The 142,523-nt window shown below is 47.0% G+C and overlaps 5 protein-coding genes across 6 annotated transcripts in view; 2 read left to right on the forward strand and 3 right to left on the reverse strand.

The window, feature by feature from the left end:
- Positions 1 to 1,482: 1,482 nt before the first annotated feature.
- TRPV3 (transient receptor potential cation channel subfamily V member 3) lies at positions 1,483 to 33,591 on the forward strand. Of its 2 annotated transcripts, none has more exons than XM_044249243.1 (17): positions 1,483 to 1,601; positions 7,399 to 7,503; positions 7,650 to 7,736; positions 8,498 to 8,652; positions 9,429 to 9,605; positions 14,353 to 14,493; positions 16,134 to 16,414; positions 18,490 to 18,666; positions 19,590 to 19,748; positions 20,359 to 20,460; positions 22,286 to 22,359; positions 24,192 to 24,357; positions 25,890 to 25,956; positions 27,273 to 27,547; positions 28,587 to 28,699; positions 29,834 to 29,913; positions 30,206 to 33,591. In XM_044249243.1, the coding sequence occupies exons 1-17, from the start codon at positions 1,483 to 1,485 to the stop codon at positions 30,301 to 30,303; spliced, it is 2,376 nt and encodes a 791-aa protein (XP_044105178.1). In that variant the 3' UTR covers positions 30,304 to 33,591. The 2 variants fall into 2 exon arrangements, with proteins under 2 accessions (XP_044105178.1, XP_044105179.1); XM_044249244.1 differs by having other exon boundaries at positions 30,209 to 33,591.
- Positions 33,592 to 36,070: 2,479 nt separating this feature from the next.
- On the reverse strand, positions 36,071 to 60,888 carry ASPA (aspartoacylase). The gene is made up of 6 exons (XM_044249241.1): positions 60,505 to 60,888; positions 56,603 to 56,798; positions 51,164 to 51,257; positions 46,979 to 47,086; positions 41,506 to 41,615; positions 36,071 to 37,542 (listed from the first exon to the last, which is right to left on the reverse strand). Exons 1-6 carry the CDS (start codon positions 60,738 to 60,740, stop codon positions 37,345 to 37,347), a joined length of 942 nt encoding a protein of 313 aa, XP_044105176.1. The 5' UTR covers positions 60,741 to 60,888; the 3' UTR covers positions 36,071 to 37,344.
- A 6,195-nt stretch (positions 60,889 to 67,083) lies between these two features.
- SPATA22 (spermatogenesis associated 22) lies at positions 67,084 to 82,067 on the forward strand. The gene is made up of 8 exons (XM_044250623.1): positions 67,084 to 67,126; positions 69,291 to 69,419; positions 71,249 to 71,309; positions 71,441 to 71,536; positions 74,404 to 74,737; positions 78,009 to 78,138; positions 78,587 to 78,684; positions 81,876 to 82,067. The coding sequence occupies exons 1-8, from the start codon at positions 67,084 to 67,086 to the stop codon at positions 82,065 to 82,067; spliced, it is 1,083 nt and encodes a 360-aa protein (XP_044106558.1).
- A 16,441-nt stretch (positions 82,068 to 98,508) lies between these two features.
- On the reverse strand, positions 98,509 to 101,675 carry LOC122907378 (putative POM121-like protein 1). The gene is made up of 2 exons (XM_044250268.1): positions 100,649 to 101,675; positions 98,509 to 98,624 (listed from the first exon to the last, which is right to left on the reverse strand). The coding sequence occupies exons 1-2, from the start codon at positions 101,673 to 101,675 to the stop codon at positions 98,509 to 98,511; spliced, it is 1,143 nt and encodes a 380-aa protein (XP_044106203.1).
- Positions 101,676 to 139,153: 37,478 nt separating this feature from the next.
- LOC122907379 (aspartoacylase-like) overlaps positions 139,154 to 142,523 on the reverse strand; it is a 15,107-nt gene continuing 11,737 nt past the window's right edge. Inside the window, exon 5 of the mRNA XM_044250269.1 lies at positions 139,154 to 139,350. Coding sequence (XP_044106204.1) covers positions 139,154 to 139,350 — 197 coding nt within the window. The remainder of the gene's footprint in view (positions 139,351 to 142,523) is intronic.

The raw sequence follows: 142,523 nt of genomic DNA on the forward strand, positions 1-142,523 counted from the left end.
GGGACCTACATGCTCATGATTCTTTCTCGGTAGGATACTTCATCTCTCTGGCCTCAAGATCCCTGCACTCCAAGGCTAAAGCCTTCCCCTGGATAACTCTTCCTCTCCCAGGGCTGCTGACTTTGGGGAGGGCAGCTGTCCCATTTCCAAACTTCACTGCCATCTGATAATGAATGGCTTTGGATACTTTTTCCAGGAAGCTTTTCTATCTGGGCCAGGATTACCAGTGGCCCTAGCTCTACCCTGCCTAGCTAGGCTCTTCTTAGAGGAACTCTGTCCCTTGCTCCTATCTCCAGGACCCTGAGGGTGTTCTCTGAGGGCTGTTCAAGCTGAGGATGGCCCCCTGTTGACTGCAGAATCACCTCTTATCCATGAACCCTTTGTCTTGTCCATCTTATCCTATATGGCCAGCCCACCCTTCTCCATGGGTGCTGGCATATACCGCCCCCACAGTGGCCTTCTGCCAGCTAGCTCGCACCTAACTCCATGTGCTAGTCTTCTTCATCCTTCGTAGTCTGCTATCGCTAACATGTCTGTCTCCTGTGTAAACCCTCCCATGCCTGCTGCCCTTGGGACCAGCTACAACCCCTCACTGGTGTTTCAGGCCCTCATAACATGCCCCCCCCTGCTTTTGGAGCCTCTCACACCAGTGGTCCCCAGAACTCCCCGGGCTCTGCAGCCACACCAGCTCCTTGCCACTTGCTATCTTTCTTGACCCGTGGTCTTGGCTCAGGCTGTTCCCTCTGCCCAGATTGTCCTTCTTCTATACAGAGACCTCTAAGGTCCCCTTAGAGTTCTCAAAAGACATGTCACTCCCTCTCCCCGGCACATCCCTCTGAGCCCAGCATGGGGTCCAGCCTGTACTGAGCACATCTGAGGGGCTGCCTTGCCTGTCTCTGGGGAGGGAGCTCAGCTGCTCGCTTCAGGTGAGAAGGGAATCTAACAGACAGATAGCCACAAGGCTGGTGGCACTCAGCCCTTGGGATGAGACAAAGATAATGAGTGTGTCAGCTGCAGAGACCACCAGGTTAGTAAGAAATCCAAAGCACCAAAGAGGCCTGAAGCTGTATTACTAGGAGCAGAGTGTCTAGGACAAAGGAGAAAGTAGTCCTATTTTGTTGAGGAAATCACTGAACACAACATCTGATGGGGAAATGGAAAAATTCCCCATCATTTTTGGGTAATTCTTAGGAGTCTGCCTGAAGATTGTGGGTGAAGATGATGTCTTGAGAGAAGCTAAGGGCATGGTGGTCTCTGCCTGGAAACTCTGTTGGGCTCTCCTAGGATGCACAAGGGCAGAGGTGCTGGAGCAGGGAACCACAGGAATTGCAGGGAAGTTGGTAGGCTTGGAGGGTAGAGAGTGAGCTCCTTGTCCTGTGGATATGAGTAGGGACCACCTGGGGCCATATGGGTGTCTGAAGCCCCCTAAAGCTCCCCATGCCCATTCAACCTAAGCACCTGTGCTACGATTTTGCTCCAGCCATGAATGCCCACCCCAAGGAGATGGTGCCCCTCATGGGCAGAAGAGCTGCTGTCCCCAGTGGGAACCCTGCCGTCCTGCAGGAGAAGAGGCCAGCAGAGATCACCCCCACCAAGAAGAGGTAGGACGGGCAGGCTTCGGCACTGTGTTGTGAGTGCACAAGAGGGATTCTGATGCCCATCCTCAGGTAGCCCTTGCCTGGGGTTGACACAAGACTCTGTCTCATCTGGGGTGACCTGGTATCCGGCTAGGTATAAATGGGGGGAGGGTGGGGAAACAGCCCTACATATTCAGGGACTGAGCTAGGGAAGCCAGTACAATGGGAATAATCAGGGAGGCCTCCTTGAAGGGATCAGAGGTGCGGAGGCAGTAATATTCAGGAGGGCTTTTCGGGGAGGCAAGGGATCCCTGGAGCCATCCTTGAGACAAGGAGTAGAAAGAGGTATGGACGTTCCAGGCAACCTGGATCCCCAAATGAATGCTTTTTTCACATACGCCAACTGCTTTCCCATCCCAACCATTTCCCATCCAGGGTGTTCAAGCTCTTAAACACCACCTGTGTAACGGCCAAGAAGCAAAGGCATCTCCTCATATGGTGATGGTTTGCTGGGGTTGGTTGGCATCCTGCACACACGTGCTGATGGTGTTTTTGTTACTTGGAGTTCCATCTTCATCACTGTCATTGTTATTGTCAGTCCAAGGGGCCCCTGGGAACTGAATAGGACTGGGATGGTTACGACTACTTCCCAGCTGGGGATGTGGAGGAAGCAAAGTGCGAGAGTATTTCTCCAGGGTCATCTCTGGTGCCTGAGCTGCTTCCTTGGCAGTTACCCAACCCCTTTCAGCCCAAATGTCCCTCCTCACCACAAGCTGTGTCTTCACTGGACCTTGGTGGGCTCCGGATGTGATTTAGCTTGTTTGCCCTACCTCCTCTGGCCCCATTCCCAGCCCCTGCTTGGGCCAGAGCTGAGAATGGTGATTTCCCTCTGTCTGTTGTTTTTGAGTAATAATTACTGAAGTTTTCTGTGCACCAGGGCCCAGGCTGGGGAGACTGAGACACAGAGAGAAAGAATACCCATCCCTACTCACAGTCTGGTGAGAAGGGCACCCAGAAGAATGTGAGATGTGTCCCAACTTCTGAGAAGGGATCTGAGAAGACTGTGGGCCTTCTCAGGGCACTTCCTGGATGAGTTGGTTTAACATGGGTAATGGCAGGTGGAGAGGAAGGGCAACGGCATCCCCAGATGGAGGCTTGGGGCAGGGACCAGTGAGGAAATGTGTAACTGAAATGCTGGATGGGTGGTAGAATCTTGGAGAACATGAGTCCCATGGGGGCTGGGTCTTGGGGGTTGGTTAAAGAGTTAGGACAAACCTGAGGGCAGTCAGGAGCCCAGAGGGATTTTATGTGAGATAGAGGGCATGGTGAGATTTGCATTTTAGAAAGGATAGTCTGGGTGATCTATGTGGATGATGGATTAGAGGGGAGACTGGGAGCAAGAAGATGACAAGGAGGCTCTTGGGAAGCTTGAGTGACAGCTGGTAAGCTCTGAACCTGGGTGACCAGGGATGGGGAAGAGGGGGTCAGGTCAGAAATTTATCAGGATCATGGGGTCTGCAGGATCAACTATGAAAAGGGAGGGACAAGGGAAACCAAGAGACATCCCCTTCATTTGATGGGAGGGTTGATGAGGGTTGATCTCTGACATGAGCACATCAGAGGAGAAGGAGCAAGATGAGGAGAGACAAGCCAGGTTCAGGTGTGAATCTTGTCTGAGAAGTGCCCGAGGAACGTTCAGGTGGAGGCTCCATCCTGGAGTGCAGGAGAGAAAACTGGGCAGACCTAGGGCTATGGGGGCAGACTTAGTTGTCTAGGTAAGGGCATAGATTCCAGATCCAAGCCATGAAGCACCACCCTCCTGCCTCTCTTTCCCTTTCCCTGCCTTCTCCCATTCCTAGGGGAGGTTTGGAGCTCAGGGAAAGATGGTGAACACGGCTTCAGGAAAATCCCAGGATCTCCCCACAGTCAGGCTGCCTTTTCTGAGCCTATCCCTTTTCATGAACTTAGCCTCATACTCAGCTCTACCTCACACAGCCAATGGCCTGGGTGTGAGATGTGAACTTCATCTCACGAAGCAGTAGCACCTTCTACCCAAGGGCTTCTTATGGGCCCTCAAGTGCCTACTTCTCCCTGAAGGTTTGAGCATATCCCTCAAAACTGAGTATAGGACTCAGCCTAGATAGGAAAAGAAAAGAAAAGAAAAAATTCAATGTAAATAAAGAAGGCCAGTCTGACCAGTAAGGAAATCTGTACTAATGGTGGGACTGAAGATACCAAGTAATCTAAGTAGGGAGAGATTTTTGGACTCGGAGCTTTTCCTGAGCCATCATGCTATTTCTCATGAGCAGCTGCCACTGTGGCCTCTTTCCTGAATCCTGAGCAAGGCAAATGCCCTGAGGTAGACACGGGCTGATGAAGGTTATGGAGGAGCTGGCCTTTTGGAGATAAGAGCATTTGGACAATTTTGAGTACAAAGTAGCTGGTCAGCCTCCTTCCCAGCCCCGGGGATGCTCAGGGATAGTTCACCATCTTCAAAGGGACAGAAATGAAGGAGAGATGGTGGAGAGCTATGTGCTCACCCGAGTTAACAACACCCGTGAGGTGTCCTTTGGTCTGGATCAAAGGTAGGAATAAACAAACAGCATATGCTGCGGGTTAGAAGCCAGGCTGTCACATGGCCAAGACATCACCGTCTGTCACCGTGGCAGGTGAGATGTGGTATGTGCAGTGGCAATTAGGGCGTGTGTGGGATGGACTGTCATGGTCTACAGCTCCTTGTCCCAGGAATTGGGTCCTTGCTCACGGTCAGGGATCTTTCCAGTCTGACTTTCACCACTCTCCTTCCTAGCCACTGAAGACTTCCTCTGACATAGTCCTCACCTTCTGCCGTAGAAGCTTTTCTTCTACCTGCTCTCCCTGCTTCTGGGGATTTTCCCTTGTCTCAGAGGACAAGGTTCCTGGAAGGGTCATCTCTTCCTTCCCTGTTTCCCACATTTCCTACAGGGAGCATATTAGTAGTTTTTGAGTTAAGTAGGTGGGTCAGTGCAAGAGAGACAGAGTGGGTGAACTGATGAGTAAGTGTCCTGGGGGCTCAGCACAGTCCCTCAGCACAAATGAGGACACTTCATGGTAAGATGAGGATACATTTCCTCCACTCCCTCTGTCCCTTTGGTTTCCAGGCCTGGAATAGATAGATGCTGCCATGATTTGGTTTTTGGTCCACCCTGGGGCCCCCTATGGACTCTGGGGGGAGGCCTTGAGAAGGAGAGGAGTTGGAGGAAAGGCAAAGGACCCTTCCTCAACTTCTTGGGAAAGACTGAGAAAAACACGAGAGAGCTTTGGGCAACAGAGAGCCCGAAAGGAGTCACCTGAGGTTTATACTCGTTTGTCTGTCTATTGGTTCATTCCACCCACCTCTGTATCTATCTGACAATCTGCACACCCAACTACTCATTCCTCAGCCGTTCATGCATCTATCCAGCCTTCTAACCATCTTATTCATCCATCCAACTTATCTGTCCATCTATCTGATGAGCCATTTTCCCTTCCTTTCACACATTATCTATCCAATTTCTGCTCCCCTGTTAAGTTAAGTCTTCCAAGTGTCGGAACAAGTATTGGGTTCTGGAGAATTAAGGACACTGCAAGTGTATTTCCTCCCATTGAGGATCTTACAGTTGAAGGTCAGTGTGTTGTCTGGAGCAGGGAAAGCAGTGACCTCATTGTGCTATGCCCTGGTCCCTGGTCCAATCCTTGGGACCAGTTCTGAACAGTTCACCGGAACAATAGCTCTTCAAATGGATTTTTGCTCACTTGTGCACCGTCTAATCCCCAACTCCTAGAACAGTGCTGGGCACACGGTAGGTGCTCAATAAATATTTGTTGAGTAGATGTACTACCAAGGAGACTAGACAAGTAAGAATAGCTTTAGGGTGGCATTTCTGAGGCACTTCAGGGATGCTGGGAGTGGTGATCCGACTGGAAGACCTCTGATGCCCACTTTAGCTACACGGTCCATTTGTGGATGATTTAGAGCAGTCCTGGCTGCAGAGTCCAGATCATCTTGCCCAACCACTCTCCATCCTTGGGTCACACAGGAGGCAGAGGCAGAGGCAAAGCCAGACTAGAACCCAGGTTTTGGGCTCCCAGTCAGGGGTGTACTTCTCCTTTGGAAGAAGGATTTGATTTTAGTTCAGGTCAGAAAGTTCCTCTTGATGGGCGGAAGACAGGAGGGTGAGGGCCAATGTGCCAGTCAGTGCCGCCTCCCCACCCCAATTATGCCCCAGTTCTGGATTGGTTCTGAGCCTTCCAGTCTCGTCTGTTTCTGGAGGACAGGAGAGGGAGCCCTGGGTCTTGCCTGGGAAAGTCCCAGAAGACCCTAGAAGACCCTGGAATACCCAGGACTCGCTCATGCCTGCCCATACGGGGAAGTGGCTATGTTGGGCAGTGTCCACTTTCAGCTAATCCCTAGAACCAGTTTGGCTGGAAGAAGGTCCAGAGGGCCAAGAGGAGAGCAGCATGGATAATGGTATAAACTGTGAGCCTGGAATCACAAGTCAGTTCTCTGACCAACGTGGCTTCTATCCTTGGGGTAAAAGGATATCCATGGTGATCTGCTGCTCCATTCTGGGCCTTAGTTCCCTCATTTATAGAATGGGGCCACAATCCTTTCCCTGCTACCTTCTGAACTTGACATGGCTGGAACTGTACTTTGGGAGCTCTTCTGTGGTCTTACGAGAAAGGGAGGGGGCATGTCGATCCTCCTGGGCATGGGAAGGAAACAGGCAGCAAAGGCACTTAGGAGAAAGAGCAGCTGGTCAGGAGGCCACTCTCCCAGGCCAGGTCACAGAGCCAGCAGGTACGTGGCAGCAGCCGCGGGGTGGCGGGTATCGCAGCAACCGGCCCTTGTCCTGGTGCTCATCATCCTGGTTCTCATGGGAAGGCTTTGTCCCTGAGTGTGTGATTGTGGGTTCTGTGAGCATGCGTGTCTCTGTTTGTGGGTGTCTGGCTCGGGAGTCATATCTTGGACGTGTGTCTCGCCTCTGAGCAGCCAGTGAGTCTGTCCCCGTCCCTGGGGCTTAGTCAGGTCACAGGCCCTGGGCCCACATCTCTCTTCCAGCCCTGGGAGAAAGTGTGCCCTTCACTTGCCCCTCTACTTCTCCTCATGTCCACTGTCCAAAGTGGTCTCCTGAGTTTTCCTTCTTGACGAGGATTCTTAGTCTTGTCTCTTGAACTTTTATGTGCCCTCTTAGCTCTAGGTCTGTTTTCTGTGCCGACACAACTGTACAAGAGATGATCAAAGGGGGTCAAATATGCCCTGGCAGCCAGGAAAGGCCTTTGTCGATGTCAGCATCTAGGGACTGCCTCCTGGAAGGGCTCTTCTTCAGACCTGAGGCCAGAGGGGCTATTGCGGGAGATGACGGGAAATTGTAGCTCTTGTTATCATGTCCCCCATCTCTGGTGAGTCCTCGCACCTGGAGGAAGCTGCAGACAGGAAAGTCCCCCTCAGATGCTAGGCCACCCTAGCAGAGACCCCTGGGCTCGTCTCCCGGTATTTTTAGTGACAAGAGTCACCCAGACCCAGCTTCGAATCCAAGCTCTGCCGCCTGCTTGCTGTGTGAGCTTGGGCAAGTAGCTTGACCTCAGAGCCTCCACATGCCCACCTGTCAAGCGTGGATAATTGGGATGGTACCCATTTGAGAGGGCAGCTGCGCGGCTTGAGCGAAGCCATGAGGGATGGAGCCTAATGTGGAGCCAGCCAAGAGCGAGTGTGCTGTGTGACAGGTCACTCTCAGGGTGGAGGGCATTGGGTGGACAGTCCCTGTCCCTCTCTAATGGCCTTGTTTGGGTGTCCCCATAGTGCACACTTCTTCCTGGAGATAGAAGGGTTCGATCCCAACCCCACTGTCTGCAAGACCTCTCCCCCGATCTTCTCCAAGCCTATGGACTCCAACATCCGGCAGTGGTGAGTACTGGCCCCCATGCCTGCCCCTACTCTAGTCCAGCACTCCACTCTAGGATGGGCAGTGACTCACCCGGGGCCTAATGGCCAGGCCTGGTTGTCTCTCTTTTAAACTTGTCTCTCTCTCTTCCTTCCCCACTTCCCCACAGCCTCTCTGGGAACTGTGATGACATGGACTCACCACAGTCTCCTCAGGACGATGTGACAGAGACCCCGTCCAATCCCAACAGCCCCAGGTAAGCCTGGCCATTCCCTTCCACCCTCTGTGTCCACCAGGTGGGTGACAGAGGCACGGGCATCACAACCCAGGGAAGAGAAAGCAGCCTCCATTCCTGGGGCTGGGACAAATGTCTGGGCCCATGGCTGTGGCATGTAGGAATTTTCTTTTGTGGGGGGAGAATTACATTTCATAAACTCTAAGAAGTATTACCCATTCATTATAAAATATTCAGACAACAGTCTGCAGCAGAGCGAGAACGGTAACACAATCCCATTGTGAATTAAAAATACATGCACCCAAACCATGAAACACCACGTGCATTTTGCAAGATCACATACAAACAAAAAAATACGCATTGCCATGGCTATCTCTTTGGAGTGTGGGGGCAGGGAGAGACAGAGTTTAAAAATTCAAACAGTGTCAAAGATGAAAGTGGGATTTTCCTTCCTTTCATCTCATATTTTTTAAGATAATCACTATTATTTGTCCTTTCTAGTCATCTTTGCTATGTGTACCCAAATATATAGTTTGAAAAACTGTGATTGCGTTTGGATTCGGAGGGAAGCCTGCATGGGGCAACATGGATGCCAGGGGCCCGGGGCGCTGATGGAAGACGTCTGGGGCCTGGTACTGCTTGTGGAGCTGTGGCTGTGGTGTCTGGGGCCATGGACCCGGCTGTGGTGCAGCTCTGCCCAGGCACAGCGGCCCTGGCAGGAGGAGGGGGAGAGTAGGTTGGTGGCGCCCATGTGGTGAATTGGAGATACTTTCTGGCCTCAGTGCAAACCTGGCCAAGGAAGAGCAGAGGCGGAGGAAGAAGCGGCTGAAGCAGCGCATCTTTGCAGCCGTGTCAGAGGGCTGCGTGGAGGAGCTGCTGGAGCTGCTGGGGGAGCTGCAGGAACTTTGCAAACGGCGTCGTGGCCTGGACGTGGCTGGTCAGTGCCTGGCTCTAGCAGAGAGAGTGTGGGGCTGGGGGCTTGCCTCCTGCTGTCCACCTTTCCCCACAACAACCCATGAGGGGGGCATGTGAGGAGCCCAGAAGGTTGGACTGGGGACTTTGAACCTGACTCTGAGGGCAATGGGGAGCCACAGAAGGGCTTAGACAGGCGAAGGTCATGTCTGGCTACTACATGGAGGGCGGGTGTAAAACTGGAGAAGGGCACTATTCAGGCAATGTTGGGATCACAGCAGCAGACCCGGGGGAAGGTGACCTCAGCAGGGAAACTGTCTGGAACCAAGGACAAAGGGAGTGAGAGAAAGGGAGGATTCCTGGGTAGCGCCTTTGGCGACTTGCTGGCTGGTGGGGCCCATTTTGTCTGGGGGACTGGGAAATAGCTTGTTAGAGGGAGGTGATAAGCTTTATTTGCAGGCTGCAAGGAGGTGGCAGGCTGGAGATTTCGGGTGTCAGCACTGAGGTGGACAGTGGGAAGACATGCAGTGGGTGAGATTGCCCCCTCCAAGGTAGCAGGTACAGAAGGCAGAGAGCAAAAGGCCTCACATAAGGCTTTCGGGGGCCTCAAGGGGGGGGAAAGTTGGAGAGGGAGGAGGGGAGCAGGTAGCACAGGCTCCAGGAGGCCAGTGGAGGGCACAGCATGGGTGTCTCAAGATCTGAGACTGCAGCCCCCACATCCTGGCCCCCCCTGCTCAGGCCTGGGAGGCCTAGGGGCAGCTGGGGCCCCTCCCACGGCTCACCCCATGACCCTGCCTGCAGACTTCCTCATGCACAAGCTGACGGCCTCTGACACGGGGAAGACCTGCCTGATGAAGGCCTTGTTAAACATCAACCCCAACACCAAGGAGATTGTGCGGATCCTGCTGGCTTTCGCGGAGGAGAATGACATCTTGGACAGGTTCATCAACGCTGCATACACAGAGGAGGCCTACGAAGGTATGCTACTTGTGGGAGGTGCCATGTGGACATGGGGTGGGGTGGGAACCAAGCCATGCAGAACCCCCCACTGTCCCTGTGGACCCAAAGCACGAAGTGTGCTTCAGTACCACATAGCAGGCCCTCCCCGCCTCCATCCTTGGTTCTGTAGAGCGATTCAAGTGCCCACCACAGGCCAGGCAGGCCTTGTTTTCAGCACTGGGGTGCAGTGATGAACAAGACAGATGCAGGCCACTGCTTTAAATAAAGTAATTTTAGATGGAAAACGCTAGGAAGATGATCTGAAGTGACTGGGTATGGGCAGCTTTAGAGTGGGTCTGCAGGGAGGGAACATTTGACCTGAGGCTGGCATGATGGGGAAGACTGGGAGCAGGGCAAGGGCTGAAGCCCGAGATGGGAACGCGTTTGGCCTATCAGGGCAATGGGAAGCCGGCCAGAGATGCTGTTGGATAGCTGGGCGAGGCCCACACACCTGTCAGTCGCACCATCTTCATTATCACCCATTTGGGTCTCAATTTTGTGGCTTCTCTGTTAAGTGGACTAGAAAGGGGCAGAAGACCAAATTTGGGATAATGTTTCCCTGCCCAGCAAATCTGTTGTGAATAATCAGTAAGGTATGCCCTCACTGGAGTTTTTGGACTCAGTAAACATCCTGTTCATCTCTAATAAGGTGCAAACATGATGAGCTCAGGAATGACCAGATGCTATCTTGCTGACATGCCAAGGGGTGCTGAACATTGCTCTTTGCAGGGGGATGGTCTAGCTTGGACCCTCAACTTTTCTCATGGGAAAAAGTCATTTTTAAATTTTTATTTATTTATTTATACTCCAGACGTGCACAAGCATTTTTGCTATATTCAAGAAAAAGTAAAGGATTGTGAAAACTAACACTGTTCCTTGGAAGAGAGGGAATCCAGGGAAGATGGCTACAGCTGAGTGCTGAACTGCACACTGAGCACCCTGGTAGCCAAAGGAAAGAGAGAAACTAGATGAGCTGTGTATAATGTTCTCAGCCTGTCACTAGGGAGCTGATATTAGTCCTTAGCCAAAGAGTTTTAGGTCAGTGCCTTAAGCTTGCCTGTCTTGATTCTCCCCCCACTTTCAGTCCCTTTCTGTCCCCTTCTTTCTTCTTGTCAGTATATAGACACTTACACCTCTTTCTAGAAGCATGTTCCCTTTGAGGCCAGGGATGGAGTCTGTCTTGCCCACAGTGAATTCCCTGGTCCCCTTGGGGTCTCATATAAGAGATCCTTAATAAATGGTTTTTGAATGAGTGAATAAATGAAGGTTACTATTAAGGCGTTGTTGTCCTGGCTGCAATTCCTTATTTCTTTATTAGCCTTCCCTTATCACTTTCTTCTTTCATGACTTTGTCTTTTGCTGGTGGCCTTGTTGGGGGCTGTGAGCACTCTCTCTGCATGGTGGGAGGAGCCATTTATTTCTGTCTTCTCAGAAACCAACTCCCCATTCTTCCCTCTGATGGTATCTGCTCATACCTTCCCTCCAGTGTCTGGGTGGGTGCTCCCCGCCACTGGGGGCTGAGGGGCTACAACACCATGGGGAGTGGGAGTCATTTTTCCTCACTTTGGGCACGTTACTTTGCCTTTCTGAGTCTCGTTCCTCCATCTGTCAGGGGCTAATATTTCCTTCCTATGCTGCTAAGAGGATCCAAAAGCAACTTTTAAAATATTATTTTTAACATTTTGTTAAAGGCCTTAGAAATTTGCCTTTTTTAAAGCAATGTATTCAACTAAAAATTATTATTAAAAATTTTAAACATGCATGTGAGATTAATATAATGAGTGATTTTATATCCATCAATATATCCATTCAACATAATTATTTTTAATTACATAAATAACACATGAATAGAGTTTCATTGCAAAACATTCAAATAAAAAGAAAGAAAATATGGCAGCAGAAATAAAGTAGCCAACAGTAGGGTTTGGAAGATAGAGTCAAGGAAACCTTTGAGAAAGGAAATAAATAAATAAATAAATAAATATATGCAAAAGAGGAGAGAAAAAAAATTAAGGAAAGCAAAGATCTACCTAGGGAGCCCAACAGAAGAAATACAGATTAGAGAAAATGGAAGGGAGTCCATGGTCAAAGGAGTAATACAAAAATATTTTACAGACCTGAAGGCCTACATTTGCAAATTTTTTTTTTTTAAGATTTTATTTATTTGTCAGAGGGAGAGCGAGAAAGCAAGCACAGGCAGGCAGAGGCAGAGGGAGAAGCAGGTTCCCTGCTGAGCAAGGAGCCTGATGTGGGACTCGATCCCAGGACGCTGGGATCATGACCTGAGCCGAAGGCAGCTGCTTAACCAACTGAGCCACCCAGGCGTCCCCATACATTTCCAAATTTTAAAAACCCATTAAGGCGCTCCTAGGTGGCTCAGTTAGTTAAGCAACTGGCATCTGCTCAGGTCTTGACGTCAGGGTCATGAGATCAAGTCCCACATTGGGCTCTATGCTCAGCAGGAAGTCTGCTGGAGAGTCTCTCTCTCCCTCTGCCCCTCTCCATGCACACACTCTAAATAAATAAAATCTTTTTTAAAATTTAAAAATAAATAAATATCCTTAGAACATAAAAAAATTCAAGTATTTAATTAAGTTAAAAAAAAAAAACCCTTTGCCCGTTTTTCCAGTCTCCTCTCTAGAAATAATTATGTTGTGTAGACCTTGAGGACTTTCCTAGGCTTTTTACACGTGTGTACATGTGAACATAGAAACATGTTTGTTTATTCATATATCTATTTAACACAGAACAATAGTATACTGTTTGTATTGTTTTAAACCTTGCATTTTTTTTTAAACTCTATGCCTTTCTCATCCCAGAATATGCAAGTCTGCCTCCTTTTTACCTGCCTAGTCTGAGTGTGGCTATCCTGTGGCTAATTTCTGTATTCCCCTGTTGATACATATATATATATATATACATATATATATTTTTTATATATATATATTTTTTTCAATTTTCACTATGAAAATATCACAGTACATATTCTTGCCTATGACCCCATGCTCAGTGCACACATTTTAGGAAAATCTTGAATTGGATTTTCTGTGTTCAAAGGCATGCACATTAAAATTTGTAATGATAATTGTCAGATTTGCTTCCAAAAGATACTAGTTTATTCTCCTCGAAATACAAAGTATTCATTCCCTCGTTCTCTCACCTTTCACTAATACTGGAGATTATCTTTTTTGTTTGGTTCTGCTTTGTTTTTTGTTTTGTTTTGCCAATCTAGTCAGTGAAAAGTAGAAAAGTGTTAACTTGCTAGATTCTAACTTCATTTTCTCAATTATCAGTGATTCCAATCATGTTTCACTTTCTTTTTTGGCCATGTGTATTTTCTTCTCTGTGAGGTGTTTGTTAATTTTTTTCTCAGTTTTCTTTTAAGTTGTTTGTTGATTTGTAAGTGGTCATAATATATTAGGAACTTTACAAAACCTACTATCTATTTATGTCTCAGATATTTTCCCCAGCCTATCACTTGCCTTTTAACTTTCTTTACGATGTCTTCTGAATTACGGAAACCTTAAATTTTTTTCTTTGTGAGCCAACATGTTAGTTTTTTCTTTGTGGTTGTTTCTGCATTTTTGGGTTTTGCTTAAGAAGTTCTTCCTTATGAAAAGATTAGTTATCAATGAATTTTTGGTTTTTTTAAACGCCTACTTCTTTAATCCACCAGGAATTTATTTTTGTATATGGAATGGTGGCAGCTCTTTGGAAAATGCTGTTTCTGGTGGGACATTCCTAGACCTATCCCCTCCCCCAGCCTTTCAGAGCCTTCCATCTGGAGAGTCCACAGACTCCACCAGCTGGGTTAATGTCCCTCCAGCCCCTTCCCGCTGCTTTCTCCTGTTCTGTTCCTCAGTCATTGCGGCACCACTCTCCCAGCTCCTAGGCCAGTCATCCCTTCTTTCCCAGCCCCCACAGGCCATTCTGAGGACACTTCGTCCCATGGGTCTCTGGCCCTCATCATCTCTTTCTCCACTGAAGTGGCGGTTCCTGCCAAGTCTGGGCTCCTTCTAATGCATCCTCCAATTTTGCATCCAGAGTGATCCGAAAATACACATGTGCAAAACTCAAAACTCTGGTCGTGTCCCTTGCCTGCTTCAATGACTTGTGACTTCCCACAGCACTTAGGATAAAGTTCTAACCTGGCTTATGCAGTCTCGGTTGCCCCCTACCCCCACCCCACCCCGCCCCGCTCCGCCCCGCCCCGCCCCAGGTTCCCCAGCCTTTGCAGTTCCCAGTATGGTAGCACTGAAGTCTCACTGGAGCATGGAGCAGGAAGGCAGCTAGTATTTTTTTTTCTTTGTATTTACTTTTTTTTTTCCAATTTATTTATTTTCAGAAAAATATTATTCATTATTTTTTCACCACACCCAGTGCTCCATGCAAGCTGCGCCCTCTATAATACCCACCACCTGGTACCCCAACCACCCACCCCCCCGCCACTTCAAACCCCTCAGATTGTTTTTCAGAGTCCATAGTCTCTCATGGTTCACCTCCCCTTCCAATTTACCCAAATTCCCTACTACTCTCTAACGCCCCTTGTCCTCCATGCTATTTGTTATGCTCCACAAATAAGTGAAACCATATGATAATTGACTCTCTCTGTCAGGCAGCTAGTATTTTGCTGTGGCTCGGCGGGGAGTTTGGGGGCCAGGGAGGGTCTGTCCCCCAGGGCCCAGCCGCTGAGCGCCCCCTTCCTCCCTCCCTACTCTGTTCGCAGGGCAGACGGCGCTGAACATCGCCATCGAGCGGCGGCAGGGAGACATCACCGCGCTGCTCATTGCGGCGGGCGCCGACGTCAACGCCCACGCCAGGGGGGTCTTCTTCAACCCCAAGTACCTACACGAGGGCTTCTACTTTGGTGGGTGCTGCCCGCCCCTTCCGGCCTTCCCGACCCACCCTCGTCCCCGTAGGCGCTGGTGGGCTGGCCTGGAGCCCCCACTGCCGGTTTCTGCCCACTCAGCACGTAGACAAGTGGACCCGCCCCAGGCCCAGAGGGACAGTGCCCGGGGGGGGGAGGCCGCTGGGATAGAGCCTTCTGAACTGGGGGAGGGGGCGCGAGTGGGCATCCACGTGAGCAGACTCAGCTTTGCCTCTGCCCTTGCGCCCAATGCTTTCCAGGACTGCAAACACGCAGTCAAGAGTCAGAGAGGAAGATTCCCTGACTGACAAATTAGGGCGTTCAAAAGGAATTGGGGTTAGAATACTCTGGGTAGAAAAAAAGATTGTAATGCATAATTTAGATATAGTGAAATTCACCCGTTTTAATGGATAGTTCTGTTCAGCGCCACAAATGTATACAGTTGACTAACCACCACCATGAGGACAGGGTATAAATAGTTCCATCACACCAGAAACTTTGCCCCCACAAATTTGTCAACCCCTTTTCCCATTCCAGCCCTTGGCTGCAACCACTGACCTGTTTTCTCTTCTGGGTGGTTTTTTGTTTGTTTGTTTGGTTTTTATCTGTGGGACTAGCTGGGTCTGAGCAGCCATGAGGACAGGGTCTTGTACAGTCCATTGTCCAACATTAGACCCTGTTGGAACCAGTGTTGGGAAAAGTCTGTCAGGTGGGATGAAGAGAGGGAACAAAAGGGAGATTGAAAGGGAAACAGTTGGAGACCTCTGTCCAGTCCTAGTTCTATCCCAGGTTTGCTGCGTGACCATGTATGAGTCACCTGCCTTCTCTTTTCTTAAAAAACGTTTATTGATCACTTACTATACACACCAGGCACTGTTCTAGGTGTTTGAAATGTATCGGTGAATGAAACAAAGATTCCTATCCTCATGGAACTTATGTTCTAGACTGGAGGAAAATGATCAATAATAAACATAATAAATAACACTATGTAATATCTTAGAAAATGGTAAGTGCTATGAAAATATAAAAAACAAGTCAAGGAAAGGGGTCAGGAGGAGTTCCAGGTCAGGGAAGTGGATTTCAATTTTTAAATAGTGCAGTTAGGGTGACTCATTAAAAAGGTGATGTTTGAGTGAAGACTTGGTAGAAGTGTGGAGATGCCCAAGGCAGATGCTGAGAAACAGTACTACAAGCGAGGGGAACAGCCTGTGCAAAGGCCCTGAGGTAGGAAAAATGCTTTGGCATGTTCTAGGAAGAGGAAGAAGGCCACTGTGGCCAGAGAGGAGTGAGTGGGGTAAGAGAAGAGGTGATGTCTGAACATGCAGGGCCTGTGGGCTTTTGCTGGAACCCGGGCTTTTATTCTGGGCGAGGTGAGTCTTTTGTTTCACTAGGATCAGTCTGGCTACTATGCTGGGGATAGTGATGGAGGTCTGGGATGTAAGTAGGGAGATCAGTTAGGAGGTAATGGCAGTGATCCAGCTTTGGTCTCCCCGCTCTTCCCATACAAGGCAGAAGGTGGGGGGAATTACAGGGAGGCCCGGGTGTCAGTCCTACTGAGGACGTGGGCCTCAGTCCTAGGGCTTGCGGAAACCGGGCAGGTCTAGGAGAGAACTGAGGTCCAGTGCTCCCTACTGCTCCAGGCGAGACCCCACTGGCTCTGGCGGCGTGTACCAACCAGCCTGAGATTGTGCAGCTGCTGATGGAGAATGAGCAGACTGACATCACCTCGCAGGACTCACGGGGAAACAATATCCTACACGCGTTGGTGACAGTGGCTGAGGACTTCAAGACACAGAACGACTTTGTGAAGCGCATGTACGACATGATCCTGCTGAGGAGCGGGACGTGGGAGCTGGAGACCATGCACAACAAGGATGGGCTCACGCCACTGCAACTGGCTGCCAAGATGGGCAAGGCCGAGGTAGGGCCTGGGGTGGGGGGCGGGAAGGAGGGCAGGGAGGCTCCTGGCCAGTGCTTTGGCCTTTCTGAGGACCCGACAGATTGTACTGTGGCCTAGGAAAGGTCAGCCTGAAGTCTAGGAAGTACATTTGTTGCCTGGGGTGGGTTTGTTCTGAGTGACCACACAAAAATATGGCACATGGGAGCCCCCTCTGGACTTTAGTCCCTGACACTCTGTGTTTCTATGCCCTGCTCTGGGACTCCCATTTGGGGTCAGAGTGGAGGAACTTAAAGGCTGTGGTAACGTGGGACCTCACAGGCTTTGTGGCTGAGGATTCCTGTGTGGTGAGGCAGGCACACAAGCCAAAGCTATGTTTGAAGATTCTCAGGGCCTTCAGCCTCTCTCAGAAGACTAGGAGCCCCAGAATGCTGGCTCTGCATCCAGAGCCAATGGGCTGCCTGAGTTTGGAGAGACCTCTCTCTGTCTGACATGTTGAAACTCTGATCCAGGTCCCCAGCAGGAAGTGTGGTGGTTTGTGGCCCTTTGTGCCCTGTGTGGAGTGGCTGAGGAGCTCAAGGCTTAACCTTGGTGAAGACTTGGGTTGAGGCGGGCTCCCATCGCTGTGGGTGCCTGGAGTCACAGCTGGGTCTGAGATCAAGGTCAGGACTCAGGTGGGCCCGAGGGTAAGGCCCGGCGTAGCTTGCTCTTCAGCCTCCATGTGTCCAAGCCCTAGGAGTGGACTGAGGCTCCTGGAGGCTGTGAGAGGACTGGGTGGGTGCAGGGGGCTATTAAACAATCACAGCTGTGTCTGCCTCAGGGCAGCTGACAGGGGAGGCGGGGGCCTTGAGGGCCTTGGGCCCAGTGTCCGTGGTCAGGGCTGGGGCCCACAAGGGACCTTTTCATTCTCTTGTGAGGGAAGGAAGGGTTGGAGATTGGCTTTGACAAAGGAGAAATTGTGTGCCTTCCCACCCTCCCTACCGTCTCCTACCCTCCCCCAGGAACATGGTTTGTGGGGGGCTTTGAAGAGAGTCAGATTATGGTTGCAAGCAGAGCTTCCTGATAGCTGCTGTGGCATGTGCTGTGGTGCTTGGAGCGTGGCCCCGTGACCTTTTGACTCTCTAGAGGATAATGTGCTCCCCCGTGGCCAGTCCTGGCCTCTCTCTTCTTCATTCAGTGTTCTTTGGAAAACCTTTCTGGATGCTGCCCAAGTTGGCCACTATGCTGGGAGTGGAGGGTGCAGAGATGCTTAGACACAGACTCTGTTCCTTGGGGCTCTTTGAGGCTGGGGCCCAGAATGGGGAGACTGGCCCTGTGTCTGGAGTCTCTCTGCCTGGACTGTGAGGACAAGGCTCCCATATGAGATGAGATGGGAACCCCACTGGGTGGTGTGAACCCAGGGCTCTGACACTGTTCTCCCCAACAGAACCCTCTTCCTGGGTCTTGGTTTGGTGCCCCAGGAAGCTCCAGCCCCAGTTTTGGAAAGGAGTGAACTGGAGAGCAGTGGCTCTCTACCTTGCCTGCACTTTGGAACTGCCCATGGAGCTTTACAAAACATAGATATCTGGGTCCCACCTGCAGAGCTTTGGACTGAATTAGTTAGTGGTGTGGGATTGTCGAGTGTCCCTAAGTGACTCTACTGTGCACCAGAGTTTGAGGGTCACCTGGAGAGTGGATTTCTCAGGCCTTTCTGTGGGCATCTTGTACGGCCCACAGTGAGCCTCAGCTGGAATGGTCTCGACTGAGGGTAGGCTAGGGAAGCTGGAAAAACTTCTAGTTTCTTCTCCCATCCAGGTCAAATAGAAATTATTTCTCAAAATTGTCAGTTCTCAGATGCTTCACCAAATGGGGTCCCCAACTGGTACAAGGTTTTATGATCTTACTGTGCAGCTTTCTGCACCCTGCAAAGGGCCTCTGCACCTTTTGTCCCTTGTATTCTCAGTCCCTGGTGAACTAGGCAGAACAGTGAGGTTCACGCAGGTTCTGCAGTGGAAGCCGAGCTCAGGGCTTACGGTGGCAGGTGCAGAGGGGGCTCAATCCATCCAGGTGGGAACATCTTCCCAGCCCTGTTCAATGGCTGTTCCTCTTTCTGTCCCCAGATCTTGAAGTATATCCTCAGTCGTGAGATCAAGGAAAAGCCACTCCGGAGTCTGTCCAGGAAGTTCACGGACTGGGCATATGGGCCTGTGTCATCCTCACTGTACGACCTCACCAACGTGGACACTACGACAGACAACTCGGTGCTGGAAATCATCGTCTACAACACCAACCTTGATGTGGGTCTCTCAGGGGGACTGGGGACAAGGGGCTGGAACTCAGGCCTCAATGGGAAGACCTATGGCACTAGCTGGACATGTCTGTAGTCCTCCAGTTCGTTACCTCGGTGGGGAGAGTCAACACAGAAAGGGCAGGGCTAGGGCCGGTGCTGTGTTTACTTGTTCCTAGCTAACCTTGCGTTATAAACTTCTGTGGTGGGTGTCTCCTGGCCCCAGAATCCTGGGCAGTGTGAGATGGTGGGTGGGATGATTCCTGTTGATCTTCTTCATCTTGTTTCTCTTTCTCTTCCCTGATGGTTCTATAATCTCCCCTACCCACAGAGAAGGCACAGCTGCAGCAATCAGGGAGGCCTTCCTGGAGGAGGCAAGGGCCTGGGGCGAAGATCACTGAAGCTGGAGGGGAAGTGAGAGGATCAGCAGTGAGAGGTTTTCAGTTTTTGGGAGGGAATTGAGGCAGCAGATTAGACCATCATCATCCCCATGTTACCAAGAGCCATGCTTACTGGAGCCTGCCTTGTCTGTGGTCTCCCTGAACCCTCACAGCCTACTGGTTGGTAGGGCAGTTTAGTTGATTTCAGTTTTATAGATGAGGAAATCGAGGCCCCGGGAGTACTGGGGGTTTTCCCAAGGTTACACAGTGAAGGGGCCAAGTTGGTTCCAGTCACGGCCCTTCCCCCTTGCGGCTCTTGCTCCCCACTGAGCAGTGGGTCCTCCCACTGGAAGCCCAGCTCCTGTGGGGTTTGGGAGCTGCCTGGGGGCACTGGGAAGGAGCTACTGGAGCCAGAAATGACTCTCCCCACATTTCCAGCCAAACCAGCTCATGGGACAGAATGATTGGCTCCTTCTGCCAGGGGTGGTACTGACTCAGAGCTCCCTTTTGGAACGAGGGCCCTTTGAAAGTCAGGGTGGTGTTCTACCCCCAGAACCGGCACGAGATGCTGACCCTGGAGCCCTTGCACACGCTGCTGCATATGAAGTGGAAGAAGTTTGCCAAGTACATGTTCTTCTTGTCATTCTGCTTTTATTTCTTCTACAACATCACCCTGACTCTAGTCTCCTATTACCGCCCCCGGGAAGAGGAGGTACGTGGGCCCCTGGAGGGAGGCGGGTGAAGTGGTCAGAGCTCCAAGAGCTTGCAGAGTCCCATGTGCAGATGAGGAAACTGAGGCCCAGAATGACATTTGCACGGCGGTCCCCAGTTGTTATCCTTCACAGCTTCTAGGGAATTGAATACGTCTCTGGTCCTCAGCAATTGTGGGGAAATCTGGAAGGTTGGAAGACCCAGGCTCCACCTAAATCTAGAGCTCATTGGGTGTTTCTGCCATGAGGGTCACAGAAATGGGAGGGGGGATTCCCCCACTCTCGGTCTCAATTTCCCATTCATTACACGGGGCAGAGCTTTAGCTTTGAGTGTCCTCTAAGTGTCTGGATATGAATGGGTTCTGGAATGAACAAATGCCATGAGGTGTGAGGGGTCGTTAGCATGGATTGGACTGTTGAGTTCTGGATCCCACTGTGGGTGGGGACAGGGGCACAGAATTGCCGTTCTTTCTCTCCCATTGTACCGAGCTTGGGCTTCGTGTTGGCCTCCAACTCACCTAGTGGTCTTGGCACATGAGTGTGAACCCTACACCCAGAGGGGTCTTCCTCAGTCCCCGTCTTGCTCCCATCCATTCCTTCCCTTCTTCCCAGGCCCTCCCACACCCCTTGGCCCTGACACACAAGATGGGGTGGCTGCAGCTGTTAGGAAGGATGTTCGTGCTCATCTGGGCCATGTGCATTTCTGTGAAAGAGGTGAGTGGCCCACTAAGCCCCTTGCAAGGCAAGGCAGAGGGACCACAGGCCTGGCTTTGATGCACCCTCCTCTGCCTGAGTATGGGGAGGGGGGTTCTGGGGAGTACTTCCTTTCTAAGCTTTAGATTTTGTAGATCCAAAATTAGTTTTTTAGGCAGGCCTGTCCCACCTACTTTATCTATCCACCCCTCTATCCCTCTATCAGCCATCTACCCTCCTAGCCACTCAGTGACCCGTCCTCCTGTCCCTCCATCCACACATTCGGTCACTTCTCTCCCTGACCCAGCCCTTCGTCTGGGTTTATCAATCAGTCCCTTGTCAACCATCCAACCAATGAGTCAACAGGTATATTTTGAACATCTGCTATATGTGGAGCCCTGGGGGAGGGGAGGGAGAGAGGGAGTTGGTGCTCTTTAAACTCACAGTCTTGTGGGGGATTTCAGATAGGCACAAACATCTGGGTCCTACAATGGATGGTGTAAAGGGCCCTGTGTGGGGTTCAGACCAGCACTCAGAGGAAGAGAGGGGACTTTTATCTGGGGAGAGGACAGGGAGGAAAAGCATGAAAGCCGAGATGGTATTTAGTCTGCAAGGGCGGGATTTGGCACGAGGGCACTGGAGAGAAGGTCATTACAGAGTGGGCAGGGGGAACAGCATTAAAAGGCTCAGAGGCAGGAGAGCTAATCCATATCTTTTTTTGTCTTTTAATTAAAATTTTTAGTTTTAATTCTAGTGTAGTTAACTTACAGTGTTATAATAGTTTCCTTTGTACAATATAGTGATTCAGCAGTTCTGTTCAAGACTCAGTACTCATCACAAGTGTACTCATAATGCCCTTTACCTAGTTTCCCCCAGACCCTACACTCCTCCCCTCTGGCCACCATCAGTTTGTTCTCCATAGTTAAGAGTCTGTTTCTTGCTTTGTCTCTATTTTTTCTTTTTTTTTAAAAATAAGCTCTACATCCAACATGGGGCTCGAACTCACAACCCCGAGATCAAGTGTCACATGCTCTACCCACTGAGCCAGCCAGGTGCCCCTGTCTCGATTTTTTCACTTTGCTCATTTGTTTCTTTTCTTAAATTTCACATGTAAGTGAAATCATACAGCATTTGTTTTTCTCTAACTTCTGTCACTTAGCATAATGCTCTCTAGCCCCACCCATGTCATTGAAAATGGCAAAATTTCATTCTTTTTTATGGCTGAGTAATATTACATGGTATATATGTCCCATCTTCCTTATTCGTTCATCTATCAGGGGACACTTGGGCTGCTTCTATAGTTTGGCTATTATAAATAAGGCTGCCATAAATATGAGGGTGCATGTATCTTTTTGATTTTGTGTTTTTGTATTGTTTGGGTAGAGACGCAGTAGTGCGATTACTGGATAATATTTCTGTTTTTAACTTTATGAGGAAACTCCACACTGTCTTCCACAGTGGCTGCACCAGTTTGCACTCCTACCAACAGTGCAAGAGGGTTCCTTTTCCCCCACATCCTCACCAACACCTGTTGTTTCTTGTTTTTGGCTTTAGAAGCTAGGCTGTGTCTGGGCAATGGCAGGGAATTGTGTGACTGTGCTGCTTTGCAGGGTCTGGGTGAGGATAAGGCGGGGGTAGTGAGAGATGTTAGAGGATTTGGGGGTGCACCCACTCTTGCCCTGGGATGCCTCTGCTCCCGGGCATAGGTCCCCTTCCGTATTTCTCAGCTGGGCTCTGGCTTGGCCTTCATGCCCTCCCCCTCACCGAGTCTCAGTCCTGAGGAAACCTCAGATCCTCCAGTGAGAGGCATGCAGGGATGCAGCTTTTCTTTCCTTTTTGGCCTCAGGGCATCGCGATCTTCCTGCTGAGACCCTCAGATCTGCAGTCCATTCTCTCTGATGCCTGGTTTCACTTTGTCTTGTAAGTAGGTCTGTCCCATTTGGTCACCACTGCACAGGCAGGGCCGAAGTCCTGTATGGTGGCCGCTGTGTCCTCTGGAACCACCCTCCCATGTCACCATGTCCCAGTCATTTGGCCATAGTCTCGTGTGAGAGAAGCCCATGGACACCCATGGAGAGGACCAAAAGAGCCTAGCACAGTGCCCTCCATCAGGTTGCAGTGATGACTGTCTCCACCCTGGCAGGTGTGGCAGAGAAGGCAGGAAGAGGCTTAGTAGTGGTTTACTTCTTTAGGAAGAGATGGTCTGGGCCAGTTCCTCCTAGTTTTGTGGGGTCTAGAGGTTGCCATCTTGGACTCTGGCAGATCAGGCCTGGAAAGCACTAGAGAAATCATCAAGTCTCATCCATAGGCACAAGAGCCAAAGGCCAGAGCAGGGAAATGAGTTACTCAAGTTCACACCAAGCCTTGGTTTTGTCTGAGCCAGCCCCAGCGACCCTGTCATCTTCACCTTATGCTAGAGCAGGGGTGGTTACCATGGGGCCAGGAAGTCCAGCTCAGCAGCCTCTCTGAATGAGGTCAAGAGCTGACATCAGAGGCTTATTGGACACCTGTCTCTCAAGGAACAGAGGCTGATTCAACATTGCTGCCATGCAAAGGAAATAGGACTTGCGCTGTGGAACGAAGTATGTTGGGCTCTTCGGCTCTGCAGATCCCACCAAAGTCCTGCCTCAGAGTATTTGGGAGGCTGGTCTATAGGACCTTAAATCTTGGCCCAATGTTTCCAAATACCTAGGTGTTTATTATGTATGCACCTGCCTTCTAGAGGCATACATGGAATTCTTCATCCCTGTGGGCAAGTGGGGTGCCCAGATATTGCAGTGAGTAGATGGACGCCATGATATCTCCCTCATGGGAGTCTTCCACCTTTGAGAAAATATGAGAATTCCAGTGAAGCGTTTGTTTATCCAGCCACTGGTGTTAGTGCAGACAAAAGGGACAAATGCATTGCCCTGCTTTTCAGCTTCTTAGGTGTTTTGTTAACAAGGGATACATCGTGCTCCCTCACTTCAGTTTAGAATGCCTCGATCGCCCAATCATTTGCTTTTCACTGCACATGAAAAGCAAGGTTGCCTGTGTCCTAACTTTAACTCATTGGATATTTTATAATCATGGAGACCGTCTGATGTTCTAAGCAATGGAGCTTTTTATCTACATGTCTGCATCACTGATGATGTAGTGATGTTTAGGAGTTGATGCTGGTCCTGTGTGTTTGTTATATGTTGTACTTTAAAATGTATATAACCTAAAAGTTGCCATCTTAACCATTTTAAGCGTACAGTTCAATGGTGTTAAGTACATTCATATTGTTTTGCAACCAGTATGTTCAACAGAGCTATCATTTAGCACATATTATAGTTGTTAAAAGACTTTTGTTATGATTTGCTTTTAAGCATAGACGTTGGTAGCTTTCATCATTTTTGTTAAAAATGCAATCACTCACTTACCTCCCTTAGTCTACTCCAGCGGTTCCCTGATCTATGTGGGCATCAGAAATCACATGTGTCAGTTAAGATATATGGGCTTCTGAACCAGAATCTCTGAGTCCTCAGCATCTGTATTTTTAAAAAGTCCCTGCCAGCTGCAGTCCACCTGCTGTTGGCTCTGACACACGTCTGCTGATGCCATCTGCAAGGCTGGATGTTCGAGTCGAGAGGGTCTGGGGCAACCTTACCTTCTCTTCCGCGTTACCCTTCAGGGTGCCATTTCGGGGGTGGAAGGGAGATTGGGGTTGGACTGTCTCCCTGGATGCTAAGAAGTAAGTAAGGCCCTTGTCTCCTGTGTCTCCTGAACAGTTTTGTCCAAGCTGTGCTTGTGATACTGTCTGTCTTCTTGTACTTGTTTGCCTACAAAGAGTACCTCGCCTGCCTCGTGCTGGCCATGGCCTTGGGCTGGGCAAACATGCTCTACTACACGCGGGGATTCCAGTCCATGGGCATGTACAGCGTCATGATCCAGAAGGTGCGCTGGGGGGCTCGTGAGCGTGACAGACACACAGGCATCTGTGCTGGGGAGATGGGGAGTCCTCAGAGAATGTCCATTTTTCCAATCAGGAAGCAGGTTGGGAGAGAAGCCTGCTTCTCTCCCTCCCAAACACTACTGTCTCCCATTGCTTGTGGCCAGGCTTTAAGAGTCTAGACCTTGAAACACCCAGGCTTGTTGGGCCCTGGGAAGGAATGATCTCACCCCCAGGCTGTGGTGTGTCTTTAACAAGTTTATTGCCCAAAGGATATTTACAAATAATCAACTATATAATGGCCTTTATTTAAATTCCACATAGCCAGAAGCGTTTGTTGATTTTTCTTGGACTCGTGTATCTGCGGCCCATTTTTGGCTGCAAGTGACAGATATGTCAATATCGGCTGATGTTTTCTTTAAGGAGTAAGATGGAAGGGAAACATCGCAGCCTTGTGAGAACTTCCCTTGCTTGTCAGTGATGCGAACTACTTACTGGCTGACTTGAATAATGGTTCTCAAATATTGGAAGACTATTTCACGAATGTTACTGTTTTATTCATGACACAACAGCTACAGATAGGACACATTGTAAATTTTTTTTTAAAGATTTTATTTGACAGACAGATCATATATGTAGGCAGAGAGAGAGAGGAGGAAGCAGGCTTCCTTGAGCAGAGAGCCCGATGCGGGGCTCGATCCCAGGACCCTGAGATCGTGAGGTAGAGGCCCAACCCACTGAGCCACCCAGGCACCCCCACACTGTAAATTTTAATCTGCCTTACTGTCATCTCTATTGACATTTTAAATCTAGATCTAGACAAATCTAGGTCTAGACAGTCAGCAAAATCATGAGTCTGTGATGTGTCCCGCTCACCGATTCCCATAGTGTAAATCCTAGCACGGCTGATTTCCAGGTGCCAGGATGATGGAGTTAAACACAGAGTCAGGAAGAGATGCTCAGTAATGCAAGATATAGTAGGTACACAGTATGGCTGTCAGTGACGTAAATAACCTTAGTCACGTAGATAATTGTAAAGTAAGTGATGAGTTTTGAATATTTATTATCTTTGTTTTTACTATAATTTACTTTAATTATAAGTTTAGGTGGTTTAATTTTTCATAATGGCTCTGTTTAACAGCCAGGTTACAAAATTGAGAAGAATGTAACCGTCAGCTCTAATGAGCTGACATCAGGCCCCAGCACACCACTGCCCCCAGGAAGCGTGAGGGTTTCTGACACGAGACACTATGGAAAGAGGTGCTCACGTACAGAGTGAATCACCATGGACAGGCACAGACTGTGCCAGAAGGAGGAGGGAGGAGAGCAGGAACGGAAGGGAAGGCTTCTTGGAGGAGATGGGACCCAGAGCGGAGCTTTGGGGCTTGGGAAGGGTTTGCTAGGGGGAGGGAGAATGGTCTGGGGGAAGGCGTGGTCGGGGGTGGGGGTTGGAGGAGGGTGGGAAGCAGTAAGGAGATCAGGGTCTAGTGAATATGTACTCAAATCTTACCCTTAAATCATGTTTCTCCCTTTATAGGTCATTTTGCATGATGTTCTGAAGTTCTTGTTTGTATATATCGTGTTCTTACTTGGATTTGGAGTAGGTAATTTGTTTGTAGATAACGGGAACTGCCGCATTCGTAAAGCACTTTATACAGAGGTCAAAATGACAGCGTCCCCAGCAGCCTCAGCAAGTCGTGTCACCTACCAGCGGAGCACTTGCCGGGCTTAGCATTTTCCAGGCATTGCCTTTTTATTTCTCTCAATATCTTGATCAAGGGGGAGTCATCGTCCCTGGTCATAAGGTAACTGAGGCTTAGAATCAGACCTGTCATCCACACTGGGGTGTGCCTCCCGCATTCACATCCAGCATCTTACGTGGCCCCCACAACCTGAGAGAGGATTGGTAGGTGGTGTTGGCCCCATTTCACAGACAGGGAAGGTAGAGTCTGCAGCAATGTGACTGAGGGTCTTTGAAAAATAGGAGTAAATTAATGCATAAAGTAAGCTCCTTTGGCTCCCCACATCATGTTACTTGCAGTTTGGTTCAGGTATCTGTGAGGGCCTCTGCTCTCCTGGGGACTGGGGATGGGGAGCCTCCTCTTATAGTCTCTTCATTTGTACAACCTGATTTTATTTCTAGCTTCTGCATGGAGAGGTATCATTGGATTTTCCCATCTCCTCCATCCCCCTACCCCACCCCTCATCCCCAGCCATGATCATTGGCATTTGAAATTAAGCAGGCATTCACATCTTCTGGTACCTTTGCTGGGCCACAATGAGTTTATTTATTTGCTTCTTCACTTGCCTATTTATTCATCCATGTATTTACTCATTAATTTGACCATCCGTCCATCCATCCATCCATCCATCCATCCATCCATCCATCCACCTCTCTTATCCATTTAGCAATAAGCCACTGCTATGGTGTGTTGGAAAGAAGAGAAGAAAGAGGCCCCAGTCTTCTTGGCCGGGGGATCTCCCAGCCATTCCTTCATTCCTTACATTCCTTACAGACCGTCAGGAAGAGACTCAGGATCTTACAGTCTTGGAGGAGATGACCCAGGCTACAGGAAGCTGGGAGCCCAAAGCGGGACACACAGAGATTATAGATCGCAACTCTGCAAGGCTGGAAGTGATCAAGGGCTGAATGGCAGAGTAGAGGAAGGAGAAAAGAGTGTGGGCTTTGTTAGGCAGGAAGAGTTTTTTACAGGAGGTCATGGCAAGAGAATAAGCCTGAGGAAGCTTCTAGGAGCTGAGGGAGGCAGGAGGTGAAATTTAAATAAGCAGAGAGGCTGAGGCTGTAGGCCTTCATGGTGTGTGGGGGAGGGGCATGCGTGTACATGCAAGTGTGCAGGAGCTTGTTGGGTAATTAAGCAGCCAGAGCACCAGAGGAGAACACCCTCTTCTGTCCTCCCAGCCCTGGCCTCGCTGATTGAGAAGTGTCCCAGTGACAATAAGGACTGCAGCTCCTACGGCAGCTTCAGTGATGCCGTTCTGGAACTCTTCAAGCTCACCATTGGTCTGGGTGACCTGAACATACAGCAGAACTCCAAGTACCCCATCCTCTTTCTGTTCCTGCTTATCACTTACGTCATCCTCACCTTCGTCCTCCTCCTCAACATGCTCATCGCCCTGATGGGAGAAACCGTGGAGAATGTCTCCAAGGAGAGTGAGCGCATCTGGCGTCTACAGGTGAGCCTGGCAGGGCCCCTGCTATGAGGGTCTTCCTGGGGACTCCATTCAGCACGTTGTATGGACAGCTGTCTGTACCAGGGACCTGGGAATCTGCATCAGCTCCCTGTGGTTGGCCAGGTTTGGGGAGATCTTAGTCTAGGGTCTGTGCAGTATGACTGGACAGCAGCACAGGTGAGAAAAACTCAGGCTTACAGGCATGATCTGCTCAGAGTCTGGTGTGAAGTGTGGATGTTGAAATATGACCTTTGATTGCATTAAGAGGAGTATACGGCATAGGACAATGGAGGTGACAATTCTGCACTCCTCCATCCTGGCTGCAACATTCCTTACATGCTGGGGGGTCTTACACACTGAGGACAGTAACCCACAGGATGGTCCAGAGCAGGTTACCAGGCTTAGGAGAGGACTTGGAAACTGTGCCTCACAAGAAATGGTATTGGGACTAGAGTTGAAAAAGGTAAGAGTTTCTTCAAGTATCTGCGGAGCTACTTGTGAAGGGACAGCTTCCTTCTGTGGTCCCAGATGGCAGAACTGAGGTACCTGGGCAATGACAGGGAGAAAAGCTTTGCTTTGTCACGAGGAAGTTTCTAATTATTAGGGCCTTCTTAATTGGATTGTTGATTCCATTCAGGAGAGATCTGACAAATTATTGATAGTTAAACGGTGAGGGGATTCCAAGCCAGGCATGCAGGTAAGATTACACGATGTCAGCACCTCTCTTCACCGTGGGATCCCAGGATCCTAACATTTTCAGTTAGGAAGCTCCTGGACTTCCAGAAAAAGTTTATGTTGTGTTTAAAGTAATTTGAATACCTTTTCCTAACTTACTGGTTTTTCATTTTTGAATTCTGTAGATTAGCTGGACCCTTTGGATCTGTGCATTAAGCTTCCAGTTGGAGGTGAAGCTGGCTGTTTGGTGGGGTGTGTGTGTGTGTGTGCATGTGTGTGTGTGTGCGGGGGTGTCTGCACACTCATACAGAGCTGTGTTCCTGGGCCGGCTTCTCATTGATGTGCTTAGGCTCATGTATGTCCCCAGAGAGCCAGGACGATTTTGGAGTTTGAGAAGATGTTACCAGAATGGCTAAGGAACAGATTCCGGATGGGAGAGCTATGTAAAGTAGCAGAGGAAGATTTCCGGCTGTGTTTGCGGTAACAAAGGGAAAGGGGTCCCTTGGTGGGTGTCTTTGGGGGGCTGAAGAGAGAGGAGTCAGTGAATGTCAGAGAAATGGTGCTGTCCTTTGTTTCCCAAACCACACCTGCAGTCGGTTCTGGCTTCTTTAGAACATGGAATTTGCCCCTATGTGGTTGCTAGCACTGGGACAAAACTTCTCCAATTTCTGCAGGGAGAGGGAAGGAGACTGCTGGTGGCTGTTCCCATCTCTGCCCATGCAGCTGCCTCTGTGGCCTCTGCCGGTCCACTCTCTTGTTTAGGAAAGATTGCCGACCCAGCAGTCTCTGTCTTTTTCTCTAGCCTGTGTGGGTTCATGGAACACCAGGCGACCCGAGCCATGTTTGTCATGGGTGACTGGAGACTGAGACAGCTACTTGGGACAGATATCAAAATTTTTAGTTTTTAAAAAGTACCTGCACGTGCCACGACCAACTTTTCTGATGATGAGTCTACTTTATCCTCTGGCTGACTGCCTGACCTAATGGATGCCTTCCATGTCTACCTCACCGTGCCCAGCTTCTCTGACTGAAAGTCCCACGCTGTGGAAACCACCGTTTCCAGCTCTATAACACTTACCCTGATGAATATCTCTAACGCTCAGCCCCTGATTCTAGAGCTGCTCCCTGAATGCGAACTTCAGCCAAACCACTGCCTCTGTTGCAATTCAGCACCTTAGACTCTGCCCACTCTTATTGGGATCTGAACCCTAACTGCATTCTCCTAGTGCAACCTTAACTCTAGTTGAACCTTAAGCTTCTAAACTTCTACAAGTTTAATCCTCACACTGTCACATCTCAGCCTCGGCCCTCTCCCCCTCCTTCCCCATGGACTGCCTCTCGGCAGTAAGGCACAGCTGTTGCGGTCTGAAAATGTCCCCTTGACACCTCTCTGAGTTTCTGAGCCCCACACACTGGGAGGGGACTGATCGCTGAGGGCTGGGAAGATGGGGAGTTTTAAACCCCAAAACTGCTGAATGACAGAATGTGAGGTGGGAGTCCCAGATCCCTGGGATGGAAAGAAAGGGAGCTGTTTAGACCACTCCAAATGTCATGCTAGTTGTTTGCATTTAATGAGGTGCAGTTGAGAAGTGAGAATGATTATCACACTTGCAGGATCAATGAGGTGAAGTGGACTGAATGGAAAACACATGTCTCCTTCCTCAACGAAGACCCGGGGCCCGTGAGACGGACAGGTACCGTTGCTGTCTCAAAGTGTGCTGACCATGCCTGTCTGACCACGTGACCATGGGCAGACTGGTGTCTGAGGGCCCTGATTTTCCCCATCTGCAAAATAGGAGGTTGAATTAAATAGGTTCTCAGGCCCCTTTCAGCTGTGACATTTTATATTCCTGGTAGGAGTAACTTTTAACAATCAGGTGGGGATAAAAGAATGAGGTGGTGTGCTAGACATGGAATCCCACATTACAGAGCACCACCTTGCTAAAATAGTGATTTTGGTGTTTTGTTTTGTTTTTTTTTTGAAAGCAGATTTCGGCAAAATCCAAGATTCTTCCAGAAGCAACAGCAAAACCACCCTCAATGCATTTGATGAAATAGATGAGTTTCCGGAAACTTCGGTGTAGAAGCAAAATCCAGAGCTGGTATGAGCCTGGGCTGTCTGACGCTGCAGTCTGGGTCCTGGACTCTGTGCTAAGGTCCTACAGCCGAACGTGGCCTTGCACTGCATGCCCAGAAGTGGAAAGCAACCTCATGCCAAGTGGTGGCTGAGCTAAGAGGCAGCTGTCAGTCTGTTTGAACGGGAAACACCCTGGATTATTTATTTTTTTTTACTCAGCAAAGGGTTTGTGTAAACCCATGGCTATGACTCCTTGAAGTCCAGGGCAAAGGCCTGGGCTCACCAACTGCAGGACAGCTTGGCTGGGAGAAAGGGGTGACGGGGAAGGGGCAGAGGCCTGAGGAGCAGAACTTCCTTCCTGCCAACATCTCCTCAACAGCCCCCAGCCCCAGCCCTCACTTTCCACTGTCTCCCTTACTGTGACTGGGTCTCCTGAATTTAAGCCATTCTTGATCCCATCCCATCCCACAACAAACAGGACTGAACTAAGTCGGACGTCCTGAGGGTCGAAGGGACTGAGCTCTGGAAATGCCCTTCTGGACCCTTCAGGGAACAGGAAACTACCCTTGGAATGAGTGCCTCGGTACCCCAAGGCTCGAACTGTCTCAAACTAAGAGACATTTTTAGTAGAGTAATTAACACAGGGTTTTTATTTTCAATAGAGAAAAAACATTTCAGTTTTGAATGAAAGTTACTTCAGATGAAGTATGTGATTTTAAAAGCTGAGAAACAGATTTGGGGATTTGGGGCTGGATATAAGTATTATATACTTGGCCTCAGTGTGGCCAGAGCAGGGACAAAAAGCTTTTCTTTACGGACACAAAAGTCCACACGAGACGTTCCAGGCAGGGCCTGTGTGGGCTGCTGTGACCTGGGTGGAAGAGCTTGCCTCTTGTCCTCGTTCTGGCCCTGGGGTCATGCATGCCTCCCAGCTGGGAGCAGGGCTTCTTCTGATATAGAAATAGCAGCTGCTCTGTTTCCATGGTCTTAAATCTCAGAGGTTACTATTATATATCAGTACTTCTTATTGGAGGAATTTAACCAAATACCCAGAATGCTCTGGTATTAAGTGTTTTTGTTAACTGTGAATTTTGAGGCTGAAGAGAGGGAGTGTGAGAAAGGAGTGTTTGCCAAAACATAGGGCTTCTTTTCAGAACCTCATCCTCTGATTTTTCTCCCCCTGAAATTACGCAGAGTCAGTCTGAGGCAGAGGTGAAGTGGGAATGGGAGACTTCTTCCGGATTACTGGAACTTAAACAACTATAAAATCTGCTCTGCCTTGGGAATCCGGTCAAAGGATTCATGTGAGAGTTTTTAGAGGCGAGATTATCAAGGTATTAACTACGAGTTTGAATTTTAAAGGGCGTAAAAATAAATTTGGCCTTTTAGACAACTTGGCAGTTGGCTAGTGAAACTGACTTGAGGCAAACTGAGGAGTGTGAGCCAAGCACTCTGGGCCACTCTGGGCCCTTTTCTCCACTCTGGGCTGCTCTGTGTGCCAGCTTTGCTGGGTGAGTGGACACTTGGCCTTTGTGTCCCTGATGAGCCGGGGCTGAGAGAGGTGGGGTGGGTCTAGGATGAGCCTGAGGCCTTCACACTTCGCTGCAGCCCCCGTACTCCCAGCTGAAGCTGACCAGGGCTCTAAGCTGTGGTGCTCAGATCAAGCTCTGGTGTGAGCAGGGTTAGTAGGGATGAGGTCTGTTCTCTGGAAACCGATGATTGAGGGAGAAGGGTTGTCCTGGAGTCAGGAAGAGCACCTGTGTTCCAGATGGGCAGAAACAGTGCCAAAGGAAATTTCAAGGACAAAGATTTTGGTTCCCTCCAGTCTAGCAAATACTCCAGATATTGAAGATGTTTAAGCAGAACTCATTAGGCATGTTGTTAAGGATCACAGTCAGATGGACTGTGAGGTCCTTTTAGCCTGGAGGTCAGCATCCTGTGTCTGGAGTTCCCTACTTGTGTATATCCAGAGCAGATGTCCTGGTCTGAAGGGCAGCCACTGGGATCCATGGTGCCATGATCTAGGAACTCCAGGATTGTTTTGATTTGGATAGGAATGGATGAAGTTGCACAGCTCTCCATTTCCTACTTGAACAAAGACTGCGGGGTGAGGCGAATGGAAATCAATAATGGGACCTTGTTCCTCTCACGCATCTGAAGTGCTGTTATCTGTGGATCTGGATGGAATTTGTTGGCAGGGGCATTTTCTGTACCGTATTCATCCCTGAAAGACTTTCAGCCAAAGTCATCTGAGTCTGGGTGGGCTTACCAAGGCGAAAGGAAGCAATGAGTCAAAGATCATTGGTTTGAAAGAATCAATTCCCTTATTTTATACCTGGAAACTAAAGACCAGAAAAGAAAGTGGACTTTCTTAAAGCCATACAGCCATGTGGGAAATCACATCAGAACTGCTGGAACCAGAGTGCTCTGACTCCTGGGCCACAGGTTTCTCCCAGGATAGTTTCAACATAGTTATTCAGTAAATTTGAGCCTGCCTTTTGGTTGCCACATATATTACGTCAGGGGGCTAAGGGATTTTGCTCACATGATTCATGTTGACAGTCTACATTGTCCCAGTGATCCCCAGGACAGGTTTAAAACTCAAGTGTGCACATAGGTGTGCACAAACCATACACACACACACACACCCCACATCACACCGAATCCACTGGCATATCAGGACTTCTTAAAACTTCAGGATTTACATTTCAGTAATTTAAGGGATAGACATTTTTCCAGGGATGGAATCCCCCATGCTCAGATAATGGTTTTGGCTAGGAGTTTTCCTTTGGCTAAACTGCCTCAGGAGGAATCTGTTATTCTACACATTATGTGAGGAATGCACCTGGAATAAAAATGCTGCTTACCTTCCTCTCTGGGATGAAGCAGAAGGTGTGAATTACTGTGAAGTAATTAAGCTCTTAGAAGGCTCCTGCCTGAGAGAGCCCAGTATTATTGAAGTTCCTTTCCTTCCTCAAGGCCTGATTTAACTGTGTCCTTTTGCTCTGGGCGGGGCCCAAGTGGATGGGCATATTCCTGGCCTGTAAGCCATACTTGAGTTTTGCACTGATTTACATGTTTATACTGTGATCTTGGTTCCAAACATAGAATTATCAGCTTGTTCTCATTGAATGTGCCTAATCCTTGTCAATTTTAATTCACATACTTGTTTTTAGTGTTGTGTGTGTGTGAAACTCTGTGTTTAATTAAGAAATCATAAATAGAGTAAGAACATTTTAGTGCCATTGAAGAAATGCTTTCATGATTTCTAATAAATATTTATTTTGCCTTGCTATGATTGTAGTTTATCCTTTATCTTACGTATGCTACTATGAAGACCAACTAGGAATCCTAGAATGTTGCTTAATCTAAGGCTAAAGGAAAGACCTGAAATATTGGTCTCAACTCAGGGACAGAGTCAGCACACTGTGAGACAGGTCACCTTTGAACAGCGTTTACATCTCACAATGTATTGATGTCCAATACCCTAGCTGAACCATGCAACAACTCTAGAACCAGTTTGAGTAAAGAGGGACTAAGGGAGTTGAAATGACATGCCCAAAGTATCACAGCCAGAAAATGTCAGTGGTTCAGGCTTCATGACCCCCAAGCAGTGCTCTGTCTACCATGTCCTGCTGCCTGTCAGTTTATTTAGTGTGGCTATAAAACCATGGCTCCACGTAGAGATCAGAAAGTATAAATCCCTTCTGTCCACTTCACAGGACCTTTGTGAGGAGGCAGTGATATTACTATCATTACTGGCCAACTCATATGTATAATCATTTGTAAAATTGTCTTGTTATTTCATAAGGATGGCAATTTTTAACTTGAATGCCAAGACACTGCTGTGTCTTGATGGGTTGCAGAACTTGCAAACAATTTATTAATCAGTGATCTGCTGCAACTGGGTGAATTCTTAACTTAATCCAAACAACTCCTAGAGCAGTATCCTTCACTGGGATATGTCTTCTTGAATGGCAAAGAAATCGGAATTGTACATAATCTATATCCTAGCTCAAATACGCTTCAGTTTCTAATTTAGGAATGTGCTATCCATGGGAACATTCTGGGTGGACTGATAGAAAAGGGTGGAAACCCCTCTTAATAGGATATATTCTGGGAGTGGGATGTCTAGGTTAATGGATATGAACAGTATTATGGTTCTCAACATTGTACCAAGTTACCTTCCAAAAGGTATTTTGCAATTTAAGCCTTTAAGATGATATATTTCCTATTTATAAAGCTTTTCCTGTCACACTGGTTTTCTTAATAACACAGTGTTATAGGTTTGATGAGTGTTATATCCCCATTTAACAAGTGGAGAAACTGAGACTTGGAGAGACATGGAATGATACGTAAAGGTCACAATGTTTTTTTCTTGGGCCATGGGTCCAGGTTCTCTGAGGTTTACTAGTTAATGCTAGTCTGTTGTGCTAGCCTAGCCTGGGTCACATTTAAGAATACGTCTCAGCCAGGTAAAGGGAGTGTGTGGGTGGGAGGGGCTTCAAGAAAAGGGAGCAACGTGGGCAAAGACCTTAAGGTGCTAGGGAGCTTGATGCAGCTGAGGCTGGAGGAATCTGTGTGGCCAAACTGCTGGGAACAAAGGGACAAGTGACATGAAATAGGGCTGGAGAGGTAGGCAGAGGCCAGAGCACATAGGACATGTTCAGCTTTCATATCAAGCTTAGAGGAAGCTACTAAAAGACTTTACAGAGAGGAATGGTTAAATCTGAACATTCCCCTGTTTTTGCGATGGGGTTGCAGGCTTAAAAGGGTATGTGTTCTCTCCACCATCCTGTGGGACACAGTAATGTCTGAAGAGTGTACAATGAAGTGAATTCCAATTGAGAGTGATGGGCATACTTAGGGAGTGGCTGGGAGAGAAGGAAAGAAGGCAAAGACATTGGTGGGATATGAAGACACTTCAGTAGGGAAGGGATGTTTAAGCACACTCAGGCGACTAAACGTTACTGGGCACTTACAGATTGCAGACACTGGAAGAGATATCGGTAATGTCTTCAAGATGGGATGAAAGCAGAGAGGGACAAAGGGGCAGGCCAAAAAGTCTTTAAGATGAAAGTAGAGTTAAGGAGCATTTTGAAGGAAGAGGAGGAATTAGCTAGAGCGAGGGCCGACAGGGGGTGAGGGGTAGAGGAAGGAGGGAGAGAATTCTGAGTGGAAGGGCCAGTCTGTGTGAAGGCGTACAGGAATAGAACAATGTGAAACGGGCTAGAACAGAGAGGACCTGAAAGACAAAGCATCTAGAGAGGTTGTGGGGGAGAGAATAATAAATCATAAAAGGCCTCTTGTATTAGGAATTTGAACTTGAATAACTTGTTATTCTGTGTTGGGCACTGTGCTGCGTACTTGTCTGTATCAGCCCACTTATTCTCTATAATAATTCCAAGAGAGGGACACTATTATGATCACCCCCATTTTACAAATGCAAAAACCGAGTGTGCAGACTGTTAGAAATAATCAAAACAGAACAAAACTGAAAGTGGCTAAAACCAAACAGCACTATGCTCCAGATTTTTAAAAAATCACATCAAATTTAGAAACTCTGAATTCAGTAAATACTGAGTCAGAATAAATAAGACTTTGCATTGGTAAAATTTTATAGGTGACTAACATTTGATGGAAGAGTAGAAGGACTCTGGTCAACATTTACATCTGGAAAAAACTGACCCAGAAAAACTGGACTTGGACATAAAACAGAAGACATTTTCACAGTGGGGGAAGGAAGATTGGTAAAACTTGTTATGTATGAAAGCTCGTTGATAAATTGAATTTTTACTTCAGAATTCAGAAGGAAGACAGTTTAGTTCAATACAAATCATTTTGGCAGAGTACAAAAATATTCGTGCTGAAAAATTTAGAAACAGTTTACTTGCACTTTATAAAACACTGAATATGAATCTTTTTTTCCAATAATATTAGTATGATTTTGGTACATATATTTGAAGCCATAAACAAGGGTTCATTTGGGTCCAAATCATAGGATAAAAACTCTCTTTAACTTGGCCGTGGGGGCCTAAGAGAGGAGACAGGCACGGTTCCTGTAGGGGTTGGCGGGAGAGGGAGAACTCTGAGGAGAAAAATCAAGAGAGGAGAGGGATTTGGGCACTTCAGTCATGGGCACTTTCTTGAAAGAAAGCATATGATAAGAGACATGAGTTTGGCTCACATTTCCACTAGTGTCCAGTGCCCTCTGCTATTTCTGTCTTCACCACCTATGCTGTAGAAGCCCAAAGACTTCCTCACGTGTTGGCTGGGGACAAAAGCAAGTGCATTCCTTCAAACTGAGAAGGGACAGTTGGAGGACTATGCCTCTTCCAGATTTTCCCAAGTTGGGAAGGGATGTTAGCTTCCCAAGGTGCTTGTGAGATGTCTGGAAGAGGCTCCCCACTCCCGGAGGTCAGCGTGGAACAAGCAACCATGTGAGAACAGCGATGCTGTGTGGGGGTTACAGTCTTTCTGTGGACAGAGGTCCATTCAGTTTCTAATCAGCTCTCATTTCTTGTTCACATTTCATCTTCAAAAGAGCAATTAAAAACCTCCTATGGATATCACAACTATTGGTAAACTTTACAGATGGGATACTTAATATATTATCATTAATTCAAATGTGAAAAATTTAAAAATAGCCAACTCTGCATCATTAGTTTCTAGTAGCATTTATACATTACTTGAAAACACGTTTAATTCTATGCTTAAATTAATAACTTTTTAAGATAATATCCATTTCAATTTTGAAATGTGAATTTAAAGGTGGTTTTATTCAGAATCTTAAACTATCCAAGTGTAATATATAAGGAGCTATGCAGAAATAAGAAATGCACCTCTCTGAATAAGCTACCTATGCAATATGATACTTTTAAAGGTACTCATCATTCATTCATTCATTCAGAAAATTTGCCTCAATGCCCACTGTGTGCAAGGCACTGGACTAGGTGCTACAGGTATGAAGCTGAAGAAGGCACGATCCTGCCCTTCAAGAGCTTACAAACTAGTAGAGATACTGTACACAGGGGGTTACAAGTGATTCCTAATGTAAAGAGGAGCGAATACTCTTTGCACTGAGTGTTAGTTTGGTTGTCTTTGCGAAAGCTTCTCTCTTTTCATAATATGCAGCCTCATTTACAAACACTGGGTACACAGTATCGTCTCCGCCCAATGGAATTATCTGTCCGTCAAGAGTTAAAAACACAGGATCCCCAGGGTGCAGCGGTTTCCAGTCTTGATCCTCTCAGGAAACAAAATAACGTAAGTTACATTTGATTTTTTCCCTTGTTTTTAAAGGTTTAAGCCAGGCTCTAGACAACTAACAGATTGCAGCACCGTATAAATAAGGAGATATTGGACAGATGTGTTAGTAAGCACACCATGATCTCACTAAACTGAGGCCAAACCATTACTTTGGGCTGCAGTTTTAAGAGTTCGCATTTAATTTTTATAACTGATACATGTAATTAGAGTTTGCCTCAATACCAAGTTTGTCTTGAATGTTGCCAAGGAGATTTAGAGTATGAAAGGACAAAAATAACATGTGTCTCTCTAAGTGTATATTCTACCTGTTCAGCAAAATTTAGGAAATACCATTAAGACCCTTCAGTATGCTGGGCATTATACTGCTGGGGATGTGAAAATGGTACCATTGTGCCTGCCTGCTAAAGGATTCTACTTGGATGGGCTTTGAGCATAGACAGTAGGGGTGGGCTGGGGCAAATCTAGGATAAGGTGAGCGTATTCTGTGGTAAAAACTGAGTTATCTGAAATGTCCCACACCAGGGATCTGGACCTCTGAGCCCTCAAACCCCAATGCTGTCACACCACAGTAACCCTAAACCAGTTCTTCCCAAACTTTGACATATTTCCAGGTGCTGTATGGATTTTGTTAAAATGCAGATTTGGATTCTATGGGTTTGGGGCAGAGCCCATGAGTCTGCACTTCTAACATCTCCCAGCAGCACATGGGATTTTAGTAGAAAAGCACAATTTCATTCCCCACTGCAAACTTGCTAAATTGAAATCTTCATGTTAACAAATCTCCAGATATTTACATGCACAAAATTAAAGTTTGGGAAGCACTGCATTATGGCAATTTTCTCAACCACGACTATAATCACCTGGGATGTTTACAAAATACAGATGAGGAGAAGGGCTGCCTGTACCACAGATACATAAAACTAGAATTTCAAGGGTGGGGCTCAGGTGGCACTAATTTTAAAACATTTATTTCAAAATCTACAGAGAGTAAAATTTATTCATTTTTATGCACTGTTCTATGTGTTGGGATATATACAGTAGAGAGTCAGGTTAGCACAGAATATGGAATGAAGGTGCATGATTCCATCACACCCTTCCCTCGCTTCACTATAGAGTTCCCTGTTGGCTGGTTTTGTTTTTCAAAGCCCCAGGTGACTCTGTAGGACAGCGTGTGAAAAGCTGTTCTGGACCAGTAATTTGCAGCCAGAGATGTGCCTCTGGAACAAGTGACACAGCTGCTTTGCCACACCTGCAAGTGATGCTAAGGTCAGGCAGGGCTACCCAGACTGGAGCCAGGGGAAAATCACCTGGTGAGCCTAACTGATATCCGGTGCCCACCTTGATGAATTAAATCAGAATCTCCGAGGATGGGACCTGGGAGTCAAGGTTTTTCAAAGCTCCTCAGGTGATTCTACTGTGGCCTAGGTTTTGTTTTGTTTAAGATTTTATTTATTTATTTGACAGAGAGAGAAAGCACTGGGGAAGCAGTAGGCAGAGGGAGAAGCAGACTCCCAACTGAGCAGGGAACCTGACATGGGACTCGATCCCAGACGTCTGAGATCATGACCTTAGATGAAGGCAGAGACGCTCAACCCACTGGGCCACCCAGGCACGCCTCCTGTGGTCTAAGTTTGAGAAGCACTGTATTGGTGCTTTTGTAATGGGCTCCCAGCATTTGGGGGTACATCCTTGAGGTCACTCCAGTGAACATGCTGATTAAGAACCATCACTCTTAGCATAAAACCTGGACTGTATCTCTAGCTCCAGGACCTACTGTCCTCTCTGTTCACCCACTACTCTACACTGACACTGGTCTTGCTGGTCCTCAAACACTCCAAGTTTCTTCCAGCCCCAGGGCCTTTGGACTTGGTTTTCACGTGGTTGACTTCTTGTGGTCCAGGATCCAGCTTCAATGCCATCATCTCAGAGATGGCTCTTTCAGACCATTTCATCTAATATGAACCATCTGCTAGCCTCTATTATTCTGTTTATTTCTTTTATAGTACTCATTACAATTTGAAATGAACTGGTTTATGTATTGTTTACTTATTCATGGTGTGTTTTCCCTTGCTTGGTATGGAAGCTCCATGGGGGACTTTGTCTATCTTGAATCTCAGGGCCCAGAATAGGCTTAGTCATTCAAATATATTTTCTGCAATAACTAATGAATCACTTTTCCTTGTAGGATACAGAGCCATCAGAGAACAACACTAACCTTCCTTTCAACACCTACCACTAACCCTGTTTGTTAACTATTCTCTGCCTCACTTCTCGGCCTCCCCATGATGATTTTTGTACTATTCAAGGATCCCCGAGGAATAAAAGTTCTTTAAAAAATCCTGTGTTGTAGTCAGTTAGGACATCAACATCTTGGCCTCTGTTTCTGGACTTGCTATTTTTGTTATCTGTAGGACTTCCTCTTTCTCCCTCACTCTCTATTTTTCTTTCCTTTAAATCACTGCCCAAGGTTCCTTCTGCTGTCTACCTGGATCCCACAAAGTCACCAAGCACAATTTTTTCCAATTATTTGTATTTTTGGGCAGGCTACTTTTTAAAGTTGTAAGTCTGGATGACTAGTATTAGGGTCATTAAATAGGAATCTGAACTGGATCAGTGGTTCTCCACTTGATCACTCAGGCCAACAAGATCAGATTATCTGAGTGGGATCCTGGCATCATTATTTTTCAAAAGCTCTCTCGGCAATGTGTAGCCAGAGCTGAAAGCCCCACATTAGATAATCCACCAGGTCTCCTCCATCTCTGATGTCTAAGGGTGAGTAGGGTACTCACAATGGGAATGGATGTTTTAGCTTTTTGGAATCTTTGTTCCTCCTTTTTTCTACCTTTTTCTTGCCTTTCCCAGCTTTCAACTCTCCGAAGAGCCTTTTCTTCTCCCTTAACTATGCCGTAATTGATCAAGCCAGACAAGGAACAGATACTACGGTTCTGAGGAGAGTGAAGAATGTGGATGAAAACATTGCAAAGGAAGAAATTTGAATGCTTTGCTCTAACTTACTCAGACGGAGCGCAGGGAGGTGGCAGCAATGTGATCAAACTGCAAAGAACTAGATCTAGATCTAGTTCTAGATTTGCCATGGATAGCTACAGACTATGGGGAAGATCTAACTTCTGAGACTCTGTTTTCTTTAAAAAATTTTTTTTAAAAGATTTTATTTATTTATTTGACAGAGAGAAATCACAAGCAGATGGAGAGGCAGGCAGAGAGAGAGAGAGAGAGAGAGGAAAGCAGGCTCCCTGCTGAGCAGAGAGCCCGATGTGGGACTCGATCCCAGGACCCTGAGATCATGACCCGAGCCGAAGGCAGCGGCTTAACCCACTGAGCCACCCAGGTGCCCCTAAAAAATTTTTTTTTGAATGTAGTTGACACACAGTGTTACACTAGTTTTAGGAGCACAGCATAGTTTATACTTTATCCTATGCTAACCCCAAGCATAGCTACATCTGTCAGAGTACAATGCTATTACAATAGCATTGACCATATTCCCGTGTTCTACCTTTTACCCTGTGACTTATCCATTCCATAAGTGGAAGCCTGTGTGAACCTCAGTTTTCTTAAGTTAAAATAGATACACTGATTCCTGCCCATTGCACTTGGGCAGGAATTTCACCTTCCCTGAGAGGCCTTGCCTGATCCCTTCTTCCCTACATCATTATTCTGTTATAGCATCTGGTTATCTTGATTTCTAAACCACAGTTTAGCATTTAGTGTATCTGCTTTGTAAATACCACAAAAGTATTTGTGTATCCCCGGAGCCAGCACGGATCTACTCAGTAAATATTTACTGAATGAAGGTCTGAATACCCTACCTATACTGTAGGGTTTTTGAGAACAGTATGTAAAATGGTTTATAAACTATAAAGTTCTATCGGAAGGTGGAGCATCATTATTTTGAATACTTTAAAGAAACAGTAAATGTTACCTGCAGATTAGGGTGGATAATAGCAGCAATATCTCCATTTTCATTCCTGGGATAATCAACTTTCTCCATTATTTTATAGACTTCAATAGCACATGGAGGAAATTCTTTCCCTATGGTGAAAACAATATTTATATTTGGTGACTAAAAATGCCTCTTTTTAAAAAAAGATTTTATTTATTTATTTGACAGACAGAGATCACAAGTAAGCAGGCAGGCAGAGAGCAGAGGAAGCAGGCTCCCCACTGAGCAGAGAGCCTGATGCGGGGATCGATCCCAGGACCCTGGGATCATGACCTGAGCTGAAGGCAGAGGCTTTAACCCACTGAGCCACCTAGCCACCCCCTAAAAATGCCTCTTGAAAAAAAAGGAAGTTGACACTTTAAGGGAAAAACAACAACAACCAAAAAATGAAGACAGTTACAAGAACATACCATTTTAGTTAAGGATATTCATAAACAACATCTGGCCAAAAGAAGTTCTTAAACTACTCCTATTGGTATATTTTCGATAAATACACTAATGGATAGAAGTAGATAACAGGACTTGAGAAGCCAGTGTGGGAGAAAAAGGGGCTGGGATGGAAGTCAAGATACCCAGGCTTTAATACAGCTGTGTAATCTTGAGCAAGAAACTTAACTTCTTGAGGCTCACTTTCTTCACGTATCAAATGCAGATTTTGAATGATCTTATCTTGGAGGTTCCTTCCAGCTTTGACATTCTATGATCGCACAACCTCATTAGGACTTCCAGCAGGTCAGATGACTTCAGCATTGTGCCCCTTCTTTTAACACAGTACTGTGAGATATAGGGAAATAGGCAACCTTCCAACAGTGTGGTCCTCCTTCCAAAGATGCAGCAACATCAAACAGCCCAGAAACTTGGAAAAGAAGTAGTGTACACGTATACCAGGCAATCTTGAGTAAACAGGATGAAGTTTCATCCAACATAGGGCTCGGAGTGCACTATGGTTGCAACTCAAAGAAAAACCTTCTTTTGTCTTTAGAGCAGAAAGTGCATCCAGGGTTGGAATGTGGTAACCTGTGATCACTTCTGTATCAGTTAGTTTTTGCTGCTTAACACACTGCCCCAAACGCAATGGTGTCATACAAGGACCTTCAATTTAGTCATGACTCTGTGGGTTGTTTGAGCAGTTTGTCTGATTTAGGCTGGCTTGCTGATTTCTGACTGGCTTGCTCATGTGTTTGTGGTAAGCTGGCAGGTCAGCTGGGGGCTGGATGATCTAAGGTGGTCTTACTCTCATGTCTGGCATCCGACAGGCCTATTGGCTAGAGCTAGGGTGTCTGAGTCCTCTGCCTCATAACCTTCCATTATTTAAGAGGCTAGGCCAGGCTGATCCACATACTGGCAAGGGGAGCAAGAGAGAAACCCCCAGAGGCAAGACCCTTTCAAATTTCTTCTGTGGCACAAAACATGTAAGATTCAGGACAAAGGGAAATAGACTCCATTTCTTGGTAGAAGGATCTAAAAAAGCACATTGTAAGAACATGGACGCAGAGAAGGAAAGAATTTGTGGCCATTTTTACAATCTACCCCACCTTTCAGGGGAAGATGGAAACTTATCAGGTGTCCTCTCTTTATTTATTTATTTTTTAATTTATTTTTCCAATTTATTTATTTTCAGAAAAACAGTATTCATTATTTTTTCACCACACCCAGTGCTCCATGCAAGCCATGCCCTCTATAATACCCACCACCTGGTACCCCAACCTAGGTGTCCTATCTTTAAAGCAGAAGGTTCATTGGGAGTAAATGTAAAAGTGGTAGAAAATAAAGTAGCTTGTTTTTGCTACTTTGAATCTCAGAGTCAGAAGGAGGCTCAAATGCCTAACTTCATCAGTGCTTGAGTATTCTCCATCTCTTTCTGGCCCACTGGTGGTCATCTTAGTCTAGCTTGGACAGCTTCACAAAGTGTGGTCAGTGTTGTTAATTAGAAATTTATGTCCGTAGGTAACTCTATCCCACTGATTCTACTGTGCTCTCAGTCACACAAAACAAGTCTAATTGCTTTCCAATATAACACTTTAAATCTCCAATATAAATTCTTCTTTTGCTGATCTAAATATTCTTATTCACTACTCCTACATGGTCACATTCATGAGGTTCTATGTGAAGGTACTTTGTAAACTCAAGTTCTGTGTGTGTCTTAGGGATTACTCTTATTTTGGTTTTCAAACCTTTTAGCATTCTTAATTTACTCCTTGGCTAACCACTAATATGGACTCAGAATTTATTCACAGTTCCCCAAGTGGTGTTTATTCAATGCAGGAGAGAGACCACATATATCTTTATCCAACTTACTGACAATTTTGAGTAGCACAGAGTCAAGGACGGAGCTCTTCTGCACATTTCTAGAGCTTTTTCTCTAGGTGGTTGGTTATCTCTTTGTCAGCATTCTTTGGGTAATTGTGCTCTTTCCATGTTAGTTAAAAATCCACCAAACTAAAAAGTTATAGTGGTTTAACATTTCTGAACTGTAGAATCTTTTGCTTAAGTGAAATGTTACATGGAAGAGCAATAAAACAGTAGAACTACTCTGGAGCAACTGTCCTCGAACTGTCCCAGAGCGAGTGGGCAGCTAGGAGACCACCACCCCTGGAGTAGGATTCTGTGGACTCTGATTTGGAAACCATGTTTCTTCAGTCAGGTTTGTGGCCTTCTACCTGGTACATCATTTCTTAATATACTGTAGTCCCACACTTATTATTGGAAGGGTGTCTTGTAAATTAGTGGTGGCCTTCCCAATACCAGGTCCATTCAATGCTATCGACCCTGTCCTCAGACAAAGGTGGTAAAAATCTGATTTTCAGTCTTTATGACTTTGGAGTCCTAAAGCAGAAAAGAAATTCCTGTGATTGAAGTAGGGTGCACAATCAGACATTAAGGAATTATATCCCCCATGACACTGAACTATTCTCCAGGCTTGTCACTATAATGACCAACTCCACAACAATTTTTTTTTCTTGTTCCTGGTTTTATTTTATTTTATTTTTTATTTTTTAATTTTTTAAAAGATTTTTATTGATTTATTTGACAGAGAGAGATCACAAGCAGGCAGAGAGGCAGGCAGAGAGAAAGAGAGGAGGAAGCAGGCTCCCCGCCGAACAGAGAGCCCGATGCGGGACTCGATCCCAGGATCCTGAGATCATGACCTGAGCCGAAGGCAGCGGCTTAACCCACTGAGCCACCCAGGCGCCCCATTGTTCCTGATTTTAGAGAATAAGCTTTTACCCTTTCGCTGTTGAGGTGATATTAGCTATGGGCTTCTCACATACAGCCTTTAGTAAGCTGAAGTAGGTCCCTTCTGTACCCTATTTGTTGAGACTTTCTATCATGAGAGGACGTTGTGTTTTGCCAGATGCTTTTTTGGCGCCTATAGAGATGATCCTATGGTTTTTTGATTCAGCCTTCTGGAATAGTTATTTCCATAGGATTTTCTCTCTCTCTCTTTCTTTAAGGAATATTTAAAAATTAAAAAAAATTTTCAAAAGATTTTATTTATTTGACAGACAGAGATCACAAGCAGGCAGAGAGGCAGGCAGAGAGAGGGGGGTGGGAAGCAGGCTCCTCGCCAAGCAGAGAGCCTGATGCAGGGCTCGATCCCAGGACCCTGGGATCATGACCTGAGCTGAAGGCAGAGGCTTTAACCCACTGAGTCACCCAGGTGCCCCAAAAGTTTTTAAAATTTTATTAAGTTTTTAAAATTTTAATTCCAGGATAATTAATATACAGTGTTATATTAGTTTCAGGTCTCTTTGGTTTTAATTATACTTTATTCTTAAATTTTAAAGAAAATCAGAGAGGGAGACAAACCATGAGAGATTCCTGACTCCCTCCAGGAAACAAACGTAGGGTTGCAGAAGGCAGGGGAGTGAAGGGATGGGATAACTGGTGAACACTACATCAAAAACTAATGATGTACTTTATGTTTGCTAATTGAACTTAAATTTAAAAAATGTTCTTTTGAAAGAAAAAAAGTTCATTTTTTTAGTAATTTTAGTAACTAATAAGACGTTTTTTGCTGCAGTTTTAGGTTTATCAAATAAATGAGCAGACAGTGGAGTTCCATATACCACCCTACCACCAGCCCCATTTAATTATTTTTAATTACACAAATAATAAATGAATGCATCATTCACCTTGAAAACAAAAACAAAATTAATCTGTTTTTTTACTCCCCTCTCCAATAATCGTGGTTAACAGTTTGGTGTATTTTCCTCTAGAACTTTTCCTGTGTATTAAGATATATGTGTAGGTGTATTCTAGCAAGCATTTATTACTATTATTATTATTATTCTAAACAAATTGGTATACTGCATGTTTTGGTCTGTAGCTTATTTTCTATAATTGACAATATATTTTGAAGATCTTTCCACATTAGTTTATTTAATTGTTCACCAATGGACCGACATACAGGTCATTTCTATGTTTTGCTGTTACTATGGCACTGACACCTACCCTTGTGTATGTCGTATTGGGTGTGCATGTGTTTGTGTTTCTTTGAGATTTAGAAATGCTGGATCACAGGATTTGTGTATTTTAAAAAGTGGATACTGTAAAAATTATCTCTAAAGTACCCTTACCAATTTAAACCAGCAGGGATGAGAGCATCCTCTTTTCGTATACACTTACCAACAGTTAATATTATCAGATTTTAATATTTTTTTCACTTTAATGGGAGAAAATGGTTTCTCATTTTAATTTGCATTTCTCTGATAACTAGTAATATTGGACATCTTTTTATATGTTTACTTTTTATACGTTTAATTTCTTAGTATTTGCTTTTTAAACTGGAAATTAGAAAATTAGGATTTTATTTGGAGAGCTTTATTTAGTAGCTGCTTTTCTTAACTGTCTACTCTGATCACTGAAGAATGGCTGAAGTGAATAACATTTTTTTTTCCAATTTATTTATTTTCAGAAAAACAGTATTCATTATTTTTTCACCACACCCAGTGCTCCATGCAAGCTGTGCCCTCTATAATACCCACCACCTGGTACCCCAACCTCCCACCCCCCCGCCACTTCAAACCCCTCAGACTGTTTTTCAGAGTCCATAGTCTCTCATGGTTCATCTCCCCTTCCAATTTACCCAAAAGCACATACCCTCCCCAATGTCCATAACCTTCCCTCCTTCTCCCAACCCCCCTCCCCCCAGCAACCCACAGTTTGTTTCGTGAGATTAAGAGTCACTTATGGTTTGTCTCCCTCCCTATCCCATCTTGTTTCATGGATTCTTCTCCTACCCACTTAAGCCCCCATGTTGCATGAAGTGAATAACATTTTTAAAAATCATCTACTACCATGGGCATGGTAAATTTGACAATTGCTGTTTCAGTGTTCAGTGGTTAAGTCACTGTGTGCTCATTTCAGCTCCCTTTTCTGATTTCTTTACACACACACACACACACACACACATACACTAACAAGGAAACAGTTCTTATCTCTTGCTTACCTTCATTGAAATTATGTATAAAGTCAAGAGCATTTTTAATCATTTTTCTCATTTGATCCAAAATATCAGCTCTCAGAACCCCTTGAGGCTGGGGACCAACTTCTATACCTTGGTACAAAAGGGGAAATAGTCACATTTATACAAAGAGTATTACAACACATTGTAAAATTGATCATTTTAATGTATAAAGATCTATAATCCCATCATTAAAATTATTAAAAAGATAGACCATGTAGCATCATGGAGAATATTTGAGACAAGGTTAGGCAAAAAATAAAAGCAGAACATCTGCATGTACATGCTATAAGCATAATGAATCAAGACTGGGAAAAAACATGGAAAAATATCAAAGAGTTATATTAGAATAGTAAAATCCTGGGGTCATTTTTCTTCAAATTTCCTTCAATATTGTCAAAATGCTTAAATATCATAACCTAATAAACAGAGTAGACAAATTCATATTGACAAAATAATAAATGGCCACAAAGAGAAACTGTCATAGACCTAATATTTAGTTTTGACTGGAGGAAAGTCATCTATTTAAGTCACAGAAATCTAGAGCCATGGATGTAAGTCAACATGACAATCCATGTGACCCTAGAGCAACATTCTTACTTACCCTTACATAACAACACATCCTGACATGATAGTGTGACAGTTTTAGTTTTCCTTAAGATAAATTTGTATTTATTTTTCATTTCTAGCCAATCCAATCTTTTTTTTTTAAAGATCTTATTTATTTGACAGAGAGAGATCAGAAGTAGGCAGAGCAAGAAGGGGAAACAGGTTCCCTGCTGAGCAGAGAGCCCGATGCGGGGCTCAATCCCAGGACCCTGAGATCATGACCTGAGTCAAAGGCAGAGGCTTAACCCACTGAGCCACCCAGGTACCCCGAGTGCCAATCCAATCTTATACCAAATACCTAGTCACTTCCCTCCTGTTCCCTCCAATACCCACAGTTATCCCTCCAACACAGTTATTCCTTCAGTTCTTACCTCCTCCACTTTTAAACCATTTACCAAGTATAATATCATCCATTCTCTTCCAGATGATTCATATGTATTCATATACATTCTTTTTCACCCATTCTGTTTTCATTCACTTCTCTCATTTCTTCATTCACACAATCTTTCTGTATTTGATCTACATTTTTAAAAGAACTTTATTTATTTGAGAGGGAGAAGCAGGCTCCCCGCCAAGCAAGGACACCCTCCTCTGACACCCCCATGTGGGACTTGATCCCAGGACCCAGGGATCATGACCTGAGCTGAAGGCCGAGGCTTAACCCACTGAGCCATGCAGGTGCCCCGATCTCAACATTTTTTATTTGTTGTGCTTAGCTTTCTTTCTTTCTTTTTTTAAGATTTTATTTATTTATTTGAGAGAGAGAGATAGATCACAATTAGGCAGAGAGACAGGCAGAGAGAAAGGGGGAAGCAGGCTCCCCACTGAGCAGAGACCAGATGTGGGGCTCTATCCCTGGACTCTGAGATCATGACCGGAGTCGAAGGCAGAGGCTTAACCCACTGAGCCACTCAGGCACCCCTATGCTTAGCATTCTTGTATACACATTTGGGCATATATTTAAGTATGTGGTATAAGTGTGGCCAAGGTAAGCATCTTGTGTATAAATGATTTGTACAGATGTATGAAAACATGTTCAAGGACATGTCTACATCTGTGCTGTTGAAGACATTGTTGGCTGCCCATCCAAAAGCCATTCTACCTTCTTCCATTAACAGAGTCCTGATTTTGGTTGGGTGTCCAATCTTCCAGTTAAGGGAACTTTTCTCCAGCTCAGGTGTAAATGTGGAATAATATAAGTCATTAGCGTACTCCCATTACCCTAAGTGATTGATTTAAGAATGGATATGTGACCGAGTTCGAATCAAGTGGTTATTATAGAAGGTCTGCAGGGGAGATTCCAAGAATTTTCTTTCACTCGCTAGATATTATCTTGTTGGCATATGATGCTTAAAATTACAGTGGACATCTTGTGGCCATGGGGCTGCTAAAAAAATGCTAACAATGGTAGACTTTCTAGTCTAGAAGAACCTAGCCCTTCATGATGCTGTTGACCTGTTACATAAAATAATACATTTATCTTATTGCTTAAGCCATTTGAGCTTCTTGCAGCCAAAAATTATTCGACATTTCCTTGTTCTGGGGGAAGATAGGGGGAGATGGAAGGTGTGGTGTGGGGCAGTCCTATGTGGAGAGAAGATATGATGGTTAGGAGTGGGTATTTGACCCAGAAGTTAGTTATTGACAGTTTTTTCCCTTTCTGATTTTCAGTGGAAGATAATAGGGCGGCCTTATTTTCTAAACCAGCAATTAATCTTGACACAAGATCCTGTGTCAGAGAAGAATGTTTAGATTTGTAGAAAACGGCCATGGCATAGTCCTGAGTGGAGCTGAAGAAGTAATGGTCATAAAATTAAATCTTCTGAGTCCCTAATGAGGCCATGGTCTACCTGGGACAGTTAGAAAATTCTGTTCAGTCTCTCTTCTGTGCGTGTGCGCACATGCACACATGCCCACGCACACATGACAGACAGACAGAGATACAGACAGAAAATGAAGAAGATCCTAGGAATGAGCTTAAGGCTGGCTGAAGCAAACTGCTTCTTTCTGGAATAAAGCTTATCTGGAATGATCCTGCCATTGTTTAGGTGCCTTGGCAAAAGAATGCAAAAGGAGTCCTTGTAGAAGGTCAATAATAGCTAAAGCAAATTTCTATGAGCAAAAGTTATAGATATATTATAAAATGTTGAGGGGCACCTGGGTGGCTCAGTTAGTTAAGGGGCTGCCTTCAACTCAAGTCATCAACCCAGGATTCTGGGATCAAGCTCCCACATCTGGCTTCCAGCTCAGCGGGGAGTCTGCTTCTCCTTTCCTTCTCTCTCTCCCCTTGCTTGCGATCTTCCCCCAAATAAATAAAATCTTAGAAAAAAATAAAATAAAATGTTGAGTTGCAGATAGTTTTCCCTCTGATCTTAAGTGTTTTTTCCCCCAATGAGTGGATGATATAAAAATATTCCAAATAGCAAAATTGCAGGGTATTTCTAACTATTTATGATGATCTCAATTCTCTGTCATATTAAAATGTTTGAAAGATTTGGTTTTATTTTTTAGGACCAAACATACTGGTAGATATTTGTTCTAGCTAAGAGCAGCACTGGCCCACAAACATCAGAAACCAAGACTGTTTTTTCAAAGTGTGGAAATCTTTTGATTTATTTGGTGTCCCAGAGAAATAGGCTCTCCATCCTTTATTGTTAAGCATTTGGTTCGTTTCAAATAATTACCTATACTTGGATATTTAGCCTGCCCCAGGAGATCCCTGATTTTACACCAAATTATCAACAACTGAATAAATAATGAGGATGACTTTAAATTTGCTCATATTGTTAAGTTTTTAACTTAAAAAACTTTAAGTTTTTAAACTTAAAAAACTTTAAGTTTTTAACTTAAAAACAAGTTGTTTTAAGTTAAATTACTCTTGGTTAAAACCATCTGAGATCTAACAAAAAAGGATTTTAAGTTGTGATAGCAATTTTAATGATCGTAGTATATCTGCAAACAACTATGTTAGTAGGTCACTTAGGAAGAGAGTGGAATACAGAAAAAAGAGACCGAGTATGCAAACCTCCATGTTGGAAGTTGCTAGAAGGCAAAGATGAATTCACAGCCAAGTAACATTAAGGGCAAACAAATGAATGGATAGCAAACAGTTTATGGGAGACATGAATGCAAAGCAGGTGCTAAAAAGAATGTTGACACAAGATTTTTCATGGGTCTTTTGTGTTTCTGCATGTCTTCCCAGCAAGACACTGACTGCCCTGGTTCCAGATTATTTTTTAAGAATGTTTGTATAGTGAACAGTCCTGGAAAATGGGGATGATCTCTTTCTAGGGACAAAAGATAGGCATGTTTACTGCTCATTATAAAAGACTGAAGTTCCTTCAGCTCACTGTTTCTCTCCTGGAATGCAGAAAGCTGCTTAATGAAATTGAAGACATTTGTTATCATTAGAGCCTGTCTGGAGTTAGTTTGCTTTTTAATTCATAGTTATAAGCCATAATAATTAGCAAGATAGGTATAAATATTCTTAAAAAATAATTTTCTCAGAGTTTCACCTAGGATACATTTTGGGCAGTTGTGACAATGGAAAATATGACTTACCAACAGGATACTTGGCTATAGAACGAGTGGTTGCATACTTGAGGGAAGGATGTTCAATAAGATAAACGTAGCAGGGTAATGGAGCCAAAGAAGTCTGAAAAGAAATTAAAACATCTTTCTTATTACGCAAAGACCATTTGCTTTGTTCTCTTTTCCACTGGAGAGTCAATAATGCCTTCAATATGTTTTACCACATCAGCTAAGATTAGCAAGACAGCTTTATGAAATACTCTAAGATTCAGTGTTATTATTATAACTTGAAAACACACCAATGAATTACATATAAAATTGAATCCTGCATAGCTTTCTGGGTAGAAGATACATTAAACAATTCTCAAGGACCGTGATTGAAGTACAGGAAATAATTCTTCCTTCTGCATGGATTTGGTTATTTCTGTTTTCACTGCTGGTTACAGTTAATATTTATGTATTTATTTAAAAAATTTTAAAACTTTATTTTCAGCATAACAGTATTCATTGTTTTTGCACCACACCCAGTGCTCCATGCAATCTGTGCCCTCTCTAAAACCCACCATCTGGTTCCCCCAACCTCCCACCCACCACCCCTTCAAAACTCTCAGATTGTTTTTCAGAGTCCATAGTCTCTCATGGTTCACCTCCCCTTTCAATTTCGCTCAACTCCCTTCTCCTCTCTAACTCCCCTTGTCCTCCATGCTATTTGTTATGCTCCACATCCATCTTCCTTATCCATTCGTCCATTGAAGGGCATCTTGACTCTTCCCACAGTCTGGTGACCGTGGCCATTGCTGCTATAAACATTGGGGTACAGATGGTTCTTTTCACTACATCTGTATCTTTGGGGTAAATACCCAGTAGTGCAATTGCAGGGTCATAGGGAAGTTCTATTTTTAATTTCTTGAGGAATCTCCACACTGTTCTCCAAAGAGGCTGCACCAACTTGCATTCCCACCAACAGTGTAAGAGGGTTCCCCTTTCTCCACATCCCCTCCAACACATGTTGTTTCCTGTCTTGCTAATTTTGGCCATTCTAAGTGGTGTAAGGTGGTATCTCAATGTGGTTTTAATTTGAATATCCCTGATGGCTAGTGATGATGAACATTTTTTCATGTGTCTGGTAGTCATTTGTATGTCTTCATTGGAGAAGTGTCTGTTCATATCTTCTGCTCATTTTTTGATACGATTGTCTGTTTTGTGTGCATTGAGTTTGAGGAGTTCTTTGTAGATCCTGGATATCAACCTTTTGTCTGTACTGTCATTTGCAAATATCTTCTCCCATTCTGTGGGTTGCCTCTTTGTTTGGTTGACTGTTTCCTTTGCTGTGCAGAAACTTTAGATTTTGATGAAGTCCCAAAAGTTCATTTTCGCTTTTGTTTCCTTTGCCTTTGGAGACATATCTTGAAAGAAGTTGCTGTGGCTGATATCGAAGAGGTTACTGCCTATATTCTCCTCTAGGATTCTGATGGATTCCTGTCTCACGTTGAGGTCTTTTATCCATTTTGAGTTTATCTTTGTGTATGGTGTAAGAGAATGGTCGAGTTTCATTCTTCTACATATAGCTGTCCAGTTTTCCCAGCACCATTTATTGAAAAGACTTTTTTCCACTGTATACTTTTTCCTGTTTTGTTGAAGATTATTTGACCATAGAGTTGAGGGTCCATATCTGGGCTCTCTATTCTGTTCCACTGGTCTATGTGTCTGTTTTTGTGCCAGTACCATGCTGTCTTGGTGATCACAGCTTTGTAGTAAAGCTTGAAATCAGGTAACATGATGCCCCCAGTTTTATTTTTGTTTTTCAACATTTCCTTAGCGATCCGGGGTCTCTTCTGATTCCATACAAATTTTTGGATTATTTGCTCCAGCTCTTTGAAAAATACTGGTGGAATTTTGATTGGAATGGCATTAAAAGTATAGATTGCTCTAGGCACTATAGACATTTTAACAATGTTTATTCTTCCGATCCAAGAGCATGGAATGGTCTTCCATCTTTTGGTGTCTTCTTCAATTTCTTTCATGAGTGTTCTGTAGTTCCTCGAGTACTCCTTTACCTCTTTGGTTAGGTTTAGTCCCAGGTATCTTATGGATCTTGGTGCTATAGTAAATGGAATCGATTCTTTAAATTTCCCTTTCTGTATTTTCATTGTTAGTGTATAAGAAAGCCACTAATTTCTGTACATTGATTTTGTATCCTGCCATGTTGCTGAATTGTTGTATGAGTTCTAGTAGTTTGGGGGTGGAGTCTTTTGGGTTTTCCATATACAGAATCATGTCATCGTCGAAGAGAGAGAGTTTAATTTCTTCCTTGCCAATTTGGATACCTTTTATTTCTCTTTGCTGTCTGATTGCTGTTGCTGGGACTTCTAATACTATGTTGAACAAGATGGTGAGAGTGGGCGTCCTTGTCGTGTTCCTGATCTCAACGGGAAGGCTGCAAGCTTTTTCCCATTGAGGATGATATTTGCTATGACTCTTTCATAGACAGATTTTATGAAGTTCCGGAATGTTCCCTTTATCTCTAAACTTTGAAGCGTTTTAATCAGGAATGGATGCTGGATTTTGTCAAATGCTTTTTCTGCATCAATTGAGAGGACCATGTGGTTCTTTTCTCCTCTCTTATTAATTTGTTCTATCACATTGATTGATTTGGGAATGTTGAACCATCCTTGTAGCCCAGGAATGAATCCCACCTGGTCATGGTGGATAATCTTTTTAATGTGCTGTTAGATCCTGTTTGCTAGGATCTTGTTGAGAATCTTAGCATCCATATTCTTCAGTGATATTGGTCTGAAATTCTCCTTTTTGTAGGGTCTTTGCCTAGATTGGGGATCAAGGTAATGCTAGCTTCATAGAAAGAGTCTGGAAATTTTCCTTCTGCTTCAATTTTTTGAAACAGCTTCAGGAGAATAGGTGTTATTTCTTCTTGAAAGTTTGGTAGAATTCCCCATGGAATCCGTCAGGTCCTGGGCTCTTGTGTTTTGGGAGGTTTTTGATGACTGCTTCAATCTCGTTACTAGATATCAGTCTATTCAGGTTGTCAATTTCTTCCTGGTTCAATTTTGGGAGTTTATAGTTTTCCAGGAATGCATCCATTTCATCTAGGTTGCTTAGCTTATTGGCATATAACTGTTGATAATAACGTCTGATGATTGCTTCTACTTCCTTGGTGTTAGTTGTGATCTCTCCCTTTTCATTCACAATTTTATGAATTTGGGATTTCTCTCTTTTCTTTTGGATTAGTGTGGCCAATGGTCAACCAATACCAAAAGACTGAGATTATTCCCTGCACATTCTCAGATTACAATGCTTTGAAACTTGAGCTCAATCACAAGGAAAAGTTCAGAAGGAACTCAAACACCTGGAAGCTAAAGACCACCTTGCTTAAGAATGCTTGGATCAACCAGGAGATCAAAGAAGAACTGAAACAATTCATGGAAACCCATGAGAATGAAGACACTTTGGTCCAAAACCTATGGGATACAGCAAAGGTGGTCCTAAGGGGGAAATACACAGCCATCCAAGTCTCCCTCAAAAAAATTGAAAAATCCAGAACACACCAGCAGCTGTCTCTACACCTTAAAGAACTGGAGAATCAACAACAAATCAAACCAACTCCACACATAAGAAGGGAAATAATCAAGATTAGAGCTGAGATCAATGAGGTAGAAAGCAGAGATACAGTAGAACGTATCAATGAAACCAGAAGCTGGTTTTTTGAAAGAATCAATAAGATCGATAAACCATTGGCTACAGTTACTATTTAGCTTTGTATTGGTCACATAATGAATTCTGTTTCCACCCCTATAGTCCAGGTCTGTGTAGATGTTGGGTGACTTCCCCCACCTCCACTTATCTGAGTGAGAATTCAAGAAATTCCTCCAGGTTTTGATGACAATGTCAGCCATGCTGCTTCTACACTTGACAACCAGAGCATTCGACTCCCCCTTCAATAAGCAACAAAGAATTGCTCCAATATGATCTCCAACCAGAACTACTATCTACTTATTATCAAAAACTCAAGGGACATGAAAATAATTATTCTTTACTGTATGCTAGGTTTGAGGGTAAATGCTTTAAATACTTAAATACTTCTCATTAAAGGCTTTAACAGCCATATGGGTAAGTGGTGCTGTTATGCCCATTTTATACAACAAGGAAAGCACAGTTTTGGGAGTGGGGTATCTTGTCCAAGGTTAGTGAGTAAGAAAGCAAGGATTATAAACCTAGGTTCTGGGGCGCCTGGGTGGCTCAGTGGGTTAAAGCCTCTGCCTTTGGCTCTGGTCATGATCCCAGGGTCCTGGGATTGAGCCCCACATTGGGCGCTCTGCTGAGCAGAGAGCCTGCTGTCTTCTCTCTCTCTCTCTCTCTCTGCCTGCCTCTCTGCCTGCTTGTGATCGCTATCTGTCAAAAAAAAAAAAAAAAAGAAGAAGAAGAAGAAGAAAAAGACACTTATAAACCTAGGTTCTCCTGGCTCTGTGGGTCAAACTCTTTCACTAGATCATACTAGCACTCTGGAAGGAAGAGTACCCATTACACAGAAATAAACATAGAGTTTATTATTTGTGGTGTTGCTGTGGTTTAGCAATTCTCTAGCTATAGGCACGATTGCTGAATTTTTCATCCTGTAAATTTCTGAGCCTTAAAATGATTAACTTTAAGTAAGACTGTGAGATTTGGGATAGGGATCTCTGAGTAGATTCCCTAAAGAACACTGAATCCCAGAGCACTCTTGGTCTGTGAGAATGAACTGCTATGGGACAGCAAGGATAGGGTAGACTGAGGACCATATGAAAGGTTCAATGGTGCTACTTGCCTTGTAAACTGGTAATTTTCTTCCTCAAGATCTGGCATCGACTTTTCCTGGTTATTAAACTAATAACTAGGTCAAGTTATAGTAAAACGAGTTAAGAAAGATAGGTTTTATTAAAGGAATAAAAGAATTATTAACTGAAAGGGCTACAGGGTCGACAAAAAAAATGATTAACTTTATCAAGTACTAGAAGAAGAGATGTGTGCAGGGGTATCTGAATCAAATGCAGACAAAGGCAGAAATAAAAAGAGCCACTCCTTTTAACACTGACCTTTAGTCAACATTAAATGACTATTTCTTGAGCTTCCTAAAACTAGAACTGAACTACTTCGACCACACCAATGTAAACGTTGGTATTAATTTTACCAAATAGCCCATGACTTGGTGGCTGTCTGGATAAAAGATTTATAATTTTATAGACACAAGTATCTACAACGGTCTCATTATTTTATTCACTGTATTTATTATTTTACTCATTTCCTCACCTTTTGTCCTGCTTGTCAACACTGTCTCTATTCTAGTGTCCTTCTCATTCCCTCATCTCTCTTGGACACTCCCTCATCTCCTGATCCTTTTCTGGTTTTCTTATACCTACAATTGGTGTAAAAGTACAGGAACTATACTAACATATAAATTAATAACATTGACATTACCTTAATATGATGAAACATCTGAATTAAAAAGTCATTTCTGGAATCTTCAAGAATAAGAGTGCATCCCATGTTAGAAGTAGTGTTGTGAAGGTCAAAAATAATGTCATAGGAATCTTCATTGTCTTTTGGGCCAAACAAATGTTTTATTTCTTGAGCCCTTCTCACTTCATATGGCAAATCCTTTGACATTGTTTTGCTGTTATTAGCAGAAAGAACAAGATTAACATCATCTGTGGCCAAGATAACATAAATATCTAATAAGAACATAGTGTATAAGGAAACAGTTGCCAAACCTTTAATATGAAAAAATCTGTAAGGGAAGTGGAACTTATCTGAAAACTTCATAAATAAAAAAATTCCTTTTTTTTCTCCATTTGATTTTATGTAATGGTACACTGGTCTGCTCACAAATAATAGTTCACTTATGTGGCTGATCCCAGAAAAGACCTTTCAAATAGAATTTACCATCTGACTTCAATGTTGAACAAAATTTATTCATTAATTTAATCAACAGTTTTTAAAAAGTTATGTGCACTGGGCTATTATATGGGGCTACCCCATCAAACACACATTTAATTTCTTCTTCCTCTCACTGATTTTCTAGTGCATGAAAATAGTCAAACTTAGGTGATCATGTTATCTAATTAGAGATAGAGATCAGGGAACCACTAGTGGTCTACGGCAAGCTTTACAACGTCTGTTAAGCTCTAAGAAAATGCAAAATTTTGCAGGTATATGCATATATATGTTTTTTTCTGGGATGAGTTTTTATTGAATTCTCAAATGAGTATCTCCTCTTACTCTTTAGGATACTTTTTTTTTCTTACTGTACAGGATGATAAGTTTATTATTCCTCATTAAGAAATGGTTTAATTCAACCACTTCTCTGTAATTCCATCTATTTCTGTTCCCTGACTATTTTTGTTGGTATCATCAAGGGACCTACAGTTTGAACCTGGGTAATTTCTGCTGAAATATAATCACGAAGGACAAAAGCTTCATAGTAAGGATGGTACAGTGGGAAGACAGAAGAGACCTGTGACACTAATGATATTATTGAACCACTGCAACCATTGCTGGACTGCCAACCTCTTCACTTATTTGTGAAAAAGAAAACATTTATTTAAGCCACTGTTTTCAGGTTTTTATAGGCAACCAAACAAAGTTCCTGATGGATAGATAAGCATTTTATTTTATTTTTTTTTACGATTTATTTATTTATTTTAGGGCAGAGGAGCAGAGGAAGAGGGAAAAAAGAGAATCTCAAGCAGACTTTCCTCTGAGCATGGAGCCCGACGTGGGGATTTATCCCAGAACGCTAAGATCATGACCTAAGCTTCAATCAAGAGTCAGTCACCCAACAATTAAGCCACCCAGATATGTGTTTTAAAAGTTAATTCAGAGAACAACACTGCGAGTTTCCTCCACCCCCAACTGATTTGCTTCTAATTCTCCCTCAGGTGAATAATTGGCATCACTTTCCACCCAGTTGCTCAGAGCTGAGGACTGGAGTCTTAAAAGACAATGGACACTGCGTTTTCACGCCTGGGGTCCAGGTCTCATAGGAGGAGTCCCAAGGGATGAAGCTCAAACAATACGCAAGGGCAAACTCCAAAAAGGCACAGCAACAATACTAAGTTACTTAAATCTGTGCTGGATAGGAGATTTTTGAAGAATTTTCAGCTGAGGACAGACATGATAAGATTTGCCAGTCGGGGGGCACCTGGGTGGCTCAGTGGGTTAAAGCCTCTGCCTTCAGCTCAGGTCATGATCCCAGGGTCCTGGGATCGAGCCCCACATCAGGCTCTATGCTCAGCGGGGAGCCTGCTTCCTCCTCTCTCTCTCTGCCTGCCTCTCTGCCTACTTGTGATCTCTGTCTGTCAAATAAATAAATAAAATCTTTAAAAAAACAAAAAAGATTTGCCGGTCAGGTTGATCCCTATGAGTGAATAGCAGGAAGGACTGGAGTAGGGCTAGATGCTGAGATTCTTTAGGAGGCGACTTTAACTGTCCACAGAAGAAATAAACTAAGGGATTGAGAATGCAGAGGAAGATTGGATTTGCATAATATTCAATACTTGAATAAGTGGGAAGATTTAGTGACTTACTAGACATGGGGTTTGAGGAACAGGGAAGGTTCCAAGTTGATTTCCATAGGAGATTTGGTGGGGACTCGTGACATCAATGAGAGGGTAAATACAGGAAAAGGAACAGATTTGGGAGAGGGAAGACTGGAGAATGTAATTAGCTTATCTATAAGTTTTATAACTACCCTGACAGAGAACTGTCTAGCCTCTGAAGAGTATTCAAGTATAAGAACTAGAAAATGAATTTAATTTAAAAGACTGCTCTCATTGAAAATGTACACTATCGAGTGGTCATAATAAGAAGACTCACCTCTGTTCATTTCAGAGTTATTTGAGAAGTTGCCTAAAAGAGTTATTCTTCAACAAATTCTTATAAGAGTTAGTTAAAAGCTATTTTAGGTGACTAGATATACCTTAATTGTATCAACATAAGCTCAGTCACGAAGATAAAGTATTCCTAAAATTAAAATATATGCCAGTAAAAAATATTATTTGATTCACAGAACATAACTAATTAATATTTTCCCTAGAAAATATCTATTGCTTGGGGCTCCTGGGTGGCTCAGTTGATGCAGCAGCTGCCTTTGGCTCAGATCATGATCCCAGGGTTCTGGGATCGAGCCCCACACTGGGTTCCTTGTTCAGCAGAGAGCATGCTTCTCCCTCTCCCTGCTGCTCTGCCTACTTGTGCTATCTCTTTGTCAAATAAATTAAAAAAAACCTTTAAAAAAAGAAAATATCTATTTCATAAAGTGAGGAATACTTGAACTAAAAGTCATAACCATCTTTTGATTGGCTGTGAGATTATATTTAAGAAACTCTAAACTGAATTTAGTCTTTATTAGAAAATGTGTACATAAATCAGTGCTGTATTTGTTGTTCCTCTGCATGTCTTCTATCTTAGTAGTCTTCCTACTTGATGTTGGAAAAACCATTTTGTACATAGTTTTGTACTCCCACGATACCTGGCACAGTGCCCCAATAAAGAGTAGGTGTTTAATAATATTTTTAGGTAAATAAAAGAAAGTGATAAGAAGCAAATAATACTAAGAGGCTTATATATCTATATATACACTAGGACCTACAAAGTTGTAAACAAAGGCAAAATACTTATTATTTATATTATGTATCATAACTAATACCTAGAGTATTATTATTGTATATTGTGTGCAATGTATTATAAGCCAGTTGCAATTTAAATTCAGAAAATGCAGGTGAAGTATCTTTAGCTCTCAGTGATCCACCACTGAAGCCAGTACATCTACTCCTCATTTCACAGGGTGGCCTTATATATTTTTTTTTGATGACGGGCATTTATTCACATTTTTCATTAAATATTAATTGAAATGTTACAATATTCTTGACTAGAACTTTATGTACTACCATAAACATAGTGGTATAAACACATAGTGGCGAACCACCTAGAAAACTAACATATATGTATGCAAGTGTAGTGGCCAAACACTAATAAATTTTAAGACCATTAAATCTGTTTCTTTAAAGATATGGCTTAAAAATAAAAACCATTGTCATTTTTTGTCTCAGTCTTTACAGAATGCATTTAAAAAGAAAATCAGTTAAGAACAACCTGATGCTTTCAAAAGTTTATAAGAGAGCATGTGAATGCCCAGTTAAGGTCACAGAGAAATTCATAGTATAGTATGATTAAAAGTGAAAGTGATCTTATTCATAACAGCAATTATATGTACGGATTTGTATATCATGTGGTACACATATATATTCTCTCACATGTACCACTTTTCACACACATCCCCATACATGTACCCATGCAGACAACACAAAATACAGCCTTACCCAAGATTTTCAGGGTCAAAAACTCGATTCAGGTCACAGTCAATATATCTGGTACACTTCTTCACTGCTCTTGGATTGGTAATAAATGGTTTTACTTCCAGCCCTGTTCTCTGAATCTCAGTGCCATTCTCCAGCCAGTGCTTGACTAGAAATACTCCTGTTAACTCATTCCCATGAGTTCCTCCAAAGATAGCAACCTTTTTTATAGGATCTTTAGTAACATGACAAGAAGTCATTTTTATCAAGTAGTTTTATCTGATTTCTGCAATTCAGAAAAGAGGAGATCAAATAAAACTTAATTTCTTAAGAAAAGTTTAGAAATTTAAATTTAAACGAGACTTTAACCAAAGTGCAAAGTGCAGAGTTCTCGTGAGTGGAGTATAATTTAATATTCTGTTACAAGTTCAGAGCCCTGTTTATTATAGGGACACTCCCTTCTTTAGCCCTTCCCTTTACCATATTTGGATTAAAATATGCAGAGATTAACTAGACACAACTGTTTAACTTCTGACTCCCTCACATGGTCAGTCAATCTAAATGCAATAATAAATTAGCATCTCATACTAATACAAAAATTCCGTTTTTCTTTCAGCTAGAAGGTCACCTATTGGTGCTTCTACAATTACTTGTGATAGTAATAATAGTTTATATTTTTCTAATCCTTAAAAATATGAAGAATTTAAAATATATAAAAAAAAGAAGTGGCTCATAATATGCATGCTATTATTTGATATTTATGTTTCCACTCACATTTGAAAACATTTCTACTCTGAAATAAGTTTAAATCCATTTCATCATCGGAGGACATTTGAATCTCACTTCCAAAAACAGTCAAAGACAGATCCTAAGAGACCTTCTCCTCTACTGAAATAGCATTGTTTCTTTCAGTAGCTTTTTCATGGTCAGAGACACAAGAACCAAATAAATGATCTCTGGGACTTAAAAAGCTACTTTGAAGTTTGCTTTCATTTCTTTCTGATTGAGCTTTTGATAATTCCATCAATTTCTTTAGGAATCATCCTCATTTTTTGCCTTAATTCTAAAGGAAAAGGAACTGGGGGTAATTTTCAAGTCTTTGTAATGCTTGAAAATGTCTTGGTGGCATGTTATATATACTAACTAAATTAGGAGTTTATTGTAATACACAGTATAACTTACTGGCCGCACAGACTTTTCATTGGAATGTGTTACTCAATAGGCGGCCTTATTAGGGGAAACTATCCAGAATACTAAGACGATTACATTCCTTTGGAAAAATGACTCTGAACCAAATTTGATTTGATTTCATGTTCAATCATCCAGAAAGGCAAATACGTTCAAGTACTGGAAATATTATGTACTAGTAATGCCACATTGTTTGATAGGGGTACAACAAGAGAAATTCATTACAAGCAAGGAAAAGTTTGATTTATAATTAAATTTCCCACATGTTATCTCAGTTTATTCATATATTCACTTTTTAAGATAGGGTGGATTAGCTATTGACATTCCCATTGCAGTGTTAAAGGAAAAGTCCCTCAGCTACCAGGAGAAAATTGAGCTGGGACCCAAGTTTACTGATTGTAAGCCCAGTGTTTTTTACAGAACAGGGTGCTTCCTGTTATTTTTGGACTTTCCCAAAGTTCTAATTTTGTTCTTTTGGAATTCACATAAGCATTTACTACAGTGTGCTCAGGAAACAACAAGCATATAAACAAAACACATGTTAGAGAATATAAAATGTGACTGTTTCATAATATTTAATAAATGAATACCTATGTTTTTCCTTTAAAAATTGTAATACAGAGCTAGAGAAAGCAAAATAATGAAATCCAAATTTACACATTAAAATTACCACTCTACCCTAAGAAAATGCCTCTGTAGCCTTTAATTTTCTATCCACATCAACTTACACAGAACACTTCAGTGTAGAGATTCTGAAAACAAGCCTAAATGTTAACAAATGATAGTTGTATTGTTTACTTTTGTTTTAAGAGTTGTAACTATGGTGAATTATTAACACTTGGTTATGTTTTATTTCTTTTCTGCTGATTGTGGTTAGTTCTGTCCTTTGCCCTAGTCTCTCTGGAAATGCTGCCTTGGTTATTTACTCGTAGCTGGCACAAATGACTGGCATTTCGAGGCTTGTTTTATGGAATTTTAACAGATCAACACTTTGAAGCACATTTAACATTCACAAATGAAGTTTCCCTTACATGTCAAAATGAATAACTTTTTTGAGAGTTAAAGAATTACAGCAATTCTGTCCTATACTTACCTTGTTTATTGTGTACAGTTCGTCTTCTGCAGAAAGCTTTATTAGAAAAAAAAGGAGAGCATTTCCTTAGAACTAGAGCAACAGAGGCTTTTCATACTCTTATACTAAGTTAACTTCCGAAAGATTTTTAACTCCCTGTTTCCCAAAGCACACCAAATTTTTGAGCTCTACAATATCTAAAAATTTTTATTAGTCTAATTCTTTTTTGAAAATTCAAAGAACTGAAGGTATACAAAGTGGAACCCTTTCTAGTTATCACCATCTCACTATTAGGTTGAATATTTAATGTTTGGAAGTTTTTAAAAGAATAAGCCTAGTAATTTCCAGCACTACAACTGTTTTGTAGGGGTGATGGTGCCTGATTTATTAGTATAATAATGTAGTATAAAACAAAGTGAGAATAAATTTTTCATAGTCTTGGTCATCCAATAAATGCATGCAAAAGTTTTGCAGGAGACGCATTTAAGTTGTTGTTTACAAAATAGTATGACTGGAGGACAAGGAGGGTCTTCTCTCCAATATTACATATAAGGAAGGTATCTCATTCATAATGCAGTTGTCCAGCAGTCATGTAATTAATCAAACTACTCTCACTATTAATTTTTTTTCCTTCCTTTGTGGCCCTCTTGCTGTCAAGATTCTGACCAACTTTCCAGATGAAAACAAATCAATGTAACCAAAACATGATCAGTATAAAACAGGTAATTTATACACTGCTAGTAAAGATTCCACATTGACCATGTCAGTAGTCCTGACAGACGTAACACACATGTTACTCATAGTGGGTTTAAAGTATTTGTTTTTAATGAGAAATCCATTTTTGGGGTGTGTGTGGGGGGTGTGTATGTGTGTGTGTGTATGTGTGTGTGTAAGGTAAAAATCAGTTTCCCCAAAGCTTTTAGTCATTTTTAAAGGTCTCTTTTTTGGAACCATGACAACTCACAAATCTTTTCAGACATTTTATTGTATGAAATCTCTTTTTCAGATTAAATGAAGACACTATTCCTTAGGTTGGCATTCATACTTATTCTTTTTTTTTTTTAAGGAGGGAGAGGGGCAGAGAGAGAAGGAGAGAAAGCCTCATATGCAGGTTTCACACCTAGTGGGGAGCCTGATGTAGGGCTCTATCTCATAACCCTGAGATCATGACAAGAGCCGAAATCAAGAGTCCGTGCCTTAATCGACTGAGCCACCCAGGTGCCCCTCATTCCTCTTCTGACTTAGTCTTACAAGAGTTGGCCCTCCAACAACACAGGGGTTAGGGGTGTTGACCTCCAAGCAGCTGAAAATCCTCGTATAACTTCTGATTCCCCAACAACTTAAATTACTAATAGACTACTGCTGACTAGAAGCCTTACCAAGAGACAATTAACACGTATTTTGTGTATGTATCATATAATGTCTCCTTACAGTAAAGTAAGCCCAAGAAAAGAAAATGTTATTAAGAAAATCATGGCAGAGAAAATACATGTACAGTATCATACTCTAAAAAAATCCATATATAGGGGCTCCTGTGTAGCTCAGTCCTTGGGTGTCTCCCTTCAGCTCAGGTCATGATCCCAGGCTCTTGGGATCAAGCCCCACATCAGGCTCCCTGCTTGGTGGGAAGCCTGCTTCTCTCTCTCCCACTCCCTCTGCTTGTGTTCCCTCTCTTGCTGTGTTTCTGTCAAATAAATAAAAAAATAAAATCTTTAAAAAAAATCCATGTGTAACTAGACCTGCATGGTTCAAACCTGTGCTGTTTAAGGGTCAACTGTACATGTCACATGTTTCATAGTCCTAGGCTGTACAAATAACCTTCCCTCCATCTCTAGACCCTCTGCACATTTCTGTTCACCTATCCCAGTCTTCAAATGGTCAGAAGTTATACTAACAACAAAACATGTCTTGGACTCCAAGTGGAGCTAGGATTACTATTTCTGGCCTAAGTAAACATTCAGTAAATAGCAACTGTTACCAAATAAAAGCTAACATTTATTGAGCATTTACTGTGTGCCAGGACTGTTCATTCTCTATTTTAATACTTTGAGGACAGTTAATTAAATAGTTATATTGGGAAGCTAAACCTAGGTTTAGAGGAAGTCAATAACTTGCCCAAGACCAGAGGCCAGGCAGTGACCGTCTATCGTGTGAGGGTCAGAGCCCCTCACTGCACCATCCCGTTTCCTCTCCCCAGTCTCAAGTGCTTGTTCTCCACCGAGCTTGCACAGCACAGGCCCAGCCTTATTGACTCCACTTGGATGTGCAGGGCCCTCTTCTTAACCCAGCCTCAGCTCTCCCACTGGCTGCCAAGCGACTTTAATTCCCAGCTATGACCAAGGGAGTTGAAACAAACCCTATGACCTGGTTTTGAGGCCTGTGGCCTTTGAGTTACTCTCTTCTACGTGAACTCCCAGCATCTTACAAATTGATGTCTAGTACCTAAAATATACTTGCGCGTGGTGGGGGTGGGGAGGGTGTGTTGGGCCACCAGTCCTCGGTAAACCTCACCAGTGAGCAGAAACAGGTGTGTCCCTACAGCCATTCCTGTGCTACGTACCTCACAGTTGTGAGTGGGACGTGCGTTAACGTTCTCCTCCATAAGATAGCGAGCATGTGTCCTTCTCAAGGCCCACGGGCCAGACAACAACATTTACACCAATGACCCAAACGCAGCTAACCTCTGCGCCTGCGCTATTGGAGGCGCGGGTGGCGGCGCGTCTGCGTAAAGCTCGACTTCTCGCGCTTTTTCAGAGGCGGGGAAGTGGGCCGTAGCTGACTGGAGTGTGTCCGCAGAGGCAACAGGCTGAAGACGACGGTTTTTCGAGGCGTAGGAACCTGAAGGTTGAAGTTTGAAGTTGCGTGTCGTGTTGGCTGCAGGGTCAAGAAGGGAAAGACTGTATTATCCCTACTTACCAAACAATCCCCCCCACCGCCCCCGCCGTGTCCCCAGATCAGTAGAGGTCGTTGGAAGAGAACTTACCTCTGACTGGGCCGCCTAGGAGGAGCCATAATAGGCCCTCCTTGTCGCCATTTGAGACGAGACAGTGGCTTTGGCGGGGGAAACTGGGGGGAGGGTGTGTGTGTGTGTGTGTGCGCGCGCGCGCGTGCATGCGTGCGGTGTACATTGGACATACTTTTTGCTCATCGACGCTGTCAACCGTCATCGGGGTCCAGTTAGAAGTTAGGGTCGAGCAACTCGGTGTTCCCGACTCCATGGTCTGGGGGGAGGATGCTTTATTTTGTTTGCATGGTATTCAGAAATGTGATAGCCCTTGTACGCCCCTCTCTAGGTTCAGTGTGTGAGTTACCTTGGTATTTCTGTGTGAGAAAAAGTCGCACAACCTCTCTTTTTCTTCCTGGAATGACACCAAGAATATTTTCTAAAGGGCTTGCTATATCTGGCTTCAAGCCCTGGATGTGGAAAGAAAGCAGAAACCGTCTCTGCACTTAATGTTTCCCAAGTTTTATTTCTATAAGTGGTATTTGGACATTCATGTTTATCTCAGTACGATTTACATTGTTGTATTCATGTCTGTTTTCCTCATTGGATAGTGAGTTTAGGAACAGAAATTACCTTGTTTACATTTGTGTTTTGCCTTTTCATGTAATAGGTAAGTGTTTGTTGAATTAAATTGGGATTGAAATATATTAGGACACTAAACATGGAAAAAGTTACAACATACTTTGTTGTAGAAGAAAAAACAAAAACCCTTCTTTCACTTGTTGGAGTTATGTAGACACTGAATAGAAACTTATCATTACAGTTATTCTGGATTTTGTGGCTTTGGTCTTTGATATTATATAATACAGGGGTCTCAAATTAGTGGCCAAAGCAAGTGATCTCCACAGTGTTTTAAAGTGAGATAGAGCTTGTTCTCATGCGGTTAATTCAATTGTTTTTGTTTCGTTGCCTGCCTTGTAATCATACCAGTTTGCCGGTGTTGTAGTCCATTTCCCTCTTTATAAATTTGTTTCAGAACTGTTGCTATTTATTATGAGTCTTTGGCCCTAGAATATATTACTTAGAGTGTGTGAAAATCCGTGCATGTTTAGGAAGAGAGGTATAGCCACCTTAGTCCTACCTAATTTCGAACAGAGTTGGAAAAGCAGATTGTTACAAATTCTTATGCAGGAAGAAAAGGTGCTGTAAGATAATTCCCTTATCAGGTTTGAAACCATAGTGTTAAGTCCTAATTTCAGTAATTACTAGGCTGAGAATTTGATTTTTTTTGTTGATACAATTTGAGTTGCAAATTTCTTTCTTTGAAGATTTAGTCAAACAACTTCATTTGTAAATTTGGAATGCTAAAGAAACGTTACAGACTTTGATATTGAAAAAAATGAAGAGAAACCTAAGTGAAAATTCAACTCGAAGTACAGCAGGTATTGAACAATTATATTCAATTTTATTTATTAAATTTTTATTATAAATTTTGTATATTTTTGGGACGCCTGGGTGGCGCAGTTGGTTAAACGACTGCCTCCGGCTCAGGGCGTGATCCTGGAGTCCCGGGATCGAGTCCCACATCAGGCTCCCAGCTCCATGGGGAGTCTGCTTCTCCCTCTGACCTTCTCCTCGCTCATGCTCTCTCCCACTGTCTCTCTCTCTCAAATAAATAAAATAAAATCTTAAAAAAAATAAATTTTGTATATTTTTATATACCATGTAAACCTTGTGAAGTTTATAGATGGGACATTTGGGAAGAAACTTTTTAAAAAGATTGAACATATAGTCTAACCTCTTTACTTTTTAGGTCCAAGGAAATAAAATAACTTAGTCAAAACTTTTAGTGGCAGAGGTAGGAGTAAAATGAAACATTCCTGGATTTACCCTAGCATTCTTTCTACAAACTTTGTGTGCTTGAGTTGTTGTTCACTTTTAAGCTGAAAACATAGAAATAGATTTATTTCTATTTGTATTTGTGACTTTCTTATTTAAAATATTCCTATCTCCCTAACAACTTCCCCTACCGTTTCTGCTTTCCCGATTTATTAGTTAGTAAAAGGATAGAGGATAAGGATGAAGAGAACCAGGAGTGTAGTGATAATGCACAGTGAAGACAGTAATAGCGATTTATGATAGATGTACTGTGTTCTAGCATTTAATTATATGTATTAATTTATTTAATCCTTACACCAGCCATCTGTTATAGGCATTATAATTATCATTCCTGTTTTCCAGATGAGAAACTTAGGCACAGAGAGGTTAAGTAAGTAATTTATGAAGTGGCAGAGCCAGCATTTGGACCTAGGAATCTGGCTCTAGTGTCATGCTCTTTTTTTTTTTTTTTAAAGATTTTATTCATTTATTTGACAGAGAGATTACAAGTAGGCAGAGAGACAGGCAGAGAGAGAGAGGAGGAAGCAGGCTCCCTGCTGAGCAGAGAGCCTAATGCGGGACTCGATCCCAGGACCCTGAGATCATGACCTGAGCCGAAGGCAGCGGCTTAACCCACTGAGCCACCCAGGCGACCCTAGTGTCATGCTCTTAATTACTATATTTCCCGCCTTCTCTGTGTATGTCATAATAACAGAATGAGTTAAGGAAATTGCCCAAATTTATACTTTGAAGTTGTGATTCAAACTCAGGCAGTCTGATTTCAGAGCTCACATAATTTTCCCAGCCTTTTGTCATACAGTTATCATAGAGTCTATATTTTCTCCAAAGTATACGTGTTGATAGATCAGCTAGGGTGTGTTCTAGTGGCAAGATAATCTGAACTGAGATTTAGGAAGCTTGGGCCCTATCTAGGCACTGTGCAAGCTTTTCAGATCCCTTTTTGTCTGAGATCCCTTCTAGTTTTAGTGTTTATAAATTCTGACTTTTGGCTTGACTTGAGATCCCAGGCCTCCCAGCTAGAGGGCTTGGACGTAGTATTTATTTATCCTCATGTGGATTGAATATTATCACTTGAAGCATTCAGAAAATGATCCCAGAAAATATGCATTACAGACAGCTGGAGTGCATGTTTAAAATTGCAGAGTTTGGATTCCAAACTAAATCTGTTGAAAAAAATCCACGAGAGTGGGGTCTAGGAACTGGTGTGTTAAGGGAAATTCCATGTAAATCTTAGTCAGACTAAAGTGGGAGAACGATGGCCCTAAAGGGTGTGCTGTCACAGTCCAGAGTGGTTAGGGTTTTGGAAAGCATGGGACAGAGTTTGGTTCTCCCTCACCTCTATTGTATTTGAAGGGCCCCCCTCCAGTTGACATGGTAATAAGAAGCACAGAAAGGAAATAAGGAAAACAAAAAGTGGATTTGGAAAGGGTTGGGGGGTGAGGAAGGAGATGGGAATTACTTCCAAACAAGTGAAATTAAATCTGTGTTAATGTAGAACAGGAAAGGAGTTTTTAATAGAGACAAATGAGGTTATTTGGGACCTTAAAAAGAATGTAAAAATCAATCCAAAGATACAGAAATATATCGGTAATAAGTATAAAATTAACATATAAAAGTAGACAAATCAAAGTTGTTATTATGCACAATTATTCTATAACTAGATCTATCTGCCTATTATGTACTCATTTATTGGTACATTCAATTTAGGCTGTTTGCCTGTACCATTGTTCAATCAGAAGAAGAGGAATAGACAGCCATTAACATCCAATCCACTTACAAATGATCCAAGTAGCAGTACTGCTTCTGACAGTTATGATTTCCCTCCTTTACCACCAGGTAAGGAAATATGGTGAAAATTTTCAAAAAATAGGAATTAAGATGATAGAAAATTAACATTTTAATTTTATTACAATGGAAATAGAAAGTTTATTTTTTTCTTCTTTCCCCTATCCAAATATAGGGATTACTTGGCTCTTTCTGAACATTCCAGTACAGTAGTTGGAGTCTCCTTGTCTACAAGGGTGGCTTAGCATTTAAATGGAGTATCTTAGATCTGAAGCCTTTCTTCTAATGAAGTTGTAACCCACATTGTAAAGATTTGTTTCTTTTCTTTTTCAAGATATATGGATATTGTAACTTAGGCATGTGGTGATAAAGAGTGGTGAAACTCAAGTTGCCTCAGGAATTGGGATATGTGTACACATGAACACAGGAAAAATGGGAGAAAATTTAGACTTTAGGAAGGCTAGAAGCCTAAAATTTCTACTGCTTGGCTTTTTTCTCTTCTGAGCATTTTTGCTTCTCTTCATTTGTTACTTTATTTCTCTCATCCAGTTGGCTTTCTTATAACTTCAGCCAGCCCATGAACTAAATTATCTTTGCTGAAAGTTAACATAGCCTTTTACTTCTAGTTCCCAGAGTCCACTGTTGACTGCCTTCTGTATCTTTTGATTAAATTCTAAAGACAGCCTTTGGTTCGGCACATCTTTTTAAGTAAGGTCACTAAAATTCTGGTTTAGCTTTATGATTAGGCCTCTCATCTCTGCAACAGTTAGCCGTGGTGGTGGGTGCTGAGAGGTCTTAATGTTTGCTGACTTTTTATATCTCTTCAGAAAAAGGCACGGACAGGCAGGTATTCTGAAATATACTTGGTATATGCTGATTGTATACATTGATATATTTTTGAGGATACCTTAAAAATCTTTAATAAGATATTTTGAAACTAGAATTTTAAAATTTCTCTCCCTTCCTCTCTCTCCCTCACCCCTCCAGGCCTTAGTCTGCTTGTAAATCTATAATTATTTTCACTTCTTCCACATTTGAGGAATTCAAAGTAGGAATTTTATATTATTTTTATTTTTATTGACAAAAGAAAAATCTGTATGGATGTGCATAAATTGGCATTTATCTGATCATCCTCTGCCATCTAACAAAATTCTCTGACATTTAAAGTACTTTTATAAATAGCATGAATGTAGTCCTCCATAGGGAAATGCTCATCCTCCTGAAATACTGAACTGTCCAAGCTCTGAGCAGGATTAAAATCTGTAAGAGATGTAATATGATTCTTATATTGGGTAAGAGATATGGCTAGATCAGTGTTTTTCAGATTTTCGTCTTGATCCATTAGTTTGGATGGGAAACAATCTTTAAAGAAGGAAATAGAAGAGAATAGAGTAGAATAGAAAATGTCAGGGTGCATCACACATGGTAAGGATACAAATTGATATTTCAGTTTTGTTATGTTCTCTCTCCCTCTCTAACATGCACACCATGCATATGTGTACATGTGTGTGTGTGCATATATTCTGGGCTATGATGTACTTTTTGCTGTGGGTTGGGTTCCAAAAAATTGAAGAAACATTGATTACACTAAATTCATGCTACAAAGTACAAGGTACTACACTAGAACTGATCATGGAAAAGATACAGATTAAACTACTACCTTTGTTTAAAACACAATGAGAAAGGAAGACATCTATGAAAATTAATAAGGCAGGCTGTGACAAATTCCACAATAAAGTGCTGTTTGAAGAACGTACCCATATCTTCCAAGTCCTTTTCTTTAGGCTTTTAGTTTTCCACCTATTAAATAAATATGAAGTGATTATTTTTAAAAAATGATACATATCTTACTTTTGTCTATGCTATTTGTATCTTTTGAGACTGGGCTTGGGAAGCTGTGAATCCAGAGTTTCCTCCTTCAATGAAAACAATGAACACAGGGTAGGTGGAAAAACATATACCACTGACTATATGTGTCTGTTACTGACTGATGTTATTCTTCATTGTATATTTTACATTTCTCAGTTTGGAAACAAACTGTTAATATTTAATAAGACCTATTTCTTTGAAAGGCAAATACCACATTCAGTTTCTCATCCTCTGAGAAGTCAAGATTCCATGTCTAAGTCTATTCAATTAAATACTGAAAGAAGCAAGAGTCACTGGAGGTGAGTTTACTTAAGATTTCTCTTTTTTCTATCCCTTCTCCTTCCCCCCTTTTTCTCTCCTCCATTCCCTCTTCCTTCCTCTCTTCTTCCTTTCTCAGGCAAAATTACATTTAGGAAATTTTTATGCTAAATAGTCACTAACCCCACAGCAGTATTAGCTACGTTTTATAAAAGAAATTTAAAAATGCTATATAAGACTTTAAAAATAGGCAAATTTTTAAAAAATGGGCAAATTTGTCAGTGAATCATTTCCAAAGCATTCTTCACGTTATATTGAAATTTCTCCCTATATTTGTCATCATGCTACAGATCATATTAATAATCTAATTGACAGTAGGTAAAGAGTCAGGAATAACTGTATTTTAGTGTTGGATATATTTAGGAATTGCCAACCAAATAGAATGGTGAATTTCACCCTAGTAAGACAGTCAGCTCCATAAACAGAACAGAGTAAGAAAGAAAGATGACGACCAAAATGTGTGTACATAAACAGTGGTAGGTTCTCAGGAAATGAAGATGACCGTTAAGGAAGATGGTGAGATGCTCCTGGATTATTGCTGTAAGAGTCTAAGCTTAATCCCTAAATATGATGAAAAAATCAATAGTTAGGGAAAGGACATGGGTTCTTTGTTAGGTTGGATTTTAGTATTCTTGAGTAACTAGTAACTACCGAAGGAAAAAATTTTGGGAACAAAATATTAGAGAAACAACATCAAACATACATCTTCGATAGTCTTGTTTAGTGCTATGGTACATTATTTTAATAGTCCTTACAGCAATCCTGTAAAGTTAACCTTACCTTCACTTTTATTTGAGATACCATATTTTTTAAAGGGGAGAAACATTAACAAAATACTTAATAAGTAAATCAAAACAATATATATATTTTAAAATTAGTTTTGGTCATGCTGGTTTCCTCAGAACCAGTTAGTTACATTCTTTAGAACCAGGGCTCTTTACCTAGGCCATTCAGTGGTTTGAGATCGTCCTCAGAGGCACAGTTTCAGCTGCAGATGCTGTAAGAAAATGCCTTCTGACTGGCATTTGAGAATTAGGTAACATCGTAATATGGACAGGCAGTCAGTATTAGCTATTCCAATTTGAAATCATAGATAATCTATCAGACAGTTGGACTATAACAACAGATAATCCAGGAGCAAAAACCATTTGAAAACCCAGGTAGGTGGCTGATAATCTGCTGAAGCTCTGGTTCTCTGCTTCGGTTTAGAATCTCTGCTTTATCTTCACATCCATGTAGCCCCCGTTAACAGCTTGTTCTTGGGATCTCATTGAACACCTAGATCCAAAGAGAAGGATCCAAAGCAGACACTACCCTTCCCTTCTCAGAAGCCACTACAGCTTTAGTACCTTTCATGGTCTGGTTGGGATTTGAGGACATGCCTGAGCTAGATTGGCTGCTGAAGCAGCATCCTTGTGTGGGCTCAGTCAGGAAGGTCAAAAGACTGTGGTTCTTCCAGGGCTTGTTCCCAGGCCAGGAGCGCCTCCTAGACACAAATGTGGGAAGAGGTTAAAATGCATTATCAATAAGGAGCTGTAAGGGGTGCTTGGGTGGCTCAGTGGGTTAAAGCCTCTGCCCTTGGCTCGGATCCCGGGATCATGCTCCATATTGGGCTCTCTGCTCAGCAGGGAGTCGGCTTCCTCCTCTCTCTCTGCCTGCCTCTCTGCCTACTTGTCTGTCAAATAAATAAATAAAATCTTAAAAAAAAAATAAGGAGTTGTGAAACAAAGATGCTTTTCTAAATTGAATAATAAACATAATTTTTATAGCCATGAGAGGAGAAAGGCGAAGTTTGGTTTCTGTTCTCTCTACTGAAAATAAAATTGCTGTCATATGAAGAGGTGGTGAATGTAGGAAAAATTTTAAAGAGGTGTCTCAGACAGCTAATTAATAAAAATACAAGTAATTTTTTTTCTGGATATTTTGAGGTTTGTGAGATTTATCAACTTTTAAAGGTTTGAAATTATTCATGATTTCTCCTGTCCTTATTTTCATACCTAATTTTGCACCTAATTTACTTAAGAAGGTGCCCACATTAACAAGCTTCAGGCCCCATACAATCTGGACATGTGCCTGGTCACTGGGGAACCTGTATTATTTTCTCTAACAAGGGATGAGTTGTATTATTTGCCCCCTTGTAATACCAGTGATATTTTTCAGGAAAATTGCCCAGAAATAAGAATTTGTGACCTGGATTAGTTTCTCCCTGTTGAACTCTTAACTGGTCTGCTTAGAAATTATACTTTGGATTTTGGCCTCATTAACATCATGTTCTCATCAGTTAATATAATTCACTTAGATTAATGTAGTTACTAAAATGTTGCAACAGATTGATTAATTGGACTTTTAAGCTCTGTAGTAAAAGCATAAAATTTCTAATCAAAGTTATCTACACTGCTTGTATTTATTCTCCTTGTGATTTAAAATCACCTATAAGCCATAACTTGTTAAAATTTTATGGTAGAAAATTTAAAAAATAAATGCATAAAGAAGCAGGTAAGTATCCTCAGAATCTTACCACTCAGAGACAACCACTGTCAAATGAAAGCCTATAGTTTAAAAAATATACTTTATAACACTAAGCTCTGAGTTGGGCGACTAGGATTCTCTGGGTTCCAGATTGACAATAACTTGCTGTATAACTTCAGGCAAGTTACTTCCTCAGTTTCCTCACCTAAAAAGAGAGGTATGATCTATTGTAGAGTTGTTGTGATAATGTATTTGGAAGTTCCAACTAGTCAATAGTTACAAAGTACTTTATAAATCATAATTTTTCACTATTAATTTTTTAAAAGAAGATGTATATAGAAACAAAAAACTAATATTAATTAAAAAAAATCTATTACAGCTACAAGGATGGCAGCAAAAATACCAGCTGGAAAACATCGGACAGAAATGATGTTAGGCCTCAATGCAAAAGAACAAACCTGGTGGCAAATGATGGAATAAATTCCTGTTGGGGAGCTCAGCAAGGGAAACAATTAAGAATATCAGAACCTCCTAACTTATCTCACCAAAGAGAAGCCAAAGTACTCAGACAAACACATTCGTCAGAAATACCTGGCTCCACAATGAGAGGTCTAGACAAAAGCAGTGCTTTACAGGCATTTAAACCAAGTTTTCAACAAAGTTTATTTGAGAAGAAAATGTTGGATGATACTCCAGAAAAAAGTAGTCTTAAGGTAAACTTTGTAAATATGGATCATTTACATTTAAAAATATGAGATAAATACTTAAATTACAGAGATAAGAGCATTTAAAAATCAATCTCATGGCATGCATTACATGATTAACACAAATGCCTGGTCCCTGGTGTAGATGAATGTTTCAAAATATTTTCTTTGTGATTATGAATGACTGCTCCTTTTCATAGTTGCCTTAGAGTGTCCTACTGGCTTCTGAATCTCACTGTTGACTCATTATTGAGATGATGAGAGTTTATCCATTACTTACAGAAATTTCTCCCAGTTCCTTATGTGTCAGTCTAATTTTTTGTAACAGAGGTCAGCAAACTCTTTTTTTAAAGGGCCAGATAGTAAATATTTTTTTACTTTAAAGTCATATTGTCTCAAGTATACCACTTAGCTCTACCATTGTAGTTTGAAAGCAACCATAGACAATACATAAATAATAGACTTGGCTGTGTTCCAATAAAAGTTTATAAAAACAGACAACAGGTTAGACTTGGACTGCAAGCCAGAGTTTATTTTACTTTTCCAGCTTCATATTCTATAATCTACAAATATATACTAGCCATTTCAGACCTTTCACTATTCTCTGAACATGATATGCACTCTAATATGACTCTGCTTTGGTTTATTTTTTTCTCTACATCTATACATCAGCCTTACTTCCTCCTCTCACCACCCTTTGCTCTAATTGTTCTTTGTAAATGTCTTCTATATATTTTGTGTGCTGGTTGTTCACTACCTTCCTTTCCTTGTACCCTGGCCCAACAATCTGAGGGTTTTGAAGGGGTGGGGTGTGGGAGGTTGGGGGAACCAGGTGGTGGGTATTGGAGAGGGCATGGATTGCATGGAGCACTGGGTGTGGTGCAAAAATAATGAATACTGTTACGCTGAAAAAATTTAAAAAAAAAAAAAAAGATTCTTTACTCTCCACTCTCGGTGCTCTGGAAGGCTGAGTTGTCCTACGTAGTGTAGCCTCCTGAGGTCCCCAGGCTAGCTCTTGTTAGGGGTCAGCCAATGGGAGTCACTGGCAGGAAATCAGAAGGGGGAGAGAGAGGTTGGGTTGTCCTATTTTCTCCCTGTTTAAGTGTGGTATTGTGGGCAGTAGCTGTCCCCAAATGGTACAGCTCTTCCATGAGTCCAGCTTTCACAGATGTGATAATTTTATTTCTTTCCCTTGTCCTTTCAGCCTAAGAATAATAGAAGTCTCTTATTGTTGTTAGTCTCGAGGGCTTCAGTACCCTGCTTGTTTTGCCCATACACCTGTTAAGAAGTCTTTTCAACATTTGGGGTAATTTTTTTTCTTTTTTGCTAGAAATCTGACTAATGGAGCATATATCATAGTGGCTTTCAATCTTATAGTTCCTTGTACAAAGGAATGATAGTTACCTTAGTAACAATTGTTCATTATGGCAGTAGCTCTCAATGGGAGGTATTCGTATCTTGGTTAGGAAGGGGAGGAGGAGGGAAGGTAACTGTAGTTAGAAAAAAAAGTCCCATCACGTGTTCTTTGATGTGCTGCCACCCTCACAAGGGAAAGTACCCTCTTCCCTCCTGAAATTAGTACTTGACGCACTTTTTTCTTAGTTGATCTTTAAAAATGCCAAATACATTCTTTTTTTTCAATTTATTTATTTTCAGAAAAATATTATTCATTATTTTTTCACCACACCCAGTGCTCCATGCAAGCCGTGCCCTCTATAATACCCACCACCTGGTACTCCAACCTCCCACCCCCCCGCCACTTCAAACCCCTCAGATTGTTTTTCAGAGTCCATAGTCTCTCATGGTTCACCTCCCCTTCCAATTTACCCAAATTCCCTACTCCTCTCTACCGCCCCTTGTCCTCCATGCTATTTGTTATGCTCCACAAATAATTGAAACCATATGATAATTGACTCTCTCTGCTACTCTCTCTGCTTGACTTATTTCACTCAGCATAATCTCTTCCAGTCCCGTCCATGTTGCTACAAAAGTTGGGTATTCATCCTTTCTGATGGAGGCATAATACTCCATAATGTATATGGACCACATCTTCCTTATCCATTCATCCGTTGAAGGGCATCTTGGTTCTTTCCATAGTTTGATATCCAGGATCTATAATGAACTCCTCAAACTCAACCCACATGAAACAGACAAACACATCAAAAAATGGGCAGAAGATATGAACAGACACTTCCCCAATCAAGACATACAAATGGCTATCAAGACACATGAAAAAATGATCATCATCATTAGCTCTCAGGGAGATTCAAATTAAAACCACATTGAGATATCACCTTACACCAGTTAGAATGGCCAAAATTAACAAAACAGGAAACAACATGTGTTGGAGAGGATGTGGAGAAAGGGGAACCCTCTTACACTGTTGGTGGGAATGCAAGTTGGTGCAGCCTCTTTGGAGAACAGTGTGGAGATTCCTCAAGAAATTAAAAATAGAGCTTCCCTATGACCCTGCAATTGCACTCCTGGGTATTTACCCCAAAGACACAGATGTCGTGAAAAGAAGGGCCATCTGTACCCCAATGTTTATAGCAGCAATGGCCACAGTCGCCAAACTATGGAAAGAGCCAAATACATTCTTATCTTAGGGCCTTTATATTTTGTTGTTCCCTCCACCCTCACTTAACAACCTATTTAAAATAATAATTCCTATTTCTCTTTATCCTTTTACTCTGTTTTTCTTGAATTCATAGGATATATTAATTCCTGACATTCTATTATGTATTCATTTGTTTATTTTCTGAATACTCCATTAGAGGGCAATATTGGTGAGGTATCTTGTCTGTTTTGTTCAGTGGTGGTTCCTCATTAGCTGTGTTTGGCACATAGTAAATGCCAGTAAGTACTTTTGAAATGAACGAGTGAGTGTGTTTGGCTCCCCTGTTAGAGTGTGAGCACATTAGGGAAAGGAACTGTGTTCTATGCACCTGTGTTTATCAGAGGATTGGCACATAATGCTCTAAAAATATTCAGTGAATAAATAAATGAGTGCGTGAATGTCCATACAAATGATTTTCTTCTTGGTTTATTCTCTTCAAGGATATCCTAGTTTCTCCTCCTATAAACTGCAAATGATGTCTTTAATTTAAGGGAGTAACTACTAAAATTTTCAATATTTTCTTATATAAGGACCTAGGATCTTTACATGGAAAGTGAAGGAGTATGACAAGAAAAAAAAATGAATAGCTTCTCAGCCTTTTGGCTAAGATAAGTGTAAAAAAAAGAAAGGATTTTCTAATGCTATGGTTTTATTTTTCAAAAGGAAAGCTCATTTTATCAGTTAAAGCTCAAGGAAAAAGATAATTCTTTAAGAATTATATCTGCAGTTATTGAAAGCATGAAGTACTGGCGTGAACGTGCCCAGAAAACTGTACTTCTTTTTGAAATATTGGGTAGGTAAAGTACTTTGGAAAACATCAAACTATTTGGACAATAGGTCTATAGGAATACCTAGGGGATCTTAAAAATAAAATTTGGAAAAGGCTATTAAGGTTTATTAGGATTTTCTTCATTTCTTAGATTTGTTATTGATTTGTGTGACTTAAGATGTATTTAGTTATTTTTGGTAGTATTCTTCTGATTCATAATGTTAAAATGGGAAAGATTGTTACAGGGGCTCTGTCTTAACTCCTGAGTTGAATAGGGCCAGAAATTTAGTTTTCCTTAGTATTTAACAGTCTCAGAGATATTGTTCCCGCTTAAGATGTAGTCTGTATTATTGTGTAAATAAAACCAGAAGAGCTTTGTGTAGGAAAAGTTATTTAAATATTAGTTCCCACTGTTAAATTTTATTTGCATTTTACCAGCACTGATTTTCTCCCCTATTTTAATGTTGCTTAGCTGTTCTCGATTCAGCTGTTACACCTGGTCCATATTATTCAAAGACCTTCCTTATGAGAGATGGGAAAAACACTCTGCCTTGTGTATTTTATGAAATAGTGAGTATTTGTTTAAATATTCTTTGCAAAGCTTGTGCCAACCAAACATACAAAGGCTGGCTATAATTCCATCATAGTAGAAATTCTGTTAACAATTTGGTATTACTTTCAACATTTTGTTTGGTTCTAATTCTGACTTTAAAGTTTATATGTTCAGCTAATAGAGAAAACCTACTGTGTGCCAGGTGCTGTACTAGATGCAAGGGATACAGAGTAGAATACAAGTGCTAAACAGCTCTTTCTCTTAGAATTTATTGTAGTCTCAGATAGAAAGAGGTACATAAATGTTACATTGTGGTATGATAAGTGGTAGGTAGAGGTATGTACAGTGCGCTATAAAATGGACAGGATGGGGCAGATCAGAGAAAGACTTTTCAAGAATGTAGTAACTTATCTTACATGTTTAAAGAGTAATAAATAATAATAATAATAATAATAATAATAAATTTATAATAAATAAATAAATAAAGAGTAATAAATGAAGCCAAAGTGTGTGGGAGGTGGGAGGAATGAATTCTTAGGTAAGAGGGCAGCATATGCAAGGACATGAAGCTGAGAGAATGGATTGTAGAGGAAACTGCACATAGTTTATGATCAACAGAGTGTGGAAGGACAGTGGTTCTGAAGTTGGAGGAAGGCAGGGACTGGGCTGGGATTTAGGAAAGATTCTTGGTGACGAATAAGACTGCAGGTGACAAAGGAGGCTGGAGATTTTGTAAAACTTACATACTTTGTAGTAGAGTTTGGTGTTAAATCTGAAATCAGACTTGGATTCCAATTTTTACCCCACTATTTACTAGCTTTATGACCTTGCGTAAGCTGCTTAAATTCCCTGAGTTTTTTAAAATCTGTAAAATGGGGAGACAATTCCTACTGAAAGGTTGTTTTGGAGATTAGATAATAAAATATATGAATGTACATTTTCTGACACATAGTAGATGAAAAAAGCAATTATATTACTAATTTGTATAATATCTTTAATGTTTATTTTTCTCTAGTCTGTTAAGTTTAAAAATCTTTTATTGGTTGGGCGTCAGCCTTCGGCCCAGGGCATGGTCCTGGGGTCCTGGGCTTGAGTTCTGCATCAGGCTTCCTGCTCAAGCCGGGAGTCTGCTTCTCCCTCTGCCTCCTCTTTCTCTGTTTCTCATGAATAATGAATAGAATCTTTAAAAAAATCTTTTATTTAAGTAGAACATATACCTAAAAGTATACAAATCATAATTGTACAGTTCTGTGATGTGCCTATGACATATCACAAAGTGGACATTACCAAGGCTAAGAAAAAGAACATTGCTGTCACTCCATGCATCCCGTGTCTCCTCCCATTCTCTACCTCCCCTCTCCTACCTAAAAGCAACTACTATGCTGATTTTTAATATCACAAAATAAATCTGTTTAGTTTTGAACCTTATATAAATAGTATCATATGGTATATCTTTAAAGTCTGTCCCTCAATACAATGTTTGTAAGATTCATCTGTTATTTTGTGTAGCTGTAGTCTATTTATTTATATATCCATGTACAATATTTTTAACAACAGAATATTGTACTGTTTCTATTAGCTTTCTATTCTAGTGTTGGTGATATCCAAGTTTCCAGATTTTTTGCTGTTATGAATAATACTCTATGAATAGTCTTGTATATACCTCTTGTGCATATACACATATTTCTTTTGAGCATATACCTAGAAGTAAAATCACTGCATCATAGTTCATGTGTATGTTCCAATAGAGTAGTTATTTACCAAAGAATTTTCCAAAGGTTTGTACTTATTTACACTCTCACAATCAGTGTAGATGAATTAAGTTTTTCTGCATTCTTATCAACACTTAGTACTGTCAGTCTTTTTTATTTCAGCTATGTAGGTTTTTAGTGCTACCTTACTTTTCTGCAGTTCCTGGTAACTAACCTTGTATGTTTACTGGCCACTTAGACACCTTCTTCTGTAAAGTCTTTTCAGGCCTCTTGCTCTTTTCTATTGAATTATTGTTTTATCCTTACTGATTTATCAGAGGTTTTTTGTGTGTGTGACTATTTTGGGTACAAGTTATTTGTCCATTATTTATATTGCAAATTTTTTCTCATACTCCATAGTTTGCTTTTTCAGTCTTTTATTTTTTTAAAAGATGTATTTATTTATTTGACAGAGACACAGTGAGAGAGGAAATACAGGCAGGGGAGTGAGAGAGGGAGAAGCAGGCTTCCCGCCAAGTAGGGAGCCTGAGCGGGGCTCAATGCCAGGCTTGATCATGACCCAAGCGGAAGGCAGATGCTTAATGACTGAGCCACACGGGACCCTGCTTTTTTAGTCATAGTGATGGTTGTTGAGGAACAGAAATTCTGCTTTTTAATAAAGCCTTTTTAGCAATTATCACTGCTACCTTTTATACCTAGTGTTTTTTATGACCATTTGGTGAAGGGAACTCCAGAATACTCACCTTTAATTAATGATTCAGAAGATTTGATGCTGGCTGGTCTTTTTCCATTTTACTAGTCCCATGAAAGGTGTAGCCCTTTTGGGTACCAACCCTAAGCCAAAGGTGAGAGTGAGAATGGTGACCAGAATCTCTTTTCCTTGGGAGCCTCTGATTCCTTTTTTTCTCTCCCAGTCCTAGGAGCCTGTCAAAACCTCTGCTCAGTTTCTTAGACTCTCAACTGCCTTGGCTGTTCTTGACAGATAATCTCAAGGGGAAACATTCCTAAATGTCAAGCCCCACTTTGGACTTCTGTCTTTTCCCAGATGGGAGTCTCTCCATTCCCTCACTGCATTGGTAGCTCTCTAATGTCTATGAGGAGATTTAAAAATATTTCATCCACCTATTTGAGTTGTTCTTAGCTAGAGAGTTGGTCTGAACTACCTGATCTGCTGTTTATTGGAAGTGGAACTCTAGCAGTCTAATAAAGTGAATAATTCATGAGCCATTACATTGGGATTTATTCAGTTTTTTAAGACCAATAGTTTACCAGCTTGTAAGAAGCCCTACCCAAGTGAATGTCTTTCTTCTGTGGCAGGACACCCATATATGCCTAGCTATCTTGGTCTTACAGGCAGTGGGGCCCTAAATCAGGTTGAGGGAATTACAGCTTTTTGGGGTGATTCATATTTAGTTGGTCATATGATTAGTTTTAAAAAACTGCAATTCAGATGAAGTAAATAATAACTTCTTTGATATTTATTTTTTTAAAAACAGGATCGTGAACTTCCAAGACTGATTAGAGGCCGAGTTCATAGGTGTGTTGGAAACTATGACCAGAAAAAGAGTATTTTCAAATGTGTTTCTGTTAGACCAGCATCTGTTTCTGAACAAAAAACTTTCCAAGCATTTGTTAAAACTGTAGATGCTGAGATGAAATATTATACTGATACAATGAATGAAATTTAAATAGTAATAAGGGAAGTTTAAATATTACAATTTAAAGCATGTTCTTATTGTTTAAATGATCATCTCCATATTTATAGCTGCTGTTTTTTGTAGTTCATTTGTTGAATTAAAATATATCAATCCTTTTAAATGTGGAGTTTTTTTTAAATGAAAATGGTACATTTGCTAAAATTAAACAACCATTTCTAGGTAAAAATCCTCAAAATAGTAGGAATAGATGCTTATTTAACATGATGTAATAATATATTTGAGTCAGCCCAAAAGCCAACATCAAGCTTAATGGGAAAATATAGGGACATTCCCACTAAAATCAGGAATAAGACAAGGGTGCCCACTATCAGTACTGTTACTTGGAAGGAGAGCTAAACCATGAAAGACTATGGACTCTGAAAAACAACCTGAGGGTCTTAAAGGGAGGGGGTAGGAGGTTGGGGGAACAAGGTGTTGGGTATTAGGGAGAACTCGTATTGCATGGAGCACTGGGTGTGGTGCAAAAACAATGAAAACGCTGAAAAGAAATAAAAATTTTTTTTTTAAAAAAAGGAAAGAAAGTGGGTGGTAGAGAATATAGAGATACAGCATCAAAGGCAAGGACTCCAGAGGAGGCCAGAGACAGAGGAGGTCTGTGCCAGCAGGTGTGAAAGCTCCTGAGATAAAGACCCAACAGATCAAAGGCAGCTGCTCAGACAAGACAGACCCTTGGAGGAGACAGGGACAAGCAGAGATCAGGCAGGCTGGAGCCCTTGGGAAGACGTCTTTGAAGGGAGGGGTGTATCAAGAGGTGCCCTGGGGCACTGTTACACTGAAAAGAAATTAAAAAAAAAAAGGTAAGCAGGAAAAAAAAGAAAAGAAATACTCGTCTTAAATAGATTTCCAAAAATGCTAATAAAATAGATACTAGATTAAAAAAAGAATTATGTAAGAACTGCTAGTCTATGCAGTTTATTTAATTATTTCAAATATTTAGTGTGCATATGTAATATATATTTGTATATTTATATATAATTTACACTTAATTTTCTATTTTCCTATATCTGTCCTTCTAAAATGCATCTGCACTCTGGTCTTTCCTCCCTACCTTTTCTCCCTGCCCTCATGTTTAAGATCTCAGTTGCTCACCGCTCTATAAAACAAATAAGTAGAGGGGAGTAATAGACTCCAGCTTCAAAAGCAATCAGTTACGATGGAGAAATCCCTTGGAAGGTACATGGAAGGAGGATGCAGAGGATGATAGCAAGTTCTTGTCTGGTTTCGCAGTTACTGCCTTATACCAAAGTTGTGATGCCAGTTGGGAGATCACATCCCAAAAGATTGGTGTATACTTCTATGGAATATGAACCAGGAACCCACACATGGTGCTACTTCTCCCATAGCCATGATATATGGGTCTGGGAATCAAGAGGTGGTAGCAGGACTGACTTTTGTCATTATTACACCAAATGATGACCTCACAAAATTTTTGCTTCCCACCCCGACTATTTTAGGCTTCTGGTTTAGTGATCTTACTTTCTGTTATAGTCTGGGTTGCTCAAAATGCAAACAAAATCTTATTATTTGCTAGTATTTTTTTGGTACTGTTATCTCACAGGAAGAGACAGAAGAGTATAAATAATGAAGAAAGGACAACCAATAAGTGGGGTGGCGTGGCTTATTAAGTTGACCACTACTGGTGAATAAGGCTTGTTGAAATGCATCATAGAACTGTCCAGCTTAGTGAAAATGGGAAGCGTATATTCCTTAGCTCCCACCACTTGTTTTTTTTAAGGGTTGACACATGGGTCCTGGACTCCCTTACATCAGTATTATCAGTATTGAACTGGCTACCTGTGATATTCTACTCTGTGGAAGCAGAAAAACCCTATGCAGAAAGATGCAATAATCAGGTGGAGCAGGCCTGAAGTAATATAGTTAGATTATATCTCTGTGAAGCTGGTTAAAGTCTGTGGAACTGGTTACTGCAGCTGTAGCTGGAATAAAAGATGTCTGAGAGAATCTGAAGTGCTGCACAAGAAGTTTCTGGTACATCTCCTAAAGAATATTTCTACCAGGATTGCTTTAATGGTTCTATTCTATGGGAAGCTGAGACTGCCACTTGGCCATTTTAGGTTTTTTGTGTTAATGAACCGACAGGCAAAGAAAGGAGCTATGATACTGTCTGGAGTCATTAAATCTAAATTAACAATAGAAAATTGGATTTCTCTACACAATGAGGAAAGACCATGCCTGATATCCAGGAGGTTCTTTAGAGTACTACTTAGTAAAAGATAATGGAAAACCATAGTGACCCAATAAAGACATCAACACTGAGGATTTGGACTCGCAAGGAATGAAAGTTGAATGTAAAGAAACCATGTAGCTACAGTGATACACATAGAGGAAATAGGGAAGAAGGAGTTATAAATATTAGCTATGGCCTTATGACCAATACAGAGTAAGAAACAACTGGAAACTAGGAGGTAATCTGACACATGTGGATAGTGGTGGCAGGGTGCTATTAAGGTTTCCTACAGATGTAAGAAGCTAAACATACCTCAATGGAATGAAAATCTGGGTTTCTTTTCCATCACTGCATGAGAAAAAATTGAAATGATCTGGGAGAGTTACCTTTTATTCCAGTACTTCCTATGCATCTGCATAAGAGTGGGTCATAGGGATCTAATCTTTATTAGCTGCAGGTTTATCTCTCCCCTTGAGCATGTTTATGAGAAACTGGGTTGTAGTGAGAGGTGATGCCACCCTGGGAATTTTTCCAAGATACGTCTTTCATGGCACTTTCTTCAAAGACCACTGATGACGATTTCTTGCCCGCAGTAAAGCCTTTTACCCTGTAAGATATTTTAGGAATTCATAGCCTTGTCCCTATTCCTTTCCATGGCTTCTCCAAGCATCCTCCTTCACCTTCCAAAAGGAAGACTCCAGCCCAATGGGACTACTGTCCATTCCCTAAACAGGGAATGATTAAGCATCCATATTATGAACTTCTCTCCTTCCCCACCTTCCCCCAAAGTATAGTGAGGTATGCTCAGTGATGTAATGAATCAGTCACTGCTCCAGCACTCAGAGCATTTGTCACAAGGGTCCTGGGTAATTTCTGTGTCTTTAATGAGTTCCTTTAGGATCTAGACTCCTCTGGGATCCAGGGCCCCTTAGGCCCAGGGGTGTATAGAATGGGAGATTTGAGAAGGGATGTTGCAGACACAGGTGATGACTACAAAAGCTGGCACTACACATGTCTTAGTAAATAAAGGGAAACAGGACCTTAAGTTAGTGTGCCGGTGTCACCCTCAGGCATACTGGGTAGGTTGGGCAAAGGGTGAATGAGCTGATCCATTAGGGTCCTTCTAACCCAAGAGTCTTGTTTTTCCATGTTGTATGACATTCTGTAGGATAGGTTCTTCAGGTATGATAATCCTCCTCTTCTTCATCTCCCTGCCTCCTGAGATTTCCCTAGAAATATTTTGTCTGATGTTACACCATCATATGGTTACATAACTGGTTACACTGGTGTAACCTGCTAAACCAGTTACATCAGTTCACCAGTTACATTTTGCCTTTTTAAAAAAATAATAATATTCATAAATATTGCTATATAAGATCTCAAATCCAGAAATTACCTGTATTTCTTCCTTTTATCTCCAAGTTACTAAATCTCGAGATTCATCAGGTTCATTTTTTTTTTTTATAGCAATATCACTGAATCTTGTGGATACAGCAAAAGGAAATAGTGATGGTGTGGATGTATACTGGGTCGGCTATTTTGGTTAAAGAGCAGCATAGTTGAAGTTCAAATTTTCCATGAGTAACAAGGTTATGTCAGGCAATTCTGTAATAAAGTGCTGAAAGTTATTAATTTTTGTTCTAAGATGATTTAGTAGAAGTAAATATTCTAATAGAAGTTTGCTGTCTCCAAAGTTGAAGAAATGCATGTCTCAGCCTGAAGCACAACCAATGAATATTTACGGAACATTGGCTATATCGAGGCACTGTGCCAGGTCTGACACTTCTGCAGTCATGAAGGTAGACGTGGCCTCTCCTACATGTTTACCATCCAATAGGGAGAACAGCTGTAACCAATCTCCTGGGCATTCAGTGCTTGAGGGACAAGTATGGGATGCCTGGAAAACATAGTAGCAGGTTCTTACTTGGTCTGGGGAAGGGGGCCAAGAGAGATACAGCTGAGTAAATGACATATAATATGGCTGAAGGGTAAGTAGGAACAAACTAGGTGAGGAGGGAGCAGAGGGAGGAAGATGCTAGGCCGGGGGAACAGCAAGTAGAAAAGACTGGTGGCAAGAAATTGTGCCTTTCAAGCCCAGCATTTCTGGAGAGGTGAATGTGAGTGCCATTATGGGGCTAGGTGAAGCTGTGGATGTCAGCAAGTTGTTGAAGCATCTTTTGTGCAATTCCTTTGAGAGGATTTTGCTTTTGCTTTTTATCTTTTTAAAATGAGATTTTATCTATCTATTTGAGAGAGAGTATGAAAAGAGAATGGGCAGGTGGGAGAGGCAGAGGGAGAACCAGGCTCCCTGCAGAGCAAGGAGCCTGATGCAGTACTCAATCCCAGGACTCTGGGATAATGACCTGAGCCAAGGTGGATGCTTAACTGACTGAGCCATCCAGGCATCCCTTGCCTCCCCCCCCCAACACAGGTGACATAATACTTTTTTTTTTCCAATTTATTTATTTTCAGAAAAACAGTATTCATTATTTTTTCACCACACCCAGTGATCCATGCAAGCCGTGCCCTCTATAATACCCACCACCTGGTACCCCAACCTCCCAACCCCTGCTACTTCAAACCCCTCAGATTGTTTTTCAGAGTCCATAGTCTCTCATGGTTCACCTCCCCTTCCAATTTACCCAAAAGTCCAAGCCTTATTCTAAAAACAAAAGTGAAAGTAAAAGAAATGGGAAATTGTGTTTTAAAAGAAGGGGAAACCAACAACCATCCCTAGGAACCTCCGGGAGGCCACATGTATAGTACATACAAGCTAATGCATGTAAGTGCTTACCGAAAGGGGAACAATTAAGAATAACCTGAGTCTTGGATGGCCCAAAGGGGGTTCTTTTGACATGTCTGAATTAGTTTCTTGTAGCCACAATTAGAGAAAGCCAGCTCTAAGACTAAGTAATCAGAAACTAGGAAGCCATTTGGTCAGTCAATGAAGCCCCTGGCTTTTGGGGATGAAGTACTGAGACACCTAGGAGATGGACTTAGTATAAATCGCGCCATTTTTATAATAAGTGGGCATTTCATAACATAGTCATGTTACTATACCCGTGTTGTTGCAACCTTAACAAAAAAACACAAAATACTCTAGATATAACAATTTCAGGAAATGCACCCTTACCCTAAATATCTGCTTAACCCAGCATTTTGGATTCTGTACTGTGCTTGGCAATTTTTAAAACTGGCGACAGGATGTGCTTTATGCCTTTATAAGTCGACCCCTGAGCTCATTCGGGGCTGTGAGATTTTAGAGTGCATGAGCTCTCTCACAGCCACTGGCTTCTTAATAAAAACTCCTGAATTTGGCCTAGTTTTTTAAAAAAATTTTATTTATTTATTTGACAGACAGAGATCACAAGTAGGCAGAGAGGTAGGCAGAGAGAGAGGGAGGAAACAGGCTCCCTGCTGAGCAGAGAGCCCAACATGGGGCTCTATCTCAGTAGCCTGATATCATGACCTTAGCTGAAGGCAGAGGCTTTAACCCACTGAGCCACCCAGGTGCCCCTACAATATTTTCTTAATAAATTAATAAGTAGATGATGCAGGATAGATGTAGATATGTGAAGAAGAACAAGAAGAAGAAGGAGAAGGAGGAGGGGAAGAAATCTGCATGAAGCAATGATGGGAGTTTCTTCTTAATCAAGGATTAGAGAGAGAGAATAGTAAGGGAGATTAACTGGGCCTCTCAAAGCAGTCTAGGAAGAGACAGATGGAGAGACAGTGAAGATACAGATGAAGAATCTAGATGCAAAGTAATGAGGAAATAGAGAAAAATGCAAAACTTTTATGAAGTTGAAGAAGAGAATAATTCTTTTGTAATTATTCCTACTTGAGGAAGACCTTAGAGGGTCTGGTGCGACACTCTTGTGGAAGTATTTAATACTTTGACAGAGCATGAATTGTGCTCTGTACATTAACAATGTACATTGTACATTGCACAATAAATTGTACAATGAAGACATGAAACAGTGCAGCAAAAATTAACAGGGCATGAATTGTGCAGTTGATACAAGGAAAGTTTGGAAATAGATGAAGTCATCTAAGAGATTCTTGTAGAATGTCTAAATTTTTACAAAGGGCTCCATGCTGGAGAATAAGGAAGTGGAAGAAGGAAGAAACTTGTACAATTTTACCGATGTTCCTGCAAGTCAGGCTATTTGTCAGGCTCTATGCAAACCCATAGCCCAGTGTATCTTCACTGTAATGTTATTATACTATTCAGTGGGCACATAAATATTTGTTTTGGAAAAAATGAAATAGTACCCATCACAAGGACAAAGGGATGAGTGCTACAAAGGTAGTTCCACATGCCATGTAGTTTCAGAAAAAGGAAGCAGTTCGTTAAATATATAAAAAAAAGTATATGCATACATACTTTCTATCACATATATGATTGTTTCTTTTAAGTCTCAAATCAGTCCTGCAGCATAGAGAATAAAAGCCTTCTTTTACAGAGGAGAAAATCAAATCTGAAAAGTAATGTGAGTTATGTGCTGTCCTTCAATTAGAAAGAGACAGATGAAGATTTGAGCCCTACTTTCCAGATGCTCGGTGTTCTCCTGACTCAATAGGTGGCCCACAGAGAAGATATCAAATAATGAGAGATATCTAAGGAGGTAAGGCTGTGTGCAAGAGACATAACTAGGATTTTGACAAGCAGAGGGTACACTCCAGTCATAGCAATATCTGAGTTATAGGGCAGAGGTGAGAAACATGGACTCACGTAGAAGTTATCAAACTCTATAATTCTTTGGCATTAAAAAACAACATTTACTACTGCTTTTCTTTAATTATAAAGTTAATGAATTCTTATCTACAATTTATTGAGCAATTTTATGTGTCTGGCCATGTGTGAAGCCCTATACATGAAGCACTACCTCATTTAACCTTCTGGACTTTTTTCTTTTTAAGATTTTATTTGTTTATTTGCAGACAGAGATCATAAGTAGGCAGAGAGGCAGGCGGGGGCCAGGGGGAAGAGAAGACTCCCTGCTGAGCAGAGCCTGATGCAGGGCTCAATCCCAGGACCCTGAGATCATGACATAGGCCGAAAGCAGAGGCTTAACCTACTGAGCCACCCATGCACCCCAACCTTCAGGACTTTAAAACAGGAAAGAGAAGTGATCATTCTAGTCTCAGTTCCCATTCTCATCACTGTCATTCAGTCTATCCAAATGTATCCAAGACCACTCCTGCAAGGTATATATTTCTCAAAAATAAACACAAAATGAGCCATTTTAAACTTATGTTTTTCTTTTTTTGAAAAATATTTTATTTATTTATTTATTAGAGAGAGAGGAAAGGTGTGAGTGAGGGGGAGGGGCAGGGGAAAAGGGAGAGAGAGAATCTTTAAGCCGACTCTGCACTGAGAGGGCTCAACCTCAGGACCCTGAGCTGAAATCGAGAGCAGATGTTTAATTGACTAAGTCACCCAGGCGCCCCTAGGCTTATGTTCTTCAGTTGAAATCTAGAGTTAATAAGTATCTAAACATTACTCCCAAACAAGAAAGGTATGCTTCCACTTTTCTTCCTTATTGATTAACTCCATACCTGCCATGTTGAAGTTGTTTGTGATTTTGGTTATATGTGATTATTAAAAAATGATTATTAAATCTAAAAAATACATCAATAACTTCTGGAATAACTACTGTTCTCTTTTAGGTTCTACAATTTATTGTATTCTACATCTTTTTTCTTTTATTCAATTTTTAATTTGGGGGGGAGTATATCCTTTGAAAAATTGTTTCAGAAAGGGTGAAAAAATACGTTTTCTGAGTCCCTGTGTTTCCCCTCGAAATTTGGTTGGCATAGGAGTCAAGGTTCATGGTACTTATTTTTAGAATTTCGAGTATGGTACTCTAGTATCTTCTCAAGTTCAGTGTTGGTGTTGAAATGACAGATAGTAATCTAACTGCCATTCCTCAGTTGATAATCTTTCTCCTTCTCTGAATGTATTTAGAATTTTTTTTTTATCATTGGATTTTTGAGGTTTCGTGTGGTTGTGACTTACTGTGGTTCTCTTACTCATCCTGATGCACACTTGATGGGGTATTCAAATGAAAAGACTCAAGTGTTTCTTAATCTCAGGGAGAAGTTTCTTCAACAACTTCTGTGTTATCTCTGTTTTCACCCTGGGATACCTATGAGACAGATACTGAAACTCTTAGATCTGTCCTCCTTGTCTTCTAGCTCCTCTTTCATACTTTCTATCACACTTTTCTTTTGTGCAACATTTTGAGAGAATTGCTTAGTTTGCTCTTCCAGTTCACCAATTCATCCTACAGATGTATCTGTTCTATTTAAATAATGTAAAAAAATGAACACAACAATAACATTTTAAATTTCTAAGCTCTTTAGTTTGGGATGTTGCTTTAGTGTGTGAGGGCTGCCATAGCAGAAGCATAGAATAGACCTCGGGGCTTCAACAAAAGAAACTTATTTTCTCACAGTTCTGGAGGCTGGAAGTCCAAAATCAAGGTGCTGATAAGTTGTTTTCCTCTGAGGCCTCTCTCCTTGGCTTGCAGACAGCTGCCTCTTCATGTGGTCTTCCCTCTGTGCATGTTCATAGTGGGTGTCCCATTTAGGTCCTAAGCCCCTCCCTTTCTTATTAGGACATGAGTCAGATTGGATTAGGGCCCATCTTGATGACCTCATTTAATTTACTTACCTCTTTAAAAGCCCCATCTCCAAATACAATCACATTCTGAGGTATTGGGATTTAGGGCTTCAACATGTGAATTTTAAGGGGACTCAATTCAGTCTATATCAACTCTATATAAATATTACTCAAAGTTCTTATCCTTGTGATTATTCTATTATGTTGTCTCAGCCGTTAGTTACTTGGTTGATTGGATTTGGTGCCATTCATTGATGGTGTTGCTTTTACTCAAATATTTGGTAATTTTTGGTGGTTTTACCATCATTGTCCTCATCCCATGCATGAGAATGCTGATTGTGGTAACTGTATCTTACTTTTAGCGATTGTGTAGGAGGAATGGAATGCTTAGCTGGCTGACAGGGGCTGTGTAAGGAGGTTCTCCTCCTGGGGTCAGTTTCTACCACCTTGGTCTTGAACCCTGAAATCATGGCTTATTTTATTAATCCCTCTCCTGGCAGCTGTTTAGCAGAATATGGGAATGACTGACCAGCTTTGTAACTTCAAAGCTATCTTTAGACCCTTCCCTGTTAGTATATTTATTGACTCTGGAGCTTTCTGAACTGCATGTAGCCTTCTCCTGTATGTGTTTCACACTGAGGCTCTCTTCAGCTTTATGACTCTAGACATATGATTCTGTCTGCTTACCACCTTTCAGACAGTCCTCAAAATGTCTTCAGATCATACACTTCCATTTCTTCTAACATGATGGTGGTGAATTTATCATCATTTGTGCCTTTTTATTTATTTATTTTTTTGGTTTTTCATGAAATTTGGGATAGAAGTGATAAAATTTCAATTGTTCCTAAAATTTATTTTTTCAAAAGATTGTATTTATATATTTATTCATGAGAGACAGAGAGAGATAGAGAGGCAGAGGGAGAGGCAGATTCCCCATGGAGCAAGGAGCCTGATGCAGGACTTGATCCCAGGACCCTGGGACTATGACCTGAGCTGAAAGCAGACACTCAACTAACTGATCCACCCAGGCACCCTGTTCCAGATATTATCAGCCTCTTCAAGTTCTTTTATGTTAAAAATGGCATTTTTTAAAGTAATCTCTACTCTGCTCTATTACTGGTTCAAGCCCCACACTGGGGTTCAAGCCCCCCCACCCCACAGTGTGGGGCTTGAACTCATGACCACCAGATCAAGAGGCACATGCTATACCCACTGAGCCAGTCAGGAACCCCTCAAGAATGCATTCTAGAATACCAGTGCTTTTAAATACTAAAATCTGTTGTCAACCCAACACTGTCCCTCAAGCCTCTGTGCATGTATTTTTCATCACACAATTTTTCAAGTTGAGATCAAATTCTCAGGGTTTTCACTGAAGACCTTTGACAACAGAAGGGTCTTACCAGAGTTCGTGGGGCCCACACAAAGCAGATAATAGTCTGGTCATGCTGGTGGTGGTCCCTTGCACAAAGCACTCTAAAATGCTGATAATCTGTGTACAGAAACACTCAGTTATCTGGAGATCAGACACCAGCATCCTAAGCATTGCGACCAGCTCACAATAAGGAAAAGGAGCATCTCTGGCTCCCAGTGAGACAATCCTTTTTTTTTTAAAAGATTTTATTTATTTATTTTATAGAGAGATCGAGCACAGGCAGACAGAATGGCAGGGAGAGGCAGAGGGAGAAGCAGGCTCCCTGCTGAGCAAGGAACCCGACGCGGGACTCGATCCCAGGACGCCGGGATCATGACCTGAGCCGAAGGCAGCTGCTTAACCAACTGAGCCACCCAGGCGTCCCAGGCCAATCATTTTTATCATAAAATTTTTATTATTTAATACTTTGTTAATGCAGCTGCTTAACCAACTGAGCCACCCAGGCGTCCCGAGCCAATCATTTTTATCATAAAATTTTTATTATTTAATACTTTGTTAATGTATTACTTTATTATGTTTTAATTTAATTTATCACATATCATAATTATTACAAATATGCATAATTACATACATGCTATAAACATGATATATAGATTATATAATTTCATACATATTAATATTTATACATTGAATGATATGCAGATGATTATAATTATTATTGACCATGATTGTAATTATTATGTACAGTATGGATCACAGTTGCTATGAAGTACAGTTTCTCTATCCACAGAAGGTGTTCAGTTGTCTGAAGACAGCTTTGGAGATGGATTCCAGCCTACAGAACTTTCTAAACCTTCCAAGAAACCAGACAGGACTGGACCCACAAGCTCTGCAGAGGCTGTCCTGGAAAGCCAAGCCACATCTCTGCAGTGACCAGCCCCAGATAGCTTTTCTTGTTCTTGCTCCCAACTTCGCACATACACACCCCTGAACTTGAGACCAAGAGGGGAAATAGATATGCTCTTCAGATATGGTCTAGGACATAGAACAGCCCTCTTCTCTCAGCTCTTGTCCTGCTCCCCCACCCCAACAACCTGTCATCAGACCTTCCCCTTTCACCACCCAAAAGCTCTCCCACTCCTCCACCTGCCTTTGACTTGATTCTCTGCCAAATGCAGGGGGTGGAGGTGCCCCCCTGACTCACTCTCCTATTGTCAGTAAGTAGTTCCTGTTCTGTCGTGGGTGACTGTTCATAATCTTGGGATTTTATCTCCCTCTCCCTCTCCCTCCCGCTCTGCACCTTCCTCTGTTCACACAAGAGCTAGCACCTGCAGTCTCTCTCAAATAAATAAAGCCAGGACTTCTGGGTGGCTCAGTCGGTTAAGCATGTGCCTTTGCCTCAGGTCATGATCCTGGGGTCCCGGGATCAGATAGAACCCCACATCGGGTTTCCTGCTCAGCAGAAGAGTCTGCTTCTCCCTCTCCCTCTGGATGCTGCTTCCGCTGCATATGCTCTCTCTCTGTCTCTTAAATAAATACATAAATAAAATCTTTAAGAAAAATAAAAATTCACATGAAAATTCCAAATTGTAATGTGGTTCTAAGTCAGGACCCTAGGTCAGAAAGTAGCCAAGGAAAAATGGTTATTGGCACTTATTGTAACTTAGGAGAGAACAGTTCTCCCTATGGAGGCCAACCCAGAGCCATGCATGCCTCCTGGAGTCTCTGCTTCAAACAGCCATGAAAACAGAATATTGGGCCCTGCAAGTGGCCTGTCAGAGAATTTACCGAGTGTCCTTAGGAAGATGCAGCGCAGGTATAGACATGACACAACAGGTGGACAACTATTTGCAAAAAAGTAATATGTCAAAGCTGCATTAGAATTGTATTGTCTCAAAGAACTGTCTAGAAATGAACGTTATCCAATAATACATCCTATAAGTGTGCAAATGCGGAGACCGTGAATGTGGCTAAGAATCCAGAGTCTGTTAGTGGTTCTGAATAAAGAAAGGCTGTGGATTCAGAAACCTCTGCCCTCCAGCAAAAACAAGGAGAAAGATTGATGTGTCATGGAATTATGAGGAGGTTGTTTCTGAGAGGTCATAACATCAAGAACAACAACAACAAAAATGCAAGGATTTGGTAAATGTGGGATGGAGCGCTGTCTTTCCACGAAGGAGAGAGGAAGCAAGGGTGAGAAAAGGTACATGGGTCTCGTCCAGGCATCGAGGCAAAGCTGTCTCTTGAGATGCCATCCACTTCAGTGCTGGGAAATCTGTACTTTTAGGTCACCGCATAGTGTGCAGGTCCCACGGAATCTGGAGATTTCCTCCAATGTGCCACATGAATCCAAGAGCCTATTCTCTGGAGTTTGGCAGCACAGGGTTGGTGAGCAAGACCTGATATGGGCCTTTCCAAAGGGCTTGAAGAGATTCTTTTCTGGAGTTCTTTTGCAATAGACAAGATCTCCAGGTTGCAAGATGAGATGCTTAAGGTCATCCCCTTAAATGCACTGGGAAACCACTCCTCTCCCAAAGCATGGCTATTTTTAACATGAACAATTAAGCCCTTACATATTAATTTCCATTCATTTTAATTATGAATTCCCTTATTAATTTTCATTAATTTTCCTTTTATTTTTTTTCATAGCCTGAAATTCACATTGCCTGTGTGGACTGAGAAATCTAAGCCAAAATGTGACTTTACTACATCTACTCGCAATAGAGGTACCTATAGAAATACGTATAAAATTTACTCCATAGGAATGTGCTTTAACCAGGCATTAATATATTCTTATTGAAAAACTTTTGAGGAAATAATCAGAACCCACTGTTGTCAGTGAAGAATGTGAATCAAAGAAGAAGGTGGGGGAGGAGGAGGGGAAAGCGGAAAGGGAGGGGAGGGCAGGGGAGGGGCAGGAGAAGAAGAAAAGCTTGCAAAGACCACATACTGCAAATGACAGACTCTGTATATTTTCAAAAGAAAGTACTGACATCAAGATGAAAGATTACCAAAAATGTCCAGACATTTGAAAGGAACCCAGGCAAAACTTCTAGAATTGACAAATGAAATAACTAAAATTATAAACCCAGCTAGAGGGCTAAGCAGATACAGAGGAATTAATTAACTAGAAGGCAGATTTGAAGGTACTCTCAACGATGCCACAAGGATTAGAACATGGAAAATGTGGATAAAACTCTCCATGAAATTTCAAAGCACTTAAAAGGTCCTCAAATGCACTTGCACAGCCTCCTAGATGGGAATCTCTCTTTTCTTCCTCCATGACCTCATTTGGTATCATTTCCCATGACCCAGAAGCTTCATTCACTCTTGTGGAATATGCTGCGATGGTTCATTTTTTATGTTGGCTTCGCTGGACCACAAGGTGCCCAATTGGGTGAAACTTTGCTCTGGGCCTATGAGATTGTTTCTGGGTGAGACTAACATTTGAATTGGTTACTCAGTAAAACAGATTGCCACCCCAATGCTGCTGGGCTTCATCCAACTGGTTGAGCCAGGACAAAAAGGCTGAGTAAGGGAGACACCCCTCTTTCTAACCCTCTGCCTCTGAGCTGGGGCACTGGTCTTCTCCTGCCTGGGTCATAACCGTGTGAGCCAGTTTCTAATAAATCCCTCTCCAGAGAGAGATGACATGGAGATGTAGGTGTAAACAGTCAGTTGTTTCTCTGGAGAATGCCGACTAATACACATTCAATTCCTCCTCCTGACTTAGTTCCATTGATTTAACTCCTTCCTTTCTTTGGGAAATAAGGATCCCAGTTAGATGCCCTTTCTGACCTAAACAACTTCAGACCACACAGATCCACAGTTCCCGCCCCAGTGAATGGAAACACCACTCTGTGGTCCAGATGGTGGATCTGCATTGTCACAGCTCTGTCGGAGGGAGGCTTTGGGTAGTTTGCCATGTTCCCCCAGGGCCACAAGAAGCCCTTATTATTTCCCAAGTGGACTGATAAGAGGCCACATTCTATGTTAGCTATGGGAGAAATAGAGCAGAACAAGTGGATGAACCAAAAGAGCAGAACGTTTGCAAATGAAAAATAAAATGAAAAATTGAATGAATAATGAAATGAAAAAATGCTTGTTCAACCAATTCTCATTTAAGTTAGGAAATGTGGATTGCAATTCAGATAAAATCAGCAATTTAATATGGCAGATGGGTATTTTAACATCTTTCTTATGAAGACAGGAAAGTTGCACCAGGGAGAGTTAAAATCCCTTTTAACTGATGATTAAAAAAAAATTCAAATGATTTATTTGACCAAGAAGCAGTGGATCTCAATCTAAAGAAATCTCAAGGGAAAAAAATAGGACTGATAGAATGAGAGTGCAGATTTAGACATTAAGCAAAATTGAGTAGGGAATATATGAACATGATGGATATAGAAATATCACTGAAACCCAGAGACTTGCCACATTCCTCATATCTCAATGTCACAGTCAAGTCCTTCTACTTATGATCAAGTCCCAGGCCATGCTGTGCTATGTGATACATCCCAGACCCATATTAGTAGTCATGATGGCAGTAATTTAACTGTGGATATTAAACACCTTCATGATACTATTCAGGGCATTCCTTGCGATCCTTATAATCAGTTCCAAGAGTGACTTTCACACAAAGGATTAATGATATTTTATCTGATGTAAACCCCTTTGCTTGTATCAAAACACTGGTGCTGGCATTATAGGTGGCATGATGACACTTTTTATTGCTATAATCATTTTATGCTTAGTCCTCAGATGCTCATGGAAATCTTTCTGATGACTAATGGTTCAAGAACTTGCAAAACGGACTTTGCTGCTTCTGCATTAACAAAAAGGAGGAAATGTAACCGTCCCTCAGAATGATAGGCTGCTTGAAATATCACTAATGAGAAATTGTACTGGTCACACGAGCATGCTTGACGATGACCTTGAGAAAACCTGAACTAGCAGCGGGCCTCCGGTGGAGAGGAGGATACACGTCCTTGAAGCCCAGCGGCTCAGGGTGGAACATCACCTGTTTCCCTTTTCCATTGTCTCCCCTGCCTCATGAAAGCCAGCTGTTAGAATAATCCCTTTATGTGCTTTTGCTCAGCCAAAAATTCCAAGCTGCTGGGCCAGGCACAGCCTACTCTGTTTAACTACCAGACTATGGTCAACATAGGACTCCCATTCCTTCTGCTTGACCTACAAGACCCATGACTAATGTATAACCTCCTCCTTTGTTGGTTGTGGTCTTGTATCTAATAAATATGGGACTGAGGAGTTTTGGGGGGTGACAGTCCTTTCAGCGTCGTCCCTGCTCCCTCCCTCTCCCAGGTGACTTGTTTGTTCCTCATTCTTCTCCTGAGTGCCATGAGGAAGGGGCCCCCAAATGCCTGGCAGAGGGAAGAGATGCACGGAGGGAGGCCTGGTGTTTGTGTGAAGTGCGATGTCACTCAGCGCTCAGGGAACTGTCACACCCTCAAGGCAAAGCTGTCCTCCTTTGCCCTGAGCCACAGTCTTTCATGCCAGACCCATACTCTAGGCCAGGAGTGTCTTTACATTGCACTAGGGCTGTGAAGCAAGAAGATTCCGAGCAACAGTCCCCAGTGGGAGTCCCCAGTGGGAGAGGAGCAGCGCTTCCAATAGGCAAGGCCGAGTCTCCCCACTTTGCCCTCCCCAGGCCCGTGTTCTCCCAGGCCCATCCCCGAAACGGAAAACCTACTCTCACTCTTCAAGGGTCCGTCCTTCTAGATCTACCCGCTCTGCTGGGCCATGGGAACCTGGAAACGATGGCGTCTGGATTTCCATGCCAGCACCCATTCGGCCGCCAACTTTTGCCCACTTGACCCACAGAAGAGACTCAGGAGAGCTATGCAGAGAAACTAGAACAGGCTTTAATTAATGAAATGAACACCACCTAAAGGTTCTGCGAAGAACATGGGGAGAGGGGAGGGGAAACCTATGGGCAGCGGCAGGAGTCCCAGGAGCTGTGGGACTGGAGGCCAAAGGGACACGGATCTCCGTGTACTGTCCCAAGGCCCATGGCCCCTGGGATCACAGACAAGGCGTCAGGCCCCCACCTTCCCTCAAAATGGTGGGTCAGGGATTGGGAAGTCTTCCCAATGTTGGATGGCAGGATGGAAGCCCGATTTTGCTCCAGGACCAGGCTTGATTTGTGTCTCCCGTTCCACCCTAGTCTTGCACCGGTGTCACCTGGAAGGAAGTGCAACACCGGCTACTTCTGCAGGAAGCTCAGCCGAGCCTCTGCCTCTTGGGCCCCAAGAAAGTGGGCTGTGTTGTGGAGGGAGATGGCTTGTTGCTCGGTGCAGCTCTTTTGCGTCCTCTCCGGTGCTGGGCAGGGGATGAGGGGGTCTTGGTGGTAAGGCTGGTGTGGGCCGTGCTGACCAGGGAGGCGGTGCCGGTAGGAGGAGAGGCCACGACACCCCCGTCCCCGCAGGCAGCCTTGCTGGAAGTGCTGGAGCCATCTGATGTGGACCTCTGCTTGGTCAGGTGCCTGGGGATGTGACTGAAGGGAGGGGCACTCGGGGCTCCCGACACAGGCTGGTTCGTCGTGCTGGCTCCAGTGGTCCCCGACAGGGTGCTCTGGCGTGGGCGGCCTCCTGTGTTTGCGCCCAGGCTTGCCCTGGAGCCCTGTGGGCCACTTGGGGCCCTGCTCGTTGCTGCTGCGATGCAGAGAGCCCCAAACCTGGAGCACAGATCTGCAACATCATCTCCTCTCCCCAAACCTGGGGGTGCTGCCGAAAGCCCCATGCTGATGGGGGCTGGCATTGTGCTGCCAGCTGGGGGGCTGGGGTGCTGGCTGTTGGGCCCAGCATGGGACACAGCGCCAGGCAGCTGGGGGGCCGCTGTCAAGCCAGGGACAGCAGCAGTGGGCTGCAATGTGGAGGAAGATGGCTTGTTGCACGGTGCAGCCCTTTTGCACTTAATCAATCGCTGGGCAGGGGATGAGGGGGTCTTGGTGGCAAGGTTGGTGTGGGCCATGCTGACCAGGGAGGCGGTGCCGGTAGGAGGAGAGGCCACGACGCCCCCGTCCCCGCAGGCAGCCTTGCTGGAAGTGCTGGAGCCATCTGATGTGGACCTCAGCTTGCTCAGGTGCCTGGGGATGTGACTGAAGGGAGGGGTACTCAGGGCTCCCGACACAGGCTGGTTCGTCGTGCTGGCTCCAGTGGTCCCTGACAGGGTGCTCTGGCCTGGGCAGCCCCCTGTGTTCAGGCCCAGGCTTGCCTTGGAGCCCTGTGGGCCACTTGGGGCCCTGCTCGTTGCTGCTGCGATGCAGAGAGCCCCAAACCTGGAGCACAGATCTGCAACATCATCTCCTCTCCCCAAACCTGGGGGTGCTGCCGAAAGCCCCATGCTGATGGGGGCCAGCATTGTGCTTCCAGCTGGACGGCCGGGGTGCTGGCTGTTGGGCCCAGCGTGGGACACAGCGCCAGGCAGCTGAGGGGCCGCTGTCAAGCCAGGGACAGCAGCAGTGGGCTGCAATGTGGAGGAAGATGGCTTGTTGCACGGTGCAGCCCTTTTGCACTTAATCAATCGCTGGGCAGGGGATGAGGGGGTCTTGGTGGCAAGGCTGCTGTGGGCTCTGCTGACCAGGGAGGCGGTGCCGGTAGGAGGAGAGGCCACGACGCCCCCGTCCCCGCAGGCAGCCTTGCTGGAAGTGCTGGAGCCATCTGATGTGGACCTCGGCTTGCTCAGGTGCCTGGGGATGTGACTGAAGGGAGGGGCACTCGGGGCTCCTGACACCGGCTGGTTCGTCATGCTGGCTCCAGTGATCCCCAATAGTGTGCTCTGGCGTGGGCGGCCCCCTGTGTTCGGGCCCAGGCTTGCGCTGGAGCCCTGCGGGCCACTTGGGGCCCTGCTCGTTGCTGCTGCGATGCAGAGAGCCCCAAACCTGGAGCACAGATCTGCAACAGCATCTCCTCTCCCCAAACCTGGGGGTGCTGGCAAAAGCCCCATGCTGATGGGGGCTGGCATTGTGCTGCCAGCTGGGGGGCCGGGGTGCTGGCTGTTGGGCCCAGCATGGGACACAGGGCCGGGCAGCTGGGGGGCCGCTGTCAAGCCAGGGGCAGCAGGTGCGCCAGGGGCGAGTGCAGCAGAAGAGGTAACCGAACCTGGCTGGTCACTGGCATGGGTGCCCCGGGGGGCAGATGCGGGTAAGGGAACCACATAACCCGCCTGGGTGCCACTGCCCAAGGACAGCTGGACTACTGCTGTGCTCAGGGCCTGGATTGGGTCTGGAGCCTGAGCTGCCGGCTGTCCATGCGGGGGAGAGCTGTGAAGAGGGCTGGTTCCGGGCCACTGCCCACCAACAGCCCCGAGTGGGGCCTGGGCAGTAGATCCCGGGTTTCCATTACCTACAGGCAGCACAGGCAGCCCTGAGGGAGCTGTGACTGAGGCTGTGATTTCCCTGGACGGCTTCGAGAGGGCCTGGGTAGATGCAACATTGCTCCCACTGATGCCAGTGTGAGACCCCAAGAGGAGAGGCTGGGAAGAACGGGAGCAGTCCGTGGAGGTGACCTGGGAGTCAGAGGCTGGCAGGGGAGCAGCCACTGCAGCAGGCAGGGCCAAGGCACTGGATGAGCTAGCTGGGCCACAGCTGCAGGTGGCCTCTGTGTCCCCTCGAAGAGCATCTTGGATGCGCTGGAGAGCAGCTCTTTTTTCCCGGTCCAGGTCCTCTGCAGTCACTCGAAACCCCGGCTCAGGGGGTGATGGCAGCCTCAGAGGCTCCCCTCGCCTGTGTGGCAGCAGAGGAAACTTGCGTTTTCGGGGCCTGGAACAGTCAGCTGGGGATGAGTAGTTCCTCTGCGCTGCCTTCTGCCCCGTGGTGGTATCGGCATCCTTTTCCGGCTGGTTCTTCTGGCGAAGTGCAGGCACTCCGGCAGGACACAAGGGGCTCTCTTGGCAGACTTTTTTGGGGGACCTCGGGGGCCGTGAGGCCTGACTTGTGGGCAGACCCCTCTTCCTCTGCACCGGGTGGCACCCCCTGGTGGAACTGTAAGAACTGGTAATGGCATTTCGAGTGGGACAAGAGCTCCTATGGGAGCTGGGGGACTTCTTATTGTATGGGTCTTCTGAGCTCTCTTTCTGGGGGACGGCTCTCAGCAGAGGCCCAGGCCTGGGCACAAAGGAAGAGAGGCCTCCGTGGACCCCCAGGGGTCTAAATGCCCCCTGTGGGGCCTCATTGCCTTTAGGGTCCTTTCTGTGAGTCTCTATCTGGGCCATCCCTTTGCCGCTCTTTCTGTGGTCTCTGCACACCTGCTCCGCTGTGGAGACATCATGGACATTTCTGGGTGTTGAGGGCCGCAGCCCAGTGATCACTCCCTGCAGCACACAGGGGGTGACCGTGTCCACGATGGACTCGATGCGGCAGCGGCAGGACATCTGTGGATCTGGCATCTGACAGCATCGACTTCAGCCGGCAGCCCCACCTGCAGGAGGATGTGAGAAGCCCCAGAAGAAAGCGAGGGGTCGCCTGGATCCCAGAGTACCTTCTCCAAGCTGCTAGGACTGAGCGTGGTTGCCACCTTGCGGGGTACTTGGAGGACCGCCTGTGAGTGGACCCCGGGGCGTGGACCGCCGGACGAGCCCTGGGCTCCAAGAGTTGTCTGCGGCCACAGTGAGCCCGGTGGGGGCGGACCAGCCCTCCTGGCAGGTGCGGACCCCGCAGAGCCCGGGGATGGGGGGAGGGGCACGGCCTGCTCAAGGTGGTGCCCATAGAGCAGTCCGGTAAGGCCAGATGCTGAGGTTAACGAACTAAGCTCGCAGTGCTCTCCTTCAGGTGCCAAGTCACGGCTGAAGGCCTAGAGCACAATGCGGGGCCTGTTGCCAGGACACAGCTTTAGAACCTGGAACCTGAGGAGTGAGCGCGCGTGCAGGAATTCCTGTGCAAGCGCACAGCTTCTGTTGGGTCGCCGCCCAGTGCAAGGATCAGGCCTGCAGAGGCGCTGGGGAGGGGTTGACTCCCTCGTTCCCAACCCTTGGGGGATTCACAGATCTCATGGGCTTGAAGGCTGAACTGAGGAAGGGGAACGGGAGTGCAGTGGGTGCCAGCCATCTCCCCTGGGTGGGCCTGAAGCACTAAGGGGCAAGAGTTGGTCCCATAGCTGCGCCCCTGCAGACCCGTCAGCCGGGCATGGCAGGGCTACACGCATTTTCTCTTTCCTGGGCAAGTGCCTGCATTGCCTCCTCCTCTGGGTCTCAGGCCCTTTGGTTCTGGGTGACATCTTGGACGGTGGGCTCACATGTTGTGCAACTCTGGCCTCTAGGAGACGCTCTGAAGACCTTTAGGGTTCTTTCCCCATTTTGATTAATCCAGCAACAGGGTGAAGGTCCAAGTGGGCATTATGTCTTGCCTTTTGTCCACCATTCTTGTGACAGTGTTTGGCCTGCCCTTGCCATGCTCTTCATGTACACTTGGCACACCTGTGTCTGGGGTTACATCTATAGCTGAGTCTCTCCTCTATTCTCCCTGAAGATGCCACGGACTGGATTCTATTCACAGATCTTTCTTTACTTTCTGACAGCACCCGGTGTGGAGTCTCCTTGGACAGTCCCCACAAGCACCCACTGAAACCCAAAGGGCAATCGTTTCTGGTAATACCCTCTCACAGAGACCTCAGTGGTCCCCTGGCATGTGTGGGTCCACACAGCAATGGGTGATAAGCCCTCCAGTCAGCTACAGCTGCGATCCTGGTGCTCTCTGGGCTTTTCTCTCTTGCTGCTGCTGCCACTCGGAACCGAATTATCACCACTGACTGTGGCAACTGCCGTGCCAAGATCTTCATGTCTGTTCATCCCTATCCAGTCCTCAGAGGCACTTTAAGAAGGAGGGAGTCTTCTCCTCCCTGTTCCGTAGTTGGGGACGCTGAGACACGCAGATGATTCACTGCCTGTCCCAGGTCACCCAGCTGGTAGGCTGGTGCCACCCTGAGTCCATGCTGAGAGCTGGGTCCTAGAGGCTTGCAGGCCTGGCTAGAACTCAGGCCCTCACTGTCCCTCATCCGTATAGGTCTTAGAGCTTGTTGGACACGGGTGGGAAGGGGGAGAAGGTGCTGAGCAGTCCCCACACTGGGACTGGGGCCTGAGTGGGGCCCGTTCCCTGTACCCTGGCCCTGACCCCGACAGCTACATTTGCAGTGTGGCCCATAGGCGGGGTGGACCCCTGTCCCCCACAGGGCCCTTTGCCACTCTCCCAGGAAGCACGGCTTGGGCTTTAAGGGTGCTGGCCTGAGTATGCAAGAAAGGTGGCCTGGGGGCTGAGAGATGATGCTGACTGCCGTGGACACAGTGGCAGGTAGTTGGGAAAGATGGGGCAGCAAGCAGAGAAGCAGAGAAGGGGCAGCACTGCAGAAGGAGGTGGGAGGGGAGAGGAACAGAGGGGAAGGACAACACACACATAAACACACACACACACACACATGCATACATAGAGACACAGGGCAGGTAGGAAAGTCGGGAGGAGCAGCGACCCAGGGATACAGTGAGGCCATCTAGATCCTGCCCTTCCTCCTGGCTGCTTGTCAGGTCCCCAGTGGGCAGGTCACCCCCGCTGTGTCCTAGTCAGTCTCTTCCTCATCTTCATAGCAGTTTGGTGCTACCCTGTACCTGTTTGCACCAGTGGGTGGCATCTACCGTTCCTTGTGTCCAGGGCTGGCCTAGTACCAGAGCTTTCATCTGCTCACGGCCCAACCCACACCAGGGGCACACAGAGAAACTTCAAGCAATGCGAGCTCCTGAGGCCACAGACATGCTGCCGGGGGCTCAGGAGGCTGAAAACTTGGCCTGGGAAGAGAATTTCTTTCCCTGGCGGTTTGCTGCTGAAAACGGTTCCCCCCAGGCCAGGAGCCAGCTGTGTTCTTGGATAGTCTGTGACCATGGAGTAGCAGGACGACACCCCACCCCATATGGGAAGCCTGGGAGGTGATCTCTATGAAAATCCCAATGCATTTTTTTTTACAGAAATAAAAATAGCTATTGCAAAATTCATACGGAATCTCAAGAGGACAAGGATAGCCAAGGCAATCTTGAACAAGAATGCAGTAGGAGTTCTTACAGTTCCTGATTTCGAAACTTATCATAAAACAACAGTACTAAAAGCAATGTAGTACTCGAATAAAGACAGACCTATAGGTCAGTGGAGAGAACAGGGAATCCAGTAATAAGCTCTCCTCTAAATGGTCAAATGATCTTTGGCAAAGGTGCCAAGATCATTCAATGGGGAAAGGAGAGCCTTTTTAACAAATGCTTTCAGGGAAATTGCAAATTCACAAGCAACACAGTGAAGTGTACACTTACTTTACACCATATACAAAACTTCACTGAAAATGAGTCAAAAACTTAAATGTAAGAGCTACAACTATACAACTTTTAGAAGAAAACAGGGGAAAGTCTTTATGATATAGGACGTGGAAATGAATTCCTTGATATCACAGGAAAAGCGCAGGCAGCAAAATTTAACACAGAAAAAGTGAACACATTTGACACAGAGAGAGAGAGGGAGAGAGAGCGAGCACCAGTATGCAGAGCCGCAGGCAGAGGGAGAGGAAGAAGCAGGATCTCTGCGTAGCCAGGAGCCCGATGTGGGGCTTGATCCCTGGGATCATGACCTGAGCCCAAGGCAGCTGCTTAACCAACTGAACCACCCAGGTTCCTCTAAAGATAACTTTTACAGAGTTGTTCAAGGTAACGAAAAACAAAAATAAAAACAGGAACAAAGAAATGCAACTCCGTATATGTGTGTATGAGGACGTACATTGATACATATCTACATAGCTTTATGCAGTCCATAAAGCCCGGGAGAGGGTGAGGGGCCACACACCTGCTCATGGAGACTGGGGCCCCTAGCGGGAAGGCGGGAGGCACTCAGCGCGGCCTCCCAGGGCTGCCCTCTGCCCACTGGCGCCGGGACTGCAGAGTGCTGGCCCACCTGACAGGCTCCCAGACTCCAGGCCTGGTCCTGCTCTACGGTTGTGCATGGAGACGTCTCCCAGGGCACTGGCTGGTGACGGGGTCTCGGTGCTATTGAGGTGGGTGGGCAAAGCGGGCACGACAGCGAGGCTCCCGCCTAAGCAGCCCTGACGAGTGTGGCCAGAGTGCAATCTGTTGAGCTGGAACATTCCAGAAGGCCCAGCAGCCAGGACCCCACTCGGGGCTGTACTACTCCACCTGGGCTGGAGGATAGCTTGTGGGCTTGGGGAGCCTTCCTGGGGCTGGTGGGAGTTCGGGTCTTAACCCACAGCACAGCGAGGGGTGGCAGCGGCATTTCACATTTCTGGATCTACTTTTCTCCACATACTTGCACAGCAGGGACATAAAATTTTCCAGAATATCAGCCGCTTGGGTGGCCTAGTGCAGATCTGTGGAAGGAAGGAGGGATGGAGCAAGGCCGGACACCATCCCCCAGGAGCTGGCAGGAGAAGGAAGGAGGGACAGAAGGGGGAAAGACACTATTCCCCAGGAGCTGGTGGGAGAAGGAAGGGGGTGATAGATACCATTCCCAGGGAGCTAGCGGAAGGAAGGAGGAATGGAGGGGGGACAGACACCACCCTGTGTAGCTGGTGGGAGAAGAAGGAGGGACAGAGAGGGGGCAGAAACCATCCCGCGGAGCTGACAGGAGAACTGGCCTGAGGTCAGCATCTGCAGCCACGTGGTCTCTTGTCGGTGACCGTGGTAGAGAGATTCGGGTGCCCAGGGTCTCAGGAGCCTGGCCCACCACACGCTGTCCAGAGCGGTCTGCTGTCTGGCCTGAAACCCCCACTGACTCTATTTGCCACTTTCCAGACCTTGAACCCACCGTCTCCCCTCAACAGGCACCAACAGCCAGGGGCACCGTGTCTCACCAGAGACCCATTCTGTCCCCACATGGAGGACTGTCACGTACCGTGGGTGCTTCCGGCTGCCCGCGTGCTCGGGGTTTTGTTCCCAGAAGGTAAGGGCACCTGTGATATGTGCGTGTGTGCCATGCGCTGCACGGGGCAGGAGCCCGGGCCGGACGCAGGTTTGGGATGGCCGTGTGGTCTGTCTTGCATGGGCATCCCAGGCTGGCCGGGATGCTGTCCGCTGGGCCATGAGGCTGGAAGGATCATGCCTTCCCCGATGGCAGGTGTCAAACTGACTGGGTTTGTTAGTGGGATGTGCTGGCTCAGGCTTGGGGAGAGTGGACGGCTTATCGGTTGTGCCCATGGACAGGGCTGGGCGCTGAACCCGGTGTCAGGGCCGTGGTCACATGTGTGCCTTTGTCTCAGCCAGGGCTCAGAGATGATTCTACAGAGGGCGGGCGGGGTGCAGAGGCCTCTGTCCCGGCCTCGTGCGGGAGCTCTAGGTGGGACATGGTGGTCAAGGCCAGGTGGGGCTGGTAGGCAATGGGACCCCCAGAGTGCTGAGGTCTGGGTTGCAGTCCAGTGGCCCACATGTGGGCCCCGGGGCATGGCAGTAGGCTGAGGTCTGGGGACCCCCATGTGCTGGGGACTGTGACCGGAGGCCAGGCAACAGGATGGGGCTAGGACGGGAGCGTCCTGGTGATGGTGGCGTATATGTCCTTGTTCATCCGGTGGCAGCCACACCCCTCGCCACGTAGAAAGTCGCTCTGCCCTCCTAACGGCCATGTCTGGTTGGTGCTGGGACATGCTCTGATTGTAGCTGAGGAAACGGAGGTGGAGAAGGTCACAAATGCTATCCAAGGTCACCCATCCCCTACGTGGTGGAGCTGGGATTTGGACCCAGGTAGGCCCCCTGGTTCTAACCCTGCCGGTGGCTCGGAGCCGCAGGAAGTGGGCTTCTGGGGATGCCGGGGAGCCTGTCCTATGTGGTGCCTCTTGAGTCGCGCCCATTAGGGCCGAGACAGAGCCTTTCCTGCACTTTCCAGCCCAAGCAGCAGCCTTTGGAGTGGGTCTCTGTGGCTCTAGCATTTCAGGGTATCTGGGGTGTCCTTGGGGGCTCACAGCATCCAGTTGAGGCCCGCGTTCCCATGCTCCGCATGTGGGAGCAGAGCTGTGGGTGGAAGGCCGTGTGCACCTGCTATGCGCGGCCCTCCCAGGGCTTCTGAACACCTGCCGGAGGTCCGCAGCCCCGGAGTGCCCACTGTCATTGCCAGTCCAAGGAGCTCGGCTGCACCAGACCTGGCCGCTCCATCTGCAAACCTGGAGGCGCCCCACGTGCCAGGTGACCCACTTTACCCTCCCCGTGCTCCGAGGGGGACACGCTGCCCCCCACATACTGCCTGAGCCAGAAGGGGTCGTGGCCATGGGAGCAGACACCAGTCCTGTCCGGACGGTGCCACGGTTCCTGACGAGTGGCGCCTGGGGAGGGGACTGGCAGCTCCTGTTCCTCACCCGGTGGGTTGAGCTCAGGGACTGCTCCGTCCTGGCACGGGCAGCACTTTCCCCATCTTGGGCTCCCTCGCGCGGACATCCTGGTGTTTACACGACCCCTCCCCCACTGTGGAGCACTTCTGTGGTTTTCAGTGTTCCGATTTGGTGAGTGAGGGCACAGTGACTTCACGGACCCTCACCGTGGAGCCAAGGCTGGGGTCGGGCTGGGCTTCTCGAGGGACGGTCTGGGTCGCGCGCTGTCAGGGGCGTTTGTGGCCCCAGAGGGGACGTCTCCACCGTGGTTTGTGGGTTGGTTGCGATGGTTCAGGAACATCACGATGTGGCCGGACAGAAGGACACGTGGGGCACCGTCAGTGCCATGACCGTCTTGACCACCGGCAAGGGGCTCAGCCAATGTCACATGTGTCCAAGCACAGAGAAGCCATCTGGTCTGATATTCTGAGGCCATAGGGACAGACCTGCCCTGTCTCCATGCCTGGACCTGGGATGGCAGACATGGGGCTGGCTAGGGGCTCCAGCACGGTGGGCAGACGGGTTGCTGGCCCCTGATCCTTCCACAGGGATCCTGCGTGCGGCCGGAGGTCCCCTCTCCCTGCACCTACTCCTGGTCTGTCGGAAGGCGAGAATAAGGGAGACAAGTGTAAGCTCTTCCTATAGATGACTGATGACTTGGGCGGGTCTTCTTGGGCTTTCCTGTGGTGCTGACCCGGCTTGTTCCCTGCACCACGGCTGTTCTGTGGACCCACCTGGATCCCGGCAGGTGCAGGCTGTCCCAGGGTGGGGAAAGGGCGCTGCCTCTGCAGCCGGCCAGTGGTGGGGCAGTAAGCGTCTGGGTTTTGTGAATTAACCCTCTGGACCTCGGGAGGTTTTTCCCTTTGCTAAAATGCTCACTGGTCCTGTCTGCTGGTGACCACCTAGCACAGCCTTGGGCTTCTCTCATGATTTTGGCCATAAACCTGTCGACGTTACACCGTGTGTCTTCAAAGAAAATTTATTGTGTTCTGGGGGTGGATGTCTATAAAGGTAACACACATCTATTTTGAAAATTTGGAAAACGTGAAATTAAATTAGAACTCACCAGTGACGTTACCGCATCAGAGAAAACTACCAATGGCATTTAACATCTTTAGGTCTTTCGTTCAAAGGGTATGTTGCCAGAAGCCGAATCTTTCGGGGCACGTGGGTGTCTCAGCCCGTTGAGCGTCGGACTCTTAGCTCAGCTCAGCTCAGCTCATGGTCTCAGGGTCGTGAGATCAAACCCCGCCTCGGGCTCTGTGCTGGGCATGGAGGCTGCTTAAAGAAAAAAAAAAAAAAAGGGAATCTCTCCTTTTGTTTTCCTTTGTTCCACGTGTCCTTTGTGGCATGAGACTCTCCTCCCGCCCACTCTGGGCTCTTTCTTTGCGGTTACAAGCCAAGCTGCCATGAACATGAAAGCTGGAAGGTCAAGCTTTTAGCAGCTCATCATGCTCTCCTCGCGTCATGACACATGGAGTCAGTGGTGTGAGGGACTCGCGTGTCTCCCGCGTCACTTGTGAGACCTCAGATGCGTTTCCACAAGCGAGTCATGTGGCCTCATTCCAAAGACGGTGGAAGGTGGCTTCAGAATCTGTGACCTGGGTGTGTGTCCCTGTGCAGACACGTCCTTGCCTTGTGGTCCTGGCCAGTCTCGTGGCCCTGAACCATGGCATTCTCACTGATTCCCAACGATGCCATTCGAAGCTGTGGGTTTCCACAGCAGAGGGGAGCGTGAGCTGGTCCTGGCTCTGGGGCTGTCTCCCCGACCACACAACTCCTACTTTGCAGCCGACAGCAGGGGCGTCATGTCAGCGGAAGACACGTGCTCAGTAATGGGCTCTGCCGATAGGCTGTGGTTGACCGTGACGCCTGCCCTCCACACCCATCCCAGCAGCCACCACCCCGAGGCACCTTCTGTCCTTCTGGGTGTGCATGTCCAGAGTGGCCTCAGAGTGAAGGGAGGTAGGAGATCGGTGAAGGCAAGCTCCATTCTGGTTTGCAGATATCACCAGAACCCCCCATTTTTGTGAGTGTGTCCATGGAGTTGAGTGCGGTCTTGGGCAGAGCCCCGGGCTGCTTCTGCCCCCAATCGGTCTCATGGTCGGAAGTCTTGGGCTGCTCAGCACCTGCCTCCTTGCCTCAGTTTGCCCGAGTTCTGATCTCTGATGTTTTTGTGATTGTCTATAATCCTGGGGACCAACCGCAAGAAAGGCGCTCAAGGAGGACAGAGACAGACAGGCCTGCTGGGATGTCCACAACCTGACCTTTGGCCATGACCGTGTCTTTGCAGGGGGGTTCCCGGGATGGGAGGGCCCAGCCGCGGCTACCATGACCCAGCACCCAACTGAATCACTGTGCATGTGGCAGCCACCAGGCCCAGGCTCTGGACGCAGTTCTGGGTGAAGACCTGTCCCCCACCCCGTCCCCCTATGCCCCTCCGATGGAAATGGTCCCACAGATGTGTCTCCCTCCTGCCTCCCCTTCTCCAAACATTGAGAAAACGGTGGGAGTGGGGGGAGCAGGGAAGCTGGCAGAATAGGTTTCATCAATATTTAATTTTTGTGGAAATCATGTAGAAATCCCCGAGGGGCTGGAAATTGTCCTGTGTTTTCAGAATCCAGTTCTGTTCTGTTGTAAATAAAAACGCATTACTGTCTGCCCTCCCCCATGCTCTGCACATGCCCGGAACTTGACGGTTCCATCCACTCGAGGAAGCAGAGGGGCTCGGGTCGCTAATGGGGTGTGACCCCCACCAGGGGTGACCACTGGTAGAGGGACACTTCCTTCTAGGACCCGGTCCTGCCGGTGCTCTTGAGGACACAGCAGATAGACCGCAGACATGTGGGGCAAACAGATGTCCCTTGGTGTGTCTGCGTGTGGACCACAGCTGCAGGTTCTTCCATGGGAATCAAGTGTGGGCCCACTGATTTCTGAGGGAAGGGAAAGTCCACACCAAGGGATCCTGTTTCCAGGATATTCTAGGATAGTTGGACGACCATAGAGCACAAGTCAGAACCTTGGTTGACTGCGGGAGGAAACGGGACCCAGTGGTTCCCATGGGCAGAACCAGAGGTCTCAGCAAAGGGATGGGGGTCTCGTGGGGGTGGGAAGGGTGTGGTGGTGTGAACCAGGATGACTAGTGAAGGCCTCTCAGGGAAAGGGGCTTGAATAAGTGGGGGAGGTCTGGGGCAGGACGTTCCAGGCAGAGAGAACAGCAGGTGCAAAGTTCCTGAGTTCTGCGTGTGCCAGTGGTGCATGGCCAAGGACCATAAGGACCCCAGTGCAGAAGGTCACCACAACTGCCTGAACAAAGTGCCACAGACAGGGGGGTCGCACTTCTCGGGGCTCTGGAAACCAGAAACCCAAGGTGGGGTGTCACTGGGCTGGTTTCTTCTCAGGCCTTGTGGGCTCACAGACAGGTGTCTTGTGCCTGTGTGTTCATATGGTCGTCTGTGTGTCTTGTGTCCGAAACTCTTTTTATGACCACACTAATCGGATTGGCTTGCACCCGCCATGGCCCTATTTTAACTGAATTACATCTTTAGAGACCTCGTCTCTGAATATAGCTGCATCCTGAGGTTGGGGTCGGACGTGGGCTTGGGACAGATACCGCGTGGTACAGAGAGATGGCTGGGGGCTCCACCGGTGCTGCTTCATGGCCCGGTCCAGGTCCCAGCCCTAAATGCCAAGGCGGGCCCTGCTGCAGTGCCCAAGGGTGCGGGTTGCTGGGGGCTGGGCTGCTGTGGCCATGGGCGGGTCTGACAGGTGCAGTTGGGGTGTGACTTCCAACTTTCCGGGCATGGGGACCTTGGAGAGGAGCCTACGGGCAGAGCGTCAAACCCTCAGGTCCCCCAAACACGGGGGGCGGAGGCGGTGGCATGGAGTCCTGAGAGAGGAGAAGGGGCTCGCAGACAGAGAAACTGAGGCACAGAGGTGTCAGGGTCAGTGTCGGGATCTGACGGGCTACACGCCTGCTGCTTCCTCCCTGGTCCCTACGCCCAGGAAGCCCAGACACCCTGAGCTACTGCCTCCCCCATCCTTCATCCTCCGAAAATCCCTGTGCCAAGCCTTGTCCAGAAAAAGCATGGGGACCAGGGCTCTGGTCCCAGGGGAGAAGACAAGCTGGTGAGGAGACCGGAGAGAAGCCAGGTCCTCCCCCTCTTCCAAGCCAGCAGCTGAAGGACTTGTCTGTTTTATAGATACTAGCATTCTGGATGGGGCCTCCGGGCTGTTTTAGGGCTTTTCCCGCATGGGGGAGGGGGGCTTGGTGCTGTAGCAGTGATGGGCATGGGTGGTGGGGGTGCATGGGGGTATGTGATGGAGATACGCAGGGGCGCTTTGTGCAGGTACACAGCGCTGTGTAGTAGAGTGAGCAGGGGTGCGTGGTGGGGGTGCACAGGGGTGCGTGGTGGGGAGTGCAGGTGTGTGTGGAGGGGGTGTGCAGTGTCAGTGCAGGGTCTAGGCTTCTGTCCCCATGTGGCAGCTCAGTTCTCAGAGGGACAGGGCCAGGACCCTGGCAGCTTTCAGCAGGGGCACAGCTGCCTATGGGTGTCTAGGAGGAGGAGGGAGGCGGGGAGAGGCTCTGGTGGTGGTGCAGGGCACTGGGGGGCACACGCCTGAGCACAGGAGCACCCCCCCCACCTGCAAGCTCTGCATCGCCCCCCCCCAACCATGACTGGGATGGGCCCCGCGACTTTCTGAGCTCGGAGATCCTCACTTTGCCAAGCCATGCTCAGAAAACGCTATTGATTTTTCTTTTATTTATTTACGATATTTTTGCTGTGAGCAAAAAATAAAAATGTCTGTGTGGTGCTGCCTCTGGTTCCCACCTCCCTCCCTGCCACCTCCCCACTGCATTTCTATTTGTAAGAAGCAGGGCAGGCAGGGAGGGCGGGGCTGGGTACCCAGAGAGCACCCACACGCGCCATACCCCGCGCTGGGCCACCCTCATAAGGGACGTGCAAGGTGAATTTGATTGCCCGTGTTCGGTGGTGAAGGGCAGAGAGGGTCGGCACCTCGCCCGAGGTCACACAGCACCCAGCGGTTTCCTCTGTGGGGGCAGAGGGAGCAGGGAACGAACCCCACAGAGGAGGCCAGGGAGGCCAGGAACCGGCCTCACTGTGAGGCGCTGCCCTGCCCCTAATCCTGGCAGAGCCGGCAGGGACTTCGTGAATGTCCTGGCCTGCACGCCCTGCCCCCCGCAGCTGGGTTGGGCTGGTCTCCTCCCCAGGGAGCCCCAGCGGGAACGCCAGAGGTCCCTTTGGGACTCACGGCCGGTGGGCCCACAACACAGTATGTGTGCTCACCTGCCCCATCCTGACCCTCGCACGCACTGGCTCCTGCAGACGGCCCTGCCCGGGGAGCCCGGTCCTCCCTGTACTCCCGCTGGCCCCCCAATATTAGCCCCGGGCCTGGCTCACACTGACTGTTGTCAGGTCCCCAACCCACTCTGAGCTGCTGGGTGGAAAGTCACATCCCGTGCGCCGTGCCTCCCCTGGGCTTGCACGGGAAGAATGGCCACCGTCCATGTTGATAGGAGCCGGGAGGCCTGGCCCCGGTGGGCACCCCACATGCTTCTCCCCCCTTGCTCCCCGGCAGAAGTTCCCCCTGGCCATCCTGTGGGGCTGGGAGTGCTACTGTGCTTACCCCATGCCTCAGTTCAGCTTCCGGGATGCCGTGGATAGTGCGCTATGTGGCCAGGAACTCAAGGCACAGAGGCTGGCTGGATACTGCGAGATCTACCAGAAGCCCGTGCAGGGTGAGTTCGGCTGCTGGGCATGAGGTGTGAGGGGCCTTCCCTGCCATGTCAGCCGTGTGTGCTCTCTGGGCATTTGGAGAGACCAGTGCGGCCGCATGCGTCCTGGGGTAGGGAGGGGAGGCCACCACTGTCCCTGGAAGCTGGACACGGGACACACCTGACCTTTCCCTGAGTCTTGGGACGGAGGTACTTTGAGGAACAGCAGGAGAGCCATGAAGCAGGGCCCCACCACCCTCCGGCAGAATCTGGAATGTTCTGCGCTGTATGGGGAGCCAGGGCTCCCTGCCCCAGCTGTGGGGGGCCTCATCATCCCCGGAGCTCTCTCTGGGCACAAGACTGGGTGGCCGTCCCCTCCCCCCTGGAACTGCCTCGGTTTCCCCATCGATGAAGCAGGAGACTGGGGGTGGTGGGTCCGGGTGGGGCGGTCGGTGGTCAGCCTCTGGCCTTTCAGACACTCGCTGCATGGACCGGCAGTTTCTGCCCACCAAGGCCAAGGTGTTTGTGGCTCTGCCGAGCTTCCCAGGAGCCAGGAACACGTGGGTGTGGCACCTCATCGAGCACGCCACCTGCTTCTACATGGGAAGTTACAGCTTTGATGGGATCCTGTACAACAAGGGTGAGTGAGGGCCACAGGGCCTGGAGTCTTGGGGGCTGGTCCAGGGGGCCGGGGAACCAGCATTGCAAACACATTCCCAGCCCTGCGGCTGGCCTCGGACTCGGGACATCCATCCTGGTGGCTTGCGCTCCCACGCTATGACCACTTTCCGAATTTCCCTTCGTTGGCAGAACCTGCAGTAATTCTGTGAGACGTCACCGGCTCATTTGTCTGATTTTCTGGGAGGCCAGAAGGAGCTCCTCAAAACGCTGTTTTTTTGAAGATTGGTTCAAAGCTCCCTGGAGTTGTGTGGCCCTTAGTCTCTCCCTGCAGAAGTGAGAGGCCTCTCTGTGCTGAGTAGGACTGAAAACCCCAGCCAAGTGAAGGGCTGTCAGTCCACCGTCATGTGTCACCCCCGATGCATCCAGATTCCTGACCGGACTATGGTTTAGGAAGAGAAGCCCAGGTCCATAGCATCCTGAGCTTGGCGGGGGGCTCTGGTCTGGTGGGAGAAGCCAAGAAAGCTGGTCACTCATCCTTATACCCAGAGTGTTATCGGCGCCTCCAGGGGGGCGGCCAGATGACCTGTTCCAGGGTCCTGCCTGCTGTGGCCTGGCGCCCGTGGAGTCCCATGGCACGGGCTGGTGGCCACCTGCTCGTCTAGAGGACCGTAGCCATCTGCACAGCTGGTGGTCTTGGTCTGCAAGTGGCTGGCGTGGCCACGTGTGATGGCCCTGGGGGTTCCCCCTGTGAGGCTTATGGGACTGGCGCAGGGTGGCCGCTGGCCTCTGCACCAACCCCCCAGTGACATGCATGGGCACCCAGTCTGTCCTGGGCGATTGTGGCCCATGGGACACACAGAGCAGCTGCTGTGGGGACAGCCCGCCGCACACAGAAGACACTGCAGGTCTTGGGGTGTTGGGGACCCAATCCCGATCCTGATCCCGTGTTTACAGCCCATGGTCTGGCTCCTCTTTCCCTCGTCCCCGGTGCTGGGCAGTAGGAGCCCCAGCGAAGGCTGGTGGTTGTTAGGCCTGGGGCAGAGATCTGTTTGAACTGGATTGGGTTCCAGGAGGTAAACCGGACTCAGAGGCCTTGTTTCCCAGCATCAAAGAACCTGGCCCTGCCTGCTGCACCTTTGCATGCCCCCCTCCCCCACTCACGAAGCAGATGGTGTTGGGGCTCGTCGCTGTCCCCAAGAGCCCAGGAGACACACATGTTCGTTTATGGAGCATGGGTCCCCGGCTGGCGGACCCTGGGTCTGTCGGAATATGGCTGGAGTCTAGGTTCTAAGGCACCTTTCTGGGGGGTCCTTCTGTGACATCTGGCTGCACCCCCTGATCAGCCCCCTACTCCTAGTTCCTGGGAGGTGCCCCTCCATCCCCAGCATAAAGGCCACCACTGAACGAGCCCACAGCGTCTTGCTGACCCACGTGTGACTCTGTTACGGGTGGGGAGGGCTGGGACCCCGCCACAGGACTCCAGGGCCCACTGCTTGGGCGGGGGTTGGAAGCCCGGCCTCACAGGGACAGCTGCACCAGGGGCCCAGAACCCTGTGCTGCCCTGCGATCCTGGCAGGTGTCCTGCCCACTCTGAGCCACGCCTGAGGCCATGACTGCCTCTCGGGTTGTTGGCGATGCTCGCAGGAAATCACCTTGCAGACGCCCACAGGCATGCGCCTGCAGGGTCCAGACTTGTGGGGTCTCCTGGAGGTACGCTCAGCTCTGCCTGCTGCCACAGTGGGGTCCATCACCATCCTCAGCGGCCCCCTGTCTCCTCCTCAGGGTTAAAAGGCAAGAAGGACCACCGGCAGCCGGCGCACCATCTGCGAGAAGACCCACGAGAGCGGCCACAGGGAGATTGAGATGTTTGACTCGGCCATCCTGCTGATCCAGAACCCATACAGCTCCCTGGTGGCCGAGTTCAACCGCAAGTGTACCAGGCACCTGGGCTACGCGGCCGACCGAAACTGGAAGAGCAAATGTGGAGAGAAGGGAGTTGGGGGAGGCCGGGCAGCTCTTCTCCTGTGCAAAGACACCCGTTCCCGGCCCTGCCCGGGCTCAGCCGCTGTCCCCCTGCAGTGTGGCTGGGACACGGGTCTGGGTGGCGAGTGTTGGGACACTGAGTAGTCAGAGGGCAGCAGGTGTGGCCACAGGACAAGCCGGTCCTCCCTCCCATCGCATGCCAGCTGTCCTGACCACAAGACTGCCAGTCACCTGGACGTTGGCGTCAGGTCACTCACTGATCTCGCCCCATTGTCTGAACCTCACACCCAGCCGTCTCGGTGACCCAGGCCCACCACACAGGCAGGACCCGTCCCCTGCCAACCAGGTGACCCACGCCTGCCTCGCAGGCAGGACCCCGTCCTCTGCCGATACGGTGACACAGTGACCCATGCCTGCCTCGAAGGGCCCCTGCACCCGGCCGACAGTGCTACTGGCAGCGGTTGAGATCACACCTCACCATCGTCAGCTGGGCTGCTTGCCTTTGCCACGTGACAAATTACCACGAACCCAGCAGCTCGAGCCAAACCCCAGGCACCCTCCCCCAGCTCCCATGGGTTGGACGTCTGGGGTGGACCTCCCTGGGCCGCCTGCCATCAAGGTGGTGTTAGTGGTCTGTGTTCCCACTGGAGGCCTGACTGGGGCATGTCCGTACCCAGGCTCTCCCCCACACTGTTGGCAGAACTGAGTGTCTGTGGTTTTAGGACAGAGACCTCGGTCCCTCTGATCCACACTTGCTCCTGACATGTGGCCCTCTCGCAAGAAAGTCACTGCAGAGCGGCTACTGGCGGGAGGGTCCCAAGTCTATTACGTGAGCCCAGGAAGGCCATCCAGCCACCGTTGCCGCATCCCACGGGACAGACCCCCCACTCGGGGATGGGGGTCCCACGAAAGCACGAGCCCCAGGAGGTGGGGAACGCTGCAGACCAAGTCAGGGTCTGACGGCCACAACACCAATGTGGGAAAAGTCTGGAAATCCATACTTTCTGCTCCCCTCCCCCGCTGGTCTGCACTGACTACGGGGGTTGTTTGAGGATATCATCCAGGGCCCCGGTTACACTCCCGTCCCCAAGAGTCAGGGCCATGTTCCCAGTCCACCCTGGCCACTCTGCACTCCTTTTTAGTTCATCTTGCACAGCACACAGTGGGCCTTTCAGTATCTGGTCTTCTTTGGTTTTAAGACACCATTAACTATTTTGGGGTTGAATGTTGCCCCTCCCCACAACACCCTTCTCAAATTCCTCACTCGCTGGTGCATGGACACCAGAGCCCAGCTGCATCTGGGAGCATGCAGCAGGCGGTTCACACATGTGCCCTTTCGATCCCATCACGTGGGTCCTGCACTTTGGCCCTCAAAAATGATCATTTGCTCTGCCCTGTGTATAGTTCCCATTAACCCATCGGCCCATTTCCATAATTACATGTTTTTTGTTGTTGTTGTTTTTTTAAATTCCTGGAACTTCTAAATAATTTTTATCACAGTCTGCCCCGGTTTCGTGGATGGTGCCCTTTCACATCTGCCGATGGACACCGAATGCATTCAGTACTGTTAACGCTATTTCCTTGGCTGTGAGTTTCCTCTCGTTGTTGGGTTTGTGGTCTCTTTGGTGCTTCTGGTCCTCATCGGAGTGTCAGCGGATCTGTGTTCATTTCAGGAGAGGAGGATGGTGCCCGGACAACCTTCCTAGCGGGCCCAGGTCTGGGACAATGACCCCGTGAATCACTCCTGGGCCACCTCCGGCTCCCCGATTCCACCGACTCCCGGTGGGACATGCCTGCCTTTCTGAGGCAAGAGCCCGGCTGTGTGCTGAGCGCTCACCACCTCTGACCTTCTCATCAGTTTGCTGCTTCTCCGCATTTGTCATTGCCATCCCTTCCCCGCCTTCCTGACTACGTCACCGTCTGCGTTCGATTCTGGGAAGGAAAAGTTGAGCGAGTGCTTCCCTAACCAGCTGCCGTGAGAACCAGACGCCTGGCCACGAAGACTGGATCAGATGAACTCCTAGCATCACCAGGAAATGCTGTGTGACCTTGGGCTAGCATCTTCTCCTCTCTGAATCTCAAGTTCTTTATTAGGAAAAAAAAACAACAAAAAAAAACCCCAAAAATTCCAACCCTGAGAAATTTGAAAGAGGAGCTAAGACCAAACCTGTCTTGGCCGTCTGACAGTTCTGCTGATGCCACCCACACAATCTGGGGAAAAAGCATTACCTTTGTACCTGCTCCAAACACTGACCTCACCAGGGACATGGTAACAGCCAGACCTTCACACGACAGCCCAGTCTCTGTCAGGCCTTCCCCAAAATGGACAGCATCATGGGAAACACAAAAAAAACTCTTAAATCAGGTTTTGTGTGTTCCTTCCATTCCTCATGTTCTAAGTTGGATAAATAATCACCATTTTCAATTCACTTGAAAGCTCTATTTACACGTTTACTTCACTGGATTTTTAAACCCGTGGGGACAGGGACAGTGATATATTTTGTACGACCCTTCCTACCCTCTGCTCCGGGCACAGGATTTGCAGGCCGGAGGTACAGCAACTATCAGGGGAAAGAAGTAGGGACACACGAAATTCCTAAACCATCTGCTTTTCAAGTTTTTCAGGAAAGCAACCACTGCCTCACGCTTCCAGTTTGTGAGCTGGGGGGACGGAGCTAATGACACCTGTGAACCCCCCTCCCCCACGTGCTGAGACGCTGAGGGATGAAAGTGAGCAAATGGGATCTGCACAGCAGGCAGGACGAGGAGGACGAACAGCAGTGCCGAGCTCTCCGGGGAGTTGTCCGAACAGAAGACCAACATTCTTGGTTGACCTGTGTCCCATTTGCAAAACCGGAGACCGGAGACAAAGCAGTGGGTTTTGTCCAAAGCCCTTTGGTAGATGGTCAGAATGATGGTCTAACGGCATCGCCCGACCTTTGCCCCCTGTTTTGCCGCTCGGTACCTAACACTGAGCCCCAAACCGGCAGCAATGCTCTTTCTTCTAAACGGAAACCTCCTTTTCAGCACAGACCCCAAGGTGTAAACAGAGACGCCCCCTTCTCCTGCGGGCAGCAGGAGGACCAGTGTTTGGATATGTAAGGAGGAGAGGGAAGGCCGTGGTGTGGCCCCCAGACCATGCATACACGCTCGTCCTTGGGGAGGACCAGGCTTCTCTCCCAGCCCCGCCATCCAGATGAGGGGACAAGGAGGGGGAAACACAGGGAGGAGCACCCCTGCGCTGGCAGCAAACATCTCCGTCACTGTTTCACCGCCACACAGCCACCACCCCAAATCAGCCATAACTTAGAGCCATGGACTCAGTGTCCCTGTGGGTTGGGAATTGAGGCACGGCCTCCATGGGTCTTATGGCTCACAGACCCGCACGTTCCTCGGGGGCTCCCTGCCGAGCCTTTCTCCCCGCCATGGGTAGGACTTCTCGCAGGCGATGGCAGAGGACCTTCCCATCAGCCCCTCACCCGCCCAGCTCAGCCTGAGGAAGGGAGGAGGGTACAGGGACTGAGCCCCCTTTGGGAACCACACTCCTGCATTGCAGTCCCCGCACATCTGACCGCGGGAGCTCCCCCTGCCCTGCAGAAGGTGGCCTCCAGCAACCTTCCTGTGGGCTCTGCCCTCCGACCGTGTATGCACCAACAACCGTCTGTCTCCACACGCAGCCTGGGAGGGAGCCCGCGAGGCTGGGAGCAGGGGTGGTGGGAGGTGGGAGCAGGTGTGAGAGCCTCTTCGGGTTCCAAAGCCCCCACTCCCCCACAGCTGCCATTTGATGAGCACCTGCTGCGTGCCCCACAGTGCATCTCAGACATTCACGCTGTTCCCGAGTCCTTACAGCCACGGCCAGTGCCACCGAACTCCCACAGCGACAGGGACACGGTGTCTTGGGAAAGGTAAGTGATCTGTCTCAGTGTCACAGAGCAAGTTCAGGTGGCCCCCATCACTCCTTCCTTACCTCCATTTCCTGCGTGTGGTTCCTCTGGGTTTCCAGGAGCTGCTGCGGCAGTGAGGACAGGAGGAAGCCCGGCACGTGGCCAGAGGCCCCATGTCACACCCCCTTCCTCGCAGTCCCTGGCAAGCCCAGTTGGCTGCCTGCTCTGGACGAGAGGCCTCCAAGCTCCCGTGACATCCCCCTTCTTGGCCCCTTTTCCTGCAGCAGGAAGCAAGCACACACAGGTGGAACATTGAAAATCTGGCCTAGCATTCCTGCCAACTTCCTTAGTCTGGGGTAACGTATTTATTTTTATAATGGCAACTTGTCCCCTCTGCACCAATCGGATCCCACTGCTCCACTGTTTAAGATGCTGGAATCCCTCCCCACGGCCAGCAGAATACAACCCAGATGCCCCACCTGCTTTGGCATTTGAGGCTCTCTAAGGCTCTCTGTAATCTGGCTACACAACCTTCCTCTTCAAGGCCGCCATCCTCAATCCACCCGGCCATTCGTGCTCCTCCATCTTCCTGGGATGCCTCCCCTCCGCCTACCACCACTGACTAGTAGCCTTTTAAATATCCTTCAAGGCCCAGCTTGGAAGGACCTGCCTCCTCCCTCAGCCTCTCCTGATCCCCTGGCACGGAACAGACCACAGGGACCCCTCGTCCCTGCCTTTGCTGGATTGTGAGCCTCCTTGGGGTTTAATGGTGAGGACACCCATGCCAGCGACAGCGGCGGAGAACTACGGGACCTTTAACATGGAATTGTACCAAGATCCTCTGATCAGCCTCAGGAGGCCCCCTGAACAGATAAGCAAACGGGCTTCTGAGCAATTGGGTGGGGTGATCGGCTGCAATTAGAACCCGGCTCCTGCACAACAGCTCATACCCACTGGCATCAATAGGTGCTTGCTAAATGTTTGCTGAATGACTATACAAGCACATGGATGAGCAAATGAATCATGAAATGATTTCAGGGGAAATCACACAAATACAGAATAATTACCTGCTTGTTGACTTAACACAAGGATTACCTAAAGCCCACGTGGTAAGACCCAGCATTTCCTGCCACTTGGGAAAACCTTGCTTACAATCATGCACCATCGCACACACTCCCAGGGATACAGACAAGGATGGCCTATCCTTCTGGGTCCAGGCCTGCGACGGTCTTGGGGGACACAAACTTGGAGGAGGACCCAGGCCCACGGGGTGGGAACTCTGGTGTGCTCACAGCCTCGCACGGGAGCCTCCAGGGAAAGCAGGTTCAAACATGGCTACTTGGTGTCAGAAAAAGTGCAGGCAGGAAATGTCTGCAGAGCCAAAGAGAGCCAAGAGAGCTACAGGAAGCAAGAGGGCAGATGGAGGGCTGCCACGGCCCAGCAGACGCCGGGCCACAACTGTGACTCTGCTTGCGGGAACCGCAGGGGCTTGCAGAGCAGCAGGCACAGCGGAAATGCAGGAGTAACCTGTGTGTTGGTCCCAGAGAAGCCCAAGGCACTGGCGGGCCTGTGGCAGACACGCTCAGCTCAGGGAGAGGCCACATGCCCATGGGGCGCAGCCAGGAGCACACACAGACGGGGCCTGGCCCCCTTGCCTGCTGGCCACTGCCTACCTTCCCTGGTGCTGCACGGAGCCCCAGCCCTGCAGCATATCCTGACCTCTCGTCCCCACTCACTCACCACGGGGGGCTTCTGGAGACATGGGAACACACAGTCATGCGTGCTCACACGCACACACACTTACATGCACATCCATACAATCACTCATTCTCATGCACACACAATCACACAGCATACACACATGATCACATGTACACGCATGACCCACATGTGCACACTCACACGGAGACACGTGTGCACACATGCTCCCCATGCACTAACACAGACACACTCACACGTGTACATGCATGCTCACACTCATCTGCATACATGTACACACATTCACACACACGTATACACTCATTCACATGCAGAGACGATCACACTCACAGGCAGACACACATGATCACATACGTACACACACGACCCACATGCTCACTTGGAGATACACGTGCACATGTACACACATGTCCCCATGCACTGACACACAGACACAAACACAAGGGTATGTGCATGTTCACACTCACACACACATGATCAAAGTCACACACACCCGCACCTACTCAGAGGTCTGTCCAGCTCCACAGTACAGACAGGAGGGTGGGTCTTGTGGGCATCCTGAAGGCTGCAGAGGCCCCTCCCTCCAGAGCCCAGACTTTGTTCCCATCTGTGCTGCTTTCAGTCCCCAGAACCAGGACCTCAAGCCTGCTCTTGATGATCTGCAGAAAGGACTGGAACCTGTTAGATGGGCTCATCCTGTTTTAATTCAAATGCAAAAGAGGATAAATGCTCTCAGGTTTAAACCCCCTTGGCTGGAGGACAGCTGGACAGTCAGTGCTCACTCTCAGGTGAGTCCTTCTGCCCCGGGTGACCCGTATGGCCGGGTCAATGCCCTCCAGGAACCCCACGCCTGCTGCCTTGGGAAGTTGTTCATTTGGGCTTCACGATGGGAGGAAGCTGAACAATCATAAGAATGCGTTTCTGCAAATTTTGGATTTACCTAAAGACACAAGCATGTGCCTATTAAGCATGGGGGAAATTAGCGAATGTTTTAAAATGACCAATAAAAAGGAAAATATCATTGCTCATTGTTTTTTATGGATCCTAAAGTGTGTTTCTTTCTTTCTTTTTTTTTTTTTTTCTGATGGATGGAAACATTAACAAACTCCCCTCCTAGATGCTTGCCACTAAAGACACAGCCAGCACACGGTAATGCAGGCACACGGGTGCCTGCCTGTGATAATTCATCTTCATAACTGTAATTGGCCCAACGAAAGAGCACAAAATCACTCTGCAAAGAGCAGATTCAATAAAGAACTGATTTCACTCTCTTTTCCAAAGCAACAAGCGGGGGACGGGAGCTCTTAAGTACATATCAGGTCGCTTCTCCGATTGCCACTCCCACCCCAATTTGATGATTTCTCGCCTATTTATTGAGGACCTACTCCACTGGAATCATTAGTTAGGTACTGGAGGAAAGCAAAGTTTGATGCAAATTCCCCATGGCCAGGAAGCACTGTCAGGTGGGGAAGGAGATAAGTTACACTGTTATGAATGCCCCAGAAGAGAGGCAGTGTGGATGACTCCTGCCAGAGAATCAGGGAGGGCTTTATGGAGGAGGTGGCATTTACACATGATGAAGAGGCAGGAAGAGGGTGGGCAGGAGCTCAGACTAGCACAGGGGCAGTTTTAGCGGAGTGCAGTGGGTAGTGCGGGAGCGTGCGGAAAGGCAAGGTCCCTGATTGTGGGAGAAGCAGGTGTTGAAATTTGTAGGTGAAACCTGAGCCCCCTTCCCCTCCTGAGGGGTGGTCAGGAGAGCAACCCGCCCCCTGCCAGGCCCTGGGTGGTCCAGCTCCCTTGAGTGCAGGCCTGCCCCCAGGAGCCCAGAAGGGCACTGCAAAGGACTCCGCCAATGCTGCTAATGAGAGGAGGCGGGAGGGGGGGTGTCACTGGGGTCACTGCTCACATGGCGCAGCAGGTCTCACAGTCAACCCCACAGCAGGAGGCTCCCGGCGCTTCCAAGGCAAAAGATTTTGGACCATTTACTGTTCAGTGCTTCTCTCCACCTCTGCTGCCGACATTTCCTCCTTGAATGTTCGAACGCGCCAGGAAAAGACACTGAAGAGAAATGTTCAGGGGACAGGAGGGAAATGCTAATGAGAGCCACAAAGCAGAATTCCGGGGAAGGGGAGGTCTCCTGAAGGAGTGGCAACCAGTGTGGCTCGCTAACAGGGAAGTCGATTTGGTGACTGGGCAAGAGACTGTCAGAAAAGCGGGGCCCGGGGAACAGAGGCCGGGTGGCAGCCGAGGATGGTGGGAAGGAGACCCACGCTGGTGCAGGTCTGCTCGCCCACCCGCCATCCAGACCTCCACAGGGTATTTGCTAACAGACCGACTGACTGTGGGGAAACTAGGGGTCACAGCTTCTCTGCAGGGGAAGGCAGGTGCTGCTGTGACCTTTCCATCCCGGAGGATCTTGGCAACATGTGGAATGTGTCCCTCAGGAATGCCCCACCTATACCTGTGGCTCTCACCTTTCTGGGGCAGAAACCCGGACTTGGTGGATCTGGGAGAGATTTGCCCTTTCCCTCCCCATGCACATTCCACCTGTTGCCCACTCTGTGTATCCCCTCTGCTTCTCCTGCGTTTCTCTCCTCCCCCTACCCCACTCAACTACCCCATGGTTTCCTCTGGGACAGACTGAATCTCCAGTTTGGAGGATTCACTGCCTCATTATAGATCTTACTTCTCAGCCTTCCCCCAGCCCCATGCCCCTCCCAAGGCCCCACAGCCCCTCCCCCGGCCCACAGTTCCTCCCCCTGCCCCACAGCTCTTCCTCCTGCCCCACAGCCCATCCTCAGGCCCCACAGCCCCACCCCAGGCCCCATGCCCTCCCCAGGCCCTACGGCCCCTCCCCCCTCCTCACAGCCCTTGCCCAGGCACCACAGCCCCTCCCCTGGCCCCACAGCCCCTCCCCCCTCCCCATCCCCAGAGCCCCAAGACCAGGCCCTGCTCCCTGCCCTTGGGAAGGAGGTGCACCATGGTGGTCCACATGGGTGGACCATGTGACCTGTCTGGACTAATGAGATATTCTTGATGCAATGCCTCCAGAGGCTTGCCACGTCCTTGTGCCCTGGAGTTGGGCAAGCTTGCATTCCTGGGATCCCCCGAGAAGGTTATGCACCAGGCAGAGGCGCCAATTCAGATATGGCCTCTGCAGAAACCCGAGGAAAAGACCCGAGTCTACTCAGGAGCCTAAAGCCATGCCCCGCTTGCCCGCCCCAGAATGAGGGTAGCCCAGATCAGCTGTAGCGAGGTGAACCCGCAGAGCCCTGGTCCTGAGAAGAAATAGCCTTTGTCTCAAGTCACTGAGGGTCGGGATGCTTTGTTACGTGGCGTGGCTTTTTGGTTTGCGGGCTGATGCAACCCTGGTCATCCAAGCTCCCCCACTTCCTCCTTAAGCCCAACTGTCAATATGGATGGTCGCTGTAGCAGGAAAGACTTCCCCATTAGAGATATTCTGACTTTCTTCCAGAGGCTTATTCCTTAGTTCATGTGCCAACATACGGAGATACGTGCTCAGCCTTAGCAGGGGCGACAACAGGCAAGAGCAGGGTGGTTCTGCAGGAGGCTGAGACATACGCCCTTTCTTCGAGAGTGAGAGAGCAGGGCCAGAAGCCAGCAATCACATGGCAGGGTACCGGCCATGTTTCTGACCCAAGAGCAGACCACGGGGAGACAAAGTCATCATTCTGCAGATGCCCATGTTTCTTCTTAAGACAAATTATCTGTATTTTTTTAAAAAATCCCCAGTAATTACGGGTATCCCTTCTTTTCCTTCTTTTGCACACACCGGATGAGCCAGTGAGGAATTGGAATGCAACACAGCCTTCCCATATGTCAGTACCAGTTACACCTTCTTTTAAAGCGTGTTCTGTGCATCCTTCTGGAAGGAGGTGAATGAAATGTTCTTGTAAATGGACAAAGGATTCACGGGATCATGACTACTTCTCACCAGCTGCATCAATTCTAGGCAGCGATGGAACTTGGTAAGATATTATTTACAACTTGTTAAAAACACTCCTCGAGACACTTCAGGCCTTGCTCGGACCTGGTGAGCTCAGCTGAACGTGGCTGGGCTGGCAGTCGGCGGAAACTGGTCCTCCCGGCACACCCACGCTGCCTGGGCCCAGAGGAACTGCATGCCGGCATGGGGAGGCTTCTGGAACTCTTTCCTCTGAGAGGGAGGACGGGGAAGCCTGAGACGTGCACGGGACTTTACTGGGCCATCAACGAGGCATTCGATCAGGCATCGATCCAGGTGACATTCTGTCTGGTGATGGGGTCACAGCTACACAGGGCAAAGGACAAACACACAGTCCTGCTCTCAGGTTGCCTATGGTCTCAGAGAGATATGGTTCCCCATCTATTATGCAGTCTTCAGGAAAGAAATGACCTGGCTTGCCTGTCCCTTAATCTCCTCCTCCGTCAAATTGTGAAAATGGTAATCACATCCCAGGACGGTGGGGACAGCCATGTCAGCCAACACATGTCCACCATACCCCGTTGTTCCCTGAGAGGACCCTGAGCTTGTGGGGCGGCCATGCTTCCTGATGACGGATCACCTTCCCAGGCTCCCTGCAGCCACGTGGGCCACGTGCCCCGGTTCCTGTCCGTGAGCACAGATAGAAATTTTGGTGAGCGCATTCCTTTCTGAGTAAAAGGACAAAGTTTCGCGAGAGACGCTGCTCATTTGCCTTCTCTCCAGAAACACCTGAATGGAACCTCTGACCACGTGGGACCAAGGGGACAGTGACAGGCCGGAGGGGCCTTGGGCTCCGGACGTGCTCCTGGGCACCTGTCAGCCGTGTTCTCCTTAGTTCCAGACAGCTCTTGCTTCAGCAGCTGTCTCGCGGGTGAACATGCTCCGGAGAGTGCGAGCCCACAGACTGCCAGGTGTGCGGGAAGTACTCTGTGGGGCCGCACTGTGCGGTTACTGATGCCGTGAGCACCCAGCACGGTGGCGTGGTGAGCGGGTGCGGACGCCAGATGCTTCACGGGGCCTGCAGTCCCAGCCAGTGCCGCAGGCTCTGAGCCTCAGAGGTCTTTCCGGGCGGACCCCTCTGCTCCTCCCAGCTGTCCTGCCCTCCACGGGGCCTCTACATTGGCCGTTCCAACAGGATCCAAGCCAGAGCCCTGGCTTCAGTCCTGCACGAACCGTCCGCCTTACTTATTTCCAATGGGGGTCTGCTCCCAGCTCACTCCCAGATGAGAACCTCCCGGAGTGACCCCTCACCATCAGTAGCCCCTTGAAGCTCCCATCCTTCGGGCGCTGGGTGCCGACACTGCCGTGGACATTTCAGCAAGGCCTGGGGAGACACAAAACATACCTCACTTTCAAAAATTCAATCCTAAAAAAAAAAAAAAATCATGTGATGTTTGCTTTTTTACTGTGATATATTCTTGTTAACTTCAATATAAAAATGTTTTAACTTCCCTGCTGATGGGAAGAATTAATTATATTCGAGGAAGATGCTGGGTGGTCAGCTGCAGTTCTGAGCGCCCCCTCAGAGGGCGCGCGGGAGCTCCCTGTCCTGTCGTCCATGGGACGTGGGTGCCCTCCTGTGACCCCTTGTTCCACACACCGTCCCCTCCTCATGGAGCGTCCTACCTCCCTGGCCACTGGCAAACTCCTGGGTGTGCTCCCGTCTGAGAGTGCCCAGCAGGCCGGCCGTGCTAACCGCTTCGGCCTCTGGTCCCACCGCGCACCTGTCAAGCACAGGGGACATTCTGTTCATCGTGGAAGGCTTCCAGTTACTCGTGTGCGACCAACGATCCCCACACCTAGAGACTCCTCCTTCCGAGGGGGACAGGTGCCCCAGGAGCAAGCAGGCACCAGCTGCCTGGACGCACCTCGGTACCACAAGGGGGGAGGCGTGAGGACAAAGAGAGCGTCTGAGAACGGATGTGCCGTTCAGTGATGTCTCCACGCACCTTCCAAGCCGTCTCTGACCTGCACCCGAGTGTGGAGGTTGAGGCTGGGGCCGGAGGGCAGGAAGGGACCCGTCTCCGGCTCCCCACCCCTGGTATTTCTTACCCCCAGCCCCACACGGGAAACTGAGTGCTTGGTGTTCATTCTGAGCGCGGGTCAGTGGTCTGTACAGGAAACCAGGATGGGCTCTGGTGTTGGCCACATCCCCCCAGAGCCACTTCTGTGTCCCCCACTCTCAGGGGCCCAGCAGAACAAGGGGGGCTCTAGGCGTCTCCCCCCAGCCCCTCCCCTCGGCCCTCTGGAGGGGCAGGCTGCCATCCGGGAGCTGTCCGTGGCTGTGGGCTAAGTGTCCAAGGTCTAACAGCCCCTCGTCTGCCATTAAGACCCAACTGGCCATGGTTTAGGGGACCATTAGCACATGCCCGACGTTTGCTGTGACAAATGGAGACCCAGCCAAGCACACATGTGATAATGGGCTGGGAAACACCCCCTGGGGGGAAGTAACAGGATGGGGGGCAGGGAGCGCACGCCATGCCTGGGGCCCTCAGAGCATCTACGGACTCTAAGTCGGCCTCGCCCTGGCCGCCCTGGGTCTCTGGCGCTCGACCAGGGAGGTGGGGACCGCTGCCTGCCCCACCAGCCTGAGCATGCTCCGGGGAAGCCTGCCTTGTGACGGGAGGACAAAGGGTCACGCTGCTTCAGTTTCCCTTGAGCTGATGGGTCTTTGGGAGCCGAGACCAGCGTCAAAGCGAGCCGAGTTCATTTATGCTTCTGTGGGTCTGAAGGGTGCAGGGCCGTCAGGGCACCGACACCCCACCTAAAGCGGAACTGCGCATCCGCACAGGTGGCCGGCCCCGCTGACCCACTCTCCCACCTGCAGCCTTCCATGACCAGGAGGCGGCGCAGTGTGGGGTGTAGACGCACGCTTTGGGTTCAGGTCTCCCTGGGTTCGAAGCCCAGCTCTGCCCCCTACGAGTCAGGCTCCTCTTTTCTGTTCCTGTGGGGCGCTGCGCACACCATCCCTCTGGCCTCCCAGTTCCCTCTGCTCTGTGTTCATGCCTGCACCTGCTGGAGAGTGGAGAGCCCAGGGTCTCCTGAACCCTGCCACTCCCCAAGGGAGCAGACACCCCCTAAATCAGGTTCCATCCATGAAGGTCCCTTCCGTGGGCCATGCCCGATGGCAAGCACAGCCGGAGACTATCCGCAAACCCAACAACCTGCCCGCTGACCAGACCTCGCGCCCCCACCTGCGTACCCAGCCCCCCCCCCCCATGCGCTCAGCTCACTCCTGCCATGCTTTCTGCTCCCAGCGCCCCAGGTACCACTTCCTCCTACCTGCTCCTCCTCCTCCTCTTTCTGAGCCCTTCCCTGCCCCCACCTGCCTCCTCCCAGGCTGTCCTTGCCCCTGAACCTATGACTCCCCATAGCCTCCATGTCCCTCAGCCTGGAGGCCCCTTCTGCGGGGCATGTGCCTTCAGGACCCTGCCTCGGGCAGCCGGGTCCTCCTCCTCCTCTCTCTCTGCCATGTGCTGTGGTGTCCAGCACTGTGTGTGAATGTGCTCTTGCCAGACTCACCCCGGCCCTAACTGAACGTCAGGTGCACTCTACACGCCCGCTGAGCCATTCCCATGGCTGCGCCCGGCTGAATGGGTGGGAAGGGCAGCACCCCTCGTGCCGGGCCTGTGACCTCGCACACTTAGCCCATAGCCACGGACAGCCTATAGCCCCCAGTGCCCGGAGTGCAGGGCACTCCCAGGGGCCTCAGCCAGCCAAGCCCGCAGTGTCTCCGGTGGGTCATCCAGCCCCTCTCACGCGCACAAGTGAGATCTCTCTAAGATCTCTAAGATCTCTCATCCCCCGTGAGCGGTGGCGCTTTTACTCTTAGGACTGCGCTCACTACATCAGACATCGCGGTCCGGAGGGGGCTGAATAGTGGCTGCTAGAGAGACACGTCTGCGTTCGCGACTGCAACCTGCGGCGATTACCTTTAACAGGTCTTGCCTGATGTAAATAAACGAAGGATCTCAACATGAGACGGTCCTGGATCATCCCCCAACTCAGACACAAGCGTCCTTACCAGACACACGAACAGAGGAGAGGACACACGGACAGAGAGACAGATGGAGGGACGCAGCCATAACCACAGACACTGGGGTCACAGCGGCTGTGCAGGGCCAGACAGACCCTGCCTCAGAGCCTGGCCTGAGTGGCTGCTGTGGCCTTGCCTAGCCCATGGACATCCGGCCCCCCAGGGACACTGATTCTGGATTCCCCCAGGGACACTTAAGGGGCAGCGGGCAGCTTGTTAGAGTCTCGTGGGTGCTGAGGGGCGGAGTCCCAGCCTCCCCGTGTCTGGGCAGCACAAAATCTGGGCTCCACGGTTCTCACCCGGATTCCGCCCCCAGCATGCAGACCAGGAGCCCTGAGATTTGGGGCAAAGTGCTAAACCCCTCGCCCCCAGTTTCTGCCTCTGTAAAGTGGGGGGGGGGTTAGTTGGTAAAAACAACCCTTTGCCCCCTGGGTTGCTGTGGACTTAAGGGTGTAGAAGAATGGACCCGTGGACAGCAGGGAGGGCCCACTGGGACACAGCGTGTGCTTGGAAGGCACCTGCTATAACAGCCCATCTGCAGGGTCCCCAGCTCACGCGCTCTTGTCTCCGGGATCTCCGGGCTCACATGCTCTGGTCTGAGGGATTCCCCTTCTCACGCACTGTGGTCTGCAGGGTCACCCGCTCTCGTGCTCTTGTCTGTGAGGTCTCCCGCTCATGCACTCTGGTGTGCGGGGTATCCTGGGCTCCCGGGCTCTGGTCTGTAGGGTCCCTGGCTCACCCGTACTGATCTGCAGAGTCCTCTGCTCATGTGCCCTGGTCTGCGGGGGTCCCCCACTCACGTGCTCTAGTCTGTGGGGTCTCCTGCTCATAAGCTCTGGTCCTCGAGGTCTCCCCGACGCTGCACTCTGGTCTGCGGAGTTTCCCTGGCTCATGCGCTCTGGTCTATGGGGTCTCCCCCTTACGCACCCTGGTCTGCGGCACCTCCCTGGCTTGGGTGCTCTGGACTGTGGGGTCCCCTGCTCACGAACCCTGGTCTGTGGGGGTCTCCTGCTAACGCGCTCTGGTCTGTGGGGTCTCCCCAGCTCTCGTGCTCTAGTCTGGGGGGTCTCCCCAGCTCGCTCACTCTGGTCTGCGGGGTCTGCCCCCATGCACTCTGTGCCCACCCCGCCACACAGCACATCTTTCCCAGCCACCAGACTGCTGACATTCCCTGCTGAGAGGCTGTCCTGGGCTCTGTAGGATTTGAGTGGTGTCCTTCCACTGCATTCGCCCCGGCTCGGCTCCCTGTCATGCGGAACGACCCTGGCTCACTCTGGCCCAGGTTGGGAGACACCGCGGCCCTGGTGAAGAACAGCCTACTAGGTGGAGGGGCCAGGACTTCAGAACCTGGGGCTCCCGCTTGCAGCTGGCTTGGGATGCAGGCAGGGGTGCTGGGTGGAGCACTGGAGCCGGCAGATGGTTAGCAAAGGCCCAGGGGTGGGCAGGCCGCGCAGGCGGTACACAGGGCCCCGGTTCGCCCTGGACAGTGGCACCAGCTGCACGGTGACTGCAGGTGCTTCATGAAGCCTCAATGTGACGTGAGCCATCTGCCCATCACGGGGTTGGCTGCCCCGTGGCTGTTCCTGCTGTTCCAGCCAGCTGAGTGAACCCGTAATGGGATGCGGGACGAAACATCTCTTCACGGGGCTGCAAAGCCTCCGAATCAACTCTTCAAATAAGAGGCACACGTCCAAGATGGGGGTGGGAATGTGCAGTGTGATTTGGAGGAGTGTCTCTGCCAGGGCTGAGATTTCTGTCGTGGTGATAGAGGTTCCTAAAGACCCGGGTCTCCCCGGCCTGTGATGATGATACTGGCTGTTGGCAGACAAAGCTGAATCAGAAAAAGAGAGACCACGCTTGGGGACTGTCACTTCATTTTCCTTTCCTGTGACTGCGGTCCAATCCACGGCGGTGCCAGCCCCTCCCCGGGGAGCTCCAGAGTGGCGCTTTCCCCCTCACCTGTCCTCTGCCTAGAAACTGAGGGGAAGAAGCACAAAGTCCCTCAGACTCTGGAGTTCTGAGCCCATGCGGCTCTGCCCTTTGCTGCTGTGTGACTTTAGGGTCCAGGTGGGTTCCACCTGCTTGCTCAGTGAGGAGCATGGGAGGGCGTCAGCTCTCACCAGGCCCCGAGATTCCTGTAGGTGGACGTTTCCCTAAATGTTCCTTGACTCCTGCCCAACATGCTCCTCTGGTGCTTCAGCAACCCCTCGGCTCTGCCCTCCAGCAAGCATGTCGGGCTCCAGCTGCAGCACAATGTGTGAGTTCTCCACACACCACGCTGCACCACATGGGATGGGGACTTCATGCCAGTGGCCTCTGTCAGTACTGTGCACGACCCACTCTTCCCTTTGCACAACTGCCACTGATGATGAAGTCCTTGAGACTGTGCTAGGGTCACCTCCACCAGGAAGCCCTCCCTGATTACTCAGGAGTCGCCCTGAAGATTCTCACCCTCTTTATGTCAAATGACAGTCCTCAGCTCCATTGCCTGTGCCCACAGGGGCCTGCACTCCCCTCTGTCATAACGTGAACCACTCTTGGTGCTCACCTTCTCCACCAGACTTTGATCCTCTCCACGCTGTGGACTCTGTCAGCAGGGACTTGACCAACCGAGAAAAGATTTCCTTTTGGGTGGGGTGGTCTCAAGGTCTGGTGTGGACCAGAGCTAGGGACTCACAAGGCCTTGTGATTCTGGTAAGTCGGGAGCTCCTCACCAGGCCACCGTCAGCAATGTCCGAGGCTCCCCATCCCCCACCCCTCTGGCCCCCTTCTGGTCCTGAGCTTGGCTGGGAGAGGGCAGCTCCTCACAGACATGCTCTCAAACCCTCCAGCAGGTGCCGAGTGCTAGCCATTCTTCCCAGGGATACCGTGAATGTTCCTGTGCCAGGACGGAGCATGCGAGAATCAGACGTGACACGCTCCCCATCCTCAGAGAAGGGTCTGACCAGTGAGGAATGGGCCGCAAGGCAAACCACAGGAACGCGATGTGTTCGCACTTGGGTCGAGCAAAGCGCTGTGCGACGTGGTGCTGAGATGGGCTGGCCCTGCCTGGAGGAGCAGGGGTTGGCTCTGGCCGGGAATAGGTAGGCTGTTCCAAGCAGCGCACACAAGGTTGGTTCCAAACTGCACAGCACTAGAGCGCCTGACCAGCCCTCTATGCGGCACCCAGGACACAGGGATGAGGCATATCCAGAAGAGCCCAGCCCTGGAAGAAAGGCATCTTCACCGCCAGGACGAGGGATCTAGAATTTGCCCTGCATGTGACAGGGGCCAGGACAGTCCCACGCTTCATAGAAACACCACCTTCTTGGGACCTGAGCCGGTGCCCTGAGCTGATGACTTGCTGGCTCTGAGCTCCTCCTGCAGAAGAAAGGACAGACAACCAGGAAGGCCCAGGAGGCGGGAGACCGGGGGCAGCTGTCCTTCTGACGGGGATGTTCTCTTCTTGGCCGGATCCTTCTGCAGCCCTCAAAGCAGGAGCTCATCAAGGCACAGACAGAGTGACCGGGCCATGGACACCTCCTGGATCCTGGGAGCATGCTCAGGTCCGGGCAAGATGGCGCAGAGGTCAGAGAGAACATGGCCTCACTGGGTCGAGGATGCGGCCCTTCCTTCCAAGGAAGCCACGGTCTCCACATCCAAACCATCTGAACAGCTTCCCAGGCTTGTGGTCGGGATGCAGCCCTCGAGCACGGAGGGAGGGAGGAAGGAATCAGATGCTGCCAGGCCTTTCCCCCAACACCATGCACGCCATCCCCAGGACCGACCCAGGAGCCCCAGGCCAGGGCAAGCTCCTTCCCTGGACATGAGGACCTGGGCCCAGCCCTGGGGAAGCAGGACGGAAAGGAAGACTACATTCTTGGTGCTGGTCCTGTCGGCCTGATGGTCATCCCTTCAGGACCAAGGGGCAAGAAGGAGCAAAAGACAGAGTTCTCATCCCCAGGGATTCTCAATCCACACGGCAAGAAAGGCCCAAAGGAGCGCCCCAGCTCATGGCCCCAAAGCCACCGGAATGTCACAGTGTCCTGCCCCTCCCTGGTTCTCCTGCATGAGTGGGAGACACAGCTCCTCTGAGAGACCCCCGCATCCATGGCGATGCTCCCTTCCCGCGTCCATGGCGACGCTACCTTGCCTGTGATCCTCCACACCCGTCTGAGCTGGGCCTGCAGCCCCAACCATGCAAAGATCAACTTTTTTTCTCAAAACAAAGAGTTCCCTGAGGCCGGTGGCTTTGTCAAGCCCCAGGCATGGCCTGCAGCAGGTGCAAATCCTGAACTGCAGAAACACGTGCCATTAGGCCCCTGCAGGAGCTCACGCGGTGGGTGCGCCACCCGCCCTAGATCCTTCCATGCTTCTCTCTGAGATGCAGGACCTCAGCACCTGGATGAGCAGAGAAGATCACGGACAATCTTTGCCCCAATGGAGGACCCTCCTTTCTCAGGGAAGTAGGTCCTTGGTGGCCAGTCACACCCCCTGGTCAAACCATGGGACAACCCCTCCCTGAGCACAGCTGACGCACCCCCACCTCCACCAGGAACCCTGGAGTGCATGACATGTACGGGCTGGGGCGAGCCTCCCAGAGCTTGGCCTCCAGCGCTGGAGGCCGGTGGGTGACCAGCACAGAAGGGCTTTGGGGGGGTCCAGGAGCAGGTAGCCCCCAAGAACCATTCCCCCGGGCTCACGGAAACTGTCCACGCAGTGGAGAACCCTGTCAGGCTAGCCCGTGATGGTCCGCCAGTAAAGGAAGGCAGGCATCCGTTTAAGTCTGTTGTCTGCTCTTCATTCCAGGAGACTGAAACTGGGACCGCACGGTGGAAAGGTATTTCTGAACACTCAGAGTGGATGGTGGCGTCTGAATGAAAACTTTTGCTTGGAGACTTTACAAGTTCCATCTTGGGCCAAAACATACACTTGACTTTTTTTTTTTTCTTTAGCTGTTTTTGTTCTTTAACCTATTGATTGATTCGATTATCTAAAACTGTATAATCCTGTCTTCTGGGTGCCAAGAAAAGCACTGTGCACATGCCGCCTGAAGATTCCAGGCCACTGCCATCCCCGTCACCCCGAGGTCACGGTCAGCACCAAGACGAGACGCACTGCTCACAGCCCGTCTCCCTCTTGAACTAGAGGCAGGCTGTCATGCCTCTAACCGGTTTCCCGCGGCCACCGGGAAAAGTCACCACACGCTCTCTTGCAGCTCTGGAGTCACGAGGTCTAAATTCGGGGCCGTGCTCCCCAGGCAAGTGTGTTCTCTTGTCTCCGAGGAGTCCAGACACACCTATGCCCTTGCCCCCAGGGCCCTCCTCCACCTCCAGCAGCGGCGGCGATCCTCCACCTGCTTCCCTCGCTCCAGGTCTGTCTTTTCCACACACAAGCACACACACAGCAACATACACACGTGTGCACATACAGACCTCTGCCTCCCTTGTCTCACCTAGTCTGATGCAGACCCGCCTGCCCCCACATAGGAGGCTCCTCGCACGGAGCTGGTGTGTGTCCCAACAATCCAGGATCACCCCACCCCCAGTGAGAACCTTGAATCAGTCCCATCGACGAAGCCCCTCCTGCAAGGGGATGTCACACATTCCCAGGTTGGGGGCAGCAGGACGTGGCATTTTCCGGAGGCCGGGACCCCATCTGGCCCAAACCCCCGCCAGCTCCTCAGGTGTAGCTTCTAAAGCCCCTCGGGCCTTCGGCTGATCCCCCCCACCCCAGACAGAACCCTATCTGTGTGGCTCTGAGCAGTGTGCCACCCCCGCTGCCCAGCCCCCAGTTTCCCATGTGTGCAGGGCCATGGGCTTCCAGTTCTGCCATCCTGCCGCAAGACCGCTTGGCACACAGGCTGAGCAGAGAGGGCCTGGCCATTCGCTCGCAGCCCAGCAGTGAGGACAGCTGTGTCCAGAGAGAAGCCGCTCACCCAGGACCCAGTCATGGAACGATGAAGAAGTCCCTCAGCTTGCGTGTTCTAATTGAATCAGCACAGATTTAACTCAGGTGTGACGTTCAGAACATGACCCATAAAAACATCCACCAGTGCTGATCTACGGGGCCTCCCGGAGGAAAGATGCCCTCGGGGGTTCAGGAAAGGGCCCTTGGCTGGGGCTGTTAGCCGGAGGCCGGGAAGGGCTGGCGGGAAGCGTGTGAGGAAGGATCTACGACAGGCCTGAAGATGTCACCCTCCCACCTGGACGTACTGAAGCAGAGGACGGGGTGTAGGGAGGGTGACCAAGCCAGCCACGGGTCTGAGGCTCAGTGTTCTTGGCTCCAAGATGCCTATGCCCCTCAGCATGGCTCTGAGACGGGTTGAAGGCAAACCCCTCGTGCTGCTCGGCCAGCAACAACCTCCAACGACAAGTGTCCACTAGACCTCCTGACCTTCGTCTGACCAGCCTTCGCCCAACCCCAGAAACACTCTTACTGGTTCCCACTCTGCTAGTGAGGAAAAAGCCCTCCTAATAAAAGCTCCTCACTAATAACAAGAATCCCCTGTTGTGGAAATTTGGCACACATTCTTCAACAACAAAAATGAAAACAGGATGTCTGCTTTGCAGCACTTACCAGCCCTGAGAAGGAGACATGGTGGACTCTGACTCATTTTTCCAACCACCTTGGGGAACGGAGATGCTGTCAATGTGAGCATGAAGGAGCTGTGGAGACAGAAGTTAGAGACGGAGTCCGTGAGAGTCTAACACATGTTATTTTTGGAACTGGATTTGGGGCAGCAGATAGAACCGTCACTGCTGGGGCTGTCAAGGTCACACCTGTGCTAGGTCACCAGGGGCCCCAGTGTTGGAAGCAGCAGCTTCCAAGGGCCAGGACCTCCCCATCCCTCACATGGAAGATTTCCTCTGAGAACACCTCCATCCTCACATGAGGGTCCATGTCCACACAGGACGGATGAGAAAGGCTGACACAGAGAGGAGCACGTGGGAGTGGGGACAGAGGTTCAAGCAGTCGGCCAAACGTGGCACGCAGCCACCAGGTAAGCCTGCGAGTGGTGCCAGGAAGGTGCCGGCAGACGTCCTGGCAGAGAGGATTGGAGAGACCACCTCCCCTGTGGACACAGGGCATGGGCAGGAGGCCAGGGTCACCTGTTTACTGGACTTCCAACTCCTGAGGGCTGGCTACAATCTGTCTTGTCCATGCCTCTATGCCCCATGCAGAGGAACATGCCCAGCAGACAGCAGGACCTCACAACATGGTAGCTGGCTGAAGGAACGATGAATGAGTGAGTTCCTAAGCACATGGCGCTGAACCAGCTCAGAGCTGAGCCCTCGGGACTCCAGTGCACTCTGCTGGGGGATCGCCCAAGCCAAGCCGCCTCGAGAACCCCCCCAACCAGCTGCCCTCTATGCAGACTCCTCTGGCTTCTCTGGGACTCCTTTACTCAGCCCTGCCTGATGGACGGCTGCCCATGAGGTGGGACCCAACCCAATGCAGGGGCTCCCGGGGTTCCCCGGACGGCTCCCTCCCAGCCCTGCAGCCTTTTGGCCACCAAGCCCTCCTCATTCCACCTTCCATCCTCCTTCTACCTTACAGCTAGCTCCCTCCATCTCGGCCGGCCCTGCATCCGGCCCTGCATCCTGGCCCTCCGGCCAGTGGGCCCCACCCGCCTCTGCTGCACTAACAAGCAAGCCCCATTTCAGAGTCTGTGGTACCATCACTGTCACCCGAGGCAACCACAGCACGGCCACTCTCCCACCACAGGGCCCAGCATTCAGGGAGGGGAAGTCCCATCTGGGACACAGCGTTTTCATGGCAGAAACAAGCCAAGCCAGGGGTGGAAAAACTCAGTGCCTCCGGGATGGTTCCATAGCTGGTCCCCAAGTGTCTGATGCCCCTCCCTCCACAAGAGGGGGTTAACGGCCCCGCTGAAGGTGAGTGGGACTGCTGGCCCGCTGCAGCCAGCAAATGTCCGCCCAGGTTTCCTGGGATCCCTAGGCTGTGGCTGCAGGGTCCCCAGGCAGTGTGCTGGCCTCCACCTGTGCCCATAGGGCTCTGTCTCCACCATCTGGGTGACCTGGACTTCCACCACGGGAGAATGGGGAGCAGGGCATTGCCTGAACCCTACACCAGCAACGGGCGCAGAAATGTGTGCAGAGAGGCGGGACAGCAGGCCTGTGGCGAGGCTGGGAAATACCGCTCACCCCCCAGTAGACTGCAGCCTGAGAGTGGAAGACCGGGATCTAGGTGGTGCCCGTGTCCCAGCAGAGGGGGGCTCCCCAACGACCCCTTCAGTCTCCCCTCACAGCACCCCTTCCCCTGCCTCTCACCTCAGGACACACCATCAACCTGCCAGGTCACGTACAGAGACTTATCACAAACCCATGTCGATGGCAGCACACCTTCCCTGTAAAACCTGCTGTGGCTCCCAGTTCCAGTCGCCCAATGTGGCTCCAGCATCTGGGGGCTAGGAACCACAGGCTCAGGTCATCTCCCGTGAGTGTGGCTTGACGGGGCGGGGACACATGCACAGCGGCCCTCCTCTGGCCGGCGGGGTTCGGGAGCTCTCCTACACACTGGGCAGACATCGAGAAGGCACGGCCTGCTGTCTGTCCTCCCCGGGGGCCTCTCTTTGCAGGTGGCCTCTCCCCCCAGCAGCATGGCAGCAGGATTGCAGGGAAGTGGGAGCATGGGATGGACTCTCAGGGGTCAGCCCTGAACAACACAGTGTCACTTCTGGCACATTCTGCACATCCAAAAAGACCGCAGGGCAGTTAAATGCCTCAGGAGGGGATGAGATCTGTGCTCAGTCGGGCAGGAGGAACAGCGTGTGCCTTTGTGGAGGGGGACTCCCTGGAATCCATGCTGGGATGCTGCATCCCATCACAGGCTGAGAACAGGGCGCTCGGTATCCACACACTACAGAGATGCCTTGGGTCATCTCAGGAGGCTCTACACAGGGTTGACCCCAAAGTCACACACTCTGGAGGTCTGCCCAGGGAGACTTGGGATGGTGAGACGAGGTCCCATGGGGCTGTCCGGAGCTCTGTGGTGCCTTCCCTCTCCTCCTCCCAGGGAAAGAGGTTTCCTCCCTGGTCATAAGCCCAAGGCAGCCTTCCAGACCGACATGGACTGAGCGGGCCTTGACCACGTGGGGTGCAGCACGTGCACCCCACTGACAGCACACAAGCCTCCCGGGACCACCAAAGGGTAAGCAGGAACGTCTGCTGGACAGAGGCCAGCTCTGGGATGGGTGGCGGTGGATCCCATCAGAGTCTGCAGAGTGCACAGCAAGAAGCCATGTCTGAGGGGCACCTGGGAAGGAAGGACCACCCACCCATGCCAGTGTGCTGCCACCAGAGTCCCTAAGAATCCCCAAAGCGTCCCAGAGAGAGAGGACCAGCTTGGACGCAGCCCACCCCGAGCCCCAGCCCCGGGGGGCTGCCCTCCCTCAGCTCCCCCAGTGGTGGAGAGGGGGTGTCCTGCTGCTCACGCGGCTGTCGCACCCCACAGGATACCTGGCTGAATGGGGGCTGGAGATGCAGCTCGATACCAGTGAGAGCAGTGGAAGGTCTGCTAGACACCCACCTTGGACGATAGTTCCACAGAATCAGGGAGCACCGCGCAGAGCCATCAGCATACCGGGCGCACGCATTTCCCATCTCTCGCGGTCTCGGAGGCGTGGGCTCTGGAGACTCTGGAGCACGTCCATCCCGCAGGCCGCAGGATCTAAGCCCAGCTCTGCCGCATAAGCCACGCCAATGGAGGCGAAGTCCGCAGCCGCCCATGGCACCCACCAACGCGGGGCTCGAAAAAGAGGCACGGGGTTACTCAATGGGCAGAGATCTAACAAAAAAGGATTTTAAGTTGTGATAGCAATTTTAATGACCGTAGTATATCTGCAAACAACTGCTTAGCTTTCTTTCTTTCTTTTTTATTTTTTAAGATTTTATTTATTTATTTGAGAGAGAAAGAGAGAGATCACAATTAGGCAGAGAGACAGGCAGAGAGAAAGGGGGAAGCAGGCTCCCCACTGAGCAGAGACCAGATGTGGGGCTCTATCCCTGGACTCTGAGATCATGACCGGAGTCGAAGGCAGAGGCTTAACCCACTGAGCCACTCAGGCGCCCCTATGCTTAGCTTTCTTTCTTTTTTTTTTTCCAATTTATTTATTTTCAGAAAAACAGTATTCATTATTTTTTCACCACACCCAGTGCTCCATGCAAGCTGTGCCCTCTATAATACCCACCACCTGGTACCCCAACCTCCCACCCCCCCGCCACTTCAAACCCCTCAGACTGTTTTTCAGAGTCCATAGTCTCTCCTGGTTCATCTCCCCTTCCAATTTACCCAAAAGCACATATTAGCTTTCTTGTATACACGTTTGGGCATATATTTAAGTATGTGGTATAAGTGTGGCCAAGGTAAGCATCTTGTGTATAAATGATTTGTACAGATGTATGAAAACATGTTCAAGGACATGTCTACATCTGTGCTGTTGAAGACATTGTTGGCTGCCCATCCAAAAGCCATTCTACCTTCTTCCATTAACAGAGTCCTGATTTTGGTTGGGTGTCCAATCTTCCAGTTAAGGGAACTTTTCTCCAGCTCAGGTGTAAATGTGGAATAATATGTCATTAGCGTACTCCCATTACCCTAGTGATTGATTTAAGAATGGATATGTGACCCAGTTCGAATCAAGTGGTTATAATAGAAGGTCTGCAGGGGAGATTCCAAGAATTTTCTTTCACTCGCTAGATATTATCTTGTTGGCATATGATGCTTAAAATTACAGTGGACATCTTGTGGCCATGGGGCTGCTAAAAAAATGCTAACAATGGTAGACTTTCTAGTCTAGAAGAACCTAGCCCTTCATGATGCTGTTGACCTGTTACATAAAATAATACATTTATCTTATTGCTTAAGCCATTTGAGCTTCTTGCAGCCAAAAATTATTCGACATTTCCTTGTTCTGGGGGAAGATAGGGGGAGATGGAAGGTGTGGTGTGGGGCAGTCCTATGTGGAGAGAAGATATGATGGTTAGGAGTGGGTATTTGACCCAGAAGTTAGTTATTGACAGTTTTTTCCCTTTCTGATTTTCAGTGGAAGATAATAGGGCGGCCTTATTTTCTAAACCAGCAATTAATCTTGACACAAGATCCTGTGTCAGAGAAGAATGTTTAGATTTGTAGAAAACGGCCATGGCATAGTCCTGAGTGGAGCTGAAGAAGTAATGGTCATAAAATTAAATCTTCTGAGTCCCTAATGAGGCCATGGTCTACCTGGGACAGTTAGAAAATTCTGTTCAGTCTCTCTTCTGTGCGTGTGCGCGCATGCACACATGCCCACGCACACATGACAGACAGACAGAGATACAGACAGAAAATGAAGAAGATCCTAGGAATGAGCTTAAGGCTGGCTGAAGCAAACTGCTTCTTTCTGGAATAAAGCTTATCTGGAATGATCCTGCCATTGTTTAGGTGCCTTGGCAAAAGAATGCAAAAGGAGTCCTTGTAGAAGGTCAATAATAGCTAAAGCAAATTTCTATGAGCAAAAGTTATAGATATATTATAAAATGTTGAGGGGCACCTGGGTGGCTCAGTTAGTTAAGGGGCTGCCTTCAACTCAAGTCATCAACCCAGGATTCTGGGATCAAGCTCCCACATCTGGCTTCCAGCTCAGCGGGGAGTCTGCTTCTCCTTTCCTTCTCTCTCTCCCCTTGCTTGCGATCTTCCCCCAAATAAATAAAATCTTAGAAAAAAATAAAATAAAATGTTGAGTTGCAGATAGTTTTCCCTCTGATCTTAAGTGTTTTTTCCCCCAATGAGTGGATGATATAAAAATATTCCAAATAGCAAAGTTGCAGGGTATTTCTAACTATTTATGATGATCTCAATTCTCTGTCATATTAAAATGTTTGAAAGATTTGGTTTTATTTTTTAGGACCAAACATACTGGTAGATATTTGTTCTAGCTAAGAGCAGCACTGGCCCACAAACATCAGAAACCAAGACTGTTTTTTCAAAGTGTGGAAATCTTTTGATTTATTTGGTGTCCCAGAGAAATAGGCTCTCCATCCTTTATTGTTAAGCATTTGGTTCGTTTCAAATAATTACCTATACTTGGATATTTAGCCTGCCCCAGGAGATCCCTGATTTTACACCAAATTATCAACAACTGAATAAATAATGAGGATGACTTTAAATTTGCTCATATTGTTAAGTTTTTAACTTAAAAAACTTTAAGTTTTTAAACTTAAAAAACTTTAAGTTTTTAACTTAAAAACAAGTTGTTTTAAGTTAAATTACTCTTGGTTAAAACCATCTGAGATCTAACAAACAAGGATTTTAAGTTGTGATAGCAATTTTAATGATCGTAGTATATCTGCAAACAACTATGTTAGTAGGTCACTTAGGAAGAGAGTGGAATACAGAAAAAAGAGACCGAGTATGCAAACCTCCATGTTGGAAGTTGCTAGAAGGCAAAGATGAATTCACAGCCAAGTAACATTAAGGGCAAACAAATGAATGGATAGCAAACAGTTTATGGGAGACATGAATGCAAAGCAGGTGCTAAAAAGAATGTTGACACAAGATTTTTCATGGGTCTTTTGTGTTTCTGCATGTCTTCCCAGCAAGACACTGACTGCCCTGGTTCCATATTATTTTTTAAGAATGTTTGTATAGTGAACAGTCCTGGAAAATGGGGATGATCTCTTTCTAGGGACAAAAGATAGGCATGTTTACTGCTCATTATAAAAGACTGAAGTTCCTTCAGCTCACTGTTTCTCTCCTGGAATGCAGAAAGCTGCTTAATGAAATTGAAGACATTTGTTATCATTAGAGCCTGTCTGGAGTTAGTTTGCTTTTTAATTCATAGTTATAAGCCATAATAATTAGCAAGATAGGTATAAATATTCTTAAAAAATAATTTTCTCAGAGTTTCACCTAGGATACATTTTGGGCAGTTGTGACAATGG

Source organism: Neovison vison, chromosome 5, assembly GCF_020171115.1.
Source record: "Neovison vison isolate M4711 chromosome 5, ASM_NN_V1, whole genome shotgun sequence".
NCBI lineage: Eukaryota > Metazoa > Chordata > Mammalia > Carnivora > Mustelidae > Neogale > Neogale vison.

Excerpts from the sequence above, each read along its gene's own strand:
- TRPV3 (XM_044249243.1), top strand. The coding sequence starts at position 1,483 with ATGAATGCCCACCCCAAGGAGATGGTGCCCCTCATGGGCAGAAGAGCT. Across the intron at positions 19,749-20,358 it reads ACCGCCCCCGGGAAGAGGAG|GCCCTCCCACACCCCTTGGC; the intron begins GTACGTGGGCCC and ends CCTTCTTCCCAG. Across the intron at positions 25,957-27,272 it reads CTTACTTGGATTTGGAGTAG|CCCTGGCCTCGCTGATTGAG; the intron begins GTAATTTGTTTG and ends CTGTCCTCCCAG.
- ASPA (XM_044249241.1), bottom strand. The coding sequence starts at position 60,740 with ATGACTTCTTGTCATGTTACTAAAGATCCTATAAAAAAGGTTGCTATC. Across the intron at positions 47,087-51,163 it reads TATAGCCAAGTATCCTGTTG|GTATAGAAGTTGGTCCCCAG; the intron begins GTAAGTCATATT and ends TTTTGTACCAAG. Across the intron at positions 37,543-41,505 it reads TTATCCACCCTAATCTGCAG|GATCAAGACTGGAAACCGCT; the intron begins GTAACATTTACT and ends GTTTCCTGAGAG.
- SPATA22 (XM_044250623.1), top strand. The coding sequence starts at position 67,084 with ATGAAGAGAAACCTAAGTGAAAATTCAACTCGAAGTACAGCAG. Across the intron at positions 74,738-78,008 it reads CAGAAAAAAGTAGTCTTAAG|GAAAGCTCATTTTATCAGTT; the intron begins GTAAACTTTGTA and ends ATTTTTCAAAAG. Across the intron at positions 78,685-81,875 it reads CTTGTGTATTTTATGAAATA|GATCGTGAACTTCCAAGACT; the intron begins GTGAGTATTTGT and ends TTTTAAAAACAG.
- LOC122907378 (XM_044250268.1), bottom strand. The coding sequence starts at position 101,675 with ATGTCCTGCCGCTGCCGCATCGAGTCCATCGTGGACACGGTCACCCCC. Across the intron at positions 98,625-100,648 it reads GCTGCCTGTGCTGCCTGTAG|CACCGGAGAGGACGCAAAAG; the intron begins GTAATGGAAACC and ends TCCCCTGCCCAG.